General features: G+C 38.8%; 3 protein-coding genes across 3 annotated transcripts; 2 read left to right on the top strand and 1 right to left on the bottom strand.

The window, feature by feature from the left end:
• Window positions 1-10,948: 10,948 nt before the first annotated feature.
• On the bottom strand, window positions 10,949-48,408 carry trpc6b (transient receptor potential cation channel, subfamily C, member 6b). The gene is made up of 12 exons (XM_051656285.1): window positions 48,288-48,408; window positions 35,052-35,808; window positions 32,054-32,239; window positions 30,577-30,741; window positions 29,703-29,919; window positions 27,841-28,068; window positions 23,333-23,597; window positions 22,488-22,683; window positions 16,253-16,453; window positions 15,278-15,334; window positions 14,739-14,814; window positions 10,949-11,085 (listed from the first exon to the last, which is right to left on the bottom strand). The coding sequence occupies exons 1-12, from the start codon at window positions 48,383-48,385 to the stop codon at window positions 10,949-10,951; spliced, it is 2,583 nt and encodes an 860-aa protein (XP_051512245.1). The 5' UTR covers window positions 48,386-48,408.
• Window positions 48,371-70,337, top strand: LOC127416754 (rhodopsin kinase grk7-b-like). The gene is given in 5 exon segments (XM_051656294.1): window positions 48,371-48,470; window positions 61,697-62,393; window positions 62,748-63,185; window positions 65,508-65,789; window positions 70,005-70,337. Coding segments are annotated over 5 exon segments (1,761 nt in total). The 5' UTR covers window positions 48,371-48,459.
• LOC127416783 (RING-box protein 2) lies at window positions 50,151-57,796 on the top strand. Its single transcript, XM_051656335.1, has 3 exons — window positions 50,151-50,354; window positions 56,855-56,902; window positions 57,297-57,796. Exons 1-3 carry the CDS (start codon window positions 50,165-50,167, stop codon window positions 57,413-57,415), a joined length of 357 nt encoding a protein of 118 aa, XP_051512295.1. The 5' UTR covers window positions 50,151-50,164; the 3' UTR covers window positions 57,416-57,796.
• Window positions 70,338-127,676: the final 57,339 nt, after the last annotated feature.

The raw sequence follows: 127,676 nt of genomic DNA, 5'->3' as shown, positions 1-127,676 counted from the left end.
TCACTGTTAACAGTTGCTCAGCCTTGGCTCTACGATATCACCCACGTCACAAACACACCACAATCACTACTGCTGTCAGACCAAGTAATCAAATCTTTTTAAAGATGTCTAGTAATTACCAACAGCCCATTGCAGACAAAATTTTCCTGTTCTTCAAATCTAATTCAAAGCCATTTTCTCACACACTTCTCATGTCAGAGTCCTCTGCTGAGAATGTCAAAGTGACCAAGTGTGTTCTTGTGCTCCTTTTCCTGCATCTCCAAAGCATTATTTCTGGTCACCTTGACAACAGACAACCACACTTCAGTGAGATATGGTATGACATGACTGATCTCAAACTCTGCCTTTAAAAACCCAGAAAAAAACTGGATCCAGTATGCCATATCCATCTCTGGATGATCTAAATCCATAATACAACAGGAAATCAAAACTTTTGTTTCATGTTTTCAATGAGATAACGTATTTCCCAGCTGCTGTCTTTGGATGACATAGAAAACATTAAATGGATGTAGTCAAGCAGCCTGCTGTGGAGGTTGGAGGGCTGGTAGTCAGTCAGGAAACACTGATAAAAGCTCCACCTCAGCTCTCCACTATTTCTGACCCATTTCCAGGCAAAGTAATAGCACTGGCTAAATTAAATCTGTAGGTGGGCAGAGCTCCACACTGGTGGTGTGTGAGAAAACAAGGTGTGAGGCTCTCGAGAGATCAGATAGAACTATGAGAGAAACACCCCTGCTTGTTACTGTGAGACCTGAGGCAAAAATGTATATACAAAACACCCACAGCAACTGGATTTAAAATAACTTGAAAAGAGTGCTGAAGACACCTGAAGAAACCTCTGGCCTCTGTGTGTGTAGAAGCTACCTGTCTAATGGATCAAAACAGTGACCGCCTATGTTTCAGCCGTCTTCATTCCGGAAGTATTTTTCTGATTCATTTTATGGATTTCAGAAAATTCTTCTTAACCTTGAACTAAACCAACTAGCACAGAGATCAGTCACAAATTACAACATTTTATTCTAAGCAAAAGTATATACAAATTTCGTACAACATAAAACTGTTGAATTCTAGTCACTGATTATAAGTATGAAACAAGGTTATAAGAAACAATATGTTTTTTTGTATTAAATATGCAAATATATGCAAAGTAGCTTGAGACTGTTGGAAGACCAACTCAATTACATCATCCACAATGCTTCATGAGAGCTGGTGATCTCTGCTGACAATTTTGCCACAGTTAGCATTGGTCACAGCAGCTTCTCTGATTGGTAGATCTCTCCTCAGGATTATGGGTAGTGTACAACCCCAATTTCAAAACAGTTGGGACAGAATGGAAAATTCTTATAAAAACAAAAAGGAGTGATTTGCCAATTTACAACAAATGCATCAGCAAATAATCCAGCGCTTTGAGAACAATGTTCCCCAAAAACAAATTGAAAAGATTTTGGGCATATCACGCTCTACAGTGCACAATATAGTTAAAAGATTAAAGTGCATAAAGGGCAAGGCCGAAAACCACTTCTGAATGTGCGTGATCTCTGATCCCTCAGACGTCACTGTCTTAAAAACCGTCATGTGTCTGTATTGGATATCATGACAAGGGCTCGGGAATACTTCGGTAAACCTTTGTCAGTCAAAACTATTCGCCGCTGAATACACAGATGCAAGTGAAGACGTGTTTTGTGCTCCGACAAATACACATTTTAAGTAGTTTTTGAAAAACACAACCATCGCGTTCTACGGGCCACAGAGAAAAAGGACCATTCAAGCTGTTATTAGCGTCAGGTCCAAAAGCCAATATCCGTCATGGTATGGGGGTGTGACAGTGCCCATGGCATGGGTAATTCGCACATCTGTGATAACACCATCAATGCAGAAAGATATGTCAAAATTTTGGAGCAACAAATGCTGCCATCCAGACTCCGTCTTTTCCAGGGACATTTCAAGTGCATTGCTGTTTAAGCAGAGTGTGGGTGCTAGAGTGGCCTGCCTGCAGTCCTGACCTGTCTCTAACTGAGACTGTGTGGCGCATTATTAATCACGCCATCCGGCAACGAAGACCCCGTACAATTGTGCATCTCAAGACCTACAGTACATAATGTATGAATGGGGTAAAATTCCACTTTTTAAACTTAACAATCTTGTGTCTTCAGTGCCCAAATGCTTAATAAGTGTTATTAGAAGAAATTGTGATGTTTCACAGTGGTTAACAATTGACTGTCCCAACTTTTTTTTGGGAGCGTGTTGCAATCATCTGATCTGAGAAAAAAAAAAAAAAAAAGATCACAAGGTAAAACATCAAATAATGTGTTGTTGTAGTGCTTTCAAAATAGCACAGGGTAAACGGAATTTACAAATCACTCCTTTTTGTTTTTATTAGCATTTCCATACTGTCCCAACTTTTTAGGAAATGGGGTTGTAGTTCTTCACCAGGAATTCGGCTATTAAACAATTTTATTAGGAATAAACTTGAAATCACACTGTCTGTGCTTCACTTAAAATCCACACAGTTTATGGTAGGTCTGTCTTGAAAGTTTTTTATTACCACCACAGATCAGTTTCTATAAAGAGAAAATTATGGGAATTTTACTTCTTGAACCCTGCTGTTGTGCTGTATAGTACCAGTGACAAATGAATATGAGGGACTTTAAGTGGGTGACATAATTACAGTAAATATAAAGAAAGGTACCACATGTCATTGTGGTTTAATGTAAACAGACTCTGCAGCACCTTCATGTGGCAATACATGGTGCTGCTGCTGAAAATGACTTAATACACAGGTCCAGATTTTCTGGGATCTTGTTGATCTTGCTGCAAGTGTGAACAAGACTGAGAGAGGCTATATATACTCTCTGCTATGTATGCACTGCGCTGTGTTCATTTTATGCAAACAGTAGTATGCTACATTGTTTTCACATGACCTCAACTCAGAAATAAAAACAGTTATTTGCAGGGGCATAGATTCAACAACCCCCCAAATTCTTCACACTGTAACCCCCCAAAATGTTCAAGCAAAATCTACACCCTTGGATATTTGGCATTTTTAAAAGGAAGTCCATTAAAACAATGAGACAAAAAGGACACATTAAAAACCTTTGGACATGGAAGGTCAATTCGGGGGCATTGTTTTGTAGGAGACAGTTTTCCATGCAGTGTGCTCTGTTGTATACTGCACGTTTAGGAAAATGCAGTAGGTCATCCAGGTATTCCATGTATTTAGATAATTTGCATACTGTGCACAGTATACATGCTGCAAAAGTAGTATGATGGTAGCATGCTATTCCAAAAATAAACAAAGAGAAAATGTTGAAAGCCTGATTGCCTACTTGTGTAAAAAAAAATTTTTTTTTTTTTTTTTTATAATATTATAAATCAGTCATTGACTCTTTAGTATAACACTAACACCTTGTCTGCTGTGAAACCTCACATAATGAATAATTATTTATTCGGGTTAATTAAGCCTGATTAAAGGGGTTGCAGCGATGAAAATCTATAGTGGACCCTGATTAATCACAACATGTTAATTTATTAATTGACACACACCAATACATTTCAAATAATGCATGTTTATTCTGAACATTGCATGGCATGATAACACAGTAGCAGATATCTTGAATTGCAATAATGGCTTCTGCATTTCTGGAAAGTGGAAAAGTGTGCAAATTGTCCAAATTTTATTCTGAAATGTAATTACATTTTAAAGATCAAGTGTGTCATTCAATAATAACTGTTTTCAAACAGGTTTCCCAAATACTTCCCCCCATCTCCCATTAGTCCACCAGACAGTCCTGTCCTAAACTCACACTGTTGCTGTGTGGGGCTGGCCAGCATGCTCAAACAAAAACAGCAATGTTTTGATTCAATGTTCACAGTTTTTGAAGGAACCAACCTACCAATGACTTACTTATAGCTGTCTATACATATTAAGATGGGAAAGAAGAAAGCATTCTACAATAAAAAAAAACTTACATACTAAGTTTAATGTCATTAATTTTTATTAAAGTTGCTTGTGAAATAAGAAAATATGGATTAGAATTGGGAATACATCTAATGTTGTCTCAAGCTACACTCATAAACAGCCGTGGATTTTAAGTCTAGGCCTTCAGTGTGATTCATGCAATTAAGAAAACACAGTTTCACAATGAATAAGACGCTATGCCTATCATACATTATGTGGCAGTCAACGTCTTGGTTACTGTCGTAACCTCTGTTCCCTGATGGAGGGAACGAGACATTGTGTCGATGTAGTGACACTAGGGGTCGCTCTTGGGAGCCCCAAACACCTCTGATATTTGAGAAAAGGCCAATGGGAATTGGTGAGTGGAATTTGCATGCCACTCCCCCGGACATACGGGTATAAAAGGAGCTGGCTCGCAACCACTCATTCAGGTTATGTGCTGAGGAGCTGAGACAGGGTCCCGGACATTTCAGCGGGTAGCTCAGTGTTGTGGCAAGAGGGACATAACATCTCGTCACAACAGTAACCAAGACGTTCCCTATCTGTAACTCACTCGACGTTGTGTCGATGTACTGACACTAGGGGTCCCTATACGAAACGCCACAACCAGCTGAACTGTGTTACATGGACTGGCGATGCAGGTGCAGGTAGACCACTGCATGCCTCGTAGCAAGTGCACCTAGCCCCCACGTAACCTTCCCCAAAGCCCCATGAGTGTCGTACGGCCCCTCGCACCCCGGGGACAAGACGAACTCATAGTGGGGACAGTTCGCGCCAGCCGTGGCCTCTTCTCTTCTTTTTTCTCCCACAAAAATGGAAAATCATTCAGCTGGGGCCATATGCGTCTGCGTCGGGGGGGGGGGTCCTTTCCCAAGGGGAAAGACACCGCGGAGACCACACCCTGCCCGAAGGGGAGGTAACGTGTGGAGAATACGTCACATGGACTTACCAACTGGCAGTATCGCATGTGGAAGAAGTCCCCACGGTAGCTCTACAAACACGTCGACCGGTGGCAGAGGGAGCTCTGCACCAGGAAGACTGCTCAGAGCGTCTAAAGCTCTGCGTGCAGTCCAATTAGATGCGCAAAGCACGAACCGGATACAGCAACGACAAGGCTTGGTCTGCCTCGTCCTGGGGCAGCGCTTGCAGGCTCACCATCTGATCCTTAAAAGGGGTTGTGGGACCTTGGGCACATAGCCCGGTCAGGATCTCAAGATCACATGAGAGTACACCGGACCAAACTCCAGGCAGGTGTCGCTGACAGAGAAAGCCTGCAGGTCCCCAACACTCTTGATGGACGTGAGTGCAGTCAGGAGGGCAGTCTTCAATAAGAGAGCTTTTAGCTCAACTGACTCTAGGGGCTCAAACGGGGATCTTCGCAGGCCCAGCAGGACCACGGAGAGATCCCACGAGGGAATAAGGCACGGCATAGGAGGATTCATCCTCCTCGTGCCTCTTAGGAACCTGATGATCAGGTCATGCTTCCTGAGGGACTTACCATCCACCGCGTCGGGGTGCGCCGCTATAGTGGCCACATACACCTTCAAGGTGGAGGGGGACACTGTCCCTCCAACCTCTCCTGCAGGAAGGAAAGCACCGACCCGACTGTGCATCTCTGGTAGTCTTCACCTCTGGAAGAACACCAATTTGCGAACAAATGGCACTTCAAGGCATACAGGCACCTCATAGAGGGAGCCCTGGCCTGAGTGATCATGTCTACCACTGCCGGTGGTAGGCCACTTAGGTCTTCCGTGTCCCATCCAGGGGCCAGACATGGAGATCTGGTCGTGGGTGCCAGATGGTGCCCTGTCCCTGAGAGAGGAGGTCCTCCCTCAGGGGAACTTGCCATGGAGGGGCTGTTGCGAGGAGTGTGAGCCCCGAGAACCAAGTCTGGGTGGGCCAGTAGGGCACTACCAGGATGACCTGTTCCTCGTCCTCCCTGACATTGCACTAAGTCTGTGCAAGCAGGCTCACTGGGGGAAATGCATACTTGCACAGCCCCCGGGGCCAACTGTGTGCCAGTGCGTCTGTGCTGGGGGTGGAGTCTCCACTTTCCCCTGAGCATAACCTGCACGACAGCGCATCTGCTGCACGGTTGAGGTCGCCCAGGATGTGAGTGGCCCGCAACGGCTTCAGTCACTGCTGATGGGCCAGGAGATGGTGGGTGAGTTGCGACATGCGACGCGAGCGTAAGCTGCCTTGGTGGTTTATATATGCTACAATCGCTGTGTTGTCCGTCTGGACCAACACGTGCTTGCCATGTATCACCATATGCCCCAGGAGCCTCTGAAAATGTTTCAGTGGGACCGCCGTTCTCCAGGCAGTTCAGCACCTACTGCGTGCTTGTTCGTGAGGCGCACTATCATAGAGACTGAGTCTAACTCCATCCCGAGAAAAGAGATGCTCTGAACCGGGGAGAGCTTGCTCTTTTCCCAGTTGACCTGAAGCCCCAACCAGCTGAGGTGCCTGAGCACCAGGTCCCTGTGCGCACACAACAGGTCTCGAGAGTGAGCTAGAATCAGCCAGTCATCGAGATAATTGAGGACGCAACTGCCACTTCCCTTAGCTGGGCAAGGGCTTCCTCTGCGACTTTCGTAAAGACGCGAGGCGACAGAGACAGAGCGAAGGGAGGACCTTGTACTGATACGCCTGGCCCTCGAAGGCGAACTGCAGAAAGGGTCTGTGCCGAGGTAAAACCGAGATGTGGAAGTACGCGTCCTTCAGGTCTACTGCCGCGAACCAATCTTGATGCTGGACGCACGACAGAATGCGCTTCTACATCAGCATCTTGAACGGGAGTCTGTGAAAGGCCCGGTTCAGCACTCGCAGTTCCAAGATTGGACGCAACCCACCATCTTTCTTTGGCACGATGAAATAGGGGCTGTAGAACCCCTTCTTCATCTTGGCTGGAGGGACAGGCTCTATCGCAGCTTTCTGCAGAAGGATCGCAATCTCCGCACGCAGGGCAGCGGCATTCTCGCCCCTCACAATGGTGAAGCAGATGCCGCTGAACCCAGGCAGGCGCCTGGCGAACTGAATCGCATAGCCGAGTCGGATCATCCTAGCCAGAAAGCGTGATGGATTGGAGAGCACTAGCCACGCATCCAAGCTCTGAGCGATGGGCACCAAGGGGACAATCGTGTCTGATGTACGATTGATGTGTCTGATGGGGGCCTCACGGCGGGGCAGAGCAGGAGTTGCCAACTCAAGGAGCCTCGTGTCCTGGGCTCGTGGCTGTGCTGAGAGAAACTTACCTTGCTCTGCGTGCCCACCATAGGACTGGTCAGTGACGGGGGAGGAGGTTGAACATCCTCATGACTCATCACAACCGCCTGAGCGTGGGTGTGCTGCAGCTGGGCGCGTGAAGGCAGGGAGCCCGCTCTCGTAGTGCCCTGCCTGCTGTGAAGGTTCGGTGTCCGGCGGTAGTGACAATGACGGCCGTAAACACCCAGGGAAAGTGATTTTCTTTGAAAATGTGGGTGCCGCAGCCCCTCGGGTGTGCAGTGAAATCAAATTCAAAGGGAACAAAAGATTATCCTCCCGGCCCTCCATCGGGGGATGGAATGGTCTGTCCACCACCTCCAAACTTACAGGGGGTCTCCATGTCCCTGGGTCGCCAGTCTCGGGGGCGCTTTGAAGCCTTCCTAGGGTTCTTGGCGCCGGATCGTGGGACGGGGGGCGTCAGCTTCTTGCAGGGGACTCTACGTCAGGGCTGGGCCATCGGCCTGGGCTGTGGCAGAGTCGGTGTCATCACCGTAGGGGTATGCCCTTGGTGACGAGGAGACGGAGTGCGGGACCTTGAGCCACGCCGGGGTAGGATGTGTTGGATAGCCTCAATCTGCTTGTTGACCACCGAGAACTGCTGGGAAAAGTCCTTGATGATGTCGCTGAATAGGCCAGCCTGGGAGATGGGGGTGTCAAGGAAGTGTACCTTGTCAGCATCCTTCATCTCAACCAGGTTAAGCCACAGGTGGTGCTCCTGGACCACCAAGGTGGACATCGCCTGCCCGAGAGTCTGCGCCATGACCTTCGTCAGTTGCCGAGCGCAGCTTCTGCATCACTCCTGGATCAGGACTGCCCTCATGCAGCTCTTTCTTAGCCTTGGCCTGGTGCACTTGCAGGAGGGCCATGGTGTGCAGGGCGGAGGCGGCCTGTCCAGCGGCACTGTAAGCCTTGGTCACCAAGGATGATGTGGACTTACAGGCCTTGGACGGGAGTCTTGGGCAATGCATTTTGCGGGCACAGGTGCACCGCAACCACCTTGTCCACCTGGGGAATCCTTGTGTACCCCCTGGCTATCCCACCGTCGAGGGTAGTGAGAGCAGAGATGCTCAGAGGTCGGGTCCGGACAATAAAAGGTGCCTGCCACAACTTCGTGAGCTCCTCGTGCACCTCCGGGAAGAATGTTACCGGGGCAGTGCACGGCGCTCTGAGCCCAGGAACCAATCATCAAGCCACGAGAGCTCAGGGCAGGGTGGAGGGTTCCACTCAAACCTGATGCTCACGGCAGCCCGGGCAAGTATGGCCGCCAGCTCCGTGTAGGCCTTAGACTGGGTGACCACACCCAAAGGTGGGAACCCAGTCGAGTACTCCGCATCCGACTGGATCAACCCACTCTCTGATGCTGCGATCGAGAGCTCATCCTGCTCTCGAGCCCCGAATGAGACATCAAACCCTTGGTGAGCCGCCTGTCTCATCCCAGAACTCGACAGGGGCAAACAAGCGTACTGGGGAATGGGAAGTCCGTGGGGGATTACTCGGTGGAACCACTCCCATTGGGGTCCCCAAATTGCCCCCATCTCTAACCAACGCGGCCTCAAACCCGTAGGTAGGAAGACCAGAGCGGGGAACTGCTGGAGTGGCTTTCCCTCTGAAGAAGGAAAGCTGCGGCTGCAACATTGCCATGGTATGAGCCATCCATGAATGCTGTCTCAGCGTGGCTGCGGCCCATACAGGTGAGACAGCGATCGTGGCTGTCAGAGGCGGAGAGGTAGTGACCACAACCAGGAACTATACACAGATGAAAAGGCATCTTTAAAAAGATGCTCTCCGTCAGTGCCACTCTTTTAGAGGAAAATACTCTTTTAGAATATACTCTCTCTTTTTAGCTGTAGAAGCACCCAGGGGCATTCTCTGCACTTTATCCGTGCACGAGGGGGAGAAACCGATGAAATGCGCCATAAATCCAACAGCATACACTCTCGAGGTGAATGGAATGGCAGTGGAATTCAGTGAATCAACACCGCTCGGCTCCAAAGAAAATATCTGAATGAGTGGTTGCGAGCATCTCCTTTTATGCCCGTATGTCCGGGGGAGTGGCATGCAAATTCCACTCGCCAATTCCCATTGGCCTTTTCTCAAAGATCAGAGGTGTTTGGGGCTCCCAAGAGCGACCTCTACTGTCACTACATTGACACAATTTTGAGTGAGTGACAGATAAGGAATTAATAATACCAACTGACATTTTAAAAACACGTCCACGCACGAAAGCCAGAACTTGAAACGACACTTAATGCTCAAGCAAGCCTAATTTTAACTGCAGTATGACTGTTTTGTGAAATGAACATCAAAAATCATATTTTTTCATATGAATCTACCAAGGAGGTCTATAATACCTAGAAAAATATATCTAATAATATTTGCGATTTAAGTGTTGCTTGCAATAAATTTCGTTTCGTCAGGGTACACGGTTACGCTGCTTGCCATTCAAGTTGGATGTGGGATATTCCTACTTGATATCTCCGACCATAAATGCATTCCATTCCCCGATATTCGGAAGATGACGTTTAAGGAAACAAAACTGCAGCACTCCCATTAGCTTAGCAAGGGTTTGACTCTCATTAGAGATGTCTCCTAGCAACCCAACTGATAAACAATGCTGCAGCGCTAGCATTTGTGCTTCAGGTGTACGATTATCAAAAGAGATTGTAATGTTTTATACACCTGTTTTTGCAGGCATTTGTTAAACAAGTTTTAATATCATGTAATGAGGAAATGAACTCATTTAACAATATTACTTAATAAAGTGAATGTTTATCACTTTGTATATCTCCCTGAGTGTCGACATGTTTGTGTGACATCATGCCCCTGCATCTCGGTGAAATCGGGGTTGAATTTCTGCACGTGCCTACAAGTTGTAATTCTGACTTAAAGATGCATTCCACTGCACTTTTCCTAGTAGGAAGTTGTAAAATCCGACTTTCCTAGTTGAATGAAGTGCAGCACTACTTTTCAAAACTTGATCCGACACTGAATGCTCAAGCAGCCTAATTTACATTTAGAAAACTCCTGATGTTGCTATAACAATACAAAAAGCACTTACCAATTTACTTGAAGTGAAAATCAGTCCTTCTTTCCAGTTTAATAAATTAAGCAATAACACAGTCATGCAGAACATCTTGTGTTTTTAAATCCATAAGGATCTCTTTCTCGATAGCGGCAGTGATGACGATCTTGCACTCTTCGCTTTCAAATTACATCACTTAAAGCGTGATTGCGTCACTCAAGGCCAGCTAGAAGGCCTCGACTGGGACATATCCTAAAGATCACACCCACCACGAACAAATAAATCAATCTGATTGGCTGATGAATCTGACAATCTGACTTTAGTTGCCCATTCATTTGCACTGTTGAGGGATTCTGTGGAAATTCTGAAGGCTTGATGGGGTGGAGCTCAAACTCACGTGCTGCTTTGGGCATGTGATTTGTAAAACAGTTGTCATGCTTCGCTTGTAAGCATCAAGGAATACATTCTGACTGGATAAACTTTTCATTTTTCTCGATTTGTTTGTAGATTAATTAAGAGTGGAAAGCGATTAAAACTACATAGGCAAAAAGGTGATTGAGTATGAAAGGATGAAAAATATTAATATAATTTTTTGGCATGTTAGGCCTGCAGAGAAGGCTTTGCTGGCCCTGAGAATTCGCCACTGCTCATAAAGAATGGGAGGTATATCTTGATATTTGGGGCAAAGACACTGTTGAGAACAACTAAAGCTTCTGTTGTGTGACCAGTCCTTCTCCGAGTCCCCTGATCAACTCCGCTAGCTCCTCCGTTTGACGAGACTTCTCCTCCAGGAGCTCGTAACGTAAACTCGAGATGTCCTGCTTTATCTCTTTTAGTTCTCCTTTGAAAACAAAAGAGTAATAAAGACCTTCTTTAATATTTGACATCAGAGGCATAGCCAAGCTAATTAGACCCAGGCCCACCCAGAATATTAGAGATTATTCTTTGACTTCAAAAATATATTTATAAAATACTTTTAAAAAATGCAAAAATTCTGTTTTCTGAAAGTATGAAAGAACTGTTTGATGGCGCCGCTTCTCTGTTGTTAAGGAAAATTTGTTAAAAAAAATATTTAGGTGAAAACTTGGCCCATCCATTTTTATTGAGGCCCACCCCAAAGTAATTTCCTGGCTATGCCCTTGATTGACATGCTTAAATACCTGAATACTTATGTTGGTAACGCATAACAAGAAGTTCATCCACCTTGAAAAGTAGATTTAAATAACTTTACAAATCAAATAATACAACTTTTTTTTCTTTTTTTCTTTTTGTTTTGGTGTGCATTATAAAAATATGAGCTTCACATTTCTTCTTTTCAACCCTCTGTACAATTGCCCCATAGACTTTCACAGTAAGTGCATTACTGTGAACTATATTTGTGTTTGTTTTAGAGCCCAATATCTAACTGATAGTGTGAACAGGGTTGGGGAGTAATGAAATATATGTAACGGGATTACGTATTTAAAATACAAAATATAAGTAACTGTATTCCACTACAGTTACAATTTAAATAATTGTTAACTAGAATACAGTTACATTCAAAAAGTATTTTGATTACTGAAGAGATTACTTTGCATTTTAATGTCATTTGTTTCATTTAATATTTAGTGCTTTCAGATGGAAAACATTTATTTATATAAATGATGTGATCCAAAGTGCATTTGAACAGCGGTGAAACACTTTCTTATGATGTGTTACATTCATACGAGCAGACAGAGAAGTAAGTCTGAAGTAAGTTTGGAGCAGAAGAAATAGAAATAAACCTTGTGTAAATTGTCAGCTTTACGCTAAGCTAAAATGCTATTTCTAGCCATTTTACATGCACGTTACCAGGCACGATCATATTATTTTATCAAGAAAATTCACGTTGGATCATAATTTCTTTTTTTCTATTAAGACCTTTGATATTAGGGCAAAAATCATATTCTTGATCATCATTTTTGTATTGTTGTCCTGTAAAAATATCAAAAAATCCTTAAAACTGTCAAGTGTATTCTGTTGATTCATGTCTTTTATTTTGAAATTCTAGTTCCTGTTTCATGTCATGTGTTCCTGTTTCCCTAGTCATGTGATTTCTGTTTTCCCTCCATGTTCATGTGTCATGTTTTCATTGGTTTATTGTTTAATTATCTTGTTATCAGTTCTGTTTGTTCATTGGTTTATGTTCTCCCATGTCTTGTATTTAAGCCCTCATGTTTGCATTGTTTTTTTGTTGAGGATTGAATGTTATCGTATGTGTTTGGTACGCTGTAGCCATAGTCAAGCCATAGTCAAGCCATAGTCAAGCCATAGTCAAGCCATAGTCAAGCCATAGTCAAGCCATAGTCAAGCCATAGTCAAGCCATAGTCAAGCCATAGTCAAGCCATAGTCAAGCCATAGTCAAGCCATAGTCCATGTTTTGTAGTTAGGGTTATTGGTTCTCACTTTGGGATTCCACATCTGTAAATAAACTCCACTTGGGTTCTTCATCTTCGTCATTGCCATCATTGTCAGCAGTTCCAGCATACGTTACAGAATCCTCGACCACCAATGGAGCCAGCAGTTTTACTTCTGCGCTTACGTCAGGAGAATTGTCCTCTGGAGGACTATGTTGAGGACTTCTGCGGTCTAGCCAGCCAGGTAGACTTTAATGAGGTTGCCCTCAAGGGTTGTTTTAGATTTGGACTAAATTAGTCCATTTCTTTTTTGATGCCTGGCGATCGCAGTTCCCTCAGCCTGGCTCAATATCGACCTCGCCCTTCGATTCATCGGTTCCCCGTTCACTGTGGGGGAGGCGGATCCCGAGCCAGAGTGCCACGTCACGGCCGCCGCCTCAGCCTGCTCCATGCCACGTCACGGCCGCCGCCTCAGCCTGCTCCATGCCACGTCACGGCCGCCGCCTCAGCCTGCTCCATGCCACGTCACGGCCGCCGCCTCAGCCTGCTCCATGCCACGTCACGGCCGCCGCCTCAGCCTGCTCCATGCCACGTCACGGCCGCCGCCTCAGCCTGCTCCATGCCACGTCACGGCCGCCGCCTCAGCCTGCTCCATGCCACGTCACGGCCGCCGCCTCAGCCTGCTCCATGCCACGTCACAGCGACGCCTCAGCCTGCTCCATGCCATGTCACAGCCACACCTGAGCAGTGGGACCTGGAGATGGTTCCCACCCTTATACCCACCTTTAGTTCTCCTGAGCAGGCAAGGGGAACTTTCGGCCCTCCGATCTCGCCTGGACCCTCTGAGCCCTGGACTTCGCTTTGGCCTGTCGGTCCCTTGACATTGCCTCAGCTCAGCGTTCCCTCGGCTCCACTACGGTCCTTCAGCCTGTCGGCTGTGCCGGGGTCCCTCGTTCCTCTGGCTCCTCCTTGGTCTGTCGGTCACCTGGCTCCGCTTTGGCTCTACGATCCCTCAACTCCACCTTGCTCCTTCAAGCCTCTAGCACCGCCTTGGTCCTCCCTGCCATCGGCTCCACCCTGGCCCTTCGTGTCTTCGGCTACTCTCCGGGCACCACTTTCCAAGGCTCCGCCCCTCGAGCCTCTCTTGGCTCCACCTTCCATGGCTCCGCCCCTCGAGCCTCTCATGGCTTCACCTCCCACGGACTTTGCCCTGGTCCCATGCTCCTCGCCCTTTCTCGCCACGCCACACCCCACGCCTCAAGACACCCCCCCCCCCCCCGCTCCCTACAGAACTGTGAATTATGTCATGTATTACGTGTTTTGTTATGTGTTGGGTGGCTTAGTGGGGGGGATATGTCAGGTGTATTCTGTTGATTCATGTCTTTTATTTTGAAATTCTAGTTCCTGTTTCATGTCATGTGTTCCTGTTTCCCTAGTCATGTGATTTCTGTTTTCCCTCCATGTTCATGTGTCATGTTTTCATTGGTTTATTGTTTAATTATCTTGTTATCAGTTCTGTTTGTTCATTGGTTTATGTTCTCCCATGTCTTGTATTTAAGCCCTCATGTTTGCATTGTTTTTTTTGTCGAGGATTGAATGTTATCGTATGTGTTTGGTACGCTGTAGTTAAGTCTAGTCTAGTTAAGTTCATGTTTTGTTTTGTAGTCAGGGTTATTGGTTCTCACTTTGGGATTCCACATCTGTAAATAAACTGCACTTGGGTTCTTCATCTTCACGTCATCTTCGTCATTGTCAGCAGTTCCAGCATACGTTACAAAAACAAGATCAATTTGATTTCTTGTTTTAGAAACAGCACTGCTTAAGATATTTAGGTTTTTCAGAGAATGTATTTTTAACGTGTATTTTGTCTTACTGTACTAGCAGAGTTTTTATAGTCAAAACAAATGAAAAAAATCTACCAGTGCTGAAGAAGTAATCCAAAGTATTTAGAATATGTTACTGACCTTGAGTAATCTAATGGAATACATTACAAATTACATTTTACAGCATGTATTCAGTAATCTGTAGTGGAATACATTTCAAAAGTAACCCTCCCAACCCTGAGTGTGAATGTGTACTGGAGTGCAAAGATGTCCAGTATAATGAGGTTACATGTACCTTCATTAACTTCATCTCCCTCTCTGTCAGTCCGTGCTTTTATGATGTATCGTTTGATTAGACGTTTCATGATCCTCTGTGGAAAGATATAGACAGATACAGAGGAATCATTTCCAATGAACAGTAAAGAATATATTTTTAGTTAACTGTGTTATCCTTAAAAATACGTATGATGTTCATTCTCATCAGTCATTCGTGGCTCTGTGCAGTCAGATACTTACAGTATGTGACCGCTAAAAGGTATAATTGACCGTTGTCCCAGTCAATCGATTTCTTACATAGCTGTAGTTTGATGTCTCTCGTTTCACTCTACGGTGTCTTTTATCTCACATAATAAACTAATGTAACATTTGACAACCAGAATGTGTGCAAATAAGTTTTTCTTTGTTTTGAAATGAATAACTGCTGCTTTACTATTTACAGAAAACCCTAATATAAATCTTTTTTTTTTATCTAATGCACTAAAGAAATTAATGCATTTTTAAGTAACCAAATACTTTTTGTATATTATCTCTTACATATGTAGTTGTGTGAATTACCTGGTAACGACTTGGATGAGGTGAATCTTTCTCTATTGACTCTTTTTGTTTGCCTAACTGAAAGCAAAAAATAAAATATAAAATTGGTAAATATGAAACCAATAATATTTTGTTCTTGCAATAATTGAAAAGTTCCAGATCATTTTCTTCATGCTGGTGCATAAAATGGACATTAGATGGCGCCAAATACCAATAATACAGTATACAATGGAAAGTTAAAGGGATAGTTCACCCATAAATGAAAATTCTCTCATCATTTACTCCCCCTCATGATATCCCAGATGTGTATGATTTTCTTTCTTCTGCTGAACACAAACAAAGATTTTTAGAAGAATATTTCAGCTCTGTAAGTCTATTCAATGCAAGTGAATGCTGACTGAAAGTGCCAAAAAGCACATAAAGGAAACATAAAATTAATCCAAATGACTCCAGTGGTTAAATCCATATCTTTAGAAGTGATATGATAGGTCTGGTTGAGAAACAGATCCTTGAAATACTTCTCCCTGCCCAGTAGGGGGCAGTATGCACAAAAAAATGTGAATCACTAAAAACAAAAGAAGAATGTGGAAGTGAAAGTGGAGATTTATAGTATAAAAGAACTAAAATATTGATCTGTTTTTGATCTGAGTCTTGTGGATTACTTTTATGCTGCCTTTAAATGCTTACGGACCTTCTGAGTTCTGGTCACCATTCACTTGCATTGTATGGACCTACAGAGCTGAAATATTTTTTCTAAAATCTTCATTTGTGTTCTGCAGAAGAAAGAAAGTCATACACATCTGGTATAGCATGAGGGTGAATAAATGATGAGAGAATTTTCATTTTTGGGTGAACTAACCCTTTAAATTTAAAATCATCAAAGCTAGATAGACCAACTGTGATTAAATAAAAAGATGAAAAATGCTTATGATGTTGGGGTAACTATCTTTATCAAATTAAAACACAGATGTTGAGCCGCTGACCTCTCCATCTCACCTCATTGAGCTCTGTGTCCTTCTGGTCCTCTTTGTGCCTGTGCAGGGGCATTAGTAGGAGCTGTTTGAGTTTCAGAGCCAGGTTAATGACTGATTTGGGGCTGGGTATCAGGTTAAATGGCACAGGTAGGGTTCCCCCTTCTTCAAAGTAAGAGAACCACAGCTTTGCCCTGGCAAACTTCCATTCCACATCTGCATCGTCCTGCCATTAAAGTCATATTTCTGTATCAGGCATATATCTATCTGATGTACATCTGCAGACTGCTGTCAAGCAGTTATTTCTAAGAAAAGTGCTACTAATTTATTGTTCTGTTTTTACAGTGGGTCATGTTGTGAACACTTCCAGAAAAAAAGGTACCATGCAGGTAGAGTAAATTATTGTTCCCAGAGGAACAAAACATATAAATGTACTTTTAAATGTTTGCAACAGGTCCTGTTGGTTCAATTAACAGTATGTATCCAAAACGACGTATAAACATTTTTTTTTATAAATGAGTTATATTCTAACAGAGGTACAGAAGAAGTCCTCTTGAGAGTACCACCCCAGTGACAGTCCTTGTACCTTATCTTGAAAGTCAGTATTTACATGGATGGAAACATACCTCAAAATCTTGACTAAAATCTTGACTACCATTACATACTGTAATATGTCTATTGAACATTTCCGCCGTTATTGATTAGGAAAAAAAAAGACAAAGCTCACGTTGTCACTTTATGTGGGGAAAGCCGTAAAAATGGAACTTGTTGTTTATTGACACTCATTTAACAAAATGCATTTTTTGAAATCCAAAGTAAAACAAAGCAATCTTCCACAACATATCTGTATTAAAAATGTAGGGTATTTGATGTTTTTATTTATTTATTTGTGTGGGTTTTTGTTTTAGCTAAATTTAAACAGTGAATTGTGAACAACATGATCACAAGGGAAGTTGGCATGTTGTTTCCGATACTTCGGAAAGACACTGTGGAAGACCCGAGTTCAGAACCTATAGTGAAACCAAGAAGTAATTGTGTTCACATAATTAGTGATGAGCATGATTCAGAAATTGTATTTTTCCCACTAGCATTTTTCCCTCTATCACTAAATTTTAAACAGGTGTGTTTTAATCTGTGTTTTGAATTGTAAAAAAGAGTCCCACAGATGAATATACAGATAAGGACAATCATAGAGAACAGAAAGGGATGTATGGGTGAATACATTCTGATAGAAATGAGTGGGCCAGATTATAAATGGCTTTGTTAGTGTGCATTAATATTTTATAATGAATCAGTTGCTGAACAGGAAGCCGGTGAATTTCGATGAGGGAGGGGGTGATGTCATCATTAAACTTAGTGTAGATGATGATCCTTGCAGCAAAGTTTTGGATGATTTGTAACCAGTGGAGAAGTTCCATGATGGCAAAGAATCTGTCCAAGTGGAAGTAAGTAGATGATGAAGAGGAGTGGTCCCAGCACCAACTCCTGAGGGACACCTTGAGTAACTGGGGCTAACTCTGACCTGAAGTTGTTCATCTGTACAAACTGGTTTTCATCCTATCTCTCCAATAGAAAACAAAGGAGAGCAGAGCCAGCCAGGCTTTCCAATTATATGGAATGTGAGATGGTGACAAAGGCGGCACTGAGGTTGAGATGGATGAGGATGGTGAGAACGCCAGAGTCAGCTGCAAAGAGGAGGTCATTGGTAAATTTAACCAGGGCCGTTTCGGTACTGTGTTTGGGCCGGAATCTGGATTGGATTGGCTCATAAAGATTATTAACGTGTAAGTGGGCCTGGAACTGAGATGCTACAATCCATCTGAGGATTTTAGAAATAAATGGAAAATTAGAAATAGGCCTGTAATTATTCAGATCATTGTGATTTAAGACAGATTTTTTAAGAATAGGTGTGATAGAAGCAGGTTATAGTGAAAAGGGAAAAGTGGCAGCAGACAGGAAACAGTTAATTATGGCTGTTTTAATATGTCAGTAAGGGCAGGCAAGCTTTGACCAAGTTGTGTGAAGGAGATCTTGTGAGCATGACTTGGACTTGGTAATGAGGTCTGTGACAAGCTCAGCTGATGCAAATTCAAAGGCAGCAAGCATGGTGGAGGGCGACAGGCTCAGGGTAGCCCACGCAAATAAGTTGGTATTCATCGATGAAGAAGAGGGCAGATGTTGATGGATGTTCATCATTTTAGATGTGAGAAATTCTAAGAAGGCCATGCATTGACTCGTGGAGATTATATGGTAGGAAATGGTTTTAGGAGGCTGAAGTAATTTGTTAACAGGAGAGAATGTGGTCTGTGAATTATTCTGTCCGGAGCTGATGATGTTAGCATACTAGGTGATTTTGGCAACATTGAGTGCAGTCTTATACGAGAGCAGATGATCAAAATACATATGTTTGTGTAGTCCAGTTCTTTTAAACAGTCACTCCAGATAACGACCCTGAGTTTTCAGCCGTCAGATTTCAGTGGTGTACCATGGAGAGGAGTGTAAAAATGAGACTGTGCATGTTTTGATGGGGGCCACAATGTCTAGTATACTGGATAAACCAGTCATTGTAGCTGTTCACTAGGTCATTGGGGAGGGGGAGGGGCAACAGAAATTGACAGAGCGATTGATCAATCTGTCTAGGTTGTTGGGGTTAATATTTTTAATATTACGGAAAGATATACAGCGATTTAGGATGGATTTTGATAGGGGAACAGTAATGTCAAAGAGAATGAGCTTGTGATTAGAAATGGGAAGTCCTGAAGCAGTCAACTGGAAGTTGAGATGCCAGAGCAGCAATCTAAATACAACTAGTAACCTTTGTTGTGAGTTGGAAAGTTTACAAATTGATTAAATCACAGCTATCCAGAATATAATTAAAATCCTTATACAGAATGCTAGTGTGGTTGTCAAAATGGATGTTAAAGTCACCCATTAAAATGATATTGGGAGACATAGCACACAGAGAGCTTAGGAGGTCTATAAATTGCAACTATAACGGTGGGATTTGGTCCATTTAATTGGACTGCCAAAATTTCAAAAGTGGATGGCTGTGAGACAGAGACTGGCATGATTCTTAAGTTCTTGCGATGGATCAGTGCAAGACCACCCCCTTTACCTGAAGAGCATGGTTTGCAGAAGTAAACAAAGCCAGGTGGTATTGTTTCGTTGAGATTAAAGAAATCATTTGGTTTTTGCCAAGTCCCAGTTAGACATAAAAAATAAAGTTTCAGATCTGCAATGTAATCATGAATAAATGTGGCATTATTGCTTCGTGGTCGTACATTGAAAAGGGTGAATTTGAGAGAATCAGAGAGAGCAGGTGTAGCTGACCTGGGCAGAGGAGCTAGCACACTATAGTCTACAGACCAATCAGAGTTAATTGGCATATGAAAAGTAGACCAGAATGAGCAAATGTATCTGACATTGTTATAGGAAAAGTTCTGACGGGATCCACGATGGATGTATCTCAGATGTCGGAGAATGTCCTGGTGGCTGGATATTGTTGATGGAGGTTCGTAATGAGACCTGAGGATATCCGTTGTTGAGTACGTCAGCCGTGGTACGGTGCTATTGATGGTAAAAAATAGAATAATCCATACTAGCAGCTGGAAGATCCACATGGTCAAGTTCTAACAACACCACAGCCGAATAGACAGGCAACAATGGAATAGAACCCGCAGCAGGAATGGAGAGCCAGAGAAGGGGCCCAAGCAGCCGGACAGATCGGCAGCAGACCAGACCCAGACCACAGCAAGCAGCCCCGTAGACTGCAAACTCAACGCAGACAACTCCAGCCAACTGTGGGTGGAAGACCATCAGACCACAACAGCAGACCCCGAGACAGCGATGGGACACCAACAGCCGACAGGTGATAAGCCAACAAGACACTGCAGAGCCACGGCATGACAGCAAACAGGAACAGGGCAGCAAATCCAACAGTACAGCCAGGATCTAGCAGCGCAGCTAAAACCCAGTAGTGGAGTTGAAATCCTATAATGCAGTTAAAATCTAGTAGTGCAGATAGCTGAGGCAACCAATCCAATAATGCAGATAAGACATCAGGCTAGAAAAAGAGACTAAATCAAACACATTACTCCAGTGAGTAGTGGCAGACAAAACGCACCAGCGTTCACTCGAAAGGAACTGGAAAAAATACAAATGTTAAAAGTCTATTTTGACGATTTATTTGGTAACACTATACAATACGGTTCCGTTTGTTAACATTACCTAATGCATTAGGTATCATGAACAAACAATTAAAAATATATTTTGTACATCGTTTATTAATCTTTGTTAATGTTAGATAATAAAAATACTACTGTTCATTGTTAGTTCATTTTAGTTCATAGTGCATTATCTAATGTTGACAAGTACAACTTTTGGGACAGAAAATGGGACAGCCCCCTCCCAGCAAAAATGAAATTGACGTATCCTTACCTAGGTGCAGATCAATGCGAAGTAGAGGGTGCATCCGCATCTGTAACTGTTGTCACCTTGTATTTTTCGCTGGCAGCATTTTTTCTCAGTGTGCGCTTGTCTTTCAAGAGTTTATCATAAAATGCAGAGCAGCCCAGTCCAAAATTAAGACGTACAAAAAGCATTGCCTTCATGATTGTTACACTGAGTCGAGATTTAACTGGTGTCCATGATGCGTTCATTAATGAGAACACACGCTCCACAGATGCAGTCCAAACTCCACGACCTTGGCTAAGACTCCAAAGTTGATGGTCTTGCTCTCTAGCTCATGAAAAACATCTGTCCATCTCTCAGACATGGCTGTCTTGTTCATGTTCCACTCAGTGATGTGACGAGTGACAATTTTTTTGTGCAAGCCCACTCATCAAAGAGTGTGGTTTTGTCAATCAAACTGAGAGAGGGATTCTGGAGTAGAAGTGTTCGAGGCTGCTTTGAATGTCTTTCTACTCTGGGATGTCTCTCAGCAGGGCCCACTCAAGATTTTCTGTGTTCTCCAATGAGCGGCTCCAATTTTGAAGGTAATCCACCGATGCTGAATAAAAGTTTCTGACAGCATAAAAGAAATCATCTGCTCGCACATCACCAGCTTCAACCAGGGCATCCAACTGCTTTTTAATGTCAGAGGGTAAGAATGATTCCTCCAGCCTGGCCTGCAAGACTTTTCTCAGGTCATGAATGTGCAAAGCTATGGCCATGCACAACAAAATGATAAGCAAAATGTCCGTCACTTGCATGCACCTTGTCAGATTCGAAACTCTTTTTGAAGATCCTCATTAAATGTACTGTACATGCACACTTCCTTGATATTTTTCCAGCCGGAATTTCATCTGTGTGCTCTTTCAAACGGACTCCTCAATCAGTTCACTAACTGGATGTCTATTGATAGGGGATTGTGATTGGATAGTTTAATCAAATAAAACGGTGTGATTTTATTGGTTTTACAAGCCATATCCTTGGCTACCTTTGATAAGAATACTCACATGACTGAGAAAGTCGCATAGGCAATAGAGAAATTTTAGGAGAGGGGAAATATGGGACAAAACATGATTTTTTCAGAATAAGTCAGGACACTAGAAAAAGTGCTTGAATACGGGACTGTGCCAGGAAAAACTGGCCACCCTATTAATAAGTATTGTACATTGTTAGTTCATGTTAACTGAAGTTGTTAACTAATGTTAACAAATGTAACCTTATTGTAAAGTGTTACCATTTATTTTTACACAGTGTACACAAACAGGTTGTTATTTTAGTCATAGTTTTGAACTTAAAGGAAAATTTTACCAAGATGAATTTTTCTATTTTTTTTTTTTTTATGTATTTAAAATGTATTTTTTGACTAAAATATTATTATCTTCATTTATTCACTCTCTTTTTTCCATGAAACACAAAAAGAGATGTTAGGCACAATGTTAACCTCAGTCTCTATTCACTTTCATTAAAAAGTGCAAAGTCAACCTTCAAAATTTCTCATCTTGTGTTCCACAGAAGAAGTCAGATGGGTTTGGAATGACATGAAGTTGAGTAAAGGATGATAGATTTTTGTTGTTTTTTTGTTTGCCTTTTTTTTGTTTTTTTTTTGTTTTTGTTTTTTTGCTTTTTTTTTATTTATTTTTATTTTTTTTGGTCTAACAGTTTTACAGCGCTTTTAGGGTGCTGTGCTGTATCTTTAAGAAAGAAGGCTTTCAATAGCATGTTAACAAATGACAGGATCTGGACATGTACCTCTGGCCTGTCCATTCCTAACGTCTGGTAGTTTCCAAAATTTCATTTCTGAACATGATTACCTCAATTTCCTGAAAGGAGCTGTTGATCATGGCGATGAGCATGTTGAGTAAGACGATAACCATGGTAACATTGTAGACTCCATAAAGGACGTAGCCAATATTCTCAATGAATTTGTGCCCGTTGTTGATGACGACAGACTTGACCTCAGAAAGTCCAAAAATAGCCCAGAATAATGTTTTAAAGCTCTCCTCGACACTGGGGAAAAAGAGGAAATAGAAAATATAAAATGCCATCATGTCTCTGGGGCATTATGTGACATTATTTCATTTAGATTTCATAAGAAAGATTTGTTCATTTTAATGTAAGGTTAGGAATGCCATTATTTTAGCATATAAAATATGTATTTCATGTTTATTTATTGTATGTATTTTTAAATAAGAAACTGATGACAGAATCTATTCCTTTAAAGCATTATTTTGTTTCCAAAATGAAGATTCCAAAAAGGACTCATTGAGAAAAGAGGATGACTAATTACATTTCATCTCAACCTCTGACCCCCTGACCTCTCATATATTTCAGAATCTTTAATGAATTACTTAATAAATTACTGCTTACCTTCAATTTCCTCAATTACATTGAGCTTCTTACTAAAATATAATTATCTTTTCTGTGTCCATTTCTCTTATTCACTCTTATATCCACACATGCTGTGGAAGTCATGATAATTGAATTTGCCAAACGCCTACTTCCATCATGTCCTTGTGTACTGTTGCCAATGGCTCTGGCCGTTTTGTAATTATACAACTAATAAAGACTGATATTAAGGATATAATATAATTAATCAGAACAAGGCAAACGATCATCAAAAGAGTCTCAAATCAGCACATATCAATCCGATGCTTACGTTGTGAAGGCGTCATTCTGCTTCGCTCCAAGATAGTATGAATAGAGGTTAAACATTCCTAACATGAAGGCCACGAACACCATGATGAAGATCACCATGAATTTAAATATGTCTTTCACAGTCCGGCCCAGAGAGATCTGCAGGGGTCCAAAGCTCTCGTTGGCTGGCAGGATGTATGCGATCCGAGAGAAGCTCAGGACCACTGCAATGGCATAAAGACCCTCAGAGATCAACTGAGGGTCCGAAGGAACCCAGTGAACACGTGCTGAAATACAAAGCAAACCTGTAAAGGTCAAGCACATGGCCTTTTCTGCAGGTCTTTCATAAGGTCAAGCTGAAGATGTTCAGTAGGAGACAATGAGAACTCACTGGAGAAACATGTGTGAGCTATGTACCTGTTGGTTCTGAGCTTAATCAGTGTTTAAAGGTGCACTCAGTAACTTTTTGTTTGTGCCATCTTGGACTGACAGTGACACCTAGTGGTGTGGTTGCAGCATCATTCAAAATCAATAGTTTTCAGTTACAGATGCCATTGTAGAAATTCACTATTCACAATAAGCCATGATTAATTTAATCCAAGAGAGAAAGTGTCCAATAACAAGATGGTTACTGAGATTAAGCAAGTAGTATTCAGCTGGTCATGTGATTCTAAAATAGTCACCCCCATGAGGGCGCCCTCCCCCATGTAGATTGAAACAGCTTTTATAAGGTTACTGATAAGACTACAGTCCTCATCTCATGTGAGTGGTCATGATTTTATACATATGTTTCAAAATTACAATTAATTTCTTTAGGAGTAAAACTCTTTTAATGGGGAAAAAATTACTGAGTGCACCTTTAAGCCAAGGGTATGTTTGAAAGATGTTTTCATATAGAGATAAGGTCAACACTTTCTTAATGGACTACACTCTTAAAAGAGATAGAACCTTAAAAGTTCAAATATGATCTACTATTAAAAATTTTGAATTTCTATAAAGGTCCACGTGCTACTTGATTAATTATAGTATATACAGTATATAACGTCTCTGTTACGTACGTAACCTTGGTTCTCTGAGAGGAAGGAGTCACTGTGTATGATCGCTATGGGACACCATCCGAGTGTCACGTGGTCTGAAGCTCTTATACAATCACGCAATTTATTGGCTGATGGCGCTTAAGCGACGTCCCCTAGGGAGCTACATCATGGGCTCCATAAAGATGCTCGCTTTTGCGCCATTGTGTCAGTGATATAGCCAGCTACGCAGCGTCTCGTTCCCCACAGAGAACCAAGGTTACGTAAGTAATGGAGATGTTCCCTTTCGTGGAACTCAAACTGTGTATCATCGCTATGGGAACGAAATACATTCACGCCATACAAACAGTAGCTGCCAACTGTCTGAGCCCATGTGGCAAGCATACAGCGGCACACATGCGAGCTAAAGTGTCTAAATAAATGGAATTATGAATTTACTCCTGTTCCAACAGAGAGAACCTGGGAAGCAGGAGTCAAACCCTCGTACTGATTATAAAATCTAACAAATATATGCGGAGAGGACTATCCTGCCACCTTACAAATTTTCTCCAAGGACACACCTCTAGCCAAAGCCCATGAGGATGCCATGCTCCTTGTAGAATGGACTCGAATACCCGAAGGCGAAGGTAAACCGCACGCTTCGTAAGCACTCGAAATTGCATCAATAAGCCAATGAGACAGTGTTTTGGACACGGAAACACCTCTGTTGCAGCCACCAAAGCACACAAACAACTGTTCTGACTTACACCACTGGCCTGTACGGTCAGCATAAACTTGTAGCGCCCGAACTGGGCAAAGCATATGTAACCTTTCATGCTCCTCCGATTCAAATGGTGGAGGAGAGAAAGCCTGAAAATGAATGGTCTGCAAGTGAAATTATGTAGAAATAACCTTGGGCAAATAGCCCAAATGAGGTCTTAACACAACCGTTGAACACCCTGGCGCAAAATCCATACACAAGGGATATTGATCGAGAGGGCATGCAAATCACAGACTCTCTTAAACGATGCCAATGCCACTAGCAAGGCCATTTTTAGAATCAAAAACTTTCCAATAACTGTTGTCAAGGGCTCGAACGGGGCACCCAAGAGTGCCTCTAACACAACAGATTAATCCAATAAAGTGATGCGGACCAGACAAAAAGGTCTAACCCTGCATAACCCGCACATAAAATGAGAAACAAGAGAATGTCTACCAACAGAGACTCCATTGATAAGCCCATGTTCAGCTGCTATAGCGGCAACATAGATTTTAAGGATTGCCAGAGTAACCCAGGCCCCAAATGCTCCTGCAAAAAATTCCAGCACTGTACTGACAGGGCAGTGAACTGGATTTTCACTTCGCGCTGTTCTCCAAGAAGCAAAAATACAGCTTTTATACGTATATAGCCTCCTTGTTGATGGAACTCTAGCATTTAGAATGGTATCAACCACAGTGATAAACCATCATTCAAAAGAGCGTCTGCGAGTCTAGCTCCATACCTAGAAACATAGTCTGTTGCCTTGGCAACAGGACATTCTTGTCTAGGTTCACTTGCAGTCCTAGATTTCTCAAATGACTGAGAACGACATCTCAGTTTTGGGCAGCCAGACTGTCTGAGTGAGCTAACACCAACCAATCACCGAGATAATTCAAAACGTGGAGCCTTGAAGCTTCATGGGCTTCAGAGCTCCATCCATGCATTTTGTGAAAGTGCGTGGTGCCAGAGTAAGTCCAAACAGGAGGCACAATTGGTTCACTTTTCCCCCAAAAGCGAATCTGAGAAAGCGCCTGTGCATCGGCGCAATCTGACTATGGAAATAAGCGTCCTTCAAATCCATTGTCACAAACCAGTCCCCTGGCTGTACTTGTGACATTATTTGTTTCTGCGATAACATACTCAATTGACATTTCATAAGAATGATATTCAAATGTCTCAAATCTAGAATGAGCACAAGCCGCCATGATATAACCATGCTCTATCGTTCGAATAACCCATTTCAAAACACTTTGCAACTGCTGCCAAGCCGCTAGATGGGCAGATAGAGGAATTAATGCATGGCTCTCTCCTGTAGCAAAAAGTGTAACCACTAGATGGAGCTCTTGGCTTACTTTTGCCGACTGTTCTACACTCAGCGGCACAGCGGAAGGAGACCCCCGTGCCTTCGCTACTGCGGCCAATTGAGTGAAAGTAAATAGTGTCTTTCCTCTATTATATTTAGGCATTCATAAAAAAACGTCCTAAAGCATGTATACAGCTGGGACACTTATGGAATAAAACATCTTCCCTGGCATGTTAAACGGGGAAGATTGTAGGGAGAATTACCTTTATTTTATCTAGGTATGTATAAAATCCACCCTGAAGTGTGTATACAGCAGGGACGTTCATTGATAAAATCTCTTCCCAGGCATTTTGAGCGGGGAAGAGTGTGTGAACATGGGGGATATTGGAAACAAGGTCAGAAGACTGTGGTCCTCTGAAAGGTGCTGATATGAACCCCAAGCGCTCGTCTGTGAGATGTGATACATGTGGGGGGGAGCGTTTGCTAACCTCGATTTGTAGAGGAGGCACAATGTCCGTTGACTATTACCCTCGCAAACAAAAGCATCACCTTGACCAACTTATTCCCCAGTGCGACCATGGGGGGGAAATCAAGGACAAGTCCAAATGGAGCCGGTGAACTCAAAGGCTCTCCTTAATGTGATGCGCTTGGTTGGACTGCAAAACCATCGTGTGTAGATCCAACAGCTGTCTGAAAAGAGCGACATCCATGACGCCATCAAAAAATCGAGCAGAGATAGCAGTGTGCATCTCTTCTCTCACCAGAATGCCCACGTGATCTACAAAACGGGCAAAAGAAAAAAAGAGTTAAAATATCTCGCATCTCCTGATAGAATCCCGAGAGAATAATGGCACACACGAAGCACTCCGTGCATTGGTTCGCCATCACTCAGTTGGGGAATATTCTCTTATTCCAGCCTTCTTGTACTGCGGCCGGGCTCACCGGTCCATGCATGATCCCCTTCGAACTCACGAAAACACATTGAAGTTGCTCTCAAATTTACCCTGTGTCAACGACGTCCTTACGTGTTTGCCACTCAAAAGGGAGACAAATAATTCTTGCTTTGACATGAGTCGCTAGAAACAAACACGGGCTTAGACAATTCGTGACTTTTCGAACAGAAAATCCGACTCGATGGCGCGAAAGTGAGCTTTATGGAGTCCATGACGTAGCTCCCTAGGGGGCGTCGCTTAAGCGCAATCAGCCAATAAATTGGCGTGATTGAATAAGAGCTTTAGACCATGTGACACTCGGACAGTGTCCCATAGTGATCATACGCAGCTCGAGTTCCACGAAAGTGAACTATATTATTATTACGTTATTTTTGACAGACAGACAGACAGACATACAGACAGACAAACAAATAGATTACTGTCAGAAAAGTGTGTGATTTTTTTTGAATGGTCAATGCTTTATTTCTACCGTCTAAATTCATATTCAACAGCAGTACTCACCAAGTCGATAATATTCTATCTCAAAGGGCAAGGTAATGTTTGATAGATCTGTGTAGTGCTTGTCAACATAACTCTGTGCAACATTTGCATGCCAAAATGCCATAAATCGAGCAATGAAGGAAGTCACAAAAATGGCCAGCATTCCAAAGTCCAGCAAATTCCACGGCTCCAAGACATAATCCCGAGGACCCTGAGACCATATCTCTTTACATTCAGCCCAGATCATTCCTGTAATCAGAAGAGAACAGAGATATATAATTAGATCATGATCACGGAAGAAAACATAATTAGTTTTCTTACAAAACTGCCCTAACAAATCTCAAGTAATTCAATATCTTTAAAAACAAAAATAGCAAACATTCTTTTCCCTGAGTAACCTTAACAATATTGCTTTTACTTTCAGATAATTTCATCTAATATTTCTAATATAATTTGAAAGAACACATTGGCAGATGTGACAGATGTTAGACAGTTTGAGGAGTCATGACCCTTCAATGAATCGTTGTGTCCTTGTGGATGTCATTTGGGATTCATTTCAGTGTGGGAATTTCCTTTAGCATCAAGTAAAGCTCCAAGGCTAATCATGTATTGACAGAGCACATTAATGAAATAGTTTCTCCACTGTAGGTTATGCGAAGCTTATTCAAACCTGCCTCACAAGATTTGTCACAAAACAGTAGCATTTGGCATCATTAAAACTAAACCCGACGTGACACGTCCTGAAGCATCAAGTTTGAAAATGTGCAAGTATGAATGAGATTTGAGAGCTAGCGGAGGGGAAGACTATTAGTGAATAATGATTTCAGATTTGGTCTGTTCTTTACACAAAGCTACTGAATGGTTTCAGAACTCTGAACACTTAATGTTGCTCCTGTAAGTTTCTATTCTGCACCCAAATGCTCCCGTTGAATTTATTCCAAGTTCACCTGCTCTCTGACTGCAGTGATCTTCTTCCCAATCACTCCCGTTCCCGCAACCCCGCATTTGTTTTCCACATAGAGCAAAAGCCATACAAATAGACAACAAGTGTACACAAAGAAAGTTTTATTTTTCTGCTATTGCTATTATCAGATAACGTGTGAAAATAATGCCAATTTGATTTGCCTGAAGTTGGTTTCCTAACACTAAATTGATCATTTTATTTTGCATTCACTAATTAATAAAATACAAAAAAGGGATCCACATCAGATTTTTAAGGCTATTCTCTGGCCGCCTGCTCCTATCCACATCTCATGGAAGTACCGTCCACTCCAGCCTTCAACTCGGAAATGCAATCCCATGCCACAAGATGTCTAATCGGTTCCCACAGGTCTTGCGGGAGTTCTGTGGGAATAAAGGCCTCTAAATCGAATTTAATTCAACCATCAAAACTGCGCTCAGCGCTCGCGGCTTGCCGTATTTAACGGAAGGGGCGGAGTTATCTGGCTGCATTGCTTGTCTATTGAAAATATGGAGAATGAGGCAACTAGCAAAACTTCTGAGAAGACAGCACCATACAAACATGAGCTGAATACTTTACCATCACCCCACGCTTGTGTAAATATATGTACATTATTTGAAATTCAAGTGTTAAACTAAGTTTGGCTAACATACTAAAGCTAGCGGCAACACATTGTGTGTGTTTGAAACGTCTTTCAGGATCCTGCCAATAAAGAGTAAACAAGAAACCAGACAGAAGGCAGGATCCTGACAACGCCACTTCTGTTAATGTTTCCATTTAGATAAAAACCTAAAGTGTTCAGTTTGGGAAGAAACTACACTTAGTGTTGTACACTTAGGAAGATACTGCATAGTCACTATTAGTGTATTGTGTAAGTGCACAGTGTATAGTGTGTCTTTTGGGACACAGCATGCTGTATGACCTATGACCCAGGAAATTATCAGCATTTCCATCCAGGTAAAAGGGGTAGTTTTCATGCGGAACAGTTGGGATGGATGGTCGTGGACCGTCATGTTTGGCAGGAGTGTCGTCCCTTCAAAACGGTCAGCGGCGTTCATGATTAGAAGCCCAAGAAAGATTGTGAAAGAAGCTGCATGTGCTACAAACTTCAGGAAAGGACCACGCATGATCTTCCCCAACTACAAGGAAAAAACATATTTAAAACACAAAATAAATTAATAATTACAAATTATTTTTGAATTGTTGAGGTAATTTTGTTCTTTAAATCAGTGGTTTGCAACTGGTTTTGCTTTAGGATATTAGACATCAAGTGGCGACCAAAACAGTACCAAAATTATTTAATGTACAAAAGTAAATAAAAATGTCCTTAGACTCAAACATTGAAATGTATTAATATTACCATGAATTCTGGATTGCAAAATTATTAACATTATTAAGCCATATTACCATGTGATAGGTAAACTAATAATATTTTGGATTTGACGCACTGCCTTTAATGTCAACAACAAAAGATGTGGTAAGCGTCTTCTCCTCCCTTTTAAAAGTTGAGAAGCAATTAGCAACGATTATATAATACACAATTATATGGTTAGTTGCATTTAATAATTTTCTTCCAGCATTGTTTATCACTTGTTCACGACCCTATCAGAACTGATCTATGATCCACCAGTTGAGAACCTCTGCTAAATCATTAGCAGCACACTATCACAATCTGAATAAATTCAAGCAAAACATTGCCTTCTTTCTTGCTTTCTTGAAACCACTTAACCTATCTTACATAAGGAGAACAGAATCTCAAGCAATTGCCAAAGGACTAAAGGTTATTCCAGGCTGACCTTGCTTGAGGGTGCAATCCAGTACAGTAAGACCAAGATGGGCAGTCCAACCACCACCCCCAGAACCACGAGTAACTTCATTGCTGTGGTCTGCTGTCTGAGCCCCGACAGATTTTCATACCAGATAGACAAGAGCTGCTGTTGACAGTTTGGATGGGCAACAAACTGCTTGAAGCAAAAGAGCATGCAGAGATGATGTGTGGAAACATGGAGATATGTTAATATTATTGAATAATCATCCACAGTAATGGAAAATGATGTATGCTGTACTATATAGAACTTAATGAAATCATTGGCTCTGTTCCAAAACCTGTCTTGCTGTCTACTGCCTTCTAAGGCAGCATCCCATTCTAAATGTAACCTAATAAGTAGTGCTGCCGATTTATCGTGTTAATTCATTGTGATTAATTCTATAAAAAAATAACCGTCAAAAACATTAACACAATCATGTCCCTGGACCGTAATAAGGAATTTTCCTACCATCGGAGCAATTCAAGCTTGAAGTACCACTTGTTTTCTCCAGGGGGCAGTACGCAAAACTGTAGGTAAGGTAACATGCCACTTATACAGAGCAAAAACACACTTACCAACAGCAGACAGCACAAGATGAGGACACATTCGCAGGGATCGCAGGGATCTCAAGACGTGTTTTTCTAAGTTTCAAACTTGAAACAGCGACCTAAAAATGGTATGTTACGCAATCAAAGTGAGACGCTCCAAAAGCGTCCTTCTGATGCATGTGTACATTGACATGTCCTTAGAAAAGCCCTTATAATAAATCTATCTCTGACAGATTGACGGATTCAATTGCAAAAAGGATTGCTGTGAACTGTAGGCCAATGACTGGCTTATATTCAATAATATTGGAATAAACAATATATTGGATTCTAAAGTTTCCGGGTGAAATATCCACAGGATGGCACCAAAAGCGAGTTGTATTTTAAGTAGTAAATGATATAATATTGTCAACAGGAATGCATGTTTTATTATCCATTCGCTCTAACCCAAACCCCAACCCTAAACCTAACCACTGGAGAAAAAAACTTAATTTAATGCAAAAATGCAACCTCAGAATCATGCTCTCCATTGTTTATGTAATATGTAACATGATGACTTCCTGGTACTTACGAAAGCGCCAGAGGGAAATGTAATCACAATTGAATTGATGCAACAATGTTAGATGGGGGACGAGGTGTGTCAGTAATTTGTCATTAAGTTGATTTCAGGTTAAATGAACTTCTGGAAGTACCATGTCAATTTCCAGCATGATCATGTTGCGCAAAGTGCAGAAGAGATTCGACTCACAACTGATTCAGAAAAAGTTTGGCGTTAGAATGTTGCTTAGCTAAACATGCAATGCTTTAATACGCATAAAAATACATACTGTAGCAGACTAAAATACTGGGTAAAATAGTCACTAGGTTTTGGAACAGAGCGACTGTATGCCTTTTTAATGCTTTTCATCACAACAAATCACCTTTTTCAGCTCGTATTTGATAGCCAGTTTTAATCGAACTAAACTAGGTCTCCCACCATTTTCAAAATGGCCATCTGTCTCAGTGTCTCCATTCAAAATGGCTTCCACCTCCTCAGTGTTGCGACACAGATCGAGAAGTCCAACCACAAAATCTTTACACTGCATAGACAGCCTCTTATAATCATTCTGTGAATGGAAATTGGCATATATTTGTGAAAAATATACACACTATGCCTAATAATAGCCTATCGCAGATATTACACAGTTCACCTTTTAACAACATAATGATGAATGATGTTATAGGTGTTACCCACACATTTATTATCAGAACTATGGTGCAGCCAGAGTTTGCCACCTATTGTCCAAATAGCATGGAAATTAATTATAATTGGCATGTGATTAGACACATGGCACTGCAGATAATAATTTTTTTTCTTTCTGGAAAGCAACAAAAAACTGTTGTACCATCTGCTTCAACCCGGCAATAATAACATATAATGCAGAGCTAAGCAACCCACTCTCTGTTAAAGGCCACAAACTCACCAACCAACGGGCAAAATTGCACACCCACATCCATATGCATTTAGCAAAAAAAAAAGTTAGTAAAAACCTCAATTGTGACTCTTAAACATACAGTGTAGCTTTTATTTTTTTCTAATTTATCCTTATAATTTACACTCCCTGATAAGCAGTAGTTCACAAAAAGGCATAACATACTTTATGCATAGCATACATATCAACTGATACTATCTCTAAAGACCCCATGACAAACTTTTTTACAGTTTTCTTTGCTGTCTTGACTTATTTCTTATTGAAATGGTAAGGTGGGTGACATTTTGAAGACTTTGCCTATAGCCTTAGGTTTACATCACAGCCCAGTAAAACCATGTTTGACAGATTGTACCATGAACATTATCAGTGACGACACTTTAAGAATGAATATATCCCAGCCACTTCCTTCGCAATCAATTGATGAAAAGAAATAAAGTACAAACGTTATCTGTTGAAACATGATGTGCTACTTTCTACTTCTAGCTGGAGGCAGGGAAGAGAACATTCCTATTCTAAAGAGAATTTTATTGGGCAAAAATGTGTAAAATGTGCCCATGCAAAAAAGATGATGTTATCAATATGTTTGGTATGTTTTCCCAGAAGTTAAAAACTGTCAAACAGCTGCACCACTTTTTTGTGCAAAAACCTGCATCTTATCAGTATTTATTTAATTAAGTCAGTGCTATTTGCCTGTCACAATTAATGCAATTACTGTTATTACCACTTACAGAAAGCAGGCAGTAAACAGAATAAAAAAAAAAAATAAAAAATGACGTTTGTGTAAAATCATTCATTCAAAATCGAATCTAATTCAAATCATGTTGAAATCAACAACCTCTCTCATTCTGCCATTTTCTGTTGTTTATTAATAATAGAGTCTCCATCTCCCTTCTTCTATCAGGTTTTCACTCACAAGATGTAAAATACGGCCCTTTGTGCAAGAACCCTGAGTATCACTATTTAGACGCCAAATGCGACCCTTTAGCGATGAGGCTTTGCTGTCAACAGACTGATGTGAAGAGCATATTAATTTTATCATCATGAAATTATATACTGGAGAATAATTTTGTCATGACAGATGACAATTGCAACATTTATTAGTTCACAGCGCTTAATATTTAATCTGTTGCTTTCTGTACACATTCTGTGTATTTCATTCCAGTTTCCATTTTGGTTAGCCGACAAAACCTTTCCCTGAGTGGTGCTTACAGTTTAACAGTAAAGACAGGAAGTATCTTTGATGAAAGCTGATGTAAGTTAAGTTCATATTTTACGCTGTCTTCATGTGCTATCGGAATCATTGTAACTATGAGTTGCCAATACGGAAGTTGCACATGAACGCCCTCTTAAATTATTAATGGGAAATTCAAACTGGGAAATTCTGAGAGAGCATTGAAATCCCAGTTCCGAGTTGGAAGGAGACAAACTTTCAAAATGGCGGAGGAGAGTACAGTTTCTGCACTAAATGATTCATTTTGCCAAATGTAGTTACCTTGTTATCGCTTGTTGTTTTAGCCATTAAAAAAATTACGTACATCAGAATCCATTTGATTAATATTGTACGTTTAAAAATAGTATGAAGGCACTTTATTTATAGTAACTTTGACACTATTAATGTTACTAATGTTAACACGATTGTCATAAAATGTCACTTTTAAAATGTGGACCATGGTTTTCAGTGGCTGGATGCTCCCTGGATGCTTGGAACTAACGAAAATTAAAGTGTTTATAGCTCTGAAAAAGCAACCACAAATGGACGCATGAACTGCTGCAGTGAAGCGAGATGGCTGGATACATGCAGTAATAATAACGGTAGCACATATCTTATCTCTGGTAGGTGAACTAAATTTATGCCAACTTATTGTAAGTTTGACAGGTAGAGCTAAAAAATTACTATAGATCTCTTCCATTATTATGAATGAAGCTGCGCTATAGTCAGTTACTATTACATTTAGTAATTTAGCAGATGCTGGAGTAGCAGAAAGAAATCCTTTTTTTTTTTTTTTAAGAAATCCTTACCACACACAGATTGAAATGGTCTATATTGATGCCCTTCGCATCAGTCTGTTGACGCCAAAGGTTTATCATTGAACAAAAAATTGAGAGTTCCAGCAAACTAGCCGCAAACTTGCCACAAATTTGCCGCAAATTTGCCACTCATTGTGAGTTTGTGATTCACAGAAAATGTTTGCCAGAAGTTTGCAGCTCTTCTCCATTAGTGGTGAACCTGCAGCAAACCTTTAGCAACAATGGACAATTTGTGGCAAGTTTGCGGCAAATTTGCCATGGAGTCTCCATTTTTGTAAGGGTGGGCTTTCCGTCCCTGTCACTAAACAGATGCTGAAGGGCACCATCTATATAGTGACACGCAGTGCTCTTGCACAAGTGTCAGAATTTGACGACTTGGGAGTGAAAACAGTTTGTTCCTACACAGCATCATGCCTACCTTAAATTCTTTCTCTATGTTGGCCAGTACGGCCAGTTCATTGCTGAGCTCTAGAGCCGTCAGCACTGGGTCTTCACTGGACAGGGACAGGTAGGCAGGACTAGCCAGCCCTTTGTAGGCATTGATTCTGGATCGTGAATGACTGAAAGAGTCGTGCCTCTGATGGTACAGGCAGCTGTTACATTTGCAGAAGTAGTCATGCGGTCGTTGAATGCAGGCACCCTTCCTTAGCAAAATGTGCACAATCTCGTACTCATGGCAGTGAGAAGCTAGTAAAATGGGTGTAATATCATGGGAAAATCGAGTGCCGTCCTCATCATAGGCGAAGAAGTCGTCTTGTTTCTCTGCCTGGAGGGGGCTGTTGGTGAGTTTGGTTGTGTCCGCAAAGGCTTGGTGGCCCAGAATTGCCTCTACAATACGAATGTAGCCTTTGCTTATGGCTAACAGCAGGGCATCACCTATCCGGGCCAAGTTCTCTTTCTTTAGCAGGAACTCCGTCACTTCCAGATGTTCATTGGCAACTGCAAGCTGCAATGCGTTCTGGCCCATGTAGTCCACGCAGTTGACATTAAGTTCCGGAAGTTCTTCCAGCATCCTACGGATGACAGGAATATTTCCATACTCGGCTGCTTCTAGGAAATGCTCCTCAGTTGAGGACAAACTATTGTATCGAGCGTTAAACATGTAAGCCGGTCTCCGCATAGCCATATGGCGGCTCTTAGCCATTGTATGCCGCTGAATGTCATCGCTGCCCCACCTAACCCAACAGAGAACACATAAAATCACAACACTTAGTTAAAACAAGGTAACAGTTGGTAATGTAAAAGTCTAAATGTCCTCGGTTTGGATGAGGTTGCTATAATAAAGCAAGCCACTCTAAATTTCCATAGGAAAACTTTATTGCTCAAGGGTTTCTCTTTCATAAGTCATGAGATTTAATTGAGTTCTTAGATATATTTCATTTAAGTATATAAAGTTATACGAGTCTCAGATGTTTCTGTAATGACAAACAGTCAGAGAATAGAGCTGTAAAATGAATGTGGATAGCATAGCCCAGATCATCTTGAGCATTTTTAATTTGATACGAAATGTTTGAATTCATGTTTGAAATCTCAGGCTTTGGATTGCAGACTTTGGTATCTTAGACAAATCTGAGAACAATTTGAGACATTGTTGAGATTGAAACTTTAAAAGAAACACTGTTGTAGTTTGCTCAGGATAAAATAATATATGATGCAGGAGACTAAGCAAAAGTCTGCATTTTCTCTTCATTTAATCACATTGTTTTGTAGGAGAAACAACAACCTGGTATCAGAGAATCATGTTACTATATCTATTTTTGCAAAATAATTTTTACTTCGCTCGTTGTACATATAACAGCTGTTTCCAGGTGAAATGAGCACTAGAGGCGCTAAAACAACAAGTTTTATTCCATTTCACATAAATCATGAGTAAAACAGCAAATTATTGTCCGTAAACACTTATTTTATGCTCTTTTCCTTGTGTTTTCTATCTCACAATGATACTATTCGTTAGTTTATTAACGTAGTTTTGTTAGTTAAAATTTTATCATCATTTAATTTGTCATTGAACGGAAATTTGCCTTTGACACTGGCATAAAAAGATGACTGACATACATGCACATACACACAGTACCTACACATTTACTGCCATTGGAATAAAGTTTATTTATTTCTGGCCCTGGGAATTTCCAGTATACGGCCAGATGAAAGTATCTCAAAAGTAGAGTGAATGGGATGAATATGGTCCTTATTCTTTATATCTCATTTGACTTTTTTCCATGAATTGGGAAAATAAGTCCTTGAGTGCAAATTGTTTAAATGTCCAATGATCTGACTTGCCTGGTTAATGGCTTATTTTTTCCATACCATGAAACAATGTTAAATATGAGAATGCGTTCAATCATTGATCTAAAATGTATGTGTAGGCTACTGGTGTTAAAACTCCTCAGTTTCTTAAGGATAGCAAGATGCTGCCTCGTTTTCTTATGGATGTAGTCAACATTACTCTGAAAATTGAGTTTGTCACCAATTGTTGTACCAAGGTATTTAAAATTGGTGACCTGCTCCAGCAGCGTAGCTAGACCCTGGCTGATAGGGCTGAAGCCCCGAATGTTTTTTTGTGATCAGAAAAAAAAAAGTAAGGCTTAATGTTCATTACATCAGGGTACAAAAGCAACAAGGAAGGCTTCAATTCTGGCTTCAGATGTAAATTAATTCCGATCAGTGAGCCCAACTTGCATTAACTGACAGTTCACACTTTGACATTTACCTGCTGTTCGTGCTCAAGTTCATCAGAGAAGTTATGAACGCTTTGTGTGGGACCTTTCTATTTTCTCTCACAGGGGTGCAGCTTTTCTGTATCAGAGGCACTGAGGTTTTATTATGCAAGCCTTATTCCTAAATATTTAATCTATAAGCCTCATTTCTAATCTTCATTACCAATACACACACCAAGTAGATTTTAATGCATGCACCAGTCATCTTGTTCGGTTATTCTAGTTTAGTTGGGAGTCGGTACGTGGGAATACAGAATGTTTATTGCAATGGAATTTCCTCAAACGCAACTCAGAATAGCAGAACAGTGAGCAATAAGCCTAAATAGCACAATACATAGGTCTTAAAATGATAAAATCTCTAATTAAAGTCAAACAGAAATGACTGCCTGTATATGCACTCCTTTTCCACGTCATGTGCGTGGAGTTAAACTGCTGCATTTAAATAGCCTCTTTGGGATGCCTTGATTTTTAAATGGTTTAAAAACAAATGGCATTGAACTTGTCTATGTATTTATTGTACTTAAGTCTGCACACCAGAGCAAAAGGGGAAAACACTGTCTTACCATTTATCAAGCGTTGAAACTTTGCTTTGTTAAAAAAAACAAAACAACGCAGGTGTTTCGAGATGCATTTTATAAAAGTTAAAGTTATTTTTAACTTTACTCTGTGATCCCATGATGGTGTTTTACTGCCACATTAAAAAAAATATAGAAAAATAAGATTTCGATAATAAAGTCGTAATATTTTGCGAATAAAGCAAAATTACGAGAATAAAGTTGTAGCGTTATGAGATTACATTTCGTATGAGAATAAAATCAAAATTATTAGAATACATTTGTAGCATTTTGAGATTATAGTCATAATATTTTGAGAATAAAGTACAAATTATTATTATTAAGTAGAAATATTAGAGAAAAAAATCTCAATATTAGGCTAAACAGAGCATCATTATCACAACAATAGAACAGACACCAAGCCAGCAGCTTCGTTAATGCAAGAGATGGATGTGGAGGATGTTGTTAAATCATACTTTAGGATAGGATTTTGCAATAAAGAAATCCTTGGTCTTTTGGCGCATCAGCACAGAGTTATTAGTATCCGAACACTGCAGTGGATATGTAGGAAATTAAATTTATTCAGGAGAAAGAACCAGACAGATTCAAGCAATCCTCCTCTGTGTTGTTGTTGAGTTTTCCTCTCTAAACAATACTATAACTGAGGGGATGTTACCACATACAATATCTTGAAATGGACCTATATAATTCACAGCAGTTCCAATTATTTTTCACTTAACTTGAGTGCGAGCCTATATCTGGTGCCTCCCTTGACAGGCGCCCACATGTTAAAAACTCATGTACTAATGCACACCTCATTCCCACAAATTCAGCTCGGTTGCATAGCCAAGTTATCTCCCTGGACCCAGACACACCACTTTGCTGTTGTCCACGACATCACTTTGATATTACTTTCCTTTAGATTTATTCTCAAAATATTACGCCTTTAATCTTATAGTGCTTCGACTTTCTTCTCGTTATTTTTACTTTATTCTCAAAATATTATGATAAATGAAAACTGCAAATTTAAATAGTTAAATTACTTTGATTTTATTGTTAGCGTTAATTTCTGCTTAATGAACAATGAGCTGACAAGTTGTAATTCTCGCTTTCATCCTCTGCAATTTAAATTAAAATGTGTTTGATCTGTTTATTGTGCACCTGACATTTGCTTATATAAAGTCCTGAACCGGTGTCAGTGTTGCACTTAATGTAATTATTATTTGACAGGTAGGGTGGTAATTTTTTAAGTCATGGAAGGAAGGATTGTTCTTATTTTTATATTATACTATGGCCTGTGGGAATAGGCAGAGCATGTGTAAGGCTGGGTAAGGCTTAGCCTTCCCATGGCCATGGGCATGATGTTCGTATTAATGCTTATTAGGTATTGATTGGAAATTCTTGTTGCAGCTCCTGGATAACAATGCTTGTAGCAGCACCAGTAAACTGTCTAGGATCAGTTTCCCCACCTCATATACAAACTTTAATTACTAGCGTAAGGGGAAAGCTGACTCTAAATCATTGGCCGTGGCCAAATTCATCTTAAAACTTTAATCTCTTGAGTTGCTGCGTGCATGGAGAATGTCTTTATTTCTGAAAGAATTGAACATTTTAAACAAATATAAAGTAATGTAGTGCAATTCTTACATTAATACATATTTATTAGATTATGGTCGCATTGAAACGAGTGTATCCGCATTTGTAACATTCCTTTTTAATTGCATCTATTCACGTTTAAGCATCACGTAATCAATAAGCATTCGATCATACTCAAAATGATCCAGCATGGAGATGATTGAAAATAAACTAATCATCGTTCCTTGAGCTAGTGAAAAAGACTCTCTCCACTGGATTTTATCTTAACTTCCAAAACTTTAATTCAACTGCATGACAGGTGCGGGACCGCTTTTAACGGCCTATGTAGGTCCAAACAGTTCTGTTTTTTTATTTTATTTTTAGTTTTTTATTTTACTGCATTAGCAAAGAGTTTTTACTACCTATTATTTAATTTGCTGTTATGCCGATAAAACAAATCGTGCATATTTGCTTGCTGTAGCCTAATATTGAGTTGCTAAAATAATTATTAATATGAATAGCCTACTGCCATCTGTGTCAATAACAAAAATTAACCATTTATTCATCTGGAAGTTTTTATATGGAGTGTGAACATTAACAATTGGTAGTAGATTCAATTTAATAATATATTCTGTCATGAATGCAGGGGTTAAATTGAGATTTCGGAGGTGGGGAATCTTAATCATGTGATTGCTGTTATAACATACATTCAGTTAACAATATGGGTGTCTAAATATGTATATATTTATAGGCCTGTATGGTATTTCATAAAATATAGGTTTTTTTTCTCTCAGATGAATCTCTTTGACTGGGATTCTGTTATATAATTTGTCTATAAATATTTTTATTTTTTTTAACTTAATTGTGAAAATAGTTATTGGATTTAGTACATTAAATTATAAAAATAAATGTTTAATAATAATATCAGATGTATTTTATGAATTTTATAATAATCAGATGACAGCTGGAAAGTTGATCTTTTTCTTGGTCTAGGTAAGGCGTCATCTTGGCTTTGAACATGCTAAACTATCCAATTATTTTACTATTTAAAAGTACATTCTTAAGGGGTTTACAGCTTTGAAATAAACTAAGCAAAACTGCTACTGCATGTTGATCCCAGAAATGAGTGAGCAGTTGATTCCATACAGTATTTCACGATTTCTATGAATTAGAGATCGCACCACAGAACAATAGAGAAGCAGAACACGTGTCTGTATGCAGGGGCGTGCAGTCTTGAGTAGCTGCCTCTACCAGCATGCGGAACTGACTAGAATGAAGAATAATTAACTTGAAAGGTGTCTGAGCAAGTATACTTGTGAAATTGAGCCAGAATGTCTAAAACAACAAACAAAAACCATGTCGGAACATAAAAGAAATAGAACAGATTGGCAAACAAGCAAAGGTGCCGGACAGCTGCAGCCCAGTTTTAGCCCTCACAGAATATGCCTCCAGATGACAATAACTGTTTTTAAATGTGTTATTATTATTATTATTATTAATTGTATGATTAATAATAATGCCTGTGGGCTAAGCCCCGGATGACACTGAAGTCTAGCGACGCCCCTAGCCTGCTCCACATCCTGCCCCTTAATGCTAATTAGTTTATAAATGGGGCTGTGCTACCAGCTCTTGTGTAGCTTTCTAGACATAGCTCCTTTGACTTGGTGATATTAAGATCACTATTATCAAACCAGGAGACAAGGCTGTCAATGTACTGGAAATAAGAGGAACAGTTTACAGTACATCCTCCTGACCAGAAACCAGAGCCATATCATCAATGAATGAATGAGTGAATGTTACACACTTACAGTATATAGCAGTGGAGATTTCTCCGAGGAGGCAATGGAGGTAGTGCCTCCTCAAAAATTCGGGAGAGAAAAATAAATGACTGTACATACATAAAACAAATAAAATATTACGAAATATAATAATGTGTCATATTTCTCCCCACCCATAACAGGACTTTGTGGATGCATCCCCGCTCCAAGCATTGGCACCTGATCGACTATGTCATCATCAGGAGAAGGGACACACAAGATGTCAGGGAGACAAAGACTGTGTTGGATGACAGGCTCAAAATAAAGCTCCGTATCATGCCGACCACAAGGCTGTAAGGCCCTCAAAAGGATCAACGTGTTAAAGCTGAAAAACAGCCACATCACTGAAAATCTAGCGGAAGACCTACAGAATTAACTTGCTGATCTTCGTCTTGATGATGCCGCTGAGAAAGACATACAGCTGCATCGAAGGTATTGGGGCCCTTCACACACAGGCGGCAAGACTGGTTTGATGAAAATGATGCAGAAATCCAGGCCTTACTTGGTGAGAAGCACCGCCTGCATCATGCCTGTCAGAATGACCCATCCTCAGTGGCAAAGAAGGCCTCCTTCATCAACAGTACAGTATAGATCTGATTGTGCAAAATGCAGGACTCGTGGCTGAGCACCAAAGCAGATGAAATACAGGCGTTTGCAGACAGGAACGACTTTAAGCAGTTCTATAAAGCCCTGAACACACTCTATTGGCACTTTTCTGAGCTTGCTTTTCCACTGCAGTTTAGTGCCGCCTCAACGTGGGTGGGATTATAGGCTGATCGTCATAGTTGCGCCGCCTCTACTGCCGTGACATCATCTTAAATGCGACACAAACATTACTGACCATAAACAATAACACGACTGCTAGCTGTTAGCTACTAGCTCATTGTGCTGCATAAAGCAGTTGTTGCACAGTGATTTTGCCTGGTTGTTTTACAAGCAAGCTTTCCAGTAGCTGGTCAACTAAATAAAGTGAAGCTTTCAAGCAGAATACAGAGTTAACGTAACAAAACGTACCATCCTCCATCGTGGACTCCAACAACGCCGAGTCCAGGGCACTCTCCCTCCCATTGCTCGCCGGTCTAGATAGCGTCCATTTGGTCGAACCACTTCCACTTTCTTGTGTTTGAACCACTTTGGCTGTTGAGGTCCTTGATGGTTCTGTAGTCACTTTTAAGTTTTTTAACTTTTCCCTACACTGTTGGTAGCTGTGTGCGGCCAACAGCTGAGACACTTCCTGAAAGACTTTTTCGTTTTGCGTCGTTTCGTTCATCGTTAATGAGAGGAACGTCTGCACCTCGTTTATTGACCACGGCATGGTTTTGCGCACAGCCATTTCTTTTTGCAATTCGAAAGTCGCGTGAACAAATGATATTGCTGTCAATGTTGTTAACTTTAAAACTAGCTGGTCGATGTCCTGTGTCGCAAATCCAGTGACGTTGGTAGTGACGATTCTCTCTGACCAATCAGTGATCTGCAGGGTTTTGATGTCACATTTGGTATCGGCTCGGCTCGCTTGGAACCTCGACCGAGGTGGTACTAAAAAAAGTACCAGGTACCAGGTACTATCCACAGTGGAAAACCCCCAAAAAGCAAGCAGAGTCGAGTCGAGTCGAGTCGAGTCGAGTCGAGCTGTACCGTGCAGTGGAAAAGCCCCATTAGGTCCCCAGTCTTCTGGGAGCTCTGCCCTCCTAAACTCAGATAGCACTATCCTCCTTACACAGAGGATGCAGATTCTCCAGAGATAGGTTGAACATTTTGAAGCAGTTGTCAACTGCTCCTCAGTCATCAATGATGATGCCATCGACAAGATGCCCCAGGTTGCAGTCAATGACTCCATGGATGCTCCACCAGAATAGGACAAAGTAAAGAAAGCCATCAACCAGCTGTCATGTGGCAAAGCCCCAGGGTAAGATGCCATACCAGTAAAGGTGTACAAAGTCAGTGGTCCCGTGCTGCTAGGGAATCTCACTGAGCCGTTTAAGTCCTTCTGGAAGAAAGGATCCATTAGTCAGGAATTTAGAGACACGTCCATCATACACCTCTATAAGAGGAAGAGCAATCACCAGGTATGCAACAATCACAGTGGAATTTTGCTGCTCTCGACAGCGGGGAAATTTCTTGCACGGGTTCTGTTGAACCACGTGATCACTCACCTGGAACAGGGTTTATTGCCAGAATCACAGTGCGGCTTCCGCAAGGGACATGGGGACAATTGACATTATAGGAGAAGTGTCAAGAGCAGAATCGTGAACTCTACACAATTTTGTGGGCCTCACGACAGCGTTTGACTCCACTCAGGGCCTGTGGAGGATCATGTCGAAATTCGGCTATCCAGACAGATTCATACTAATGGAGGCCTTTCCAGTCACCAATGGCAACGTGTGTTTTAGCACCTACTATGTTTAGCATGATATTCTCTGTATCTGAAGTACAGAACTGAAGGGAAACTATTAAATCTGTGGTGACTGTGTGCCATCACCAATGTGAAGGAAACTGTGCTGTGAGACTTTCTCTTTGCCGATTATTGTGCTTTGAATGGTAGTACAGAGCCAGAAATGCAAGCCAGTATAGACAAGTTTTCATCTGCATGCAACAAATTCGGTCTCACCATTTATCAAGAAGACTGAGGTCATGCACCAGCCAGCTCCCCACGCTCCATATTCAGAACCGTCCATCATTGTAAACGGACAGAGTCTTCATGCAGTGTACCACTTCATGTACCTGGGCAGGACTCTTTCCCGAGCAGTCGATCAATGCTGACATAAACTGCAGAATTCCTAAAGCTAGCTCTGATTTCGATTTAATAAATAGTGTTAATATGAACATACAAAAATATAAGTATTTCATGCTTATTTACAGTGTAAGTTAAAAGATATTTCATATTAACAAATATATAATAGTTAATTTTGTTTGGGCATATGTGTACATAGCCTATTCAAATGAGATGATAATAAACTATGATTATAGGAAAATATATGTTATATATAGGAGAACAGCCATTTTTGTATTTTGAAATATATGTTGTTGCATTTATGTGTAAATAAATTACTTTTTTATATAATATATTGTTATGTAGGTCAAGTTTTTTTATATCATATGTTGTGTTAAATCAGATTTCACATTTGTATGAGTTTAACCTGAAAGCTATGTATACACTGGACTTGGTTAAAAAAAAAAAAAAAAAAAAAAAACACTGAGATGGCACTCTGCCTCATTTCAAAAGCCCACCACACAGCACTGTTTTATAGCACTTTTCTGACACTACACTTCACTAAACTACAAAAGCACTTTACATAGTGAACATGGGGATCTCATCAAACACCATCAGTGTACAGCATTCACCTGGATGTTGCAACAGCAGCCATTGTGCACTAGTACACCAGCTGTTGGTGGAGAGGAGAGTGATAAAGCCAATTCATAGATGGGGATTATTAGGAGATGATGATTGAGAAAGGCCAATTTGGCCAGGATATTGGGGTTCCTTCCCTACTCTTCTACAAGAAGTGCCCTGGGATTTTTAAGAGAGTCAGGACCTCCATTTAACACCTCATTTGAAGGACAGTGCCTTTTTTACAGTATAGTGTCCCCTTCACTATACTGGGGTTTTAGGACCCACACAGACCACAGAATGAGCACCCTCTGCTGACCTCACTAACACCTTTTCCAGCAGCAACCATAGATTTGCCAAGGAGGTCTCCCATCCAGGTACTGACCAGGTTCAACCCTGCTTAGCTTCAGTGGGTAACCAGATGAAAGCTGCAGGGTGATATGACTGCTGGCAATCTCCCTTACCAAGTATCAGTATCAGCATCAAACTTGATAGCGCATTAACCCTAAAGCTGAATTGTGTAACTTTTCCGGTGTAAAAATCCCAGCTTGATATGCAGAGACAACTATATGTAAGCCATTCACAGGTTGTTGTTTTTATTTATTTTATTTTATTTTATTTTTTAACTGTGAACACTGTGTCTCTGTGGCACTATGAAAATTACCGTTTGTTTTGCAATTCAGTTCGTGGCGCTAGTGGTGCAGAAACTATGCACTTCAGCTTTAAAAAAAGAGAACATTTAACTCGCTTTTAGCGACACACAGTGGACATTTCACCTGGGAACTGCCGCAAAACATGTTATGAACCACGTGATATCATTTTGCAAAAAAGTCGCTACATTAATTTTTTAGATTTTCTTTCCTATGGGTTATCTTTCGGCTCCTATTGCAAATATAATATACTATCATTTTAAAATAACTTTTTACCATTGCAAACATTTACACCTGGTTACAGATGAATTTGCTAATCTCACACATGTTTCCCTCTACGAGACAAATTATGCAATTCACAGATTTTAGAGTATGCAGAATGAAGAGGCTTCTGGCAGTTGAGTCACTGCTAATGACTTACTCTGCCTCCAAATTATCAACTGCCATTTGGAGCCCAGTGACGACAAAAATTCCCACTTGCCCAACACTTTCAGTAAATTGACCTGTCTCTGTTTTCACATTTGCATGAAAGGTTTTTAATCTCTCCTTTAGCTTGTGATATATCATATGATCATAGACACAGATTTTACATTAAACGTCAAGTGCAAGTGCAGAACCAAAATTGTTTATCGTGCAAAAGTAACAAAAACATCCTCTTAATCAAAGACTGAAATGTATTAATTTTATCATAAACTGCATAGGCCCAACAATATGCCAAATTATTAACACATTATGTTTGATTTACAAATGTTTTAGAATTTCAATTATTTCATGCTCTCAGCAGCCAATAAATGCATTGTGGTTGGCACAAACCATGTTTATCTTCATTGCATCTAGATCCATATTTAATTAATCTGGGCTGTATTGTATTTTCATTTTATACATAGTTTTGTTCATGGTTTACCAGGGATGAGCTCTATGTCGGCATCGCCTTAGTTTCACTGGCTTCTACCACGATTTTGCACTGAGTTTGATTTGATGCTCAGCCATTGATGTGAACAACAAAAGATATTGGAAGCATGTTGTCCTCTCTTTTTAGGCCATGACCCTTTGAGAACCACTGCTTTAATCCATGTAAATGGATTAGGTCATGCAGTTTGATGGAATTTATATCTCAGATATAAACTTTTAAAAACACTCTAAATGTGTAACATCTGAGACAAAGCACTGGTACCCCCCAGGGATGTGTGCTCTCCCCACTACTCTTTATACAAATGACTGCACCGCCAAGGACCCCTCTGTCAAGCTCCTGAAGTTTGCAGATGACACTACTGTCATCGGCCTCATCCAAGATGATGATGAGTCTGTATACAGAACGAAGGTTAAACAGCTGGATGTCTGGTGCAGCCAAAACAACCTTGAGCTGAACACGCTCAAAACGATGGAGATGATTGTGGACTTCAGGAGGAACATCCCATCATTGACCCCCTCACCATTCTAAACAGCACTGTGGCAGCAGTGGAGTCATTCAGGTTCCTGGGCACTACCATCTCACAGGACCTGAAGTGGGAGACCCACACTGACTCCACTGTGAAAAAGGCCCAGCAGAGGTTGTACTTCCTTCACCAGTTGAGGAAGTTCAACCTGCCACAGGCCCTGCTGATACAGTTCTACTCAGCAGTCACTGAGTCTGTCCTCTGTACTTCAATAACTGTCTGGTTTAGTTCAGCTATGAAATCGGACATCAGAAGACTACAAAGGACAGTTCGGACTGCTGAGAGGATTATTGGTTGCCCCCTGCCCTCCCTTCAAGAACTATACATTTCCAGAGTGAGGAAATAAAATCACTCTGGACCCCACTCACCCTGCCCACTACCTTTTTGAACTGTTGCCTTCTGGCAGGTGCTACAGAGCACTGAGCACCAGAACCGTCAGGCACAGGAACAGTTTTTTTCCCTTAGGCTATCCATCTCATGAACAGTTAAAACTGCCCCACTGAGCAATAATTAATGTGCAATACACAGCTTAGTCTATTTATATTTATCCAACATACCATACCTCTTCTGCCATTATGTTCCCTTGCTTCTGTATATAACAGATTTGTATTTGTATACTTATATATATATATATATATATATGTGTGTGTGTGTATTTCTATGCATACTTTATTTTCTATTCACTTTTTATTCTATATTTTTATTATTAGCTCTGTCTTGTTGCTGTATTGTATTGTTGTGCACTGGAAGCTTCTGTCACCAAGAAAAATTCCTTGTATATGTAAGCATACTTGGCAATAAAGCTGATTCTGATTCTGAAATTGCACAGTTTGGAAGGCAGAGGATAGGTTTGCCTAATTTGTTTCAATATAATTAGGTTGTTGTTGTACATTAAGATATTGATGAGCCCTGCTATACTAATGCTGTCTTAGATTTTCAAGAAAATACTCAACCCTATGAATAAGTCTCTAAAACAGGGCAGACAACATAACTACAATTAATACAATTCATGCCAATATTCTCCTCACTTGAAAACTAAAGTCCTATACACATATACTGTATTGAAAAGTTGAATAAATGATATGGAAGTGAACACCAAAATCTTTGGAGACAGCACATCATCATCATTCTAAGCAGCAGAAGTTTGTCAATAGAGTCTAAAGAATGAATTTAACATAATGCAGTTTGATTTGTTTCTCCAGTATAAACAGGCTACATACTGTACAATGGTCCAAAAGAGTAACTGGACACTTAAGTCTCACTTAAATATATTGCATTAGGTCTAGATTGAAAGTAGTAAAAAAAAAAAAAAAAATGACATTAGTTCTGAGAAAAGGTCAAACAGCTTTGTTTGCAGATACTTTGGCAAACCACTATTATCTAATGCAATTACATTTATTAATTTTTAAGTCTGGTGTAACTGTTCAAATACGTTTTGGTGCCACACTGTATAGCTACAGTACTGTTACATAGTTCTTAGCTCAACTTTTATTGACAACATTCTATTTATCCATTATTATCTTTTATCAAACAGTCTCTGTTACGAACGAAAATGTGCCGGTAAATGGAGAACTCACCTCTTGCAATACCTTGGTAAATGGTCATTTTCAGAGTTGGTGTTCATTCGTTGGCTTGCAAAAGTTTGTTTGGCAGGAGTGCTGTGATGAGTGGACATTGGTTTTCTGCTGTCTTCATGAATTCTCTCTCGCGGACTGATGCGAGCCGCTCACTCCAGGACAAGATGACAACATGCATATACAGTAGGCTATAGTATGCAGATTTCTATAGTCAGCAAAATACCAGCAAAATATTATTAGATGATTTCTTGTACATTGTGTGAATTCGGGTCTCGGGTTGATCAGAAAAAGTACACGCGCATTCCGTGAAGCTTATTGGCTGTGTTCATAATCTTGAATGGGCAAAGACGTCATCATGAGACATTGTGAATAACCCGCGGACAAGACGCCATACAGTCATTGCGTCGAACCAAGGGAAATGCGGTTGTTAGCCTACTAAATGGAGTCACAGTGCAAAGCAGTATGTATTATATTGAATCTGGGCGGGGGAAAACATTTTCCAAAATATATCTCTGTGTTAAATGTTTTGTAGGCTATAATCCACCCCCAAACAGTTTACTAAACAGTAAAATATGATTATGAATCATAAAAAACTCATGAAACAGCAAAATGGAAAAGGTAGCATACAAAAATTTTAAAAATCTACCTAAATTATTATATAATTAAGTCTTGCTTTAATTTATAGGCTACTTGTGTGATTTTATTGTTTTCAACAATTAGCTAGGTTATTGCTTAAAATTGCTAAAATATGATACACTAAAATATACCAATAAAAACAATCATAACAAAATTTCACCAAATTGAATTGAGAAATCTTGAAAAGAATTTAGCCTAATTAATAAAATGTTAAAGGTATAGTTCACCCAAAATGAAAATTCTCTCATCATTTACTCACCCTCATGCCATTCCAGATGTATATGACTTTCTTTCTTCTGCAGAACACAAATTAAAATATTTAGAAGTATATTTCATCTCTGTAGGTCCATACATTACAAGTGAATGGGGGCCAAAATGTTGAAACTCCAAAATTCACATAAAAGGAGCATAAAAGTAATCCATACAACTCCAGTGGTTAAATCCATGTGTTCAGACACGATATGATAGGTGTGGGTGAGAAAAAGATAAATATTTAAGTCATTTTTGTCAGAAATTCTCCTTCCTGAGAGGGTGATATGCGCAAAAACTGTGAATCACCAAAAACAGAAGGAGAAAGTGAAGGACTTCTGTTTCTCACCCACACCTGTCATATCACTTCTGAAGACATGGATTTAGCTTCAAAATATTGGCACCCATTCACTTGCATTGAATGGACCTACAGAGCTGAAATACTCTTCTCTAAATCTCCATTTGAGTGCAGCAGAAGAATGAAAGTCATACACATCTGGGATGGCATGAGGGTGAGTAAATAATGAGAGGATTTTCATTTGTGGGTGAACTATCCCTTTAAATTTATTCTTAAATGTATTCTTTATTACATTTATTTTAGATTACCTAATTAAATTTTATGGAATTTTGTTATGAAATTAAAATGTGTAAATCTTAAAAATAGGCTAAAATTGCCTATATTTTTTGAGTGTATAGGAATTTTAGTTTGGAGGATACAAATAAACATCCTAATTTAAACTCAGAAAGAAAGAAAGTGGTTAAAATATATTGGGAGGACTGGTGAAAAATTTATACTAAGTTATTCTAAATGAAAATCAACTAAAAATATGTGGTGCAAAAAGAATTCATAAATGAGCGTGTTTTTGTTACGAGACACATCAGTCGATGCATTCTTATGATCAAGACATCCAGTCAGGGGCCTGTCTATCAACATCTCCATTGAGAGACCGATCTGCGTGTCTGCAGACCAACCTATCTCAGCCATTTTGTTTATGCGCCACCTCGCCATGGCGGAGATGGAAGACGGCGACGAGCCGGGTTTAGTGCACACACACAGCGGTTCGTCTGGATCCAAATCAGGGGGAGACAAGATGTTCTCCCTGAAGAAGTGGAATGCAGTGGCCATGTGGAGCTGGGACGTGGAGTGTGACACCTGCGCTATTTGTCGGGTTCAAGTAATGGGTGAGTGTTTCTCTAGCTAACCGTTAGCTCTGATAGCATTTCTGTGTATGTCTGTTCTGTACATATATTTGTGCTTGCTAGCCGGTTTCTTTCCATACATGACTGTAACCAACAGGTTTCGCCTGGCACAGACTACTGAGTCATTTCTGGAAAAGCAACGCTGTTAAAAGCGTTGTGTGAGAGAGTGTGAGACATGACCGTGTCTCAAAACGAGCGTCATAGGTGTCCACAAAAACGCCGAATGGAACGTTGGAACGCACTGATGATGGTCAAAAATAATGAAACGAACGCACCTAAATGCTCAGTGTCTCTAAATCCAACGTCCTTACGATGTAACAAATAAAATAAAATAAAAAATATACTAAATCGAACGTTCGAGCTTGCTTACGATGCCAATTGAATCGAACGTACTTATGGTGGTGAAAAATCCTGAATCGAACGTTCGAACTTCCCTATATATCCCATTAAGCATGGATCGAACGTATTTAAAATGAACAAAAATGCTGATTCGAATGTTCGAACCTGCCTGTAATGTCCATTAATGATGAATCGAACGTATTTAAAATGAACAAATGCTGATTCGAATGTTCGAACTTGCCTGTAATGCCCATTAATGATTAATCGAACGTACTTATAATGCTCAAAAACGCTGAATTGAACGGTCGAGCACATTTGTATTCAGACATTCAAATGCGCCTGTAATGCCCAAAAATGTTTAATCAACCATGTCTGTGATGTTCAAAAATGCTGAGTTGAATGTTTGAAAGTACTCTTGGTGCCCATAAATGCTGAATCAAATGTTCAAATCCACATGATGCCAAGTGCAAACGCACCTGTGTACTCAATGTTTCTTAATCGGACGTTCAAACTTGCCTATGATGCCTATTAAATGATGAATTGAATGTTTTTATGATGCTCAAAGACACTAAATTGAACGTTCAAGCACATTTATGATGCCCGAAGATGCTGAATCAGACATGCAAATGTGCCAGTAATGCTTGAAAATGCTGAATTGAATTGGTATGTGATGTTCAAAAATGCTGAATCTAACATTCTAATCCACATATGATGGCCTAAAAATGTTGATTCAAACACACCTTATTACTCAATGTTTCTGAATCGAATGTTCAAACGTGTCTGTGATGCCCATTATATGATGAATCTAATGTACTTATGATGCTCAAAAACGCTGAATCAAATGTTCAAACGCATTTACGATGACAAACGATGCTGAATCAGACACGTATGTGATGTTCAAATCCACATATAATGCCTTAAAAATGGTGAATCAAAAGTTCGCATGCACCTAATTACTCTGTTTCTGAATCAAACCTTCAAACTATTCAATGATGAAGCTAATGTGCTTATGATGCCCAAAATTTTTTGAATCGAGTATTCAAATGGATGCATGATGCTCCATTATGCTTAACCCTTATGCACTGTTCATCATTAAGGGTGTGTTCACACTTTGCAGGTTTGGTTCGATTAAAACGAACTCTGGTGCGATTGCTCTGTTAGTGCGGTCCATTTGAACAAGTGTGAACGCTGTCACCCGTACCTTGGTGCGCACCAAACAAGCGGACCGAGACCGCCTGAATAGTGGGTCTCGGTCCGCTTCCAAACAAACTCTGGTGTGGTTCGATTGATATATGAACACAATATGGACCAAAAACAGGAAGTAATTTGCCTTATACTGACCTCAAGCATACCTGGTTCTTCTCATCATAGAAGCTATGTTGCCCATTACAGTTTGGTACAGGCGTCGGAACCACCATCATCCGTCCTTGCAGCATATCTTCGTTTGTGTGTGCAACGGAGGAATTCCTGGCACTGTTTTGACTCCTTTACACATTTTATTAGCTCTTCGTTTGTTCTCAGCTGGTAAAAATACCACCATATATACATAAATATAACGAGCGCATTTTGCCCAGCAGCCAGCATTGTTTTGGATGATCGGCAAGTTCCGTCATAAAATATCCATCAAAAGCTGTCCAATCAGGTTGTGATTTTTCCTGATGCCTTTGGTTTTGTATCATTAGGTTCGGTGTTAAAAATGCCAGTGTGAATGCTAAGCGAACCAGGACTAAATGTATCATTTTCTTTTTTGGTCTGGACCAAGAGAACCGAACACACCCTAAATCACGTTCCAGTTGTTCCCGGTCAAAAGTGACCGGAAACAATAAACATGTAATTATGAAATGTATATGCATTTAGATATATATTTAAACATTGTCAAAGACTACTCTTGTCAAAGTTTAGCATTTAGTTTGATTGGTTTGAGATTATTTTTGTCAGTTTTTGCATACCTGAAATTAGTAGAATAAAAAGTAATAACCTAATTTATTCTTGGTTGTAACGAGCTGTGTCCCAAATGACACACTACACTATGCACTTACAAAATGTACTATGCACTCAGACAGTTAGTGTATTAATTTTCAAATTGTAGTATCTTCCTAAATGGAACACTTAACATTTTTTTACTACACGGAAGCATTCGCCGTTTAACAGCTGACGGAAGTGACGTTTCAAACCCAAGCATTGTGCTGCTGCTAGCTCTAGCACGCTATCCACCCTCAGTTCAACACTTATATCTCAGTAATATACATATTCACACAGCATCTCACACTACTTACACTTCAAAATGACGTAAAATAGTGCAGAAGTGTGCGATTTGGGACGCACCTAAGGTGTTTGTGTGTGTGGGTAAGTCCATCTCAATTGGTCCAATACGGGTTGTTTGACCATTTTTAATTTTCCTATGTTTTTTTTGAGTGATTACCTCTATGTATTGGTATTGCAAAACCACCAGTTTTTTTATTATTATTTTACTTAACCACGACGACCATCTTTGTGTTATGGCGCACAGCAAATTTTGGTTGTACAGCGGTTTACGAAAACCTCAATATCTCTGCTCAGGATGGTTCTAGCTCCTTGGATCAAAAACTGATCTCTAGAGCACATTATAAGGTACATGTAGAAACATTTTGCACATTCTTGTTCCTTAGACTTAGAACTTAAGTCCTAATGTAATGCTCAAGATTGCTCAAAGTTCCGCTTTTAGGGTCAATTTATAATGGGAAGGGTTCGAGTCTCGGTCTTAATTTTTTTAGGAGGTACCTAGGTAAGTATAGTGTGCATGCAGAATATTTCAGGTTTGAGACTTCTCTTTTTTTTTTTAATTCCCTTCACTTTCGGGGTGAATCTCTGGTGGGGGACCAGATAGGAACCTGAAATTTCCTCTATAATCTTGAGTTTGAGGTTTCACTGGTTACAGAGCTAGGGCTAGTAGAAATCTGGGGAAAAGCCTACTTTATTCATGCATTTTGAGAAATGAACAGATGTAATATAAGCATAACAAATAATAAAAATGAACAGTATTTTACAGTAATTATGTTTATGATTGATATACAATAGCTTATGCTTGTCAATAAGGTCTAAAATGTTGCTACTTTTGATATTGGCAACAGTGAAGCTTGATCTATCATAGGGTTCTTAAAAAACATTCATAAATCATTTAGTTTTAAGTAACCTTAATGAACTGTATGTGGAGTTTAAAAATCAGCACCTAGAGTTAAAGATAGGGAGATCAAAATTTTGTGAACTGAGGCCAAAATGGTGTGTGCTGGCAGGAGCATCTGGAACTCACACTGTTTGTGTCTGCACACAACATCAGAACATCAGTTTGATGGTTGAATCAGCACAGCTAAAAGTGCACTACAAAGACCTGCTGGAACTTCTAGTCTGTGACATAAAGAGTTATGACTGCATGCTCAACAAGTGTGACCAGTGTCCAGGTATAGAGGCCTTACTGCAGATGCTTGAAGAGTCAGACAAAGATGACACACTTCCTGATAACATAAACTTTAAGCAATGGGCTATGACTGACAGAGCAGATATGATCACTGTCATTCTCCCTAGGGATTAATGAGATGAGAAACTCAATGCGTTGAAGACACACCATTGTTTGAGGACATAAGTGTGGAAAACTGATGTTTTTGTAAAATTCTTCCACCCACCTGGACCAAGAACATCATTCAAAATGTCTACTGAGGACAAAGTGTGGGTTCCCATGAACAGTGTTCTCAGAAAACTGACACCTGCCGAATTGACTACTGTCACCGGACGTTCCCACAACATTTCAGAGAGACTGAGTGAGGAAATCTCACAGCTTCTAATAAAACATGTACATGTAAACATGTAAAATACCTTTCATTTTTGTTATTTGTTATGCGTATATTACATCTTTTCATTTCTCAAAATGCATAAAGTAGGCTTTTCCCCAAATTTCTACTAGCCCTAGCTCTGTAACCAGTGGAATCTCAAATGGCTTTTTACAGCAGAATGCTACTATACAGGACTTATTTCTGTGAAATTCCAGGTACTCATCTTGTCCCCCACCAGAGATATTCAACCTGAAAGAGATAAACATCAGAGCATCTTTTTGCAGCTCATCAGACAACGGTGCGGTGGTGGATTGTGTCTGAGTGTTGATTTCACGCTATGTTATTACCTAGTTGGTGAGACACAGTGCTGGAAAGTAAAATAAACAACGTCCATCTTTTACTCTCCGTGACAATGAGCTTATAGCTAACTAGTTAATCACGTAGCTACTTTCATTGTTGTCAGCTGAGTGGAAGCTAATGTGTTAACGTATTCACATTCACAGTTTGGTACCCCCTTCAACCGAACAATTCCAGTTGTTGCATTTACAAAATGTAATATATAAAAGTCTGGTTTTCCACCGTTGAAAGTTTCACCTGAACTTGTATAGCAGAATACGGTGTAACACGGCTGCCGCTGTTTATCTTGACTCGGCAGTATTAATATAGTCAGCATTTGTCTGATACTAAACAGTAATATTGATGTTTATTTAGCTATTTATTTTATTTTTATTTATTCTTTATTTTAATGGTCAGCATTTGATTGATACTAAACAGTACTGATGTTTATTTAGTTATTTATTGTATTTTTTATTTATTCTTTATTTAAATGGTCAGCAGTTGACTTGTACTAAACATACTGTACTGATGTTTATTTAGCTATTTATTGTATTTTTATTTATTCTTTATTTTCTCAGTGTTCATTTCTAGAATTTGTTGACAATGTATAATAATAATGTCAAATATTCTTTGATAAAAATATTTAAGAAAGCAGCCTTCTTAGTACCTGGATTATAGTCATATCGGTGCAAAATCGGTGAACAATCCACATAGAAAAGGTCTGTTTTCATTCCAGCTCAAAAAGTAAATATATCGGCCACCATATCGGTAATCGGTGAATTTTCCCTCTCTAAAATCGGTATCGGTCTCAAAAATCCCATAGCGGTCGGGCTCTAATATGTACATGTACTTTGCAGTGTGCTCTAGAGATCAGTTTTTGTTCCAAGGAGCTAGGACCATCCTGTGCCAAGATATCGAGGTTTCCATAAACCGCTGTATAACCAAAATTTGTTGTGTGCCATGACACAAAGATGGCCGTCGTGGTTAAACCAAGTTAAAATAAAATTAGAAAACTGGTGGTTTTGCAATACCAATACATAGAGGTAATCACAATAAATAAATAGGTAAATTAGATTAAAAATGGTCAAGCAACCAACTTGACAATTATTGGACCACTTGAGATGGACTGACCCCTGTGTGTGTGTGTGTTCAGCATTGTAGATGTGTTATAGTCTGACCAGTTCAGTATTGTGTGTGTGTTTGTGCTCTTGATGTTTGGTAGTCTTAACCCTACATATCTGTGTGTGTGTTTTTTCTGCATTGCGGCTGTTTATTAGATTTTATATGATAGATAATGAAAAAAAAAAAATCTTTGATTTTTAGCATTTCCCATTCATTTCCTGTGGCGGTCACTTTTGACCGGGAACAGCACAAGTGTAACACTTTTTTCTACCACTTAGACTGATCGAATCAACTCTAATTTTTTGGTGAGTTCAGTTATAAAATGGATGAAAAGTCACCAAGTCTCGTACCGGTCAGATAAAGAAAACCAGTTTAATTGAAGAAACAAAATTGATTTTGGTTAAAAATGACAGAACAGTGCATGAGGGTTAATTGCATGCTCAAACTCGCTCAGGATGCCCATAAAATGCCAAAGCAAATATTCAGTCGCACCTATGATGCCCAATAATGCAGAATTTTAACATACTTGTGATGCTCTAAAACATTGAATTGAATATATTAACGCATGTGTGATGCCCCAAATGCCAAATCAAGCATTCAAATGCATTTATGATGCCCAAAGTTGCTGAATCGGACATTCAAGTGCACCAATAAAACCCAAAAATGCCTGTGGTGTTAATAAATGCTGAGTCAAATGTTTAAATGCATCTTTGATGCCTAAAAATGCTATTTGAATGTTCAAATTCACCTGTGCTGCCCTAAAAATGCAGAATCAAACATGCCTGTGATGCTCAAAAATGCAACAATGTTTTAACATAATCCAGATTTAACTTTATTCCTGAATTATATGCATCACTTGTATTTGTAAATGTATTTCAGATGCATGTTTGAGATGCCAGGCTGAAAACAAGCAAGAGGACTGCGTTGGTAAGTAAACTATAATACCAGTGCAAGCACACTGATTACGTGCCTATTAAATCAATTACAGTAAGCCCCTGAAAGCAGAAGGCAGCACTGAATGTTGCCAATGCAAGGTACCCTTCACTAATAACTACTTTAGTGTCTTTTCATCCATTTGCCATATCTTAATCACCCTCATTTGTAATAAGTAATATAGTAACAAATGAAAGTACCGTAAATAGTCATTTAGCAGATGTTTTAAACCAAAGCCATTTACTTTGCACGTTTTAGGGACAGTCCCACTGAAGCAACCTGGGGTTAAGTACTTTTCCCAAGTGGACAATCCATAGCATTGATAGCATAACATGCCTGTCCACCATTATTATCTCTTATTCTTGGTCTTTCTTTCTCTCTCTTTCAGTGGTGTGGGGAGAGTGCAACCACTCCTTCCATAACTGCTGCATGTCCCTCTGGGTGAAGCAGAACAATCGATGCCCGCTGTGCCAACAGGACTGGGTGGTACAGAGGATCGGCAAGTGAGAATTTAAGCCTGGTATCCACCCCTCCTCCATCCACTTTGGCACTACTCCACTTAGGGAGGCAGAACTGAATACAAGAACATCGTTCCAGGAACTGAATATAAGAACATTATTCCAGCCACTGAATGTGTTGCAACATCTGTGTGCATGCATTTGACTGTCAGAGGGAAACAATGGATGTACACAGAAATGCAGGTGACACAGGTTTTTTTAAAGAGCTTTACCCCTCTGTCACCTAATACAGCATTAACAAGAGGCAACCCGAAGAGTTCCAGGGAAACGGCAGATTCACTTGGATGTTTGTGGCATCATGTGTGATGTATCTGAAGACGTAATATGTATGTTTGTATGTGTGTGTTAGAAATAAAAATGAAAATCTCAATGTGTTGTGTTTTACTTGTTAAAAACAAGATATTAAGAGATCATCAATAGATATTTGTTGCCATGCTTTACAGGGTTGCCACACTTTATGAACTGTGGATTTCCATGATATTTTCAGACGTTTGTGGGCTTATTTACAATTATTCACTTCATGCGTCTTGATCGATATGATAGCTGTACGATTGGGCATTCGCATTCCATTTGCATGAGGCAAAATATGTCTTGTCTCCGCAAAACGGAACTAAATCCAGTCTAGTCTATACTATTTCTTTGATATAGGCAAATATAGCCAAGTTCCTTTTTGTGGTGATGCTAATGCCAGGCAACGATATTTTGCTGTTATTTCGTAATTATATTGTTTCTGCAAGCTTAAAACAGTTTCTGTTGAATGCTGTGTTTGCATATGTCACTGCTGTTTGAGTTTCGCCATATCCTCCATCCATGTGTCTTTTTTATGATCATCTTTTTTCCTAAAATTCCATATGCTGAAATTAATTTGGGAGGTGTGAAGCTTACGTATGTGGTCTGAACAACCAGATGCATTTACACTTGTCTGAGTCACGTCTTGTATGCATCTATAACCACCTCCTGAGGTTTGAGTTAATCCAGAATGACTCTCGGAGGGCTTTTGCACTTGATTATTGGATATCTTTATGATTTTCAGATAAGATTATCTTGGATAATGATGCATAATCATTCCTTAAGTCCTCCGATAGTACTCTGCTTATTGTCCCACCTTTGGCTAATTCCAGTTGAACAATTAGCTCAGGATTTGAGTGCTTGTGATTAGTCCGGCAACCAGAAGGACCATTCCCAAGACAAAGACTTATTTACTGGTAACTTGACGCACATACGTTTCGATTTCCAAGGCAACATATAGCACGCTGGTTGTACTGATAGTCCCCCTGGAGCGTTCTTGGGTTAAATGCTTTGCTCAAGAGTGCAATCTAGGTTAAATGCAGTAGACTAAATTGCATCTGAGTAGTTGACATGACATGCCAAGCAGTGACAAAATTGTCCTGCAGATGACTTGCTTTATCTTAAATAATTTTAAACATTTTTTTATTCTTGTGAAATTATTTAGTGGAGCTTCCAAGGCATGTTGATTCAATTGAATCTATAGAGCATAAAACCATTGTTAAAAAATTAAAATCTCTTTCTGTCAGGCAACACAGTGGTGTGATGATTCTAGTACATGGAAAAGATAAAATAGGCTAGTTAACTGAGAAACAAGGTCAACACTAGCAAAAAGTATTAATGTTTGTTAATGTTATTACTGGAAGATACTATACAGTGTTACTGAGAAAATCATTTTTAGAATTTGGGGGCCCAATGTTGACTGATAACTTGGGTGGGGGTACCTGGGACAGAAAAAGTGGATGGACACTTTAATATTCAATGTTCTAACATCATGAAGTAACTTGATTGTAGTTGGAGGATTTGTTCATTATAAAATATTGAAGAAGATGTGAGACATCTCTGTACAGTCAAAGGTAATGTGACCATTTTTGTGCTGTCCCACATGCATCTCTTATTAAGCACCGGGTTTTGTGATGTCAAGAATTGTATGCAATGAGTTTTATATAACTACAGCAAAGCAGACTTGTGTAACATTTTATAAAACAGTCTATAACAGCTAGCAAGCTTAAGAATTGCCTGCCAAGTATAAATCTAGACAGCAGGTGTAAGGTCTAATTATAGCATCTCATGTAAAGGAAGATTTGCACACCGTAACAGCCAGAGCAGGAAAAAACAAACTTGACCTACGACTGACCTGTCTTGTAATACTAAAGTGATAAATACTCTGCTGTTTCTTATGACCATAGTATTCATCTATAAGATAAACATATTTGACTTCTAGTATCAAAGTCCTGAAAAGAGGTACCACAACAGAAAGCAAATACTTATTAGTTTACTTCTCAGTAACACATGCGGTGGGGTGCAAAAGAGACCACAGTGAAACTTTAGTATTTTTTTATTTTATTTTTAAACCCTGAAAATAAGTTTTAAGATTTTGAAAAACAAGAAAAATGATGCAGAATGAAGAAGGAAGATCAAGATTCTGCTCTTGGTCACTAATCAAAAAAGCACATTTGTGACATTAACCATGTAAACTCATTTGTGCAAAAGCTCAGATTTCCTTGCTTCCATTGAAACTCAAGTTATTCTTAGGAACATTCTCAAATCATGCTGGAGAACATGGATTATCAGGTTTTGCACTAAATTGTGGCGTTCATGCCAGCTTGAGTGCATGTTGTCAATAAAGCAAAAGGGGGCATACCAAATACTAAGAATTTCCAAAATGTATGTACATTTTTCAATTCAAGTAGTACTGCCCTGATGAAGAAATTTTAACTTAACAGATATTAACATCACTGAATTTGCACAAATGATCCCATTCAAAAGTTTACTTCCCCTTTGTTCTTAATATTGGGTGTTTCTTCCTTGATGATAAATTACTGTTTGAGTCTTCTGCGATTGTTGTTCATTGTGAGTCCCTGCTTTGTCCTGAGCAGTGAAGCTGCCCGCTGTTCTAAAGATGAATCCTCCAATACTGCGCATTCTTTGGTTTCCCAGCATCTTCTGCACATTTGAGTTCTTCCAAACAGTGGCTATATGTTGAGATCTAGCTTTTGACACTTAGAACAATTGAGGGACCAATACACAACTATCACAAAAGGTGGAAACATTTATGGATCTCAAGAAAGCAACACAAAATATTAAAGGGGGTGTAAACTTTTGAACAGGTTCATTTGTTTAAATTCAGTTATTATTTTGTCTTGTAATATCTGTTATTTCAAATAGCTTCATAAGGACAGTAGGCCCTCTCAATGAAAATTTTTAAAATGCAATTTTTATGATCCCTCTTATGTTTTTTAAATGAGAAACATCTTGCAGATTCAGCAAGGGGGGTGCCATGTTATGCACTCAACTGTAATTTGTAACGGAAATGTTTTTATTAAATTAGAAAAATTGCAAAATAGAAGCATTTTCACTACTGGCCTCAGACTACCTTTTAAATAAAATTTTCCCAAAGATATATATTATGTAATATAAGTTTTAATTATGTAAGAAAAAAACTTTTCATATCTTGCAGTTCAGACTCTCAAAGAACTGAAAACAGCGAAAATCAGCCTATAATAGCATCAACTATTAACCCAAGTGTCTTTTTGAGTGCAAGCAGGGGTGTAATCAAAACAAGCAAGTAGCCCACACCCATGAATGCAAGGCATTTGACAAGAATGTAAATGGGAATTCCCTAAATAATTTGTTTTAAGCTTTATATTTCAGTGTAATTAGTGCAATGTTACTATCGCTCATAATTATGGTTGGGGACTAAATTAAGTATAAAATGTACATAACTACACTGATTGTGATATGGACATGAATGATACCTCAAAGACTTACATTGAAGGATGGATCCAAACCATATCTATGTACCAGAATATCAAAAAGACTGGGTCATTAAGTCCTTTGACTTGGGCACAGTAAGCAACCACCTAGAATAGCCTAGCAACCATCTAAAAATGCCCTAGCAACCAGCCAGAACATCCCAGCAACCTCAGCTGCGCCTTGGCAATCACCCAGAACACTCAAGCATTGTGGCAATGAGTTTTGCACAAACAAGGACCACTGACGTTGAGAGCAGAGAGGACAGATAGAGGCAACAGTGGCATTGTCTATTACTTAGTATTGTGGCTAAACATAGTCCAAAGCCTCTTAAGTCAGGTACGGCATAAGTTCCTTTCAACGCGCGGCATCCGCGAATGAGCATACAAAGGCACTTGCTTAAGAGAAAATCCCTATTGGGGATTTTAATTCTGCTTGAGCAATTACCTCAAGTGTGATGCATGGGAGACTCAGACTGAGACTTGAAGCCTCACTCTCTTTGTCTCATCAGTGATTCAGAGCTTGCCATCTACAGTGGTTGCCCACATCCCATTTTTTATTCATTGTTACCTGGAGCATCACACGTTGACCCTTCACCAACCACAGCCATGTGTGACATGGGCGGACTGGGCAATCTTGTGGCCAACACGGCCTATCTGAAAGCACAAAGTGGAGACGACAAGGAGATGATGAAACGAAGGCGTAGCCTCACCCTTCCCAAACCAGAGCAGTGTACTGCAGTCCGTGCAAATATTCCCAATGATTTTGAGCAGATCTGCGAGAAGCAACCCATCGGGAAGACATGTTTCCAACAATTCCTTTTAACCTCCAGTCCGCAATACATTGCTGCTGCTGAGTTCCTTGATGAGTTGAATGACTGGAATTTGGCGGAGGCAGGAGCAAAGGACAAAGCCAGGCAGAACATCATCAACAAATTCTGCAAAGCTGATTCCAAGAGTTTCTTGACCTTTCTGGCAGGGGGTGTGGCAGAGAAGTGTAAAGCAGTCTCAGAGAAGGACTTTGAAGAGGTGATGATGGGACAAGTGAAGGATGCAACACATGAGTTCCTGAAAGGAAATCTGTTCACCGATTATCAGACAAGCCCGTTCTTTGAAAGGTTTCTGCAATGGAAGGAATTTGAGAAGCAGCCGATCTCTGATAAATACTTCTATGAGTTCAGGACTTTGGGGAAAGGAGGATTTGGAGAGGTGAGTGTTTGTACCATCCTCCTTTTGATGCCAATTTTTAGGCCCAGTAAAGAAATAAAAATATGCCTGTAGATGTGATCATGTCACCAAGATCCTCATCTTGCTAGCTTCTATGACTGCTTTTGACCTGTGTGTGCTTTGATTGTATCTACTTCTGGTTAAACTCAGGCCTTCACAGGGTTTATTAGCAATAATGTAAGTGAATAGTTACTCCGGTCAGTCAAGTTTAAAAAAGGACCAAAAAATAAACAAAAAACACCATAAAACCACCATTAAATTATTTGATTAAAAAAAAAGAAAAAAGAAAACTGTTACTTTTTGCCTTTTTTTTTATGTTCCGCTCTCTCTTTACAGGTATGTGCTGTTCAGGTGAGAAACACAGGTCAGATGTACGCCTGCAAGAAACTGGACAAGAAACGTCTGAAGAAGAAAGGAGGGGAGAAGATGGCTCTGCTGGAGAAACAGATCTTGGAGAGGGTGAACAGCCTGTTTCTGGTGAACCTGGCCTACACGTTTCACACAAAGACCCACCTGTGTCTGGTCATGACTCTGATGAATGGAGGGGATCTGAAGTACCACATCTACCACATTGGGGAGCATGGCCTTGAGATGGAGCGTATCATCTTTTACACAGCTCAGATCACCACTGGGATCCTGCATCTACATGCCATGGATATTGCGTACAGGGACATGAAGCCAGAGAACGTGCTGCTGGACAGTCAGGGCCAGTGCAGGCTGTCAGACCTGGGTCTGGCTGTGGAGCTTCCAAATGGGAAAACCATCTGTCAAAAGGTAGACAGGAAGAGCTTCAAGGAAATAAAAATATTGTCCTTCCGCAAAGTTTACTGTGTTTTAATGTTTGTGCTATTTTGAACTAACATATTGGAGTGGTGTAGCTTAGTGGTTAACACTCTGGGCTGGTAAGGCAATTAGGTTCGAACCCTACAAGATTTGATCATTGTGCTTTCATCATTGTGCTACCTAATCTCCACCAAAATTTTAATTAGTGGCCAAAATTTTTAGTTTTTAGTTTTTTTCAATGAGTGATTCTTAAAGGAATAGTTCACCCAAAAATTAAACTTCTCTTTACATTATTTCCTCACCCTCATGCCATCCCAGATGTGTATGACTTACTTCTGCAAAACACAAATGAAGATTTTTAGAAGAATATTTCAGCTCTGTAGATCCATACAACGCAAGTGAATGGGTGCCAAAATGTCGACGTTCCAAAAATCACATAAAGGCATCATGAAAGTAATCCATATGACTCCAGTGGTTCAATCCATATCTTCAGATATGATAGGTATGGGTGAGAAACAGATCAATATTTAAGTCAAGTTTTGCTAGAAATTCTTGTCCCTGCCCAGTAGGGAGCAATATGCACAAAGAATGTTAATCACCAAAACACAAGAAGAATGTGAAAGTTTAAGTGGAGACTGACTGAGCAGGGAGGAGAATTTAATATTGAGACATAAATATTGATCTGTTTCTCACCCACACCTATCATATCCGCTTCTGGACACATTGATTTAACCACTGGAGTCACATGCATTACTTTTATGCTGACTTGTATGATTTTTGGAGCTTCAAAAATTTTGGTCACCATTCACTTACATTGTATGGACCAAAAGAGCTGAGAAATTCTTCTAAAAATCTTTATTTGTGTTCTGCTGAAGAATGAAAGTCATACACATCCAGGATGGCATAAGTGTGAGTAAACGATTAGAGAATTTTAATTTTTGGGTGAATTAACCCTTTAATCTATTACCCCCAATTTCCCCCAATCTTATAGCCACTATGGTTATAGCCTAGCAAAGTACTAATAGCTATTTATCGCTACTAACCCCAAGTCTATTCCTAAAGCATTACATTTCACACATAGATTGGAATGTATGTACTTGTAATTTGAACAGATAACTGAGTTAATTCTGGTAGTAATTTTACCACTAAATTCCAATGTGCCTTGCAATAAATCACACATTGTAAATAAAAAATAAAGAAAATTCTGTATTGAAACATGCCAAAATTCTAAACGTTTTGAGGTTGAATATTACATGATTGAAAATCAGTTTGAAAATATCTAATAGCAGCTATAGCTAGCAGATATCTTTGCACCACATCACATTATTTCAAGTCAATATTTGGTAAAACCACTGATCATTGATTTTTTTCCCACAACAGAATTACTATTTTGCTGGCGCTGCGTCCATAGGAGGGCTTCATGGAAATTGATGCCATGCTGTTGTGTCACGTGACAGTGCGCCAGAAGTTTAACTCTTAAATGACAGTGTAGAGTGTTCTGAAGAATATTCAGTCAGTTTAAATTAATTGCAATTATGCGTTGCGTATAGCGAAGCCAAAATACAACGTCCACACATGTGGACGCAGGGTCGCACAAGGTTATTTTAAGAAGAGGGAATGTCACAACAAATCAGGTTTGAACAGGAAATGCATGGACAAAAACAAATTCTGCATTTTTCAGAAAATGCATAAAACATTTGAAAATAAACTACATAGACAGTAAAAGCTTAATCTTTTAAAAATCAAAAGTATAATTTCAGTAGATTGCACACAAATGGCACCATTTCCACAGAATCACCCAAATATTGAGTTCCAACACTGAACTTGATTTATCAAGTGACCTCAGCACAAAATGAGAGAAACGTGGGACTCTACAAAGACAAATTGGTCAATTGCATTATTTACTAGGTCTTACATTTCAGAGTCAGACATACCACAAAACTTTGAGAAAGCTTTCTCTAATGCTGATCACAGTATTACCCAAAGCTGGCATTGAGGGCACAGCACACCTTGACTAAAGAGAGTAGATAGCCTCAGGGGTTTAACTTGAGTCCCTGGAGCTGCATGCTGGTGGAATGGAGACAGATTTTGACTGTTTGACTTATAGAAATCTCCTCTAAAGTAAGTTTTATTGAGAATTAAGAAAAGGTCACAGTTGGTTCCATGTAAGATTTGATAGAAACTGCCTTTTCTGAGCACTGTCTATTTCAGGTGGCAAAAAGAAGGTTGATAGTTTTCACAAAATCATTTTTCTCATAACCCCTCTTTCTCTCCCATACCCTCTGGTCTCTTTTGTTGTCTTTTCCATCTCAGGCTGGCACTAAAGGGTACATGGCACCAGAGATTCTGAAGCAGGAACCGTATCGTATGTCAGTGGACTGGTGGGCCCTGGGTTGTAGTATCTATGAGATGGTGGCTGGCCGTTTGCCCTTTAAAGGACACAAAGAGAAAGTCCAGAAAGAAGAGGTAACCAGAAGAACTCTAGAAGATGAGTGCAAATTTGAACACAAAGGGTTTGACACTCCCACCAAGGACATCATCAGTCTTTTTCTGAAAAAAAAAGTTGAAGATCGTCTTGGCTGCAAGTAAGTGGCAGTGATTCTATGGTTATGTGAGCTGAAAACCTAGTGAGCTGCCTAACTAGACAGCATTCCAAAAGGTTAATTCTTTTGCCTCCTAAAGGCTGAGGGTATACTGTGTTTTTTCATGTGCTGTTATGTCTCGTTCAGTCATGTCTTATGGATGAGTTTGATGCATGTGCGTTACGACTGCTTTATGAATCTTTATTACAGTCAACTCCATTCACATGCGCTGATGACACACACAGTTGCCGTCCGTTTGTCTGGTACAATTGGCCTGCATGTGGACAGTCAGCGTGGCCTGTGCTGATGCTGAAATTTCCATTATGCACACTATGCATGGGCTGTAGCAGCACATGGAAAAGCGAAGTATATTTTGGCCATCAGATACCTTGTTTTAGCCAGATTCCAAAGCAGCATTGCATGTATTATTTGCATAGAAGGCAATACCAGAATGTATTATGGGGGTCGCAATGAAAAATAAATACACAAAGTCAGACAAGATGAGAGAAATGATGCTGTTGTTCAATACTGAAAGTATAGATGCAAAATATAAAGTGTTTTTAAAAATAATTATATTACCCATAGAGCTGACAATCGATAAAAAAAAATGTAATCGCATTAATTACATGATATGGCAATTATTTAATCAAATTAATCACAATAAATCGCATACACTAATATTTGCAGAGAAAGGCCCCCAAACAACAATAATTCAATACAAAATGATTAAATAATTAGAAAATAATAAATAATTCTGATAATTATAATGCACTGTGACAGACTAGCATTGATTAGACAACAGAGATATATTTATTATAAGGGCTTTTCTAAGGACACGTCATTGTTCGCATGCATCAGAGTCTAACTTTGGCTGCGTTGCCTCATAAACACAGCGGTTTTAGGACGCTATGTCAAGTTAAATGTAGTTTTTGAAATAAAAAATTAATAATATAAAAAACACGTCTCGAGACCCCTGCAATCCGAGTTGGGACCCCTGTTGACTGGTACTCGTAAAAACATGAAGGTGGTACTTTAAAGGGACAGTTCACCCAAAGATGAAAATTCTCTCATCATTTACTCAACCTCATGCCATCCCAGATGTGTATGACTTGTTTCTTCTGCTGTACACAAACAAAGACTTTTAGAAGAATATTTCAGCTCTGTGCATCCATACAATGCAAGTGAATGGTGGCCAGAACTCATATGGTTTAACAAGCACATAAAGGCAGCATAAAATTAATCCATAAGACTCCAGTGGTTAAATCCATTTCTTCGTAAGTGATATGATAGGTGTGGGTGAGAAACAGATCAATATTTAAGCCCTTTTTTATTATAAATCTCCACCTTTGACCAGCCCCGACCAGTAGGTGGCTGAATGTGAAAGTCACAACCACACTAGAATGTGGAATTGAAAATGAAATTGTAAACTTACAGTTAAAAATGTAACTTAAATATTGGTCTGTTTCTCACCCACACCGATCATATCACGTCTGAAGAAATGGAGTTAACCACTGTGCTTTTTGGACCATCTGAGTTTTGGTCACCATTCACTTGTATCGTGAGGACCAAAGCTGAGAAATTCTTCTGAAAATCTTAATTTGTGTTCTTCTGAAGAAAGAAAGTCATACACATCTGGGATGGCATGAGCGTGAGGAAATGAAGAGAGAATTTTAATTTTTGGGTGAACTATCCTTTTAAGCTTGAATTGCTCTGAGGGTAGGAATATTCCTTATTACCATCCGGGGGCATGATTAATTGCATTTAATTTTTACACATTATTTTTATCTAATTAATCGCACTGAATTAATAACTTAAATGGACAGCCCTAATTAACCAATGTATATTTAACAACACAGTGTTAGCTTAGCAACATGCTAACGTCAAAATCTATTGGAATCAATTGTGTGTTGAGTCTCCTGTGTGCTTCTTGTAAGGAATGCTATATGTATGATGTACTCGTTGGTTCCTGTGTAGAATGTTCTTTCCAAATCAGTCACTTATAAGGGTTAATTTCAGTTAGGATGCTGGAGGAAGGGAGCTGCTTATGCAGGCAATAGCCAGCAAGTCTGCTTATTTTGTTTTGCAACAGAGCTTCTGTATTTCATGGCAAAAGGACACACTGTTTCCACTGGTGGTCATTATTAGGACATGGTCAGTCCAGCTCTGCCCTCTGCCTGCCAGTTTAGAAGCAGAAGATTTACTCCGTCAGCAGAAATAAGCCAGTGTGGCACCATTTATAAGAAACGGTCTGTTTAAAATCAGTCTCTCTCAGTAAATGGGTTTGCAGTGGGTTTGGAGCTTCAGCAGTGGGTTTGGATGGAGTAAAGCATGAATGTTAAACCATATTAGCTTTGGGTCATTTAATTCTCTGGGTGAAGACACCAGGTAGAGATTCCATAACAGTTTTGTTGCATAGGCATAGGTTTAAATGACATATTAACATATACATATATTCCCATAGTCACTTGTTATAGCACTTTTTGAAGCCAATTATAACATTTATTTGAATGCTGTATAAAGAACAGTTCTTTTACTTCCCAAGTAAATCTTATTTTAAGGAAGTTTAGATATTTTATAGCAATCTGGTCTTAAAGAATCATGTTACTATACCCAAGTTTTTTTCCGAAAGGATTTTTCATGGCTTGTACGTTTCGTGGCAGTTTTCTGATGAAATGAATACTAGAGGCACTAAAACAACTATGACTTTTATTCCCTTTCACACAAATCACAAGTAAAACAGTCACAAGCAGATAATCAGTTCATAAACATTTACTTTCCACCCTGTTCCTCACACAACACTATCTTATTACATCAAAACACTTTTACTATAACGAAGGGCTTATATGTTAAAACATCCCATTGTCTGACATATTAAAAAATTGCTGGATACAATGTCTGGAGAAAATATTAACACAATATTTGTGGCATCAACCCCTTTAGCTGATGCCACAAGTTTACTGAGAGACGCCATCCCAATGATGACAGTGCTTTGCTGCGACGGAGGTTTAAACTTGCAGACAGTTTGCAAAGTCCAAATCCGTAACTAAAGGGGGTTGTATCACGGACACTGGCAAAAGCAGCCTGCATTATTCCCGTTTCACTTGCCCGCAAGAGAGAACTTTCTCACTTCAGAATCGCATTAAAACAGCCTTGCGTTGCCATCTTTTGGAGAAGGACACCAGGCTTGATGTGCGTGTCAAGCTGTAGAGAAACGCTGCACACATTTGACTTTGCATCAGCAGCAAAATGCCTCTGTGCTATTTAAAATCGGGGCAAAATAGTCGTAAAAATAAAGAGAAAGAAAGTAACCAAGGTGAGAAATTATGTGACATAACCTAGCAATTTAACGATTTTTTAAAATATTTCTTTGTGAACAAAAATATATGTGGCAGATTACAGTTTAGCTTTTTACTTTGCCCTCTGCTTTGGTTTTGAATGTTTTTTTAACGCTAATTCCGTGACTATTTGTTTTTTTATGAAAAAGCAGCTATGATAAATAAACACTTATTGTTCATTTGACTTGACTGTGTCATTATTATATCGGATATTGTGCATAGTCCATTGCTTTACACAGTGCAAAATAAGCAGAAATGAGATGACCAATGAGATTTTTTTCCAATTTGTCCGGGAAACTTTTTAATTCCCGGACACGTCCTGCACCAAAATTTAAACATGACTTGTAAGGCAATACATTTTAATAATTGTATACATAACCAACTACATTTACAAACTTGTTCAAGTGCAATCGAATTGCGCAGTAGCTCAACTAATTGCACTCGTGATGCAAAGGACCGGTACGAGTCCTGAAGTGTACACGAGCCGTCATGTTAGCTGAAAGTGTCACTGATACACCACAAAATTTCATGGTTGCTTTAGTGTTTTTCACCTCACATTTGCTTTTATGTCACTTTCAGTTAGGTTTAGGTTTAACGTTTTGGGTAGGGAGGGAGATTCACTTGATTTAAAACTCAATGGAACATTAACCTTAAAAACCTCATCTGTTTGGGGCAACATTTAACTCGCTTTTAGTGCCATAAAGTGGACATTTTACTTCGGAACTGCTGCAATATGTGTCATGAATCACATAATATTATTTTAACAAAATGTCACCACAGTCACATAATTTTCATGAAATCAGTCTGTTTTATATCATTATATTGCCATCATGTTGGACAGTTGCACTTATATGCAGTGTCACTACCTGTGAACTGTTTTTGTCCTTAGGGAGGATGACCCTCGGAAACACGAGTTCTTCAAATCTATCAACTTCCCTCGACTGGAGGCGGGGCTTGTTGCACCTCCATGGGTGCCCAAACCCAACGTTGTGTACGCTAAAGATACAGATGACATCAAAGAATTCTCAGAGGTCAAAGGGATTGAACTTGATGCCAACGATGAGATGTTTTTTAAAGAATTCAGCACAGGGGCAGTGCCAATTCCATGGCAACAGGAGATGATTGACAGTGGACTCTTTGATGAGCTAAATGACCCAAACAGGAAGGAATCAACAGGAGGACTGGAGGATGATGAGAAACAATCCAAATCTTGCACTCTTCTGTGAGAGAATGAGAAAGTATTTCACAACAAATCTGTTGTTTTATGTTTAACTAATTGAAATGTGCTTTATAAATTTTTTCTTAAAGAAAGAGTTCACCCAAAAATTTCAATTCTCTCATCATTTACTCACCCTCATGCCATCACAGATATTATGACTTTCTTTCTTCTACAAAACACAAATTATGATTTTTGAAGAATATTTCAGCTCTGTAGGTCCAAACAATGCAAGTGAATGGGTTCCAAAAATTTTAAGCTCCAAAATGCACATAAAGACATCATAAAAGTAATTCACACGACTCCAGTGGTTAAATCCATGTCTTCTGAAACGATATGATAGGTGTGGCTGAGAAACAGATCAATATCTAAATCCTTTTTTACTATAAATCTCCACTTTAACTTTCATATTCTTCTTTTGTTTTTGGTGATTCACATTCTTCGTGCATATCATATTTATTGTAAAGATGGCGCTGCACATGGCCACCTCGGTGTGGAGCTCTCTGATTCTTTTGCTGTTTTTATTTGTTTGTTCTCTGTTTAGTCATTTTTACCAGGAACGAACTGCTGAACATTCGGCAGCACATACCAGAAAATCTTTTCCCGGTTTTTGAATATTCAGACATTTTGTTGGACATTTTAGTCGGAGGCGCAGCTGTGATGTTTAAGTGTGCTATGAGACGCAGGCGAGGGAATCGAGCCGGCATGCTGGTCAAGCTCCGACAGCGTGTCTTTCGAACAGCACTGCCGAGTATTCATCTAACGAATCTCCACTCTCTCCCTAACAAAACGGATGAACTACATCTCCTCACCCGTACAAACAAGGACTTTTCAAACTCTACTGCCTTGTGCTTCATAGAAACCTGGCTGAGTGAAGCCATTCCGGACAGCGTTACATCTGCCAGGCTTTTAGCTGTTCAGAGCGGATCGCATCGCGGAGTTAACGGGGAAAACGAGATGCGGTGGAACATGCTTTTACATCAATGAAAGTTGGTGTACAGATGTAACAACTTTAAAGAAGATGTACTGTCCTAATTTGGAAGCACTCTTTATCAACTGTAAGCCTTTCTACTCGCTGCGGGAGTTTTCCTCGTTTATTCTGGTGAGTGTTTATATTCCTCCACACGCGTGCATGAGCGCAGCGCTGCAACAGCTGGCTGATCAGATCGCAGACACGGAGCAACAACACCCGGACTCATTTATTATTATTCTCAGTGATTTCAACAAAGCCAACCTCACCCGTGAACTGCCAAAATACAGACAGCACATTATATGCCCCACCAGAGACAGAAATATACTGGACCACTGCTACACAACATTAAAGGATGCATATCGCTCTGTTCCTAGAGCAGCTTTGGGACTCTCTGATCACTGTCTGGTTCATCTTCTTCCAAACCTACAAGCAGAAACCTAAATCAGCTAAACCTGTATTTATGACTTTGAAAAGATGGACCAATGAAGCAGAGCTGGAACTATAAGCTGCTTTGACTGCACTGATTGGAGTGTTTTTGAGGCTGCAGACACCAATCTGGACGAGCTCACAGATACTGTGACATCGTATATCAGTTTCTGTGAGGATATGTGCATTCCTACCAGGACTTATTTAACGTTCAGCAACGACAAACCATGGTTTACAGAAAAACTCAGACAGCTTTGTCATGCCAAAGAGGATGCTTACAGAAGCAGGGATAAAATCTTGTATAATCAGGCCAAAACAAACTGACTAAGGAAATTAAAGTGGCTAAAAAAAGCTACTTTGAGAAGCCGAAAAACAAGTTTTCCCAAGCCCAGTCTCACACCCCACACCCGGTTTGACCCTAATTTCACACAAACACCAACACCTCCTGCAACTATCTGCAACTATCATCCCTGTCCAAAAGAAACCCAAGATCACAGGACTTAATGACTACAGACCTATCACTCTGACGTCTGTGGTCATGAAGTCATTTGAGAGACTGGTGTTGTCCCACCTGAAGAACATTACTGAACCTTTTCTAGATCCCCTTCAATTTGCTTATCGAGCAAATAGGTCTGTGGATGATGCAGTCAACATGGGATTGCATCATACCCTGCAACATCTGGACAGACCAGGGACATATGCAAGGATCCTTTAAGTAGACTTTAGTTCGGCTTTCAACACCATCATCCCAGCTCTCCTATGGAATAAATTCACCCAGCTCTCTGTTCTCTAGTCAATCTGTCAGTGGAGCACCAGCTTTCTGACGGACAGGCAGCAGCTAGAGAGACTGGGGAAATTCACTTCCAGCACATATACGATCAGCACTGGTGCCCCCCAGGGATGTGTGCTCTCCCCACTACTCTTCTCCCTCTACACAAATGACTGCATCGCCAAGGACCCCTCTGTCAAGCTTCTGAAGTTTGCAGATGACACTACTGTCATCGGCCTCATCAAAGATGACGATGAGTCTGCATACAGAAGGGAGGTTGAACAGCTGGCTCACTGGTGCAGTCAAAACAACCTTGAGGTGAACATGCTCAAAACGATGGAGATGATTGTGAACTTTATGAGGAACACCCCAACATTGACCCCTTCTCACCATTCTAAACAGCACTGTGGCAGCAGTGGAGTCATTCAGGTTCTTGGGCACTACCATCTCACATGACCTGAAGTGGGAGACCCACATTGACTCCATTGTGAAAAGGGCCCAGCAGAGGTTGTACTTCCTTCACCAGTTGAGGAAGTTCAATCTGCCACAGGCACTGCTGATACAGTTCTACTAAGCGGTCATTGAGTCTGTCCTCTGCACTTCAATAACTGTCTGGTTTAGTTCAGCTATGAAATCGGACATCAGAAGACTACAAAGGACAGTTCGGACTGCTGAGAGGATTATTGGTTGCCCCCTGCCCCCGATTCAAGAACTATACACTTCCAGAGTGAGGAAAAGGGCTGGTAAAATCACTCTGGACCCCACTCACCCAGCCCACTACCTTTCTGAACTGTTGCCTTCTGTCCGACGCTTCAGAGCTCTGAGCACCAGAACCGTCAGGCACAAGAACAGTTTTTTCCCTCAGGCTGTCCATCTCATGAACAGTTAAAACTATACTATAATTACATGCAATACACAGCCTAGTCAATTGTATTATTTAACATATCCTACCTCTTCTGCAATACATTTCCTTGCATCTGTATATAACAGATTTGTATTTGTACATACTATATGTCTATTTTTGTTTTATTGTGTATTTCTATATATACTTATATTTCTATTCACTCTTTATTTTTATTCTATTTTTTTATTATTATTATCTCTGTCTTGTTGTATTGTTTGTGCACTGGAAGCTTCTGTCACCAAGAAACATTCCTTGTATGTGGAAACATACTTGGCAATAAAGCTCATTCTGATTCTGATATCCAGGGTGTGCTGAGTGACTCCAGTCAGGTCTCCTAAGCAACCAAATTGGCCTGGTTGCTAGGGAGGGTAGAATCACATGGGATAACCTCCTCGTGGTCGCGATTAGTGTTTCTCACTCTCAATGGGGTGTGTGGTGAGTTGTGCGTGGATCGCGGAGAGTAGCATGAGCCTTCACGTGCTGGGAGTCTCCGCGGTGTCATGCACAATGAGCCACGTGATAAGATGCGCGGATTTACTGTCTCAGAAGCGGAGGCAACTGGGACTTGTCCTCCATCACCTGGATTGAGGTGAGTAACCACGCCACCACGAGGACCTACTAAGCAGTGGGAATTCCAAATTGGGGAGAAAATAAAGAAATAAATAAATAAAAGGACTTAATTATTTATCTGTTTCTCACCCACATCTATCATATTGCTTCTGAAGACATGGATTAAACCACTGGAGTCTTATGGATTACTTTTAAAAGGGTTTGTACAGATGCTTCAAAGTTAAATTCAAGGACTTTCAAGGACTTTTCAAGCACATTTTTATTTGTTTTCAAGGACTATGCTCGAGATGTCATTAAAACAAATTATTTTTGTTAATTTTAAATAAAAATATTTTAAACATTCAGTTAATTTATTTTTCTAAAACACTTATTACAAGTGCAACATATCTCAATGAGCATCTTTAACTGCACATTCTCACAGTAACAATTCTTGGTTCATTCATGACAAAATTGATGTGCAATTGTAGTGTGCTCCAACAAAAGTGAATAACTGGGTCCGTAAACAGTAGTCCATATGACACTTCATGTGCTATGTTCCATGTTTTCTAAAGTCACACAACAGATTTATGTGAGGAACTGACTGAAATTGCAAATGCAGAACATAAAAAATAAATAAATAAAAAAAAAACAAATAAAAAAAAAAAAAGGTTTTAACACTGATAAAACCAATAACATGAAATCAAGGGACAAACATTCTTTTTAAATTATTAAAATTATTAATAATATTTTTTTTTTTTTTTGCTCTTTTGCACACTTGTTCGGCCTTGCACTAATGCTTTTATTAAAAATAAGTACAAAATAAATACATAAATAACTTTACATGTCATAGAAGTGGTGTACCAGCTGAAGGGGACAATTAACAATTTCAAATATATTTAAAAAAAAATTTGCAGAGTCAAGCTATTTCATATCACTAAAGGTTAGGTCATAAAATTATAACCGCTATTTGATAGCTTTTTCATGACAAAAAAAAAAAAAAAAAGTCAAGGGACATGTTTGTCAGCATATTTTGATATTGACCCATATGTTGTCAGAAATAACTTATTTGTGAGACACAAAGCTTTCTTTACAGCAGGGGGCGCTAGACAGCTCACAAAACTGAATCCTCCATTGATCTGCATTCAAATCTCAGAACGTTTTACATCTCATATATATATTTTGTTTTACTCTAGAGAGTCATTTTTAATTAAAACTGATAGTTGTAAGGATTCATACTTGTTAAATCCGCCACAGCAGTATCTATACAATATATATATATATATATATATATATATATATATATATATATATATATATATATATATATATATATATATATTTAAATCCTCCAGTAACAATTGATTGTGATTGGCCCATTCTGAACAGCGCTGCCAAAAGTAACAGGTGCCATGTGACAGCGCCGTTTATGCGCTGCTTTAGCAGTGGTCTAGTGGTCTGTCGTCCTGTTTTTCAGAAAATAAATAAATACATTTCATTTATTAAATGATTTAAACAACGTATTTTAAGATTTTCTATAATTCAAGAACTTTTAAGCATATCTTGGTAAAGTTGCTATTTTCAAGGGTTTTCCAGGACTTCAATTTGAAAAGGCCAAATTCAAGTACTTCAAGCACTTCAAGCACCTTGTACGAACCCTGTTTTAAGATGCCTTTATATGCTTTTTGGAGCTTCAAATATTTGTTCACCATCCACTTGCATTGTATGGACCTACAGAGCTGAAATATTCTTCTAAAAATCTTTGTTTGTGTTCTGCAGAAGAAAGAAAGTCATACTCATCTGGGATGGCGTGAGGGTGAATAAATGATGAGAGAATTTTCATTTTTGGGTGAACTATTCCTTTAAGATACTTTCCCTTAAGCTTTGAAGCTTTTTTAAAATCTAGGTTTTGTGGCTTTCAGTACATTCTGGCTTGTAGCTTTTAGGCCATCGATATGCTAGTGTCCTACTAAAAGTTGACAAAAGAAACTTTTAGCAGACAATCACATTTAAAATAATTTTCTTCCAGGCAAACTGACCAAACATATTATGCCCTACAAAGCCAAAATATTAAAATAAAAATTGTGAATCTGAGCATACAGTAATTATGACAAACCGGTCTGTCACAGGATAGATCATAGTCAAAGAAACCTGATTTCGGTCATAACTCAATTTTGACCAAATATTTTGACTTTGTATGTCAGTATTTATGACTCATTACAAATTTTTGTCCAAAAAAAAATCTCTAGAATGACAACGTGCCCTCCACCGAATCCTACCTGCTACAGACTAGCAATAGCAAGTAGAAAATCATGGTTTTGCTGCGCTGTGACGTAAAGGCTATTATATAATTTTATTGTCTATTTATATATTTTTTTCTTCATATGGAGAAGTCTACTTGGGTTTTAAAGAAACAATCTGTCACCAAAGTGAATCTCTGAAATACATATTTAAGTCTTCAATACGTGTGCTAATTACTGTGTCGGTTATAATTGTAAAGTTCCCGTTAGTAATAAACTGGACTCAAGTTAACTGGCCATAGCTCACTGGAATTTCTTGCCACGGGCTGGCAGTGCCAACATGCTGGGCAAACAGACACCACCTCTCCTCAAGGTGTAGACTCCAGTAACCGTTATTATATGACTGGCCAGCAGAGGTCGCTGTTCACTGTGAGATGACGACTCAGTCAATAACTGCACTGTCACTGATAAACTGACGCTGAAGATCGTTTATCCATTTCAAAGGAATAAAATTTTTATGTGAGCCATTAATATTTTTTTTACGTATTCGTTAGTAGATTAGTACTAATCCTGTTCTTGTCACGGGGGGGTTATTAATGAAATATGATGAAGGACGTAGACAGGCTTGTGTTTTTGGACAGCGTGCAGATATTTGCCCTTCTCCTCCACTTTCCTGGACGACACCTCAGTTGTGTGATGAACAGACTCTCCCGATGCGGCTGGAAAGCGCAGGGTGCGGCCCGGCCCGGATAAAGTTTCAGGCTCAACTACACCACACGCTCCAGTGTTTTGACCAGGACTAGTGGGGCAGTGGGCACCGACTAAAATAGACGGTGGTTTCATTAAGAAAACAAGCCCCCGTCTGTTTGTATTATGCGGCAAAGTTAGACGTTATTAAACAAGAATATTTTATGCTGCCTTGCTCCAAAACCCCCACATACTGTTCCATTAACTGAATGTGTGTATAAACTTTACCGACTCGATATTTTTTGTAGTATTTTAAGAATATTTCCTGGTTCAATACAAGGTAAACCATTATTTTGATTCGTCCCTCAGGTTGTTAAAACAAGCAGAATCATGTTTACAGTAACACACACAGTGGAAGTCAAAGGGACAAAAAAATAGCACTCAAACTACTCACTGTTCAGAGTTAAGCCTCATTACGAACAGTTCACCCAAAAATGAAAATTCTCTCATTATTTACTCACCCTCATGCCATCCCAGATGTGTATGACTTTCTTTCTTCTGCAGAACACAAATGAAGATTTTTAGAAGAATATTTAAGCTCTTTCGGTCCATACAATGCAAGTGAATGGTGATCAGACCTTTGAAGCTCCAAAAAGCAACATAAAAATAATCCATATGACACCAGTGGTTTAATCCATGTTTTCTGAAGTGATCCAGTTGGTTTAGGGTGAGAACAGACCAAAATATACTGTAACTCCTTTTTCACTGTACATCTTGCCATTGAAGTCTCCAAGCACGATTATGATTTCAAGTTTGATTACACTTCCTAGTGCTTGACACATATGCAAAGCATTAGATGGCGCTATAGGAAGTGTAATCGAACTTAAAATCATGATCGCCAAGGAGACTGATGATGTCAAGATGTAGCCTACAGTGAAAAGGGAGCTATATTTTGGTCTATTCTCACCCAAAACCGATTGGATCACTTCAGAAGACATTGGTTTCACCACTGGAGTCTTATGGATTACGTTTAAGCTGCCTTTATGTGCTTTTTGGAGCTTCAAAGTTTTGGTCACCATCCACTTGCATTATATGGACCTACAGAGCTGAAATATTCTTCTAAATATCAGAATTTGTGTTCTGCAGAAGAAAGAAAGTCATACTCATCTGGGATGGCATGTGGGTGAGTAAATAATGAGAGAATTTTCATTTTTGGGTGAACTATCCCTTTAAACATAGACATGCTAACATGAGACTAGTATGATAAAATCACTTACTAACCTGTGCAAAGTTACATCCAATTTTCAACTTCTGTCATGACAATATAAGCTGGTAAATGCTGAAAAATTTTACAATTTGCACAGATATCAGAAAAGGATTTAAGATTAAACTATACTTCCCTTACAAAAATGTTTCAGCAGTTGTGTTTTTCGTGTCACATTTGCTTTTATGACACTATCGGTTAAAGGGTTAGTTCACCCAAAAATGAAAATTATCCCATAATTTACTCAGCCTCAAGCCATCCTAGGTGTATATGACTTTCGTCTTTCAACCAAACACAATCAGAGTTATATAAAAAAATATCCTGACTCTTCCAAGTTTTATAATGGGAGTGAATGGTACCTTAGATTTTGAAGCCCAAAAAATCGCATCCATCCATCATAAAAGTAATCCATATCCATAATCCATACGGCTCCAGGAGGTTAATAAAGGCCTTCTGAAGTGAAGTGATGCATTTTTTGTAAGAAAAATATCCATATTTATAACTTTATAAACTATAATCATTTGCTTCCGGTAACGGCCGTCATGACGTATGACTTAGGCGTATAATAAGCTCCGGTGAGAAGTGATGAACGCGGAAGCACAGAGGATAGAGCAAAACAAAACGCTGGTCACGAATTAGAAGTCAACAACGAGGATTTTTAAGGAAAAATGTCGGAGGATTTCGATATAAGAGAAGAGGAGATTGAGTTTTTTGCCCAGCCCTATTTGGCAATATATCATACGTCTATATCATACGCCGGAACTCGACTCTCTCATGAACGCACGGACGGCCGTTACCGGAAGCCAGTGATTATAGTTTATAAAGTTATAAATATGGATATTTTTCTTACAAAAAATGCATCACTTCACTTCAGAAGGCCTTTATTAACCTCCTGGAGCCGTATGGATTACTTTTATGATGGATGGATGCGATTTTTTGGGCTTCAAAATCTAAGGTACCATTCACTCCCATTATAAAGCTTGGAAGAGTCAGGATATTTTTAAATATAACTCCGATTGTGTTTGGCTGAAAGAAGAAAGTCATATACACCTAGGATGGCTTGAGGGTGAGTAAATTATGTGATAATTTTCATTTATGGGTGAACTAACCCTTTAAGTTGAAGGTTTAGGGTAGGGGGTCGATTTTGTTGATTTAAAATCTAAAGCCCTATTCACACCGCCAGTGACATGCAGCAACAAAGCGACAGAATGACATTTATTTTCAATGAGAGCAGAGCGACTTCCTGCGACATGAGTGACAGAGACGATTGGTGACAAGATGTGGGCATGGCGTGCGACACAACAAAGTTGAGAAAAGTTAACTTTATGCAAATAAATGGGAGAGAAGACAGTGGCGCTCACATCACCCGTGTCCTTACTGGAGTGCAGGCAAGACAGAGAAGTTATAATGTTGTGAGGGATTTCACTGCTCAGTATCATTTTCCTGTAACCACATGCATGGATATAATAAAACAATGATGTTTGGAAAACCATGTCAGAACTGTCGTCATTCTGAGTGAGTTTGATTCATATATTGATAGATTGTTAACCATGTTCATGATATGATTCATTGAGCACTGTTGCAGGTTATATAAAACATACTCCCTGCAAGATGTTTTTAGAGACAAGAAAACAGATTCCTTGTCAAATTTGAACGATATCTTAGTTAAACCACCAATATGTCTCAGATTTTCAAAGCTATGGCCGGTTGTGCAGTCCACCAATAATGTTAGAGTGACAGCAGTAGGAACGCCCACTAAAGACTTCACAGTACAGGGCCTAGTGACATCAAGCAACATTAGCTTTGTTTCCATCCAAGTTGAGAATTTAGTTTATGCGAAAAACCATAATATCTCACAAACAAGGGTGTAGATTTGGCTTGAACATTGAGGGGATTGCAGCATGAAGCATTTACATGTTTCCATTGATCATGGTATAAATATTGGGGGGGTTGTACTTGCTTGTTTTGATTATTACGGGGGTTACCTCCCCCCATCACCCATGGAATCTACGCCCTTGCTCACAAGCAATGTGCAAAAAAAGCCGCAGTTCCATCCCATGTGTTTAAAAGAACATAATCGTCACTTCCAGAGAAATTGTAGCCACTGTGACTCTTTTATTAATAAAATACTTGTGGTTTAGAGCACACAGTCAAAACACTTAAAGAACTTTGTCACATGTCTGGGAGCGACAGCGCGTCACACAGTTCTGGGAGCACTATGTGTGTGCGTTCCTCCTTCCTTATGACTATACCGTGCGGATCTATAAGATATTTTTCAAAAGTGTCAATAAACCTGCTCTTCGGCACACACCCTATGCAGGCTTTGGATTTTCTAGACACCATTATTTCAGGATGACCAGAGCAACATTTCAGATGTGATGATTGGTCCGCTGGTTAGTCCAGTTATAAACGAGTTATTCAGTCACATTCATTTTCTGATGCACTTCTTGTATCATTAATAAATTAAATTGGAGTTTATTCTGTAATGTGTTTCCATCATAGTTTATGCACATTTTTTCTTATCGAATAAAAAACGTATCCACCTCAAGAGAGCGTATATGTTTTTATGTGCATTTTGAAGATTTAATTCGCATCTTAGTGTTTCCATCCAGCAGTTTTTATGCGATATCCCAAATGCGCATAAAAATATGTGGATGGAAACCCAGCTAATGTCACTGGCAGTGTGAAAGGGGCTTGACAGCATAGACCTTAAAAACCTCATCTGTCTGAGAGAAAATTTTACTCACTTTTAGCACCACACAGTCTACATTTCACCTCAGAATTGCAGCAATACGTGTAATGAACCACGTAATGTAATTTTGCCAAAATGTTGCCACAGTCATGTAATTTTCATAAGATCAGACTGGGTAAACTGAGACTAGGTGAAGAGCTGCGAACATCTGGCAATAACTTGCTTCAAATTTATCACATATTAACTGCCACTTTGACAGAAATAAAAAACTTTTGCAGTGGTTAAAGGGATAGTTCACCCAAAAATGAAAATTCTCTCATTGTTTACTTACCCTCATGCCATCCCAGATGTGTATGACTTTCTTTCTTCTGCAGAACACAAATGAAGATTTTTAGAAGAATATTTCAGCTCTGTTGGTCCATACAATGCAAGTAAATGGTGACCAGAACTTTGAAGCTCCAAACACACATAAAGGAAATGTAAAAGTAATCCATATGACTTCAGTGGATACATCCATATCTTCAGAAGATATAATAGGTGTGGGTGAGAAACAGATCAAAATTTAAGTCCTTTTTTACTCTAAATCTCCACTTTAACTTCCAGATGTGAAAGTGAAACTAAACAGGCACCACGTGTGTCTTTCAGATGTAAAAGTGAATGTGGAGATTTAGAGTAAAAAAAGAACATACATTTTGATATTGTTCTCACCCACACCTATCATATTGCTTGTGAAGATATGGATTTAACCACTGGAGTCTTATAGATTACTTTTATGTTTCCTTTATGTGATTTTTGGAGCTACAAAGTTCTGGCCACTATTCACTTGCATTGTATGAACCAACAGAGCTGAGCTATTCTTCTAAAATCATAATTTGTGTTCTGCTGAAGAAAGAAAGTCATACACATCTGGGATATCATGACGAGACACATTTTTAACAGTTGAAGTTCTTTTACGGCATCTAAAAACACAGCAAAATGCGCCAAAAACACATTAATCTAGCACGTTTATATGAAAAATAATTGAAACGAGGACAGAGGAACCTTAATGAGGAGACTTGAGAGAGGATGCACAGGTGGATTCGATATGGAAATCTTTTGTGTCAAAGCATCTGACGCACACATTAATTCTTCTCTCCCTTCACATCTGACACAATAGTTCTAAGTCATGTTTCACCGCTGTTTTAACAAATTGTAATTGTCACATATTTCGACAGTGCATTTATTTTTTTTCTCCTTTTTTCTCCCCAATTTGGAATGCCCAATTCCCAGTGTGCTCTAACTCCTCGTGGTGGCGTAGTGACTCGCCTCAATCCGGGTGGAGGAGGACGAATCTCAGTTGCCTCCACATCTGAGACAGTCAATCCACGTATCTTATCAAGTGGCTTGTTGAGCGTGTTACCGCAGAGATGTAGCACGTGTGGAGGCTCTCACGTACAACTCACTACGTGCCCCACCGAGAGGGAGAATCACACATTATAGCGACCACGAGGAGGTAACCCCAGGTGACTCTACCCTCCCTAGCAACCGGGCCAATTTGGAGACCTGGCTGGAGTCACTCAGCACACCCTGGATTCAAACTCGCGACTCCAGGGGTGGTAGTCAGTTTTTACTTGCTGAGCTACCCAGGACCCCTTTAGGATTTATTCTTAATATATCAATTAATGAAATTTGAACAACATAACAGTGAGCGCTCTGAGGTAATGCAGCTGCGCAAAGGCGACGCTCTGAAATGATGCTTGAATGAGCGGGACATTTCATTTTACAAATACATTTCACTTAGATTCCTTCATCCTCGTTTCCTTTCCTTGCATCTTTTCCACATATCCTAAGAGGGAGGGAAGGAAAGGGACAGTTTTAGACGATACCATAGACAAGAGAGTCGCTACACTGTTTCTTTGCCAGTTCTGCGCTATATTTGATTGATTTAATGTATTTTTTAAAAAACATTTTTTATCAACAAGTGAAAGTAAAGAACATAATAGATTTTCAAATAGACATCATTAAGCAAGTTTGTGTGTTTCTTATAACAAAATATTGTGGAAATTGTACAATATTTCAAAGTCATGTTCTGTATTGTGGAGTATTTAAAGAGACAAATACAGTTAGACTTGTTTGCAGGTATGCAATTTGCTGTTCTAAAGTGTTTAGTGGTGAATTTTAAGCTGTGTTTTATTCAAACCGCCATGTGAAGGCCCCCTCTTCTGGTATCTTCTTTTACATTGAAATTATGAGGTTCAGATTTCACCGCAGCGGCAATGCTCTCTAATCTCCTTTAACAAGCTGACATATGGCTGCAAACACAGAACTCACATGAAACCCTCCACCGCAGCCTTCTGCTTCACACTTTAACAGACTGTGACCTGACCTATAGCATTTCAGAGGGGTTAATGTCATTTTGAGTGTGGTAGTACATATGCATACTGTAGACATGCATGCATGTTTTGACACTTTGCATTTGAGAATTAATGTGGGGCGTGACTGAAGTAATACAGTGTATTACTGTTTACCTAAAAGAAAGTATGTAAAAAATATGTCTGCATGTTCATACATCTGCATTCATTTGGAAATACAGTACCAGACAAAAGTAGGAACAATTTATTCTTGTCAGCCAGTGTTGGGGAAGCTAAAACTGCAGCTTCTTAAGCTACAAGCTACTCATAACTTAAAGTAGTTAAACTACAGTCAAGATACTCTTTTTAAAAACTACTGTAGTTAGCTACACTATAAGTTACAAATAAAAAGAAGTTAGCTACATTGAAGCTATTGAAAGGTGCACTTTTTGCTCATGTTATCTTGGACTTACAGTGACACCTAGTGGTGTGGATGCAGCATCATTCAAAATCAATAGTCTTCAGTTACAGATGCCATTGTAGAAATTCACTATTCACAATCAGCCATGATTAATTTAATCCAAGAGAGAAAGTGTCCAATAACAAGATGGTTACTGAGATTAAACAAGTAGTATTCAGCTGGTCATGTGATTCTAAAATAGCAGCCCCAATGAGGGTGCCCTCCCCCATGTAGAATAAAACAGCTTTTATAAGGTTACTGATATGACTACAGTTCTCATCTCATGTGAATGTTCTTGATTTTATACATATGTTTCAATATTACAATTCATTTCTTTAGGAGTAAAACATTTTTAATGGGTCAAAAATTACTGACTGCACCTTTAAAGAACATATTATGTTTAGATGCACAACAGCATGGGAAATGCTAATAAAAACAAAAATGAGTAATTTGTAAGGAGGAAGCTGGGACCGGCTTGACAAACAGATAGACATTTAATGACACTTTTCATTGTATAAAGAAACAAAAACACGCACTGCTTTTCAGCCAGCTGCGTCAAATCATTAAAACATTCAGACACGTGGACAAGCTTCGTACATCTGTCTCCCGTCTGCCACTGTCTCTTCTCCTTAAATACTCCCGCCTCCCCTCGCTAGAACTTGAGGCCGGTGTGGCGCGCAGGTGGAAGTCATTCACCACTTATCTTCCTGACCTCGCTCTGCCCAGACGCTGCTCAGCTCCACCCTGCTCACCACATACCCCCATTGCCGAACTCAGGTCGGGGATTTTTCCGGCCTGTGACCTACACCACACAGTAATATTTAATGTAAACTTAAACAAAAAGACACAAAACGCACACACGGCAGCTGCGTGTAGCTCTTTCTCTCCCGGACTGCCAAATCCGGCTGCCTTTATCCCTCTCCTCTGCTGATTAGCCCGTTTGGGGGCCGGGCGTGTGTAGTTACGGCCCCGCCTTCCTCCTTGTCACACCTACCTCTTCCCTACAAAATGTATAAATAATATATACTAATAAACAAGAAAACACCCCATTTTATATAACTGAATTGAAATATTGTGATAAACAACAGCAAATTACTTAATATTTCGCTTTAAAAAAAAAAAACAAACAAACAAAAAAAAAACAGTGACTTCTGGCAAAGTCCCTCTATGGCTGCGCAGGGCTCAAGTGAATCAGTGAATCATTTATGTGAACTAGATAAGTTACATGAACCATCCTAAAGAACAACTCACTAAAATAAATCAAAGTAGAGCAATAGATTTCTCAACGCTAAATGTGAGGAAATCATTTATTTAACCAGTTCATTTACCTGAACTGTCCGAATGAACTGATTCACTTAAGATTCAGCACTATATGAGAGATAAAGGACGGTTTAGGTTAGTGTGTTTGATTACTCACTCAGTTTCATTGCTGCATTCACAAAACAATGTGTCAGATGTAGAGATTTGTGACGCTATAGCAATACTCATCAGTCACTTTTCATTCACTATTGTAAAAATACAGTATGAACTACAGTCATGTTACTGAAAAATTTAGTTAAGCTAGTAGCGTCCCTTCTTTTAGTTAACTACTTCACAACACTGTTGTTAACAACACTCATTTAAAGCATGTACACATTAGACTTTAGATCAAAAGGTCTCATGAAAAACATATTGAATCAAATATGTTCAAACTTGTGACTGGTACTGTTCAATAAAAGAAGTTATTTGTAGCTTGAAACTTAAGGTGCAGCAACAAAGGGAGATCATATGCCCACTTACACAGAAAGGTTTTTCGATGAAGGCATGCACTGAGAGATTAATTCTTTATTAGAGTTAGTAGGGCCAGAGAGTCATGCCCTGTGAAGTGTGTGTAGAGGACAGACGTGCTGATATTCACTCTAATGTGTCTGGAGATGGAAATTCTAGATGCTCAATGATTGGCATTAAAGACATGACCAGAGGGACATCTGTGGCCGTCGCAATGACAGCTGGAAGTCTAAGGAAGATCTCTGAACATGCTTTTCCCAGGGTTGGTGTATGACTGTGAAACTGTGATACTTTTACATATACCATCCCTCTGTCCTTAATGGACATTGTTGCTCAGGTAGCAAAAAGAAAGTCACCATTGCTCTGAAAACATACATTCACACCTACTTGTATTAACACTAAATATATAGTGTCTCACACACTTTCAAATGTGCAGAAATCATAAACATGCACACTTTTAGCCATGTGTGCTAGCAGTTGGTGTGTGACATCAAAGTGACGGTGAGAGCGATTTGGGAGTCATGTTTGCGACGTGATCTGGCTCCACTTCAAAGAACTGAATAGTGCTAAAATTCCTGCTTGCGGATCTTCAGCTGATAACTTGACATTCTGCTCTGCCGTGTGTTCATGTGAGTGAGGGGGCACAGTGGAGAACTGTTTATGTGTGCAACTTGTGTGTCTTTATACGTGGGTCAGTGACAAATAAAGATGTCCAAGATGATGGAAAGAAAAATGTATTTGGTCAATGACGTGACGCGAATTTTTTTGTCATTAAAAATGCAATTCATGTAAAACAGTTACATGAATTCAACTGTACTCTGATGAACACGTTTTCAAATTCTGAGTTTAAAGTCATTTTGATCGTTTTTTTCTGGAGCCAAAAAAATGGCTAAATGGTGTAACTGTCCAAAGACAGTAAGAATAAATAAATAAAATTCTCATTAAAAGCTGAAATTCTTGCAAAAAGAATTGATGGCATAATAGTTAGCATAGTTTGTAATTATCCTTTAATATTATTTGTTAAAAAAAAATAATAATAATTATATTATTAATATTTGAAAAACTTTTGTCCACTAAATCAAAGTCAGGTGGTGTAACAAACATGTAGGTTACCATTTTATTGTCAGGTGACAAATCAAACAAACAAACAAACAGAGAGGACCCATTTAGAATATCATAACAGTGTGTGAAGTAAAGATGTTTTGACAATTTTATATATATATATATATATATAAAAAAAAAAAGGTAACCCTGAGAAAACCTCTTTACATTCTTGACTCAAATAAATATATAAATGTATTGTTCTTGTAAATTAATTATTAAGTTGTGTACATTCATTTATTCAGGGTGCAAGGAAAGTGTTGTAATACCTTTACTTATTTGTCAATGACCCACGGAACAATTACTTGAATACACCTCTGCTATGATGAATATGTTTTCAGTTTGTGAGTTCAAAGTCATTTTGATATTGGTCTGGTAGTGTAACCAACATGCAGATTATCAATTTGTCATCATGTGACTCCAAAATAAATTAATAAATAAATACCTTGAAAAATATGTTTGAAAGCTTTCTTGAAATGAATTATGATTAGGTTGTGTACACTATTCAAGGTGCAAGGAAAGGATTTTAATACATTTTCCTTGATGGCTAAGAAACTTGACATTTTTAAAATCATTATTTTTCAGGAGAAGAAAATGCTAGAAATGTTTTTCAAAAATGTATGACACCAACAAAAACACAAAGATTACATATCTAAAATTAAACTAGATTTTTTTTTTTTTTTAAAGGTTTATTATTTTTATCATCTTGGACAAATGTAGTTGTCAAAGAAAATTGTATTTATTATTATTATTTTTTTTATTAGTGTTATCTTTGTATTCATGCTGGTTACACAAGTTTCTGAAAATATCAAGTGGTAGAACCATCAAGTAAAAGTCTGTAAACCTTGAATAGTGACAATACATTTCAAATGTAACCATATTTTTCAAAATAAAAAGTAATGTATTTTATAAATATCATGAACTTTTATCAGGGTTACACCATTTGACACAATGACCTGAACTAGCTCATCATGTCATAAAAAGGTCAAATTCCTGTTTGTTTGTTTGTTTGTTTTTTCTTATGACACAACAACAGAATGCCTTCCTGAACGTTAGTTACACCATGCTGACTTTGATTTGGTAGACAAAGTTATTTTAAATACAAATAATATTTAAAAACACAACAGCTAAACTACTGTACGTCTTGCTCTTTTTAAGGAACTACTTACAGTACCTTTTAATGAGAAGAGAAGAGAAGAGGAGAGGAGAGGAGAGGAGAGGAGAAGAGAGGAGGAGAGGAGAGGAGAGGAGAGAAGAGAAGAGAAGAGGAGAGGAGAGGAGAGGAGAGGAGAGGAGGAGAGAAGAGGAGAGGAGAGGAGAGGAGAGGAGGGGAGAAGAGGAGAGAAGAGAAGAGAAGAGGAGAGGAGAGGAGAAGAGAAGAGAAGAGAAGAGAAGAGAAGAGAAGAGAAGAGAAGAGAAGAGAAGAGAAGGAGAGGAGAGGAGAGGAGAGGAGGAGAGGAGAGGAGAGGAGAGGAGAGGAGGAGAGGAGAGGAGAGGAGAGGAGAGGAGAGGAGAAGAGAAGAGAAGAGAAGAGAAGAGAAGAGAAGAGAAGAGAAGAGGAGAGGAGAGGAGAGGAGGAGAGGAGAGGAGAGGAGGAGAGAAGAGGAGAGGAGAGGAGAAGAGAAGAGAAGAGAAGAGAAGAGAAGAGAAGAGAAGAGAAGAGAAGAGAAGAGAAGAGAAGAAAGATGACAGGACTGGTTGTCAAGGTTCCTCATGATTATGCTGCTGAGGCTTGCATTTATTTTTCTGTGTTAGACTGTGTTTTGTAGAGCCCATGACTTGAATTCTTAACATTTCCACAAATAAGTGAATTCCATAGCTGAGGCCAAAAGAAACACAAAGCTCCAACACTGGCATGTTTCTCTCTCACTCTCACTCTCACTCTCTCTCTCTCTTTCTCTCTCTCTCTCTCCTAATGTGTGCATTTGTCATGCCCCAGGATTAGAATAAAGAAATAAATTAAGCTTATCACAGTCTCATTCTAACCCTGCAATGGTCTCCAACCCTCTCACGGACCTAGTCACCACTAACAGCCATCCACATCTTACAATGCCACTCTTGGAGCAAAACCAAGTCCATCTAAGCTACAAAAGCCTTTAAACTTTTGACTTATATCTGTTTAATGTTAGCGGGTTAACTGTGAAGCATAATTCGTTTGGGTTTTAGATTATATTCAAAGAGACAAAGCATTCCAGAAAATAGATGCTTTCGTTGTTTCTGAGGGCTGACTGTTTATGGGAGTTAAAAATATTCCGGGTCTGTAAAGTAAACACTGGTCGCTATTGGTGGCCAGCACGAAAATGTGGAAACAACTGATAATCAAACATAGAGAATATTTTCTCTTTATACAGTAGTGGCCCCAAAAGTATTTGGACACTTAAACCACATTAAATTTCATTGCATAAGAAAACAAGAACTTATTCTTATTCACAAAACTTATTTCATTTTTCTGAGCCATTTTTGTGAATAATTACTCTTAACCAACACACAGATGACCTGGCAGAGTAACTACAAATGTAGTTTATCATCTATGAATTGAATGAATGTATTCTATGGACATTATTATTAACTATGGACATGTTCCACAAATGTCCGACAACCAGAAAGTGTCAAATACTTTTCATTTTAAAGAGTATATCTATTGTTTACCATTTAAAAGATAACAGACTTCTTTTTGGAAACTGTTTTGCTTGAAACCTTTATTGTTAATAATATATGTGATTTGGTTTGTTATATTGTTACAATGCAATAATATTCATGCATGTTAAAGTGTGGTTTAAGTGTTCAAATACTTTATGGGTTCACCGGTCTGTCTCTATAAAACGTACGTCTATATATATTTGGATTTTTCCTGTGTTTTGGCAGCCCAACTGGAAGATCATACCACTAAAAACGCTAAGGTCATTGGATCAATTCCCAGGGAATACTTTTTACTGATAAAATGTATACCTTGAATGCACTGTCAGTCACTTTGGATAAAAGTGTCCGCAAAATGTGTAAATTAAGTGTAAATGCCTTTTTGGTTTGTTCTTTTTTTTTTTTTTTTTTTCTCATACCTGTTTTCCTTGAATGATCACATCAGGAACTTACAAATTTGAAAAGATATAAGTATATAATTCCTTATCATAGAGTTACAGTTGTTATACAAGTAAAATACAAATTATGTGCTTTTCTGCAATCCTTACGCTACAAATATTTCAAATAATCAAGTCATCCAGCTTAGCACACTAAAAGATGAATGGGATATTTGGAGGACCACACACAATAATTACATGCTGTCAGACCTAACAGAGACAGCATTATATGTGCAAATTTACTTTACAGTTTCCCGCTTATGTGGTGCAGAGGTCTGGCTCAAGCATCTGTGTGCTTTAGGATGCAAGGGAGTAAAAAGAGATAACAGAGATGCAGGGGCATCATTACACGGTTTTCTGCAGTTTCCCAGAGGAGTGTCCAGCAGGGGGCGTCAAAAGTGAGTAAAATGGTGTCGTAATCAGACAAGGTTTTTAAGCTGAATATAAGGTTTTAATGATATTAAAACCTTATTAACACCCCCCCCAATAAGCAAGTACAACCCCCCACCCCCGATATTTATACAATGATTAATGGAAACATGTAAATTCTTCACACTGTAACTGTTTAGTGTCAGAATGTCTTATCTGTTCACCTCTCATTTCATTTTAGATCACTACTGGTTAAGTTTAGGTTAAAGTTTTAGGTTAGGGAGGTACGTTTTACTCATTAAAACCTTATATTCAGCTTAAAACCCTTGTCTGATTACGATGCCCCCTGCTGGACACTGCTCTGGGAAACTGCAGCAAAACATGTAATGAAGCACATACTTTTGTTTTTCAAAATCAGGCTGATGATGAATCATTATTTCAAGAGATTTTTAAATTTTCTGAAGAAAATGCCACCACAATTCTAAGGTGTTCTGAGTGCTTGCTAAGAGGTTTCTAGGTGGTTGCTCATAGGCCCAAGTCAAAAGAGCCCAACCCTTAAGTCTCTATCGCCTCTCTTCATCAAGCAAAATGATTTGAGGCATCATTCTTGAAGAAAAAAAAAAGTGATGCTTGGCGACTCAACTGATGAGGACCAAAAAAAACAATTCATTGAATAATGCATCAGAGATAAATAAACTATGACAAGCTAGATAGTTCTTCAGGTGTGGAAAACAAAGTATCAAATTGTAAGCTAAGCATGAAGCACTTATTGCATTGCCTCACAGTGATGTCACTTGGTGAGTTGGCAGAGATGGTTGGAAACGTCCCAAAACCTGAAGCACCCTTTGTATTGTTCATGGACAAGACAATCACAAAATGCATTGTAATGAGCTTGTTGAAAAGAAGGTTGCCTATGTAGACCATTCCAAATCAGTTCCCAAATCAGTCTGTTATGATGCTGCCAGAAAAGGCAGCTGCCTATGTAGGGAGGAGGCAGCAAGGCAGTTTACTAGGTTTCAGAACAACCCATTATATAATAGGCCTATGCGGAACAGGTGAGATACAGGGGTGGTTTGCTATACTGTTGCTGCGGTGTTCTGACTGGTTGCTAAGGATGAGCTTCACTATTAATAATCTGTGTAAGCAATGCATTGTATGAAAACACTGTATTCCTAATTTACTTGATACTTTATCTGAAGGACAGTCCCCCCAAAGCAAGCTGGGGTTAAATATCTCACTGGCACAATGGTGAAAGCTTAACGGCAGGACCCTTTCTTGCTATAAGCAGTGTTTTCAGCCACGTAGGGCCCCCAAGCCACCAGACAGTGATACAAGACAAAAAAATGGTTTAGAGTTTGGGGGGAATGAATTGCACACAATAACAGCACTGTTTATTGGCATGCACTGTCTGTGCTGGTTTAGCGCTAAAGGAATTATGTAGATCAGGCAACAGCACAGAATTTGCACGCCACAATTCAGATCTTGCGGGCCAATTCTGAGCACTGTTTATTGAGGATGCATCAAAGGATACCACCGCGATCTGGTGATTTAGCATGATCTGAGCTAAAGAACCACAATTTATGATGCCACTGTTGTCGGATTTTACTGCTGATTTGAAATATGTTCTTTGATTGTAATCTTGACCAACAGTTTTGGAGTTTCCCCATTTCAAGTAAATAGGAACTGCACTTGTATGCCACTTGTTTACATAGTAAAATAGAATATAAAAAATCAGGCTGCACGTGTTCAGTGCTCGAGCACTCTGCTGATGACGAGATTTGCATCACGCGTCCTGTACGCGAACGCTGAGTATTTGCGTATGACTAAAGTATACTACGGGCTTTAGCTGTAGCCTTCCGATTGAGTAGCACCCATTGTTAGGATTACAGTAAGGATGGGGGCAGGGTTAGGGCTTCTGCTGCCTGCCTGGAACTATTCCAGGCACCTTTGTACAATGGGGTTGTCTGTACAGCTGCGCATTGCCTATAAAGCTGGCGTTTCACTTACTGCCCACTGCTGAAAACAGGTGGTACTTCAAACTTGAAATGGTCCAGTTGCAGGAATATTCCTTTCTTATGATCTGGGGGACATAATTAATTGCATTATATTTTTTTTACACATTATTTTTTACATAATTAATCGCACTGAATGAACCCGTTAAATCGGCGGCCCTAATAAATACCAAGTATTTTACAGAAATAGCTCAGATAATAAAGTGGAATGTACCTTTTCTTCTCTTGGATCTTGCTATTAGGTGCTTCAAATCAAATCAAATCAAATCAAATAAGACACCACAAACATGGCAAACTTTGGCAAATCCACAAATCATAATTAAAACTTGTAGCAGCCCGGACATGTAATAGTTCATATGCCCAGACATGGAATATTTAATATGCCACTGCCTGAACTTTGGACTTAGGCTTGGTCTAATGATGGACTACACTCTTAAAATGAAATACAAAGACTTTCATCTGCTAACAAAAGATCCAGATCCAGCCTAGATCTTTCACCTATAGTCTACGCCACCCCTATATAAAATAGCACAGTTTAATTAGTAAATTAATTATTAATTACAATTCAATAAAAATGTTATTATTAAATAGAAACCCAGTATAATGGACCCACATTTTACATAATTATAATGCATATTGGGATCCATAAATAATCTTTGTGCACAGCTTGTTTTTATCATTTAAGAGTCTTGGCTTTTGTGAGAGCACTGCATGGTTTGCTGCTACAGTGTAAGTCTGTATTGCCTTTTGGATGACCAGACTCCCATGCACCTATTGAAAATGCCTTGCCCATGAGCCCTAAGTTTAGAACTGCAGTAAGATAATATGCCAGTCATATTTTTAGGTTTCTCTACCACATGGTCATCATCGGCTTTCCACTTTCATTGCACTGGCTGTCTGTGTGCTGTTTCGGCCCCTGTTTGACCTTTGATATTCAAAGCAAATGAGAGCCCATGAAAATGAGTTGTGTCACACATATTTCAGAATATATCTGATGAGAAAGACTTTCATGATAATGTTTTCCTAAACTAAAAAAAAAAATATTAATAATAATTAAAGGGAACAAAGAGAATTGTTATGAGCATGAAAACAAATTGCATTGCATTCCAGAGTATTTTTGCACTTTCAAGAGCCCAGACACACACACACACATACACACACACTCACAAGCATACACACACTGTACCCAGATGTTGCCCTGTGTTTGCCTGACAGTAGTGTATTTATACACTCATGGACAGTTGACATTCCCTATTCTGCTGAACACAACTCCACTGTGTCCTCTTTTCCACTGTGCCATTTTCCAGACCTATACACACACACACACACACACACACACACACACACACAAACACACTTCATGATGGAGACTTATAATTGCACACATTTACATGCACGTTCTTACATGATTATGTGTAATAAGATGACATAGCGTGTGTTCTTGTAAATGCATTAAACTGTGTTCCTTCATTGGTGTAAGGTCATTAACGGCATAAGAATAAACCGACTGACACGGGTAGATTTTTGCTCATTGCCCCGATTTCACATTGCACGTGAACACATTTACCAGCGTTCTTACCGGCTTATCCAATGTACGCACATGTTGTGCACTGGTCTCTTCATGGTTTGACATCAAAAACTGAGAATAACGTGATTATTTCAAATGTCACGTAAACGCAAATTTCTTGCTTTGTCAGATTTTTTTTTTTTTAAAAAGCTTATTTTTGGGAGTAATCAGCATATTGGTGTGCATGTAACTGATGTTCACATGCTCACTGACTTCTATTGTTTTCATATTAAGCTAATTGCTTTTTCAATACCCTATCCCTACCCCTTCCCCTAAACTAAACCCTACAGAAACTTTGCCTTATTAGATTTTTTTAAATGACACTAACTGATCTTAGGCATCAGTTACTCTTTTTGTCAAATTGTTTTCCTGATGTGGACCAATGTACAAAATATTTGGTCCCGACAAAGGTTGCAAAACCTGACACACACATACATGTAGTTGGGCTGGATTCAAACCTGGACTCATACCACAGACACCCTTGTCACAAACTGTTTGCGTTTGCATGTAAGCTTGAGCATATAGGCAAAATTCAATAATACTTTAACGTTTAGATATACTTTAACAAATCTACTGTGACAGCTTTTGTATTGGGCTGTTACAACAAGCACTTTTGAGGATAAAATAACCACTGGATTTGCCAAAGTTTTCCAGGTTAGTGACATTAAATAATAAGTAAACTAGATGTCCATGAGCAGAACTGTGTGTAATAGTGCTCTTTATCAGCGATTTTACAGATAAGCCTCCATGTGTATATTTTTCCAAGATGATTGTTGACATTAGCTGTAGACTGGTTCTTGTCATTGCAGAGTCATCCATGACACTATTACTCCTCCTGAATGTCTGTGTTTTGGAGATGATAACTGAATGCTTAAAATTTTGAGCATCTTATATATTACTTAAAGACCAAATGCCAACTTGGAACAAATGTAGTTACATACCTCTCAGCATACATATAGTGCTTATGAAATGTGATGAAGAGATCCTGAGAGCCCCGGAGACTTATTTTGCATCAAAGAGTTTGTAAGACACCTTACACTCAAACACTTGGCAAAAAATCTCAAGTAAAATGTAAGTACTACAAGTAAATAATGTAAATGTGTAATTTCCTTCAATCAAAATGAAACTTTGCCATAATCAAATACATATAATGTATCAAAAGTGACATAGACCCTACAGAGAAGCCCAACTTTTTTTGTTTTAAAGTTGTTTGTAATTGCCATAGCCTTTAGTCAAAAGATGTTAAATTTAACAAAATATTTAATAAAACACTTTGTGAATGTAAAAGAAACTGGCCTTTTCCCCTTTTTTCAAGATTGCCCAAAAGGGTGAAAAATATAAATTCATAAACCACTTCAACCAGACCATTACCAGCAATATCATTTAAGAAGAAATCTAAAATTAGGGGGTTTGACCCATTATGAAGCATGATGTGTTATGCTACAGTATATGAGAAAAATGTGAAGAAAATCCACTTTAAAAGATGACCATAGTTTATATGTTTCGAAATTCTGCTGGCTGTTGTTTTGAATGTTTTCTGAAAGTTTAGTAGCTGGTAGTAAAAAAAAAAGAATAATATTCATTTCTAAATCATAGTTTATGCCTGTTGTATGCCTGGAGGTCCTAGCGTGATTGCAGAGTGAAAGTAGGACATCTTAAAAAGTGTATCTTTCTCCAAAGTTATCCGGACCAAGTTGTGAAATATGGTACAATAACTTTAATCTTGGTTTGTCTTTTAAGAGTGTCCTTATTTCACTTTAGTGCAACACGCACAGAGAGAATACTAAATTCACATGTGAGCCGTGCTATTTCAGGGCAACCCTCCGCAATGTTTTGTTTGAAATTGCAAAAACTCATAGAAAGATCTTTATCTCTAGGTGGATCCATTTCAAACCACAGACCTACTGTATAATTTCACCTTTAATCTTCTGACATCAACCCACAGCACTGAGACCCGTGAACCTGCCTCACACACTATGTAAAAAGTTCAGGTGAATATTAGATTTCAAAGGAGAGCTGTAGTTCTGCTTTTAATCCAAGAGACAAAGTGACAAAGGGACATAAAAGGAGAAATTTTGGAGAACGTTCACACAACTCTTGTCTATACAATGAATGCATATATATATATGATCGTACAGGAAATCGACACATTGCTTCTGAAGGTTCATGTACCCTGAAATCAACCCCATTCATCCGAATTACTGACAAAAAGCATCCTCATCAAACATTTTTGCATCATTCAAGAGTGAAAACATTTCTTTCTAGCGTTACTCCAAGACATGGCCCTTACAAACAATCTAGAGTTCTGGCATTCTAGCCACAAATTTGCCACTCATTATTTTCACATGCAAATGAGCTTGTGATTCACCGCAAATGTTTGCCAGAAGTTTGCAGCTCTTCACCGGTAGTGGTGAACTTACAGCATACTTTTGGCAACAATGGAAAATTTGCACCAAGTTTGTGAGAAAGTGGGGTTAGAAACATTTTCACTATAAACCTTAACATCTGTGGATATATACTGTGGATAAACTATATTCAGAATAGTATACTATCATGCCATTCTACCTACTGTATTTAATGCATAATGTAGGCATACTGTGCACAAATGTTCTGCATGGACACACACAATTAAACATTTTAAACATTAAACATTATTTCTGAGATATAACTATACTCGGTAAGTTAAACATGGTGAGGTCAAGTTACAATGTAGCATAGTACCATTTCAAACATTTCATGTTGCATATTGCCTACTACTTCATACAGTGTTGTTGTATACTACAGCATACTACATACTACATGTATATTTGAATACGTAATATGAATATTTCAACATGACTTGAAGGCAGCATTGGTTCAGAATACCATACTACCATGCTACTCATACTATTTTTGCAGTATATAGTATGTATAATGTGCAAAGTATGCTTAGAATACCCAAATGACTTAAGACATATCCCAAAATGTGCATTATACAACAGAGTACACTGCATGGATAGTGTATCCCATGATGCAATGTTCTCGGCTTAACCTTACATGTCAAGTGTGAATAAACCAGATGCAATATCAACTGTATTTTTTGATTACAGTTCATAACTGTATTTTTTGGATTACAGATAGTTCTCTCCCTTGACTCTGTCAAAAGTTGTGTTTCAAATGGTGCTATGCTACATTGTCACATGACCTCACCATGTTTACTTCAGCGAGTATAGTTATCTCCATGCAGAAAAGTTGCAGAATATGCAGAATATGCATACTATATACTGCAGAAATAGTCTGAGTATCATAGTAGTATGCTATTCGGAAAATAGCCAGGGAATCCCAGGGTTCAGGAAGTGGATGAGACTGAGACAGTTGCAGTAAAACTCTGGACGAAGTAACAGACTCGTGTCTCTCAACACTCATTTAGACCAAGTCTCTTGTTTAAACATGGCAGCAGCTACACAGCTAATTCATCTCACTTTTGTATTTAGAGACAAGTTTGAATAGTTGAGATTTATAGTAGAGCAAGTATAACTGTCAGCCAAAGAAATAAAACTTGCAGATAGACTGTTATTCTGAAATTATGTGAGTTATTTTGCTGTAAGACTACCGACATCAATGCCCATTTTGTCCATTTTGTCACTTCAGTTCCATGGCATTCAGCTAATAGACACGTACGGTCTGACAGCACGACAGTGTTTTGATTTGTATGCAGCATATGCTGATCTAAACGCAGATTAAACTAAAGTAATCCAAAGCAAGCCTCGGTAGGGTGCTTTGGAAATGTGGTAATTAGACGCTGGGTTAAACACTCCATAATTTTGTGGTCATCAGTTTGTCATTGAATCTACCACATCACTTCCTTAAGTCAAGGCCTTGTGACACAAAATTACCCTTGAAAAACATGCAGAATTGTGTTTGTTGGCTATGACAAAGATTTGAGGCCTTAAAGTAATATTCTGGGTTCAATACAGGAAGGAAGAGTCTAAATTAATTTTTGTGGTAATAAACATTATGTCTCAAATGCTTTCGATTGAGCTTAACGTATTGAACCTGGAATATTCCTTTAACAGGATGTTCCTGGTTCAATTACAAGTAAAGCTCTGTGGACAGCATCTATTACATGCTCTTGACAACCACAGAGACAGTCATTTTTTCATACATGCACAAAAGCAATTGACCTGGGTTATTTGTGCTCTCCTGAAAGAAGCTGTTTAGACATGTTAACTTATAAATAAGCAATCAGAGAGTGCAGTGGGTCTGCTCACTATAATGTCTGGGGTGTGTTAGTCCTACCATACATCAATTACTTGGAAAAAAAGGTCTGAGGTCTGATTGGTATCTTACAGGAAAGATGAAGTACGATCAGGCAATTTCTGAAGAAAAGCATAAATGCATACAGTCAGACACCCTACAGAGACGCTATCATGCTAAGATGTCTATCCTGGTTTTCGATAGCTACAAGCATATCCACACCATTTCTAACCAGGGTCCGAATTCACGAAGCATTCTTAAAGAGATAGTTCACCCAAAAATTCTCTCACCATTTTCTTACCCTCATGCCATCCCAGATGTTTTTGGCTTTCTTTCTTCTGCAGAACACAAACGAAGATTTTTAGAAGAATAGTTCAGCTCTGTTGGTCCATACAATGTAAATGAAAGGTGGCCAGAACTTTGAAGCTCTACAAAGCACATAAAGGCAGCATATAAATAATCCATACAACTCCAGTGATTAAATCTACACTCACCAGCCACTTTATTAGGTACACCTGTACACCTACTTATTCATGTGTTTATCTAATCAGCCAAGTGTGTGGCAGCAGTGCAATGCATAAAATCATGCAGATACAGGTCAGGAGCTTCAGTTAATGCTCACATCAACCATCACAATGGAGAAAAATGTGCATGATTTGTGATGCCAGACGGGCTGGTTTGAGTATTTCTGTAACTGCTGATCTCCACGGTCAAAATCACTTTTGGGTGAAATATCCCTTTAAGATTTTTTTTATTTTATTTTTTTTTTCTTATTTCTTATTTTCTAACTAAAGAAAAAAGTTAATAATATTTTATACTTCTTATAATTTATCCTAAGAACATTCTTATGAAGAAAATGTTTATGAATCTGGCCCCAGAGCTTTACAACTGTGCATTTTTCCCACCAGCCTGATCTCACATAAAATTCAGCAAGTGTGTGCCGATTTTTCTTTAGCCAAAATCGGTATACGCTGACCGAATTTGAAAACACTGCCTCCAGAGGCTAAAGCGGTAAGTGTTTCAGAGCATATAAACAAGTGTGACATCCATTTATATCCAGGAGAGGTCACTAGAAGCCAGTTGTAAAGAAAATTGTTTTCAGCTGAACAGGGAGTAAAACAGTGAAATGTATATTTTATTTTATCTACCCCCCAAGCAAAACCCAAATCTAACCCTAACCATTAGTAGAGACAAAATGCAATGTTAGGGATAAAAATGCAATCTCTTTTTCATGCTTGTTTATACAAACATGATCACTTTCTTGTTTGAATGAGGATTGAACTGTGGTCTCCCATGCAGCTAACACAATGCCCTAACAGTCATGCCATGAGGGAAAGTAATTGTTGTTGAGCTGTTCCAAAAAGTCCGATGGGAGATAGGGCATGTTAGTGAGTCGGTATACTGTTGCCAATCCTAGGGTACCGGAACTCTTGGAAACAGCATGCCAACTTTCCGTGTGATCATGTTGTTCACACACAGGTCAGTAAACAATGTGTTTAATGGCAACATATGCATACATCTTCCTGAATTTGAATTTAATTTGAATTCAGATACAAACAGGAGGCAAAAATAGATTTAAAATGGGATGAAATTCAAAGAAATTTATAAAACTCCTGTAAGTTGTAATTTTCAGTAATGCATTTTTTTTTGTTTTATAAATTATGAAATGCATTAAAATGTAAATGTAATTCTGTGTTATTCAGTAAATTCTTCTTGCCGTCAACATCCTGTGGGGAGAGGCCAATTCAAGTTCCAACTCATGAAATGAAAGGGAGCCAATTCTAACAATATGAATTCTGCCCAACCCTGCTAGAGACACAGTCTCTGGAATATTTGTCCTTCTAAACATGATCGAGGTGGCCAGTGTTGACCTTGCAACCGCAACTATGGCTTACCAATGAGAAGTATGAAAACATCTAAGGGCTTTTTGCTAACAGAATGTGTTATGTCACTCAGCTTCTGTCAGGTACCATAAAACTTCCGACCCCTCCTATCCAACATCCTCCAAACCAAAATCTTCTTTTCTTTCTCTTTCTCTCACTTTCTCTTTCTCTTTTTACAGTAAGTCACTGCATTGTCTTCTTTTTTTTTGTCCTTTTTTATCCTTACTGTAGGACGTCTGCACTGGTTCCTGCAAAACAAACTCTCACTCACAGACACACCTTGTCAATCCTTTTATCTCTTCAATCTATTTCCTGAGCAGCGGATGAGGGCCTTCTATCCCTCGCACTGTTTGCCTTCAGTTGAGTGTGCTTATGAATGAAGAGAGGAGATGAAGGCAGGTCTGAAACGGTCTTGTTTTGAACACTTGAACACATTTACTCAAGGGCAGCTTACAAATGACCTGTTCTTCTCTGAGCTGTGACATAATTACTTACAACTTTGACTACATATTTGAGGTTTAGGACGAGGGGGACTCTCAAAGGGATGTGGGACGTTTCTCTCTCTCGAACTGAGATCTGTCATTTGATGGAATGCTGGTCCAGTGGCAATGGAAATGTAAGGGATTTATGCATGATAGCATTTATACATAGAGTAGAATGTGGTTTTATATGGTCAGATTAGGTAGATTTGGGACTTGTTGACTCATGGCCGTTCTATATATTTGTGTGTTTCAATCTTTGACTGTGGATCCTGCTTTGTGTTTAAGTATAAAATAACTTTGATCCTAAACCTAGTTAGCGGCCTATCTGAACAGCATTTTAAGCCATCATATACAGTAGGCACTAGGCACGGTCCGAACACTACATGCCTACTGTCTGGAACAGCCTTCGTGTTGAGAGCACGCCTATGGTACCTTAAAATGCTGTCTAGGTAGGTTGTGGAATTAGACTGAATTTGGCGACAGGAGGTTCGAAAGTTCTGTTGCTGAAATCGGCAGCCTGATCTCAGGAAATATACATGTCAGTGGCAAATTTTTTTGTAAGAAACTAGGTGCTTTTTTACACGTTTTGCTGCAGTTTTCAAGTGAAATGTCCAGCAGGGGGCGCTAAAGGCGAGTGAAATGGTGTCTTAACCAGACTAGGTTTGTAAGGTAATTAGTTTAAGGTTTTAATGAGTAAAACATACCTTCCAAACCTAAAACTTTAACCTAACCAATAGTATTTAAAAGCAAATGAGAGGTAAACATAACAGACACCCTCTACCAACAACCGAACCTAACCGATAGTGTCCTAAAAGCAAATGCAAAGCACATTTTCTGAAGCAACCACATAACTTTGTGTCACTTCTATAACACTGTAGTTTTACAGGTCAGCTTGTGTATTTGGCTGGGCCTGAACCTCAGTCTTCCAAGTCCAAAGACAACACTCTATCAGGTGAGCTGCCGTGCAAGAAAATTTTTTTTTAACTGAGTATGTAAATGTTGGTGGGTTTGTAATACAAGCGTTAAAATATGTCGTTTTTCAAATTATGCGTTATAGTAAAAGTATTTCAATATCATAACACAGCAGTGTGTGAGCAATATAACGAAAAATAAGTGTTTATAACGTCATAATCAGCCGGTTTACTCGTGATTTGTGTGTAAGTGAATAAAAAGCACATGTTGTAGTGCCTCCAGTGTTAATTTCACCAGGAAACTGCGGCAAAACTCAGAACGCAGAACTCCGTTTGCAATAATTTAATAATTGTAACGTTCATTCTATAAGACTAGGTTGGAAATTGGTCTGTGTTAACTGAAATTTTTATTACTACCTCCACTGGACAAAGCTGGAAGTGTTGTTGAATGTATGGGCACGCATGAGCTCCAGTTTTCAAGTGAAATCTCCACAGAGTGGCGAGTTGATACAAAAGCGAGTTGTATTTTTAGTTTTAAATTATGTAATACAGTCAACAGGAATGCATATTTTATTATGTCTTCACTTTAATCCAAACCCCAACCCTAAATCTAACCATCAGTGGATTAAAAATGTAATTTTAGAGCAAAAATGCAACCTCCCAATAAACAATGGTGAGCACGATTACTTCCTGGTTTCCATGGGACCAGGACTCGTGTCTCGAAGCTTGCTTAGGAAGCGTCACAGGAAAAAGTAAACGCAATGGAATTGATAAAAACATGTCTGATTGGGGATGCCACTTGTCAGTAATTCGGTAGGATGGGGTCAATTTCAGGGTGCATGAACATTCTGAAGCAATGCGTCAATTCGCAGTGTGATCATGTTGCTGGAATATATTATGCTGCCTTCTAAGATACCTTGTTTTGGGCAAATTCTAAGGTAAATCAACTAAAACATTTACATTTTCACAGAATATTTGTGTGTACTGTATATTTTTGTGCTTATTAGAGAATCAAGTAATTAGAGCAATTATTGCTGCAATCACTTGTAAGTTAAAGTTTGTGTGTGCTTTGTTTGAGGAATGCTATTTTTGTGACTGTTAACTGCTCATTTATATTAAATAACTTGTTTTCCCTCATCTGTAAGTCGCACCACAAAATGAATGAAAATATGCACGAGTCAATGGTAATAATATTTTCTGCTGGCCCAGTCAGGCCAGTGGATCCATTTAATTGCCCTGCCAATATTTCACTGGCCCCACCACAATTTCTTTTTTTTTTTTTTTTTTACAAAGTATCTTTGTATGTATATTTGCCATTGAGTAATATCTATATTTTAAAAAACTAGCTTTGCTGGAAAACAATGGCATTAATGAAATGCCATTGTTCATAAAATGAAAACATTAATGATTGATTTGTAATTTTCAACCATTTCTTACTGATGCCTCCTAAACTATCACTTCTCACAATTTAACAGAAGCTTATCTATGCCAGCATCTAGATATATTTACCTTGGTGACATTGAAAGGTTCATATCAGCAGAATTTGCTACAACAATGTTCAATACATCAAAGAAATCCAAATGTTTAAGTTTGTATGGCATAAAAACCAGATCATTTACAATATATCACCTAATGTAACTTTTAAGAGCCCAATAGGGCAAGTGACAGTTTCATCAACTGGTCCGAAACTATCTCACACTGGCCTGGGCCAGTGGGCAGTCCTTATTGCTGTGCCCTGACAATGTAATTTAAAATAGCTGCCTATGAAGAGCGTTCCAAATCAGTCACTTTAGAGGTTCCATGATGGTTAGGAAGCTGCCTCAGGTTCAGTCACACTCACCCTTGCACAGCAATTCGGTGGCGAAATACAATCATCTCAACGGAAATCTGTGTGATCAGGAATTTCACCTGATGGACTTCCGGTGGCAAAGAAATTTCCCTAGGTGAACTGCACATGAGGTTCAAGTTTTGTGAACTTTGATGCGCACAGTCGCAGCGTTGGCCATTAGCAATTTCCTTGGTTTGGCAGTGACCTTTGTGTTGGCCGGTTTTTCGTATACTAACAGTTGAAAGTGAGACAACTCACAAGGTTTTAAAATAAAGCTTTACAATGCACAAAACCAGTCCAAAATTACACCCAGCGAGTGTCTTTTGTAACAAATCCCTATTATCCAAACTAGATTTCTGCCAAGTTCTTGGCTCTATTCAGGGCCAGCCTGTCCTATAGGCGATTGGCCACCTGTGGGGCCCTGCAAAAAAAGTGCGTAGTTCATTAGTGATGTCCGATTCTTGAACGAATCTTTCTTTTGAGAGGATTCTCAGCAAGTAACCGGTCGAAGCGGTTCACAAAATTAAACTGAATCAAACTTTAGTTCCAGGTTGATGATGCAAGATGCACAGCTGAAAACTTTACTTGTACTTGCATGTCGAACTGTCTGACCCAAAAAGAACCGAATGAGCCGGTCCCACCAACTGTTGAAGTTTGCAGAGGATTACGAGGATTTGCTATGTGCTGAGACGTTAATGCAGTAGCCGAACAAAACATTTATGAACCTACAGATGTTTGTTTGGACATTTTTAAGGAATCTGAATTTCATTAACTTATGTGTCAGTAACAACATACTAAAATGACGCTAAATGCAGACATCTAATAGCCTGAGACAAGTTCATTCGTTATAAACACAACACCATAAAAACTTACCAGTATATATAAAAATAAACAATGATAAATATATGTAAAGTAGTATAAACCAGTGTTGCATAAAGTATCCATCCATCATACTTAAAGGAATAGTTCACCCAAAAATGAAAATTCTCTCATCATTTACTCACCCTCATGCCATCCCAGATGTGTATGACTGTCTTTCTTCTGAAGAACACAAATGAAGATTTTTAGAAGAATGTTTCAGCTCTGCAGGTCCATACAATGCAAGTGAATGGTGACCAGAAGTCAAGAGGTCCAAAAAGCACATAAAGGCAGCATAAAAGTAATCCAGTGTTTTAATCCATGTCTTCTGAAGTGATGTAATAGGTGTGGATGAGAAACAGATCAATATTTTAGTCCTTATTTTAATTTCAGAGAATTAAAATGTTTGGGTGAACTATGCCTTTAAGTATGACGGATAGATACTTTATGCAGCACTGGTTTATACTACTTTACATATATTTATATTTGTTTATTTTTATGTATAGTTTTAATGGTGTTGTGTTTATTTGACCTTTTTAAAATATGTTAGTTTATTTATACAATATTTTTTCCACGTTGCTGTAGGTACCTGATTTATTTATGTATTTTTTATTGATGTTTTAACGTTTATTCACTTTTGCAAATTTTCTGGCCAACTTTTTGTTTTCATTGATTTTGTTGCACTAAATAAACATTTAGGCATAGTTATTTAGGTAACTGACAGGAAATGTATGTATTGTGACAGTGTCCTGCGGTGACATACTGTACTTTCTTCATCTAAAATTATTTGAAACAACATTTTCTTATAGTAACTGGTAACACTTTACAATACGGTTGTATTTGTTAACATAAACTACATTGGTCAACATGAACTAACAATAACCATCCTTAATCATCTTGGTAAATGTTCATTTCTACATATACTAATGTATTTTTAACATTAAAAGTTGTATATGTTAAGTTAGCATTAATTAATGCTATATGAACCAACATGAACAAACAATGAACAATTGTATTCTTATAAATGATCATTAACCAAGATTAATAAATGCTGTAAAATTATATTGTTCATTGTTAGTTTGTGATACCTAATGCATTAAATGTGTAAAATATAACCTTATTGTAAAGTGTCACCCTGTAATTATTATACCTGCAGTTGCCATGACCTTATATTCATTGAGACACTAGTTTATTTGTACTTCTAAAATAAAGTTGATGAAACGGTGATTAAAATGGTGAAATAGTGAAGAAATTCAGACTTGTCACAGCACCTCGCTTACACACGTTTGCAATACATGAGGTTTGCAGTGGTTCTATGGATGTCTTAAAGTTTTGACAATATTCACACCGGTGGGACCCATTTTCATGATTTTGACAAAGGCCCCACTGGCTGACCCACTGGCCGTCCCTGGCTCTACTCAAATATTTTACTAAAATAATGTAGCCTACAGTGTTTTTATTTAAAAATGTTCTAGTATGGTTTGTAATTCGTATGCTTGGTTTATTCTTATTAATAGTTTATTTTTAAACGTTTTTAAAAAATTGCCATTTAACAGTGCTTTAATTCTCTTGTGGCACCATCAGTGGCTAAACTTGTCAAAACAAAGTATACGCTTTCAGTGTGAAGGATTTTTCATTTTAAAACAGGGTTTTTTCCACCCAGATTATAATTTTGATAAATATACCCTTCATTGTCTGATATAACAATGCACAAATTGTAAAGTACAGAATGCTTTGCACTCCTGCCCACAGCGGCACATGGGTTTCTTTTTTCAATGGTTTGGCAGGGCAGTGCAGAGGGACAGAGATGATGTCTATGACGGGGGAAAAACTAGCAGCAGTTTTTGGGACAATTACAAGAGAAACAGCCGACAGCTTCTGTTTTTCATATCCCCCCCACCCCCCCAAAGTCCTGCAGGTGTGTGTCTGTTGGCCTGCTGTGAATGCCTGCTTTGTGTTTCCACACCTCACGTAATGAACTGGAGTATTATGGCTCTGGTCTGAGGTGTCCGTGCTCACGATAAAGCACACAAGTTGTCAATTAACGCTGTGATCCAACCTTTCATTCTTCATTTATTTATTTAATTAATTGTTGTTGGACGCAATCATTTTTGACATTGCATTTCATTGCCATGATTTGTGATGTAAAGTCATAAGTTGCGCTGTGATTGGGCTGTTGACAGGGCTGTTGCTCTATCCTCGGGGAGCTGGGTTGTGTCACAATTCATATTTGGTCACGGAATTGACATGTTATTGTCCTGTCTAGACTCAAAGTTTGTTAGCACTACCCTGTTAACTAAGATAGAAACATTTTAATCTCAGTCTTCCATTTTAAGTATAGGGATGCATTTTGTTCAAATATAAGTGGGTAACAATTAAAAAAGTTAATTTAGTATGGAGCATAATTTATTTTATGTTAGAATGCTTCCTATCACAGTTTTGTATGCAGAGACAACTATAGGTTTATTCCATGTCAAATCAACCAAATTACAGAAACTTCCCTGGCTGAAATGTTTGATTTTGTTAATACTTTTTCTGAAGAAAGATAATGATAAAACGATGATGAAAGCTAGAATATACAATGACCCTCTTGATATTTGACTGCAGAACTTTTATATACAGTTTGCAGTATAGAAAATTTCTGCAGTCAAGCACCAAGAGGGTCATTTAATATTCTGTCTATATATATTTATATTATTTGTATTTTGATATTCCAAGGTAAAGCTTTCTTACTTAAAATATTAGAATCAACATTATGTTCTAAGAGTGCCGCCTTGTGGTGGAATAATGCAAAGACATGTATCGTCACGTTTGTTGTCCGAAGAATGAGCAAAATAATGTAAAAAAAAGCAACAACAAAAAAAAAAAAGCTGTAGTGCTCAGTGCAAGATCTGCCACACCTATATCTGTGGTCACGAGCCACTACTGGTAACAATGTTTTGTTAGGGGGCTCTTGGAATGACATGAACTTTTACCAGGCCTCATCCTGATAACAATCCATTAGCGCCTTTAATTTCACCATATCAGCATGCTATCAGTCCTCTGCTCTGTTTCCTCTCGCTCTGTCTTTGTAATCAAATCCAGTTATCTCTCCAGATTAATGCTGTCATCTACTGTGCTGGTGGTGCTTGTCAAACATGGCTGACTACAGGACAGCTCTGCATTTGCTAGTGTCTGCTGATAGATCAAAATGTAAAAAAACTCTTTCAAAATAAAGGGATTTGTGTGCTTTGAGAAGACGTTCATCGGAATTACTGTATGATTGTTGAATACTATTAATGTACGTGCCAGTGTTTTGTGGGCATATACATACATTGATGTTCTCATTGTCATCAATGTCTTTTATTCTTACCTCAGGCTTTTTATTCTTTTATTGAATAAGAACTTGCCTGATGTTGTTCAAGATGGACAGATGATGGACATTATCTCTAGACAAGTTAAAGGAATGTTCCGTGTTCAATGCAAGTTAATCTTAATTGACAGAGTTTCTTGAATAATGTTTATTTTCCAAAGAAAATAATTTCTGTGCAAACGGGGTGTCCTTTTAATACCAGATCATAGGATACCAGATGTAAACAGGACCAAACAGTGCTACAGTGTTGACATTTTTGGGCGGAATTAACCAACCAATGGCTTACTAATACTACTTAAAGTTTCTGCATTAAATGTTAAACAAATAGTAGAAATTTTTTAAACTTTAAACAAAATGACACAGTGCATCTTTAAAGATTCTCCATGGTGGTCATATATCAGTGAATCTGCATTGTTTTCTGTAGTCAGAGCTGCAGAACTCTCAAACGGATTAAAACCAGGATGTCAGGCACAAGATAACACCCTGTCACCCCAGTGCCTTAATGACATGCTCTGCGGGGTGTGCTGCAGACACACGCTCTCAGTCTACCATCAAGTCTCTGGCTCGTAACTTGTGTCAAGTTTCCAGATCGTACCTGCTTAAAGAGGAGCTGCTGTCAGCCTGGCACCAGCCAGCCTTACATCAATATCTCCGCCTGGCAACCAGCAGCGAATATGAGTCGTGAAATCTGCCCTTCTTTCCAAACACACACAGACATGTAGAGACACACTGTACAGTCAAGGTGCCACATCGACAGAACCACCAACACCTTCCAGGAATAGTCCACTTTGGTGTCCCTTTATTTGTTTTTTTAGTATTAGAGGCCAATATCCCTTGTTTTTTGCAGTTAGAATTGTTAAATTTGAGAGATAAACTGATATTTTGCCTCATTTGGACCCTTTCTACAGCTCATCCGTTCCACCCTGTTACCAAAGTTATTGTAAGAAAAACAAATATTTTTCTTTAAATTATGGGAAATGTAAGTTTATCAATAACTATAAATCAATATTTGGTCCAAACTAGCTAGGTATATTTATCTGTTTTTGTTTGTTTGTTTGTTTGTTTGTTTGTTTGTTTGTTTGTTTGTTTGTTATGTGTTTATTTGTTTGTTTGTGTTTAGAATTGGATTAATTGTATTTAATTTTTATTTAATACTTATTGCTAGAAAATAACAAAATTACACAAATCAGGGTTTCATTTATTTATATAATTTGTTCAGTTTTATTTCATTTATATATTATTAAATGTTTATTGCTAGAAAGTAGCAATATTATACAATTTAGGGTTTTATTTATTTATTTTACTTATTTATTTTATTAGACTTCATTAATATTTTTATTAAATGTTTATTGCTAGAAAATAACAAAACCACATGAATGAGGGTTCTTTTATTTACTGTATTTTCTATATAATTTTATTATTATATTAAATGTAATATTTAATATTAAATGTTATTATGTTTATTTAATGTTTATGTTTAGAAAATCACAAAAATAAGGTGTTTATTTATTTAATTAATTAATATAATTTTATAAAATTTCTTTCATTTTATTTAATGTTTTTCACTGAAGCAAATAGCAAAATTACATAAGTCAGATTTATATATATTTATTTATTTTAAATATTTTGAAACATTTTTATTTAACAGTTTTATTTAACATTTATTGCTGTAAATTTTTATATTGAGTATTTCTATTTATTTACAATAAATGTAAAATAAAACCTTTTATTAAATATTTTATTTGACCTCTTGAGGTTGACTTTCAAAATTTTCTGAAGGTTAAGCACCTTCTTTCATTTCCTGAAAAAGAAAAAATCCTTGTATTTGTTTAATGGTTTTAGACCCTATTTTTATGCTATTCGTGGAAAGTGCCTGCTAGTGCCCACATACATATCCCACAGATATTTCCCTCAGAAATCTATCATACTTGGAGACAGAAGAACAAGGAACAACAGTGTCTTGCTGGCCCCTGCCTCCATATGCCAAAAATTATCATACAGGTTTGCCTTTGTATCCATTTTTAACATGCGAGCAAAGAATCAAGTCTTTATTCAAGCCGGGGTTCCACTGTTTACTCTTCTAGCTCGAGGGCCAGAGGACAGAAAGAGAGAGAGACTCCTGGTTTGAGTAAATGGAGGGAAAGGTAGAGCACTGTAAGGTATAGAGGAAAGGAAAGAGAGGTGGAGTGTAGAAAGAATGGAGCCCTTTGAGTGACAGTAATTTAGAAACCTGTGCTTTTTATGAGTTTCCTGCTCTTAGAAAAACATACAGAGAAAGAGAGAGAAAAGGGGTCTGATTGAAAGCGCTCACTTTGCACTGGATTCTCATGGCACACTGCTCTGCATGTTTGTACGTGTGTGTTTGAATTCCAGGGAAGCTTGTGTTGTTTATGATTTGAGACTACTGTATATATTTTCAGATTTATATGTATGTTTGTAGTAGTGTGGTGTTAAGAATGTCTGTGAGTGTGGGTAATCCGAGTGATTGTATGCGTTTTTTGCTAGTTGCATGCCAAAACCTTATAGTTTTATAGTTCTTACATTTATTGGTGGTGTTTGCTAAGGCAAACTTTACTAGTACTATTGCACACCTAACCTTCTATAGTCAACGCTGGAATGTAACTTAGTCCAGTGCACTTTGTGAGACGGGCATGAATGATACCTCAAATCATGTGGCTTTTTGAGTAGGTGTGATTTCACTTGTATAAGCAATTTGGCTAACAATTTTCTACCTGGCAGATGATAAAACAAATAAACAGATAAAAACCAAGACAAAAATCAAGAGTTCATGGCAAATTTGCCGCAAACTTGCCACAAATTCGGCACTGATCATTTTCACATGCAAATGAGCTTTGCAATAAACTTGCAGCAAATTTTCCATTGTTGACAAAAGTTTGCTGGAGGTTCACTACTAGTGGTGAAGAGCTGCAAACTTCTGGCAAACATTTGCACCAAATCACAAGCTCATTTGCATGTGAAAATAAGGAGCGGCAAACTTGTGGCAAATTTGAGGCAAGTTTGCAGCAAGTTTAGGTTTTTTGTAAGGGATATCTTGTGACCAAAATATTGCAGAGACTAGCGACCACACAGAACACCCTAGCAACCACCTATCAAAGCCCTAGCAACTACCCAGCAACCTCTCAGAACAGTTTAATGACAGCACCCTGGCAACCACCCACATCCTAGCATTGTGGTAGATAGTTTCGCACGGGAAAGCATTCTTCAGTAAATGTAAGATTTAGTGTCTCCTGGGCTTTAAATCTAAGTGGTTTGGTCTTTCATAGTTAAAATTCATAGCAATGCCCTAGAAACCACCCAGAATACCCTAGCAACCACCTAGCAATGGCCTAACAGCCACCCAGAACACCCTAGCGACCACTTAGTAATTCCCTAGTAACCACTCAGAACACCCTAGCAACCACCTAGCAATATCCTAGCAACCACTCATAACACCCTAGCAACCACCTAGCAATGTCATAGCAACCACTCAGAACACCCTTGCAAACACCTAGCAATGCCCTACTAACCAACTAGTGCACCCTAGCAACCACCTAGCAGTGTCCTAGCAACCACCCCGAAAACCATAGCAAACACCTATAAATGCCTAAGCAACAATGCAGAACACCCCAGCAACCACCTAGCAATGCCCTATTAACAACCACCTATCAATGCCCTAATAACCACTCAGAAAACCCTAACAACCTTTCAAAACACCCTAGCAACAACCTAGCAATGCCCTAGTAGCCGCACAGAACACCCTAGCAGCCACTTAGCAAATCCCTAGCAACCGCCCAGAACACCCTTGCAACCACTCAGAACACATTAGTACCAATACCCTGGCAACCTCCCACAACACCCTAGCATTGTGGCAGCTATTTCTGTATGTGAAAGCATCACTCTTCAGTAAATGTAACAATCTACCAGCTCCCGGGTTTTAACCTAAGTAGTTTGGCTTTCATATTGAAAATGTATTTCACCAGTTTACATTTCTATTTAATTCTTGATTGAGATGAAGGTAAGCATTGCTTTCCATTATGTAGGGGCTCATGCTTGAAGTTTATGTAATTTTTAATACATACTAGAAATTATTAGACATAAAGATTGAGCTGGTGTTGGAGGGGTGAATAATTGTCACAGGAGTGACCTATGAAGCAGTTTATATACCCTTGTGTGTGATTGACAGAATGAGATGAACATACTCTTCCCAAACTTTCGTTTAGAACTCTATTTTTTTTTATCAAAGGTGATATATAATAATAAACATAGGCCGGACTGTCATAATATAGATGTCTATTCTATTTCTTGTGACCATGTTGACAACTATCACTGTGTAGCCAAGAATTCCACTTCTAGATTTCAAAATAAAGAGTTTTCTCCATTTTATGTAACATGAGGAGGAAATAAATGCTTTAGTTTAGTGGTTTTCCACAATGCCTTCAACTACATAAAATAACACAATCCAACTCCAAGGCTAACAACTTGTCTAGTCTGGGGAATGCTGTGTAAAAGTCGTTAGAATGACTAATGAGATACTAGCGCGTTCCAGCTCCTAATGGCTGCATTGATTGATTCTTATTTTCATGTTCAGCAAGGAGATATGGTTATGAGATTGTTCTCCCATGGGTCTCCAGCTTAAGACCAGGAAGAGATTGTGGATTTGAGGTTTTGAGAACTTCTCTGATCCACACTCCCCTATGTTTCTAGGCCTTGGCTTCTTCTGTGCTCCATGCAAGGAAACTGAATAAATTATCAGCAGTTCTGAGGCGACCTTGTTCCTCAGAAATTGAGGAAAGAGAGAGAACAAGAAAGGAACATTGTGATATTTCCACAAGCTTTATTCAAAACAACCTTTAACGTGTGTATTCTGGCCAGGGTAGATGAAGAAGGGTCATAAAGATGTGGATAAATTCACGAAACAGTTGAAACAAATTTTGTGTGCGGTATTTCAATGCAAAAACATTCATCTTATTCACTAACCACCTGCAATTAAGTTTGACCAGGCAGCAAAGGTGCTAAAATAGCACTGTGCTGTCTTTAAATCAAGTCATCAGTGCTATTTATCTGGTACATTTAACGTTGCGTAATTATTGGCCACAGAAAGCAAGTTGTAAATGTAATTTCATTACAAAAGAGAGGTTTTTGTACATTTTCTGTTAATAATGGCATTAGTAATTCATCAAACAATGGAGTGTTATAACTGACCACATTGAATTTACGTCACGTGAATTTACATTCTTTCTTGGTGAATTCCCCCCATTTGTATGTTCAGTTCAGGAATAGGTGCGCATTAGGCCAGTCAGTCTGCTAACTTTGGATTGTCACATTTGCGGTTTGATTGATGGCATCATCAGTGTGTGTGTAATCTTATGCTCTTGAGCCCTGGCAACAAACACATGTGCCATGTGGCGAAAACAGAAGCCTTCCACACTCTCTACTGAAATCAAGATACTGTATGTACAGGCATTTCATAAAAACTAGATTTCTACAATTTCTAAAGAAAATATGAGTGGTGCTCATGCAAAACTGGGCATCATTATGCAAGAGTGGTTACCAGGGCATTGTGTTCTGTGTGGTTGTTAGCACACTGCTATGTGGTTGCTAGAGTGTTCATGGTAAATGCCAGGGTGTTGCTAGGGTGATCTGGGTGGTTGCCAGGGCATTGCTATGCGGTTTCTATGGTGTTCTGGAATGTTGTAAGGTGGTTGTTTACTGGCTTAAGTCCCAAGTCTTCAGAAGATATTCTGGTCCCTAGATATGGCTTGGGTTCCTCTTTCAGTGAATCTATGGGACATTTTTTAACAGGTTTTATCCTTTGATCTCTAGAGCACAACAGTCTGGTTCCAGAAGTAAAAATCCCAAAATTAATTTTCTCCATAAGCAACTGGTTTTTAACGATAACTTATAAACCTTCAAAGACAGACTTACCATGAGCTCAGAGGTTGTTAATCGATGGTACATGCATCTGTTGAAGCCATCAGTCTGCATCATTTCAACTTCATATTAAAAAATTGTGTTTATTGGTGGAATTCCTGGTGAAGAGCTACCCTATCCATGGTCCTGAGGGAAAAGATCCACCAATCAGAGAATCATGCCAAATGAAACAGTGCCAACATAGCTCTGCAGCGACCACACACTCCAATGATGCACTGTGAGTGATGTAATCGAGATGGTCTTCCTACATTCCCAACTACTTACATATATAGTTGTATATATCGGAATATTTTGCGATTAACTAAAGTATACTGGTTATAAATTTATAATCAACCACTTTATATCAATCGTTTTCTATTTTTCCATCATTTTTAATTTGAATAAGTCATTCACATTGCTTCATGGGATTTTAGTTTATTTCCTTATTTAAGACGATAAGGACAGTCTTGTAGCTTTGTGTTTTTGTTCGATTTTTAAATATTTTGATGCTTCAAATCAAGTGTGTAATGTTGTGGTTCAGTTCGGAGCTGGTTGGTTTGGTTCATGGCTTAGAACTCTTTTATGAAGGATTTTATGAAATCCCTATAGAAAAAAATAATAGAAAAAATACTTTCGGAACCAAAACGGCTGACAAAGTAGACAGGCACTGTTGCACTCTATAGCACACCTCTACACTTTAGGTCACATGATTTGACCGTGATTTTACCAACAGGGTTTGGTATTTAGTGTTAGGCATTTAAATCAATCCCTAACCCTAAATATGAGCAAAATTATGTGATGCTTGCCTTAACAAACCAAACCAATAAAAGGGCACAGTGCATAACATCATGTGGTGAAAATTATCTATCAAAGATCTTTTCAGCAGCAACATGTGGTATCATTACACTGGCATGGCATATACCATCTGTCTCAGTGTTTAATATAGTTATTGCCCACTGAACTGGATCTTGTAATGACAACATAAAGAGCCCATAACACTAACACCTCTCCTGGCCTGTGATGCAGGTTAGATGTAGCTCTCTGGATCTATCTAAGGGGCCGTTTGTCATTCAGTAACTGAGCTGTAGGCATCTTCGCCAGGCCCAATGTTGTCATGTCACCCCCCAGGGCCACTTGACTCTCCCATCCATCCACACATTATTAATAGGACTTGCATGGCTCGACAGAACTGCTAACAATCCACAAGGGGTTGGAGAGTGTGTGTGTCTGTGTGTGTGTGATAGTAAGGCTACATAGAGGAGTTTTATATGGAGTGTTGGGGCACAATATGGGTAGAGACAGTCGTGCAATTTCAATTTTCAGTTCAGTTTGTGTGTATGTGTGTTTGGAAGGGGTCATGAATTTCAATCTTTATATAAAGATTGACACTGTTGCACTATTTATGTCCTTTAATTATCACAAGGCAACTGGCTAGACACCCTCAACAAACTACAGTATTTCAACATTGCACTGTCTACTGAGTGACTCCAGCTAGGTCTCCTAAGCAACCAAATTGGCCCGGTTGCTAGAGAGGGTAGAGTCACATGGGGTAACCTCCTCGTGACCGCTATAATGTGGTTCATTCTCGGTGGGGCACATGGTGAGTTGAGCGTGGGTGCCGCGGTAGATGGCGTGAAGCCTCCACACGCGCTATGTCTCCGTGGCAACGCGCTCAACAAGCCATGTGATAAGATGCGCAGGTTGACGGTCTCAGACGTGGAGGCAGCTGGGATTCGTCCTCCGCCACCTGGATTGAGGCAAATCACTACGTGACCACGAGGACTTAAAAGCACATTGGGAATTGGGCATTCCAAATTAGGGGAGAAAAAGGGGAGAAAAAAAAAAAAAAAAACATTGCACTGTCTAGAGACTACTACTTACCCAAAGGAAAGAAAAATTACAAATGAGATCTCTATTGTATTTGGATTTATCTTGTAGCATTACGGTTTAACTGTATGTCAACAATTGACTCATTTGTGACATTTTTATTTCTCTTAATGAATTTAAGGAGAAACATTTTGGACAAAGTTGATACTTAAACGAAACATAACTGAAGTGTCTCCTGAAGAAATTTCATAAGCTATGAAAGAGGAACCTCTGAGCAATGAAATAATTTTCCTCTGAGTACCTTTCATTGTGACCTTAAAGATGTTTTTCAGTTCCCCACCACATTTAGGCAGACTTGGATAACCCCACTGCTCAAAAATCCAACACACAAACCCAGAGTAGTCAATAACTACAGACCAGTCTCTCTACTACCTTTCCTGTCATAAACTCTTGAGAGGGCTGCGATTAACCACCTGTCTGCATTTCTTTCACAGAAGAACCTACTCGACATTCATTAATTTGGTTTAAAAAAAGGACATTCCACAAAGACTGCTCTCCTGAAACCCTGTGACTGGCAAGTGCTAACTCCAAATCATCTGTCCTCATCCTCTTGGACTTGTCTGCTGCTTTTGACACAGTGAACCACCAGATCCTCATGTCCCCCCGTCTCACCTGGGTATCACAGGAACTGTGCTTTGAACCATGCCTCACAGGCAGATCCTTCAAGGTCTCCTGCAGAGAAGAGGTGTCCAAGACAGCTAACCACTGGCATTCCTCAGGGATCAGTGTTTGGACTCTCTTCTTGATCTACATAACCCACTCTGATTGATTATAAAGGCATAGGGCTTTTCCTGTCACTGCCACACAGACAACCCCACCGTCTCAGCTCGTATCTCAGCCTGCCATTCAGACATCTCGGCCTGGACAAAGGAACACCACCTTCAACTCAACATTGCCAAGACAGAACTTTGGTGATCCCTGCCAACCCTTCCCTTGACCACAACCTCACAATTTATTTTGGTTCAACAATACTAATGGCAACCAGGACAGCCAGGAATCTGGGAGTGGTGTTTGATGACCAGCTAAACTTTACCGATCACATCTTGTCAACCATCCAGTCTTGCAGGCACATACTTTACAACATCAGGAAAATCTTGTCTGAATATGCTGCGCAGCTTCTGGTCCAAGCTCTTGTCATATCAAGACTTGAGTATTGTAATGCTCTGTTGGTCGGCCTCCCCGCTAGCATTATTAAGCCACTGCAGTTGGTCCAGATTGCAGCGGCACATCTGGCCTTCAATCAGCCAAAGAGGGCTCACTCCCCTCTTGATCTCACTTCACTGGCTTCCTGTAGCTGCCCGCATCAAACTCAAGCTTTTGACTTGGACAGGGCCTTCAGAACAGTTGAACCCGAATTTTCCATTTTTGACATCAATGCATTCCAGTCAATCACGTCAAGGTCGACATCTATGCAATCCAGTCAATCACGTCAAGATCACATGTGCATACCACAAGATGCTGCCATCACTCAACAATAAAATAGTGTTTTCTTATGCCAATTATGACAAAAACATAAATGTTGTGAACATAAAATTCTTGTGTTCTTGTATATTGCATGTTCATACATTTCGTGAAGTGAAAATACTTTATGTTTCTTTTTACGTTTCACAAAACCCAGCTCCGTATTATGCTCATTGGTTGCCACCATCTAGGAAATGACATGAAATGATGCTTCTCGCTGAGGTCGGGGTTGATCAATCTATCGGATGTCTAACTGTGAGCGGATGTCCAACTTCAAGCAGCATTCCAGTCATTATTTTCAAGTAAAACGTGGGAAAATTAGGACTTCCGAGCTGTCTGAAATGCACCATGAGTGTTTTAGCGTGCTGCTATGTGACACAGTAGCTAAGGTGTTCTGAGTGTTTTTAGCGTGTTGCTATGTGATATGGTAGCTAAAGTGTTCTGAGTGTTTTTAGCGTGTTGCTATGTGATATAGTAGCTAAGATGTTTTGAGTGTTCTTAGTGTGTTGCTATTTGCTTGCTAGTGTGCCTTGGGTCACTGCTTGGGCATTGCAAGAAAGTAGCTTACTTTTTTCCATTTAAAGGCATTTCAACAGTTATTTATGTATTTTAATGAAGTTTAAGATTAAGTTTTGGCTTAGCCAGAACAACTAATAAAGTTCTGCTATGCTTCACTTTCATCCGTAATTATTCACAGCAGGACGTATACTTAAAGAATGCAAAAAGCAGGAATTAGCCTGAGTTAGTTGCATGTGTAGGCCTATACACACACAAAATTACATCGGACAGAAAGAGAAAGTTTGTCCACCATTTTTGTTTGCTATTTCCGAATTATTATTAGCTTGCTCATGTGTGTGACAATATAGGGGAACTGAAATGTTGGCGTGAGTGTGAGTTTGTATGTGATAGACACCGTAAAACAGATAGCACTGTCTGTGTTTCTAATGTGTGCGTGTGTGTGTTTTCCTGCACAGGTGCTGATGGCTGTTAGGCAGGCAAGGATGAACAACATGTGTTAACTGAGCTGATAGGCCTGTTATTTATGCGATTCCCGACAGGTGAGTTGATGATTTATGCTGTAGTCTTAAAGCTGAGATCAGTCCCCCTCTAATACGAAATGCTGATCAAAGGAGCTGATGGAAAGATGAGACAGAGTGGAAGAGCAGTAGAGAGAGGAATAGATTGTGACTTGCATGGTTTTTCCACTGTAGCTGGCACAAAATCAGAATATCTATATTCCGGAATATTGTAAAATTGACAATTCCAGTTCAGGATGCTAATTGGTCAGTGCAGCATTCCAGCCTTACTAAAATTAAGCAATATCACTTTTGTTATTTAATATAATTACATATATGTGTGGCTGAAATGTCCAAATACCTTTTGGAGCCACTGTATATGTGACACACACACACACACACACACACACACACACACACACAGAGAGAGAGAGAATATAAATATATATATATATATATTGTATATACACATGTCCAGCTACGGTAGTGTAGATTTCCATTACATTGCTCCCACCAGGATTTTAAAAGCAGTTGTGTGTTTGCCCAGAAAGTTCAGCTTTCTAAAACAGTGAGGTGAAGGCTAACTGCTGCAGACACTCACTCTCTCTCTCATTTGTTCGGTTCATTGCCTTTGGCTTTTTCTCCTGAAAGTCCTCTTTCTCTCGCTGAGCTCAGGGTGTCTCAGTTCGGTACTAAAAGCCTATTTGAAGGACTTTACCTCTAAAACCTGCAGCACATCACTTTGCAGCATTTGTTACTTAAATATATTTTTCTTTGTTCTCTGAGCATGCGTGCGTGCGTGTGTGTGTGTGTGGGCGGGTTTGGGTGGTTTATGAGGACATTATTTTAGGTTACAAACTGGTAATTACAAGGGTATTATGCTATAAATGTGGTTTATGAGGACATTTCTAGTGTCCCCATAATTAAAACATACTAAATTATGTTTTTTGAAAATGTAAAAATGAAAAAGAAAAGTAAAAAAGAAAGTTTTTTGTGAGGGTCAGGTTTAGGGGTAGGGTTAGGGGATAGAATCTATAGATCGTACAGTATAAAAATCATTATGTCTATAGAGAGTCCTCATAAGGATAGCCGCACCATCCCCTTTTACCTTCCACAAAAGCTGTGAAGACCATTGTGTTTCCATGTGAGGGGTGGAGTGAATGGAGAACACTACTTATATCTGTCTCTCTCTTTTGTCTTTCCCCCTAAAAAGCTGTCACAGAGAAATCGATCCCTGATCAGCACAATGACCTGCAGAGTGACGCAAGCTGTGCAAACACACTGATGATGAGGGACAAACTTTCCCTGTCAATGATCTGAAGACAGCCCTGTTTTTCCTCCTAATTATCCTAACATAATGCCATTATGTTTTTTATCCTATTGAGAAGCAATATAGCTGAGCACTGACCAATATATAGCTAGTTAGCTTGTAAACATTTTGTTTGCCTAATTCATGCCAAATGAATTTCTTTAAATATCTTACAAGCCTTTAAAAGGATAGTTCACCCAAAAATGAAAATGTTGTCATAATTTATTACTCGTGTCATTCCAAACACATATAACTTTCTTTATTCTAGTTATTTTGCTGAATTTCCTAGCTACTAACATAAAATCTCATTGGTTCTTGCGTGTCTCGTGACCAAACGTTTTGACCTCATGACACAAGAATGAGGTTTGCTGTTATATTTGATTTCACAAGTTTGTCCGCCCATATAATCTTTGAGTGATAAACACATATGGGTAAACATGTGTGGCTTGCTGTCCACAAATGAGGGGCTCGAGGAAGAGGCTCGACTCTAGCTCAAAATTTACTGCCATTTTGAGCAATGTAATACGGGACAGGGATTTCAAGCATTTTGCTGTTTGGGGGTCCCTCTTGAGCATTTTGCCACTTCAATATGGAACACATCTTCAATACAGGACATTTCACCATACATTCCCACAAGCATTTCGCCGCAAAAAATATGGGACAATAAGCGTCCTTTATAAGTAGAGTTGCCACTTTTGAAGTTATATAATACATGACACTCTCTCCAGAGTTGTTGATGAGGGGACATTTTTAGATGGTCCCTTACTACACCCCCTCCAGAGTTTTAGCATGTTTTAGTTGACTTTTCAGATGGTCCCTTACCAAAAAGGCAAAATGTCCAATTAACATCAAAGTCAACTGAACTTTTTTATCTGCTGGGATGGTCCCTCTTGAACGATTTCCTACAGGGGACAGTTGGCACCCTAGATCCACAGGTTGCATGGACTACATTTATAACACTTTTGGATGCTTTTTTAAGCTTTAAAGTGAGTCACCATCAGCTGGTACTGTATGGAAATCAGCAATCACAACATTCTTTAAAATATTTCCTTTTGGGTTCTGTATAAGAAAGAAAGTCTTATGGGTTTGGAACGGGTAAATAATGACATAATTTTCATTCTTGGGTGAACTGTTCCTTTAAGATAAAATTTATTGTGAAGCACATATTTTAAAACTATTTTAAGGTTAGGAATGTATTAAGGCGAGGTAGGCCAAGACCTGGATTTCACAGTGCATTACAAAAACAAACATTTCTAAATAGCTAAAACACATAAAAAATTGTGATGGAAAAAAAAAGATTTTTGTGTAAAAAACAAAAAACAAAAAAAAAAACCACGCACAGTTATAAATAAAGTTACTGTATGTGTACTGTAAATAACAACAGAATTATGTTGTTGTCGCATCGCTAATACCCAGCCAGTTTCAAAATAAATTCTTCAATCCATTCCTCTAGCTCTCTGCCACCAACGTTGGAACAAAACTTCCTTGACGTTCACCTGGAAACGTCACAGCAACCAGACTACACAATTTTTACTGCAAGACAGTGTGACTGGAGCAGAGGCAATTACATAAGCAGAAACAGTGTTAGCATTGTGCTTTGTGAGTCTGTGTGTGTGTTGACTCCAGATGTGAGAGAGCCGCTCTCCTGTTACACTCAGTTTTAATCACGACAATCCATCAGGTGCTGCCACTCTCCTCCACACGTTGTCTTACTGTGTAAGAGAGAGACAGAGAGACATGTAATCATAAGGGACAGGATGCAATTACAAAGACACCTCTGTTGTCTTAGTATGAGTACATGATACATGAACAGCTGTGAAATCAAATCCCTGTTAGTTTTTTATAAAGACAGAGTGAATTCATAGCAGAGTTGAATATGAATACTGTCTTTTGTTAATGGGATTTGATGCAGAGCTTGTTTATGAGGTTGTGAAAAATGTATATTTGTTGGTACATGAGCTGGCACATATTGTTTCTATTATGATATTGCATAAACACGCAAATATATATGGATGAATCTCTCGAAACTTGTCAAGAACGTTTTCATATTTCACCCCAAAATAAAGAAAATAAATAAATAAAAAACATGAGAAATTTTATTTAGCATAAAGACAATGACTGTGTTTAAATGAACATGTTTTTCTGTTTAGGTCCATTTTCTGGTCAAGCCTTTATTTTGAAAAATACATTTACATGTTTATACAGCTATTGGAATATTCTTGTGTACATGTAATCAGAATATTCTGAAGAATTTTCATGTGTTTTTTCAGAATAAGGTGTTAACTTGACCCAAAATTATTAATTAATACAGGCATATCTCAGTGGTGCAAAATCATAACTTTGGGAACCAGAAAAATGGCTTAAAACAGTTTGAGGTGAACACATGAGCAAACCGAAAATTGACATATTCTGATTAATAGAATAGAATATTGATGTGCATGTAAATGTAGTCAATGATTGTGTTTACATGCACAAGAATTTTCTTATATTTATAAGAATTTGGTCCTATTCCGTTTATGTAAGTGGCATGAAAATGCATTAACCTGCTTTTTATTACCAGATTAAGCCAATATTCTGGTTCCTAGAAATCTGAATTAGACAGCAGAATTATGGGTCATAAAAACATGAACATACATAACAGCACTTGTCCAAATAAAGATAAATCATCTGGGTGATATTATATGCAGACAGATGTAAAATGTGAAGGAGGATACTTTTTTTTTTTTTTTAACTAACATTTTACAAACAGTAAAAGAAACATCATTGCTAACATTCATAAGAGTCTCATGGCCTACATTTTGCAAATCATAGCGGTCTTGTGTTAAAAGCACATGAATGAGATTTAATGAGTTGAAATTACTCATTAATTTCTGTACAAAATTAAATTACAGTCCAAGATAACTAAAATGCAGTTTAATAAATGGCATGAGTATCTACTGTATTTCCAGAAGAGAATATCAGAAAAACAATGTGCATGTTTACGTTTATTCGTAATATGCTGATTATGTGTACAATAGCTCTGAAGCAAATGTCTTTTTCTGAATAAAGTCTTAACCAGAACTTGGATATGAATCTGATTTTTTTTTATTTTATTTTTTTTTTTTTTGCCTTTTTTAATATTTAAATCTATATCACCATAGTGCCCATATGTATCTCTAAGAACTAGCTAAACTATTTTATTTTCCCACTCGTTTCTGTAATGACACCACCCACTGTTCTCTTTCCACAGTGGGGACCATGTTTCTTTTTATTTATTTGCTATGATCTCTTTTTCAGATTAATTCGATTCTGTTTTAATGAGCTTTGAGAGATAATCTGTGCCTTTTTTTCTCTCTCCTCTTCAAATATTCGATCATACTCTACTGAGTTTATCTAGCAGTGCGCAATAACCATGGTAATCCTGCCATTAATTTCAAGGGCTCAGTGTTAAAGGGATAGTTCACCCAAAAAAGAAAATTCCCTCATTTACTCACTTTCATGCCATCCCAGATGTGTATGACTTTCTTTCTTCTGCAGAATGCAGATTAAGATTTTTAGAAGAATATTTCAGCTCTGAAGGTCCATAAAATTTTGACGCTCCAAAAAGTACATAAAGGCATCATGAAAGTAATCCATACAACTCCAGTGGTTAAATCCATATTTTCAGAAGTGATATGATAGATGTGGGTGAGAAACAGATCAATATTTAAGTCCTTTTTTTGCTAGAAATACTTCTCCCTGCCCAGTAGGGGGTGATATGCATGAAGAATGTGAATCGCCAAAAACACAAGAAGAAGAATGTGAAACTGAAGGTTAAAGTGGAGACTGACTGAGCAGGGAGGAGAATTTATGGTGAAAAAGGACTTAAATATTGATCTGTTTCTCACCCACACCTATCATATCGCTTCTAAAGGTATGGATTTAATCACTAGAGTCTTATGGATAATGTTTATGCTGACTTGTGTGATTTTTGGAGCTTCAAAATTATGGCAACAATTCACTTGCATTGTATGGACCTACAGAGCTGAAATATTCTTCTAAAAATCTTCATTTGTGTTCAGCAGATGAAAGAAAGTCATACACATCTGGGATGGTATTAGGGTGAGTAAATTATGAGAGAATTTTCATTTTGTGGTGACCTATTCCTTTAAGAGTCAGCTTTTATTTATTTTTTCTCCAAAACACTTAGGATTTTAAAAATGGGAGTATAATGAACTACTCTTTGGTTTTCACTTACTTTCTATCTTTGTGTGGTGTGTCTCTCCATATATCCCCAAAACTGCCCTAAAAGTATTAGAACAGACATAAAAATGTGTAAATGTTATTTTTCCCAAATTTGCCATCTGGTAATGAATGAAGCCCAGTATGAAGTCAGTTCCTCTCAAGTTCATACAGGTATTCTAGCAGAGGAACCACAGGTGTACTTCAGCACATAACTGTGGACATGTTCCACTCATGTATAAAAACCAGAAAGTGAAGAAATACATTTTCTTTTCATTTTCAACTGTATATATTGTTTTATGATTTATAACTCAAAACGTCTTTTTGGGAAATATTTTGCTTGAACATTTTGCTTGTGCTATCTTTCCTGCAAATAAATGCTACTTGACTTGATATTTTGTTATGTAATGCAATGACATTCAAGCATTGTAAAGTGTGGCTTAACTGTCCAAATACATTTTGGGACCACTATTTATGTATATTGGAGGTTATGTATAGATCTCTCCTCAAGCATACAGTAGATTAACGCAATGGAAAGCAGTTTGAGTGCCTCCCCTGAGTCCCCCATCCACCTCCCTTCACCAAACTCCAGCTGATGGCATTGTCCCCATACCTCTGTTATCCTGGGTCAGGCCCTGCTCCTTTCAGACATGGATATCTTACCCTGCCACGTGTCAAACTGCCCGACACACACTCTACACACGTCTACACTAGCCTCATCGGTCACACTGTCCCCCCAGGACAGCCCTGGGCCTTGTGATTTCAATCATATTTTAAGAGGTACCCAGTCCACATGAGGAATTCTTCTATTATGTTAGCGTTCTGAGAGTGTCCATAATAATTGTTCTTTATTCACATACAATGCAAACAAGAAGAGTAAACCCTGATGCCTCGGTACCTTGACTTCCCACAGAGTTTGCAGTCCAGTGCAGCATAGTCGCAGGTTATGGTGGCCGTTTGATAAATAGTGACAGCTAAAGTGCTCTGAGCCCCATTAGATAGCGAGAGAGATACCACCATGGCACGGCTACCCAAGCAGGATATGGTGTCATAACAGAATCTCACATCGGTTTAATTCATCATCACTCTAATTAAGGCCTCCATCTGTCACCTGTAATTTGTAAAGTAAGTCTTTAGGTTAGTCGCCATGTTTCTCAATTAGACCAGTTCTGCTTGCTCAAAGTGGTGACGTCCAAACTTTGAGTTTAGTAGGGTTGTTTTTAGAGTAGCATTTTGTGTCAGCAACGCTGAGGTATGTCTGAGATAAGATTAAAAGGGTGGAAATGTATCTGACGGGTGGCATGCAAACACAGAGAGTCCTGTTACCTGATAAACATCTCATATCAGGCCTTAGGAGACTCCATAAATACAGACAGAGAGAGTACAACATCTCAGAAGACCCTACTCTCTAAAAATGTGTCTCATTTCTCTTTCAAGTTTCAAAATAGCAAATATTGGCCAATCAAATTAATAGTTCACCCAAAAATAATGTTATTACATACTACCCTTGTGTTGTTCGAAACCTGTATGGCTTTGTATCTTCTGTAAAACACAAAAGGTGAATTTCTGGAGAAAATGCAGGCACAACATGATTACACAGGAAAGTGACATGTTGCTTTCGAAAGTTTATGTATCCTGAAATCACCCCATTAAGCCGAATTACTGACAAGCACCATCCCACATCAGACATTTTTGCATCGATTCAAGTGTAAATACATTTCCCTTTAGTGCCACAGACAGCGCATTATGCATAAAACTCTCACATAAACAATGGTGAGCCCAATTCGGAAGTTGCACTTTTGCTTTAAAATTACATTTATACTTCCACCTACGGTTAGGTTTAGGTTTGGGGTTTGGGTTAGGGGGTAAAGTTAATCAAATCTGTGATCCTGTTGACGGTATTACATCATTTACAACTAAAACTACAACTCGCTCTTGGTGCCACCCTGTGGACAATTCACCCGGAAACTAGAGATCACATGTGCCCATTAGAGATGAGCACAGTTATTGTTTTTAACATTCGGTTAACCAAGAGTTTAATGAACGGTTAATCGTTTTTTCGTCGAGAGTCAGGACGCTGGAATAAAGAATGTTTATTGCGATTGAAATTTCCTCAAACACTCAAAATACCAGCAAATAAAGTACACAGTGAGCTATGAGCCAAAATAGCTAAATATGTAGATCTTCAAATTATAAAATCTCACATTAAACTCTATGATTTCTGTGAGGCAGCGACGCAAGTATAGTCATGTGCGTGGAGTTACACTGCTGCGGTTAAATGGCCTCTTTGGGGTGCTTTGATTTTTAAATGGTTTTAATTCAAATGGCAAAATCAAACTTGTCTAACTATTGTACGTAAATATGCACTTTAGAGCAAAAGGAAAAACACTGTCTTACCATTTATAAAGTGCTGAAACTTTCCTTGGTGAAAAACAACCTGGAATCATGTTTAATGGTGTAACAGTGACATGAAGTACTCTTTGCAACCTGAACTTTTTCAGAAAGCAGCACAGCGCAATGAATGAAACAACGCAGGTGTTTCATGAAATTAAGTTCTATTTAACTTTACTTGGTTTCCAAAAATGTGGCGATCTTGCACGAGACACTGAAAGAGAAAACAGTGAGATTCAGCGCAACAGTCAAAGACGCCCATCCAGTACATGTTATAACGGTATATAGAAAAAAAAAGTACAGCCACACAGAAAAGCATGTTTGAACAGTCCTATACTTGAAAAACTGACCCAAACGGTCAAAAAAAGAACTTGTCGAGTTCGGATCGGATTGAAGACCTCTGTTGCATGTGTTGAATAACCGAATAGTAATTTTGGTATTCGAATAGTGGCACATCGAGCGGTTAGCCGAATGTCAACTATCCGTGCACATCTCTAGTGCACCAATGAACCGACTGTTGCTGAATTCACAGTGTGATCAGTCTGCCTGGCCACTATTTTCTCTTTTATGCAAGTGTTTGAGAAATGGGGTTATCAAGCTCCAAATTTACTATAAAGCACCATAAAAGCAGTTCATACAACTACTGCGCTATATTAGGAGTCTTCTGAAGTCGTGCATTAGGTAAGTGTGAGGAACAAAGCTAAATTAATGCCCATTCTTCCAAAATTGGATTTGATTGGGGTCTGACACGCAAATGCCCAGGGTGATAGAAATCTCTGTCTGCTATGTACTGTATTTACTTTCTGGGCTGGAGGGCTATCAGACTTTGGGCCCTTTTCAGGCTCAGTGAGGCTTACTCTGCCAAATCCAAATCTGATAACTACTCACAATCTAACACCACGGGTGAAATGGTTGAAATGTCCACTGTCACCACATCAATAAGAAAGGGATTTCTAATATGTCCTGTTTTATTTTGACCAAACATTTTGGCTTGAGAACCGAGTTAAGTCTATTATGAATGTGTCCTGTAATGAAGGGGACAGATAGAACTAAGACTTTAACATATTTGTTAATAAAAATTTTAAAGATTGAGAATTTATTACCTCTTACCCTTAAAATTAAATCAACATTAACTCATATTTAATGCGATAAAACATTATGTAACCAGGACTTTAAAAGAATATTAAGAACTGTATCAGTTTTTTTTTTAAAAAAAACAAACAAAATAAAAAAACATTCAGTAATTGGTCATTTTTTGCCCCTCATTTTGAATTTCAGGTGCATTTTTGTCACTTTCGGTGGTATTTTTGCCCCGAGCTTTCCTCAGTTTCTGACCCTGTACACTGACAGACTTTGAATTCTGGTGCAAACTGGACCCAAAAAGTATATTTGAACACTTCAGCCACACTTAAAAATGTCTGAATGTCAAATCAAGTGGCATTCATTTAAAAAAAGAAAGCACAAGCACTCTTTTCAATCATAACATTTCACAAAAAGAAGTTTGTTAGGTTTTAAATGATTTAATTATTTGAAGTATTTGGACACTTTCTGGTTGTCAAACATTAGTGGAACTACAGCCGTGTGAAGCTCAGGAGAATTGATTTCATACATCCACTATACATCCACTAAACATTCAAGACCACTTGGTTAAAATAATTGCAAAATGGCTCAGCAAATTGAAGGTCTGAACTTTTGAGAACATTTCTAGCATCATTTGTCTGCAGATAAGCCACGGTGTGATATTTTGTTATCTAATGCAATGGCATTCAGACATTTTTAAGTGTAATATATGTGTCCAAATACTTTTCAAAGGGCACTACTACGGATTAGTCTCATCTGTTACTTATCTTGTAAGTGTTGTACATTATTTTGCCACTAGATGGTAACAATTGTCTTTTTCATTCATGGGTATCTCTCATTGATTGGAAGTGGGATTTTTTATATATATATATATAAATAATGAATAATAAATAAAGTTATCCCATATTTTGCAGTAGACTTTTTCTTTCTTTTTTTTATATATATATTTTTTATTTATTTATTTTATTTATTTTTTTACTTTTTGCATAGTTTTATAGACTTTTAGACTTGCCTGTAAAGCCACCCATACAAACATTTACCATGGTAACCATAGTTTTCACCAAAATAGTCACTACAGTTAAATAAATAAAAATAAAACTCTGGTATAATAATAATAATAATAATAATAATAATAACAATAACAACAACAACAACAACAACAACAACAACAACAAAACAACCAAAATAATAATAATGTATAATTTCATTATGCTTCTTTTTATTTAATAAATACATTTATTTATTTATTTATTTATTTATTTATAATTTTACGGTAATAACGATAAGTGTAGTAACAGAAACTGTGGTTACCATAGTAAATGTTAGTAAATGTAGACCACAGATTAAAACAGTTCTAAAGTGCC

This window comes from Myxocyprinus asiaticus, chromosome 26, assembly GCF_019703515.2.
Source record: "Myxocyprinus asiaticus isolate MX2 ecotype Aquarium Trade chromosome 26, UBuf_Myxa_2, whole genome shotgun sequence".
NCBI classification, from domain to species: Eukaryota; Metazoa; Chordata; class Actinopteri; order Cypriniformes; family Catostomidae; genus Myxocyprinus; species Myxocyprinus asiaticus.
Note: the sequence above shows the minus strand (reverse complement) of the source record. Positions and strands in the feature narration are given on the sequence as shown.

What these genes read in the sequence shown, in the direction of transcription:
- LOC127416783 (XM_051656335.1), top strand. Translation starts at nt 50,165, where the DNA reads ATGCGCCACCTCGCCATGGCGGAGATGGAAGACGGCGACGAGCCGGGT. An exon ending in TTGTCGGGTTCAAGTAATGG is followed by an intron (nt 50,355 to 56,854) that starts GTGAGTGTTTCT and finishes AATGTATTTCAG; the next exon opens with ATGCATGTTTGAGATGCCAG. An exon ending in CAAGCAAGAGGACTGCGTTG is followed by an intron (nt 56,903 to 57,296) that starts GTAAGTAAACTA and finishes TCTCTCTTTCAG; the next exon opens with TGGTGTGGGGAGAGTGCAAC.
- trpc6b (XM_051656285.1), bottom strand. Translation starts at nt 48,385, where the DNA reads ATGTCCACTCATCACAGCACTCCTGCCAAACAAACTTTTGCAAGCCAA. An exon ending in TCAAATACGAGCTGAAAAAG is followed by an intron (nt 30,742 to 32,053) that starts GTGATTTGTTGT and finishes TGCTTCAAGCAG; the next exon opens with TTTGTTGCCCATCCAAACTG. An exon ending in GCTCCTTTCAGGAAATTGAG is followed by an intron (nt 16,454 to 22,487) that starts GTAATCATGTTC and finishes CTTTAATGGCAG; the next exon opens with GACGATGCAGATGTGGAATG.